The sequence below is a fragment of the Hibiscus syriacus genome, unplaced genomic scaffold, assembly GCF_006381635.1.
Source record: "Hibiscus syriacus cultivar Baekdansim isolate YM2019G1 unplaced genomic scaffold, ASM638163v2 tig00005936_pilon, whole genome shotgun sequence".
NCBI classification, from domain to species: Eukaryota; Viridiplantae; Streptophyta; class Magnoliopsida; order Malvales; family Malvaceae; genus Hibiscus; species Hibiscus syriacus.
The window spans coordinates 131,107-275,285 of record NW_024062072.1 but is presented as its reverse complement, the minus strand read 5'-3'; the positions used below and the strand labels follow the sequence as shown (position 1 = coordinate 275,285).

General features: G+C 35.1%; 4 protein-coding genes, 1 long non-coding RNA gene and 5 pseudogenes across 7 annotated transcripts; 3 read left to right on the top strand and 7 right to left on the bottom strand.

Annotated features, from left to right (window-relative positions):
* Window positions 1-66,516: 66,516 nt before the first annotated feature.
* On the bottom strand, window positions 66,517-70,364 carry LOC120200289 (UDP-xylose transporter 3-like). 3 transcript variants are annotated; one of them, XM_039201171.1, is made up of 7 exons: window positions 69,926-70,364; window positions 68,918-69,102; window positions 68,622-68,689; window positions 67,827-67,959; window positions 67,507-67,668; window positions 67,121-67,396; window positions 66,517-66,984 (listed from the first exon to the last, which is right to left on the bottom strand). In XM_039201171.1, exons 1-7 carry the CDS (start codon window positions 70,044-70,046, stop codon window positions 66,865-66,867), a joined length of 1,065 nt encoding a protein of 354 aa, XP_039057102.1. In that variant the 5' UTR covers window positions 70,047-70,364; the 3' UTR covers window positions 66,517-66,864. The 3 variants fall into 3 exon arrangements, with proteins under 3 accessions (XP_039057102.1, XP_039057103.1, XP_039057104.1); XM_039201172.1 differs by lacking the exon at window positions 69,926-70,364 and adding an exon at window positions 69,392-69,411; XM_039201173.1 differs by lacking the exon at window positions 69,926-70,364 and adding an exon at window positions 69,206-69,314.
* A 2,086-nt stretch (window positions 70,365-72,450) lies between these two features.
* LOC120200291 (nardilysin-like) lies at window positions 72,451-85,645 on the bottom strand. The gene is given in 20 exon segments (XM_039201174.1): window positions 72,451-72,871; window positions 73,236-73,357; window positions 73,517-73,670; window positions 74,118-74,224; window positions 74,329-74,532; window positions 75,024-75,206; window positions 75,494-75,643; window positions 76,065-76,444; window positions 76,743-76,892; window positions 77,381-77,537; window positions 77,877-78,004; window positions 82,905-82,923; window positions 83,380-83,612; window positions 83,962-84,099; window positions 84,191-84,286; window positions 84,403-84,476; window positions 84,664-84,776; window positions 84,952-84,998; window positions 85,094-85,169; window positions 85,246-85,645. Coding segments are annotated over 20 exon segments (3,108 nt in total). The 5' UTR covers window positions 85,570-85,645; the 3' UTR covers window positions 72,451-72,618.
* A 2,543-nt stretch (window positions 85,646-88,188) lies between these two features.
* On the bottom strand, window positions 88,189-89,315 carry LOC120200276. The gene is made up of 3 exons (XM_039201161.1): window positions 88,733-89,315; window positions 88,548-88,651; window positions 88,189-88,455 (listed from the first exon to the last, which is right to left on the bottom strand). Exons 1-3 carry the CDS (start codon window positions 89,303-89,305, stop codon window positions 88,191-88,193), a joined length of 942 nt encoding a protein of 313 aa, XP_039057092.1. The 5' UTR covers window positions 89,306-89,315; the 3' UTR covers window positions 88,189-88,190.
* Window positions 89,316-90,638: 1,323 nt separating this feature from the next.
* On the bottom strand, window positions 90,639-97,521 carry LOC120200288 (annotated as a pseudogene).
* A 955-nt stretch (window positions 97,522-98,476) lies between these two features.
* Window positions 98,477-100,873, top strand: LOC120200279 (60S ribosomal protein L17-2-like). The gene is made up of 5 exons (XM_039201164.1): window positions 98,477-98,555; window positions 100,027-100,241; window positions 100,324-100,426; window positions 100,512-100,579; window positions 100,730-100,873. Exons 1-5 carry the CDS (start codon window positions 98,477-98,479, stop codon window positions 100,763-100,765), a joined length of 501 nt encoding a protein of 166 aa, XP_039057095.1. The 3' UTR covers window positions 100,766-100,873.
* LOC120200296 lies at window positions 99,707-99,815 on the top strand (annotated as a pseudogene).
* A 4,987-nt stretch (window positions 100,874-105,860) lies between the features above and the next one.
* LOC120200274 lies at window positions 105,861-110,141 on the bottom strand (annotated as a pseudogene).
* Window positions 106,693-107,594, bottom strand: LOC120200275. The gene is made up of 2 exons (XR_005523525.1): window positions 107,257-107,594; window positions 106,693-106,902 (listed from the first exon to the last, which is right to left on the bottom strand). It is a non-coding gene; the product is annotated as an uncharacterized LOC120200275 (long non-coding RNA).
* Window positions 110,142-111,028: 887 nt separating the features above from the next.
* Window positions 111,029-117,844, top strand: LOC120200278 (annotated as a pseudogene).
* A 3,466-nt stretch (window positions 117,845-121,310) lies between these two features.
* Window positions 121,311-125,300, bottom strand: LOC120200287 (annotated as a pseudogene).
* Between the last annotated feature and the right edge of the window lie 18,879 nt (window positions 125,301-144,179).

Sequence of the window (144,179 nt, the reverse complement as noted above, 5' to 3'; positions counted from 1 at the left end):
TATAATTATTAAAATATCACATATATGATTATAATATGCACAAATGGAACTTAATTTCTTATGAGATTTCAAACTAATTTATCTCTGATTGTCCATGTCCATTATTGAGAACATAAGGTACATGTGTACATTGAGGTTGTACACTAATGCTGTCACCACAGCTCGAATAAATTTCCACTAGGGGAACTGAATATTTGTCCCGAAGGACCACTATGTCCCGAAGGACCGCTGATAATCCCTCAACTCTTGGCATGCCAATTATACCTACAACTCTTATATCATATAACATGGGCAAAATTATGAATAAATTTTCCATTTTCATATTTCTTTTATCACTTTTCATATGAACATACCATTTGTTTCATATGTACACATATAATCACTTTGCTTATTACTCATACATGGATTTGTTCTCTTATAATTGCATACATTTATAGTACATTATATTAAAGCATTTAAAGATATGCAAATACTTATTATAACCAAAACATATGCATATATAAAAGAAATCATAACATCAAATATAGGAAATAGACTTATCACAAGTCTTATTTCCATTGAACTATATCTATAGTATGCACTCACCTTAGCCACACTTGATTGGAATCAATACTAGCACTTTATCTCTCTTTTGACCGTTTCTAATTCTTCGATTATTCCAGAACGAGATTACGTTCAATATCTACATAATGATACATTGATTCATATCAGTATTCTAATTGGCATACTATAGTCTTTCATTTCTTAGACTAAAGGAAAGATAAATTTCATTTCTTATCTAAAATAGGTATCGATACCCTATAGAGGGTATCGATACATCCCTTAACTGATGTATCGGTACCATGCCTAGGTATCGATACCCATATTGCATTCTGTAATTTTTCGTTCAAGATGGTATCGATACATTCCTTAAGGTATCGTTAAACCTTGGTATCTGATAACTCCGTAAAAGGTCACATTTTTTTCACTTAAGTTATTGAGTGTCTAATAGTTCATTTAGGACCATATAGATGCATTTAGTTTCATGTGGTGGAATTCGGTTTGCCACGATATTTTATTTTTAAAGCGGTGCTGCCATATGGGAAAGGTGCTTGTTTGATGATGTACATGAATTGAAAGCAAGGAGATTGCTGAGAAAAATGAAATTGCCAAGTTCGAATGGTATTTTGATAGCGCTTGAAGTGCGAGAAGATATTTTTGAAGCCAGCAATCTCTGACTTTCCGGGAGCTCTGCCCGAGGAATCCACCTGGAGGGATCGACACTGCAACCGCCGGTCCTACTGATGACGTTGCCTGACCTGCAGATCATGTCTGTCTTTGGGTGCCTGCAACGGGATTATGCCGGTCACTCAGTCAGCTACCCAGGCTGTATCATAACCGTTTGTACGACTCCCAAGTAACTTAACCATGGTTTTGGGATTTCCTAGGAAAGTCAACACCAAGTCCTAGGATTAGTTTTCCCCTATAAATAGAGGATGAAGACACATTGTTGAAGACTTTGGTTCCACCCAGAATTGAGCTTAAAAGGTTAGAGAGAGAGAGTCTCATCTTTCTCCGTCAATCCTACTTGCCGTGGCATTTCTCCTTAACAAGTCTGAGGGAGTATCGTATTGAGCATCCGAGAGGAGCCAGTTCGTTGGGAGCAATTCTTGGTGGCCGAGGGAAGTTTAGACAGTGCACGTCGAAGGCTTTCTCTCATCCCTTTAGTTCTTTTCTTTCATATTTTGTTATTGGGTTATAAGGAACGGATGAAACTTGCTTTGTTCTTGTTTATTTCGAACCCCACCATGAACTAAACCTATTTGGTGGGAGTTCGCTTGGATGTTTAAGTTTTTATTTCAATGAATGGTTGTTTTTCTATGCTATATTATGTTTTGTTTATGAAACTTAACGCCTTAAGGTTGTAGAAGCTACGAGAGTAGCCTTTTCTTAGGAGGTCTTGAGGGTTCGAGAGAATGCCTTGGCAAAATATCCTTAGTATTCGAGAGAAACTAGGGATGAACTACATAAAAAAGAGGTTCTAGGTAGTAACTAGGCCTAATCCACCTTAGAGATAAGGTTTGGATTTTATTCGACTAAAAAGAGATGCAAGAACGATAAGTTAGATGTTAATGCTGCCGCAAAAAGGTATTGCCGAGACATATCCTGTTATCTGGACCAATAGGATCACTGCAGGGGTTTACGCCAATCGGTTTTACCAGGGCATCTTTAATCTGTCGAGTCCCTTACTAGAGATAGCATAGGGCACCCTAGTAGGCTATGTCGGCCAGGTTAGGCATAGAAGAAATACCATTCAGAGAAATAGACTTAGATTTTTCCTAGTGACTCCTATCACTCATTCCCATAGCAGCTTGTCGTGTGAGAAAGCTAAAGTCCTACATTTTAAATATAGTATTTACATTTTATCTTGCCTTGACATTTCCATTTGTTTGCACTTATCACAATTTAATTTGCCACGTCATTTCATCCAACTTGCCACGACATATTCAATTGCGACCACACTACCACCATTCCATTTTCACATCAGTCATTCCATTGTGCCACAACATTCTCATCTGTACATACCATCACTAACTTTACTTAGGTGACAAAGTAAAGTGCCTTGACAAACTTATTTGATTTCCCCAATTCCCTGTGGAGACGATACTCAACTTATCACTGTATTACTTGTTCGATTGTGTATACTTGCACATATATCTGTACTAATTTATAGTACTTACACCGAGTGGACAAGTTTTTGGCATCGTTGCCGGGGAATTGGCAACTGGAAGTTAAATTGTTTTGTCATATCATTTTTATTTTACTTGTTTATATTTCTTTTATATAGTTTTACCCTTTATTTTTCTTATCTTATTTAGGATTTCGTGGTGTATGACCAAAAGTAACCCTGACGAGCCATTAGAACCAGTTGAACCTGAGATCGAAAGGTTCTTTAGGAGAAGAAGACGTGCTCAACGTGCAAATATGTACCAAATTAGAAATCTAGGCATTGGTCATGAGGATGATCAGAATGCCGAGGCAAATCCATTTGCTGGGAATGCACCCAGACCTCGTACCATTTGTTATCACTTAAACCCAATTTTAGACGATTTAAATCCTGAAATTGTGGCACCAGAGATTCAAGCAGCCCACTTCGAGCTCAAACTTGTCATGTTCAATATGCTGAACTTAATAGGGCAATTCGGGGGCATGCCAAATGAAGATGCCAGGCAACATATTCATAACTTCTTGGAGGTGTGTGATTCTTTTCGCTAACAAGGGGTGCATGAAGATGTTCTGAAATTAAAGTTATTTCCATATTCTCTGCGTGACCGAGCAAGGGCTTGGTTGACTGGTGTTCCAGTGGGTTCAATGGAGTCGTGGACTGATATGTGCAAAAAAAATTTGTTGCGGTATAATCCTCCGAACATGAACACCCAAATGAGGAACGACATTGCTTTTTTTCATCAAGCTGATGACGAGTTGATGTATGAGTGTTGATATCGATATAAGGGATTGCTCCGCAAGTGCTCAAATCATGGGTTTCAAGATTGGACGCAAGTGGTGATGTTCTACAATGGAGTCAACGCGCCCACGAGGATGATGCTAGATGCCTCAACAAATGGGACGTTGCTTGACAAATCACCAGCAAAAGCATTTGACATTCTGAATAAGATTGCCACTAATGATTATCAGTTTTCATCCACAAGGCTTGGAGTTGAGCGAAAGTCTCATGGAGCTTTCGAGCTAGATTCTAAAGATTCGGTGTCTGCCCAACTTGCTGCTATCACCAATATGTTGAAGGACTTACAAAGGCCAAGTGAGGTGAGAGAAGTGAAGGCATCCAATTCAGCATGTCTAATATGACACGACAGTCACAATGAGAGTGACTGCCCCAATCAAGAATCCATCAAATTTATAGGAAACTTCAATCGAGGCAACAACAACCCCTACTCCAACACATATAATCCTGGATGGCGTCAACATCCAAACTTTTTCGTGGGGAAATCAAGGAAACAACAATGCTCATCATCCAGCTCGCGAGCATAATATCAATGACTCCCAGGGATTTCAATCGAATATTCCATGACATAATTCTAACAATGTAACATCCCAAATTAAGGGTTAGTGACTAAATTGTAAAGTTTTAGAATTTGGGGATAAAAGTAGAATAATTGAATAGTTCAATGATTTATGTGGGGATATTGTTTGAAAGTTGTTAGTAAATATTAGAGGAGTCAAAGGGAAAAATATGTAATTGAACAAAGAAAATAATTAAATAAATTAATGGGTATTATAATACCCATGTGGAGAATTATTGACGAGATAAGTTTCCAAGCAATTCTCTTCTTCATCTTCTTCTCTTCTCCATGTGAAAGCTCAAGCAAAAGGTAAGTTTCCTCATTAGTTGATTATTTGTTCAATTAAAGGTTGGGTTTTGAACTTTAGATGATAACTAAGCTTAAGGAAAGCTTAATTTGTGTTAAAATTAAAAGATTTAGAAGTTATGAAAGATTAAAGAAAATGGGTTTTTAAGTGAATTTCCGAAAAAGAGTTGATAAGTTGAATTTGAAACTAAATTTGACTTGTCATAAGGGTGAATAAGAAGTTATAAGTGTTAGAACTAAGTTTGGATAACAAGAAAAATTTGGGATGATTTTTAGCCTTAACAATTTGGATAGAATATGGGAGATTATAAAGTGTTGGAATGATATGAATTTGTTAAAGTTGTTATAGATGAATTTAGTAACATAATAAGGGTTTTATACATGAAAATTTGGGTGAAGTGTTGATGATTTTCAGATGAAATAGCCTATTCTGGGCAGGTGCATCGATTCACTATGAGTGTGTACCGATGCACTAAGACAAAATTTGAAGATACATCGATGCATGGGAATTTCGAAGCTATTTTGTGTACCGATGCACCCATAGTGCATCGATACACCCCTAAAGGAAAAATGAAATTTTGGTTCATTAAATAAGCCTAAGTTATTAATATCAAGTTATAGGGTTTAGGCTTTTGATAATTGTTTTGGAAATTATGTTTATGTAGATATTGAGCCTAAACGAGTTTTAGAACAATCAAAGAATTAGGATCGAATCAAAACAAGGCTAAGGTGAGTGCACATTATATAATAATGATGTTCAATGGAAAATAAGACTTGTGATAAGTCTATTTCCAATAGTAAAATGCATGAATTCATAGAAGTATGTGTTTGCTATGATTTATATGTGTGCATGAGTATATGTGTTATTGATATGAATATGGTAAGTAAAAGGGATTAATGGTGATGATAAGAATAATTGTAAAGATAATGAAATAATATGTATATGTGAATATATGTATATGAGAAGACATAAGAGTAAGATATAAGCAAGGTAACAAGAAGTGAGAAATGACATGAAAAGTTGATATAAGATATGCAAAAATGATTTACGTGACTATATGTATATTTGATTCAAGTTATGTGAATATTTGAGAATAAAATAGGAGAAAAGGAAATGTGATATGCGAAATGAACCATATATATATATATGAATATGAGAAATGATATAAGCTATGTGACATGATCTATATGATTACATGAATATGCAATATGTGATAGAAGAGAAGAAATATGTGATTATATGAATTGTGATAAAGAGCTATGTGAAAGAATGATGTGATATGAATGTGATATGTGAACATAAGTGACTAATTGACATGAGCTATGTGACTATATGAAAACAAGAACATGTGACATGAAATACATGATAAGAAGATATGATACTCTGTAAGGGTATTACATGGTATGAAATAAAAGAGTTATGAGTTATATGCATATGAGATATATATTTACACATACATGTGGTATGTGACAGAATAGAAGGAACATGCAATTATAAGAGAAATGATATGAATACAAAAATGTTATAAATGATAATGCCCATGTTATGTAATATGAGAACTAGTGGTATAGTTGGCATGCCAAGAGTCGAAGGTTTACCTATTTCTTTTGAGACATATGGATAGAATTACCTATTTCTTTTGAGACATATGGATAGAATTACCTATGTCTTTCGGGACATATGACAAATTACCTATGTCTTTCGGGACATATGGACAGTATACCTATGTTCTAAAGAACATATGGACAGTTTACCTAGGTTCTTCGGGACCTATGGACAGTTTCCGAGGTTCTTTATGACCTCTGGATAGGTCATTATGGACATTTATATGAGTTGTGGTGATAGCATAGTGGTGCACAACCTCAATGTAATCACATACCTTAAGTTCTCAAAAGTATACATGGGCTAATACATGATCTTTAAAGATAATCAATAACTTGATATGATACTATGTGTACTCTGTTGTGAAATGAAATGGATGCCCGATGGTGAGTATAGAAAGGTTCAATATATGCTTACATGATATAAAAGAATTAGTGATAGTAATATGAGTACTGATAAGTACTGTTAATGATATATGCTTTTATATGATATGATAATATTAATTGTTTATGCACTGATATGAGTAGAGTAATATCATATGTTTTCATGCCTCACTAAGTCATCGACTTAGCATGTAATTATTTCACGCGTAGGTTCCGAGAAGAGGAAGATCGGTAAAAGTTATGCAAGACATGTCAGTTTCTCCTTTCTAAATATCAAATCAGAAATGAAATGTATAGTATGTATTTTGTAATAAAGATAGTGGTTGGCATGTAAATAAAGGTTTAAATCTGATATGTTATAATCGGTTTTGTAAAGTCATACGATTGAGTTTGTAATGTTTTAAATGTATATATGTAATTGATAAATTTTATATGGATGAATGCCTAGATTTTTACGAGTTTATACGTATTTTTACGAAAGCACTGTAGCAGTACTATAATAGCACTGTAGTAGTGCATCGATACACAATTTATATTCAAAATTTTTAACTGTTCATGGTATTATTCACGATACTGTTCAAAAATACGTATTTTTTTCAAATTCTTGTAATGAAGCATAATTTAATAGAATATTGTGATATTTTCTTAAACTGAGTTCAAATGCTCTGATGTTTTGCCTGAATATCGTTTGTAAAAGTCAATGTGACTTCTGGGACTCGTATCCGGGTCGGGTACGAGTTGGGATGTTACATTTAATGGTATCAGAGCTACGGTTTAGCCGATTCTAAGTTAAAAGCGAAGTCAAAAGTATTTTAAAAAGTATACATGCCAACACAAAGTGGAAAATTTTCTGATCTGGTAAGGAGTGTGATGTCTTGTTAATACAGTTAAATTGTTATGTTATATAAGATAAGTGAATACCTGAGAATGAATTATGAGATATATATGTTTATATGATATGATAGATGATATGTGAACATATGCAAATGACATATGTTATATGATATGAATTAGATGATTAGGGCTTGTGCCCTAGATTGAACAATTGATGTTCCTTAATTGTAATAGTAAAGATGATAGAGTTGTAAGATTTGGAAAAGATATAAGGTTAAGTATGATGAATCCGAATTTGGTTGTGTTTTCTGATCATAAAGATATGATGTAGACAAATAAATAAGTATTTGTATAAGACTAAGGAAAAAAAATACCAAGTGCAAGAGATGGTAAAGAATGAGAGTATTAAAAGATATGTTCTTGTCAAAGTGTGCAATGAAAATTCGAGGACGAATTTTCTTAAAAGGAGGGGAGATTTGTAATATTCCAAATTAAGGGTTAGTGACTAAATTGTAAAATTTTAGAATTTAGGGATAAAAGTAGAATAGTTGAATAGTTAAATAGTTCAATGATTTATGTTGGGATATTTTCTGGAAGTTGTTAGTAAATATTAAAGGAGTCAAAGGGAAATGAGTAATTGACAAGGAAAATAATTAAATAAATTAATTGGTATTATAATACCCATGTGGAGAATGATTGAAGAGATAAGTTTCCAAGCAATTCTCTTCTTTATATTCTTCTCTTCTCCACATGAAAGCTCAAGCAAAAGGTAAGTTTCCTCATTAGTTGATTATTTGTTCAATTAAAGGTTGGGTTTTGATCCTTAGATGATAATTAAGCTTAAGGAAAGCTTAATTTGTGTTAAAATTAAAATATTAAAAAGTTATGAAAGATTAAAGAAAATGGGGTTTTAAGTGAATTTACGAAAAAGAGTTGATAAGTTGAATTTGAAACTAAATTTGATTTGTCATAAGGGTGAATAAGAAGTTATAAGTGTTAGAATTAAGTTTGGATAACATGCAAAATTTGGGATGATTTTTAGACTTAAGAGTTTGGATAGAATATGAGAGATTATAAAGTGTTGGAATGATAGGAATTTGTTAAAGTTGTTATAGATGAATTTAGTAACATAATAAGGGTTTTATACATGAAAATTGGGTGAAGAGTTGATGATTTTCGGATGAAATAGCATATTATGGGTAGGTGCATCGATGCACTATGAGTGTGTACCGATGCACTAAGACAAAATTTGAAGATACATCGATGCATGGGAATTTCAAAGCTATTTTGTGTACCGATGCACCCATAGTGCATCGATACACCCTAAAGGAAAAATGGAATTTTGGTTCATTAAATTAGCCTAAGTTATTAATATCAAGTTATAAGGTTTAGGCTTTATATAATTGTTTCAGAAATTATGTTTATGTAGATATTGAGCCTAAACGAGTTTTGGAACAATCAAAGAATTAGGATCGAATCAAAGCAAGGCTAAGGTGAGTGCCATTATTTAGTAATGGTGTTCAATGGAAAATAAGACTTGTGATAAGTCTATTTCCAATTGTAAAATGCATGAATTCATATAAGTATGTGTTTGCTATGATTTATATGTGTGCATGAGTATATGTGTTATTGATATGAATATGGTAAGTAAAAGGGATTAATGGTGATTATAAGAATAATAGTAAGGATAATGAAATAATATGTATATGTTAATATATGTATATGAGAAGACATAAGAGTAAGATATAAACAAGGTAACAAGAAGTGGGAAATGACATGAAAAGTTGATATAAGCTATGCAAAAATGATTTACGTGACTATATGTATATTTGATTCAAGTTATGTGAATATTTGAGAATAAAATAGAAGTAAAGGAAATGTGATATGTGAAACTGAACCATATATATATGTATATATATATGAATATGAGAAATGATATAAGCTATGTGACATGATCTATATGATCACATGAAAATGCAATATGTGATAGAAGATAATAAATATGTGATTATATGAAATGTGATAAAGAGCTATGTGAAAGAATGATGTGATATGAATGTGATATGTGAACATAAGTGACTAATTGACATGAGCTATGTGACTATATGAAAACAAGAACATGTGACATGAAATACATGATAAGAAGATATGATACTCTGTAAGGGTATTATATGATATAAAATAAAAGTGTTATGAGTTATATGCATATGGGATATATATTTACACATACATATGGTATGTGACAGAATAGAAGGAACATGTAATTATAAGAGAAATGATATGAATACAAAAATGTTATAAATGATAATGCCCATGTTATGTAATATGAGAACTAGTGGTATAGTTGGCACGCCAAGAGTCGAGGGTTTACCTATGTCTTTTGAGGCATATAGACAAAATTACCTATGCCTTTCGGGACATATGGATAGAATTATATATGTCTTTCAGGACATATGGATAGAATTACCTATGTCTTTTGGGACATATGGACAGTATACCTATGTTCTAAAGAACATATGGAAAATTTACCTAGGTTCTTCGGGACCTACGGACAGTTGTCGAGGTTCTTTATGACCTCTCGATAGGTCATTCGGGACATTTATACGAGTTGTGGTGACAACATAGTGGTGCACAACCTCAATGTACTCACATACCTCAAGTTCTCAAAAGTATACATGAGCTAATACATGATGTTTAAAGATAATAAATAACTTGATATGATACTATGTGTGCTCTGTTGTGAAATGAAATGGATGTCCGATGGTGAGTATAGAAAGGTTCAGTATATGCTTACATGATATAAAAGAATTAGTGATAGTAATATGAGTACTGATAAGTACTGTTAATGATATATGCTTTTATATGATATGATAATATTAATTGTTTATGCACTGATATGAGTAGAGTAATATCATATGTTTTCATGCCTCACTAAGTCATCGACTTAGCATGTAATTGTTTCACGCGTAGGTTCCGAGAAGAGGAAGATCGGTAAAAGTTATGCAAGACATGTCAGTTTCTCCTTTCTAAATATCAGATCAGAAATGAAATGTATAGTATGTATTTTGTAATAAAGATAGTGGTTGGCATGTAAATAAAGGTTTAAATCTGATATGTTATAATCGGTTTTGTAAAGTCATACGATTGAGTTTGTAATGTTTTAAATGTATATATGTAATTGATAAATTTTATACGGATGAATGCCTAGATTTTTATGAGTTTATACGTATTTTTACGAAAGCACTGTAGCAGTACTATAATAGCAATGTAGTAGTGCATCGATACACAATTTATATTCAAATTTTTTAACTGTTCATGGTATTATTCACGATACTGTTCAAAAATACGTATTTTTTTCAAATTCTTGTAATGAAGCATAATTTAATAGAATATTGTGATATTTTCTTAAACTGAGTTCAAATGCTCTGATGTTTTGCCTGAATATCGTTTGTAAAAGTCAATGTGACTTCTCGGACTCGTATCCGGGTCGGGTACGAGTTGGGATGTTACATTTAATGGTATCAGAGCTACGGTTTAGCCGATTCTAAGTTAAAAGCGAAGTCAAAAGTAGTTTAAATCCGATATGTTATAATCGGTTTTGTAAAGTCATACGATTGAGTTTGTAATGTTTTAAATATATATATGTAATTGATAAATTTTATACGGATGAAAGCCTAGATTTTTATGAGTTTATACGTATTTTTACGAAAGTACTGTAATAGTACTGTAGTAGCACTGTAGCTGTGCATCAATACACAATTTATATTCGAATTTTTTAATTGTTCATTGTGTTGTTCACGGTACTGTTCATACGTATAGTATTGTTCACAAATACATATATTTTTCAAATTCTTATAATGAAGCATAATTTAATAGAATATTGTGGTATTTTCTTAAAATGAATTCAAATGTTCTGATGTTTTGCCTGAATATCGTTTGTAAAAGTCAATGTGACATTTCGGACTCGTATCCGGGTCAGGTACGGGTTGGGGTGTTACATTTAATGGTATCAGAGCTACGGTTTAACCAATTCTAGGTTAAAAATGAAGTCAAAAGTGTTTTAAAAAGTATACATGCCAACACAAAGTGGAAAATTTTCTAATCTGGTATGGAGTGTGATGTCTTGTTAATACAGTTAAATTGTTATGTTATATAAGATAAGTGAATACCTGAGAATGATTTATGAGATATATATGTTTATATGATATGATAGATGATATGTGAACATATGAAAATGACATATGTTATATGATATGAATTGGATGATTAGGCCTTGTGCCCTAGATTGAACAATTGATGTTTCTTAACTGTAATAGTAAAGGTGATAGAGTTGTAAGATTTGGAAAAGATATAAGGTTAAGTATGATGAATCCGAATTTGGTTGTGTATTCTGATCATATAGATATGACGTATACAAATAAATAAATATTTGTATAAGATTAAGGAAAAATATACCAAGTACAAGAGATGGTAAAGAATGAGAGTATTAAAAGATATGTTCTTGTCAAAGTGTGCAATGAAAATTCGAGGACGAATTTTCTTAAAAGGAGAGGAGATTTGTAACATCCCAAATTAAGGGTTAGTGACTAAATTGCAAAACTTCAGAATTTGAGGATAAAAGTAGAATAGTTGAATAGTTCAATGATTTATATGGGGATACTTTCTGAAAGTTGTTAGTAAATATTAAAGGAGTCAAAGGGCAAATGACTAATTGAACAAAGAAAATAATTAAATAATTAATAGGTATTATAATACCCATGTGGAGAATGATTGAAGAGATAAGTTTCAAGCAATTATCTTCTTCATCTTCTTCTCTTCTCCACGTGAAAGCTTAAGCAAAAGGTAAGTTTCCTCATTAGTTGATTATTTGTTCAATTAATTGAGTTTTGATCCTTAGATGATAATTAAGCTTAAGGAAAGCTTATTTTGTCTTAAAATTAAAAGATTAAGAAGTTATGAAATATTAAAGAAAATGAGGTTTTAAGTGAATTTCTGAAAAAGAGTTGATAAGTTGAATTTGAAACTAAATTTGACTTGTCATAAGGGTGAATAAGAAGTTATAAGTGTTAGAATTAAGTTTGGATAACATGGAAAATTTGGGATGATTTTTAGCCTTAAGAATTTGGATAGAATATGGGAGATTATAAAGTGTTGGAATGATAGGAATTTGTTAAAGTTGTTATAGATGAATTTAGTAACATAATAAGGGTTTTATTCATGAAAATTTGGGTGAAGTGTTGATGATTTTGGATGAAATAGCCTATTCTGGGCAGGTGCATTGATGCACTATGAGTGTGTACCGATGCACTAAGACAAAATTTAAAGATTCATCGATGCATTAAGGGTGCATCGATGCATGCGAATTTCGAAGCTATTTTGTGTACCGATGCATCCATAGTGCATCGATACACCCCTAAAGGAAAAATGGAATTTTGGTTCATTAAATTAGCCTAAGTTATTAATATCAAGTTGTAAGGTTTAGGCTTTATATAATTGTTTCAGAAATTATGTTTATGTAGATATTGAGCCTAAACGAGTTTTGAACAATCAAAGAATTAGAATCGAATCAAAGTAAGGCTAAGGTGAGTGCACATTATTTAGCAATGGTGTTCAATGGAAAATAAGACTTGTGATAAGTATATTTCCAATAGTAAAATGCATGAATTCATAGAAGTATGTGTTTGCTATGAGTTATATGTGTGCATGAGTATATGTGTTATTGATATGAATATGGTAAGTAAAAGGGATTAATGGTGATGATAAGAATAATAGTAAGGATAATGAAATAATATGTACATGTGAATATATGTATATGAGAAGACATAAGAGTAAGATATAAGCAAGGTAACAAGAAGTGGGAAATGACATGAAAAGTTGATATAAGCTATGCAAAAATGATTTACGTGACTATATGTATATTTGATTCAAGTTATGTGAATATTTGAGAATAAAATAGGAGAAAAGGAAATGTGATATGTGAAAGTGAACCATATATATATACATATATATATATATATGAATATGAGAAATGATATAAGATATGTGACATGATCTATATGATAACATGAATATGTAATATCTGGTAGAAGAGAAGAAATATGTGATTATATGAAATGTGATAAAGAGCTATGTGAAAGAATGATGTAATATGTGAACATAAGTGACTAATTGACATGAGCTATGTGACTATATGAAAACAAGAACATGTGACATGAAATACATGATAAGAAGATATGATACTCTGTAAGGGTATTACATGATATGAAATAAAAGAGTTATGAGTTATATGCATATGAGATATATATTTACACATACATGTGGTATGTGACAGAATAGAAGGAACATGCAATTATAAAAGAAATGAAATGAATACAAAAATGTTATAAATGATAATACACATGTTATGTAATATGAGAACTAGTGGTATAGTTGGCATGCCAAGAGTCGAGGGTTTACCTATGTCTTTTGAGACATATGGACAGAATTACCTATGTCTTTTGGGACATATGGATAGAATTACCTATGTCTTTCGGGACATATGGACATAATTACCTATGTATTTCGGGACATATGGACATTATACCTATGTTCTAAAGAACATATGGACAGTTTACTAGGTTCTTTGGGACCTATGGACAGTTGCTGAGGTTCTTTATGACCTCTGGATAGGTCCTTCAGGACATTTATTCGAGCTGTGGTGGTAACATAGTGGTGCACAACCTCAATGTACTCACATACCTTAAGTTCTCAAAAGTGTACATGGGCTAATACATGATCTTTATAGATAATAAATAACTTGATATGATATTATGTGTGCTCTGTTGTGAAATGAAATGGATGCCCGATGGTGAGTATAGAAAGTTTCAGTATATGCTTACATGATATAAAAGAATTAGTGATAGTAATATGAGTACTGATAAGTATTGTTAATGGTATATGCTTTTATATGATATAATAGTATTAATCGTTTATGCATTGATATGAGTAGAGTAATATCATATGTTTTCATGCCTCACTAAGTCATTGACTTAGCGTGTAATTGTTTCACGCATAAGTTCCGAGAAGAGGAAGATCGTAAAAGTTATGCAAGACAGGTCAGTTTCTCCTTTCCAAATATCAGATCAGAAATGAAATGTATAGTATGTATTTTGTAATAAAGTTAGTGGTTGGCATGTAAATAAAGATTTAAATCCGATATGTTATAATCGGTTTATAAAGTCATACGATTGAGTTTGTAATGTTTTAAATGTATATATGTAATTGCTAAATTTTATATGGATGAAAGCCTAAATTTTTACGAGTTTATACGTATTTTTATGAATGTACTATAACAGTGCATCGATGCACTGCAGCAATAATGTTCATGTTACTGTTCATACGTATAGTACTGTTCATGAATACGTATTTTTTTCAAATTCTTATAATGAAGCATAATTTAATAGAATATTATGGTATTTTCTTAAAATGAGTTCAAATGTTCTGATATTTTGCATGAATATCGTTTGTAAAAGTCAATGTGACATCTCGGACTCGTATCCGGGTCGGGTACGAGTTGGGGTGTTACAAACAAGGGAGGACCATCTTCATCAAACACCAGTTATTTGGAAGCCTCAATGCAAGAGTTCACAGCAACAATGAAGACAATGCTGCAAGACCAAGACATTTGCCAAATGACACTGAAGTCACCAAACCTCATGGCAAGGATAACTGCAATGTGCTAACTCTCCGAAATGGTACACAAATTAATGTTGAAGATAAGTTTGGGGAAGACCAAAGGATGATTCACCCCCTGTAACTGTCCAAGTGAGCAAGAAGTGCTGGAGGAAGCACAAGAGGAAGAGGAAAAGGCTGAGGGTTCATCAAGTAAAGAAACTGAGGGGGTAAATAAAAATTCCAAGGCAACTTCTGTTCGTACCCCATCAGTACAGGAAGCCAGACCTCCACCTCCTTTTCCCCAAAGACTGAAGAAGCATAATATGGATATTCAATTCAGAAAATTTGTTGACATTCTGAGTCAACTTTAAATCAATGTTCCTTTTCTGGAGGCTATGGAACAAATGCCGAATATGTTAAGTTCCTCAAGGAAATTGTTACCAAGAAGAGAAAGGTTGAGCAGTACGAGACAATTACCACGGCAAAAGAAATTTGCTCCTCCTTAAGCAAGCTGCCACCAAAGAGACATGATTCAGGCAGTTTTATCATCCCATGTTCGATAGGAGACAAATTTGTTGGGAAGGCACTATGTGACCTTGGCTCGAGTGTAAACTTGATGCATAATTCAATTTTTATGAAGATTGGGATAGGGAATACGAGACCCATCTCTGTCATCTTGCAATTAACTGATCATTCATATGTTCGTCCCGAAGGGCGAATCGAAGATGTCATCGTATGGGTTGACAAATTCGTTTTCCCTGTCGATTTTCTGATCCTGGACTGTGAGGTCGATGCCATAACACCCATAATCTTGGGGAGACCCTTCCTAGCTACTGATCATATTCTCATCGACTGCGAGAGGGGAGAATTGACCATGCGATTGGCCAATCAACATGTCACTGTGAATGTCTTTCGATCTCTCAAGTACATGGATGATTATGAAGAATGCCAGAGCATTTTGAAGTAGATACAACAATTGCAAGGGAAACATATCAATTTTGCCAAGATAATTTCATTCAGCCAGACCCTGATGAGAGGCTACTTGAAGACTTAAAGCTAAAGAGCCTAATGATTTTCCTACGTAGGATCAACAAGCTAGCTTCATCAAAGCTAGCTCGAGTACGAATTTTGAACCTTTGAATTTTGAAGAGTTTGTTCCTTCTAAGCCCTCATTACAACATGATCCTACCCTAGAACTTATGAATTTACCACAACATCTTAAATATGCTTATTTGGGTAGTAATGAAACTTTGCCTGTGATTATTTCCTCTGTCCTTACTCCTAACCAAGAATCTAGTTTGTTAAGTGTTTTGTCACAGCATAAGAAAGCGTTAGGATGGACGATAGAAGATCTAAAGGGAATAAGTCCAACTATTTGCATGCACAAGATCCTGCTGGAAGAATGCCACGACAAATCCATAGAGCAACAGCGAAGATTCAACCCAATCATGAAGCAAGTTGTGAAGAAAGAGATTCTCAAATGGCTTGACGCTGGAGTAATATACCCCATTTCAGATAGCTCGTGGATAAGTCACGTCCAATGTGTGCCGAACAAGAGAGGCACGACCGTGGTAACGAGTGAAGACAACGAGTTGTTACCTACACGCAAAGTCACTGGGTGGCGAATCTGCATGGACTACCATAAGCTTAACAAGGCCACCAAGAAGGATCATTTCCCCTTGTCGTTCATCGATCAAATGCTGGATCGACTTGATGGCAAGGTATTTTATTGTTTCTTGGATGGATACTCGGGGTATAATCAAATTGCCATCGCACCAGAGGACCAGAAGAATACAACATTCACGTGTCCCTATGGCACATATGCTTTTTGAAGAATGCCTTTTGGACTCTGTAATGCCTCGGTAACTTTTCTGCGCTGCATACAAGCCATATTCTCAGACATGGTTGAGGATTTTCTCGAAATTTTTATGGACAATTTTTCTGTTTCTGGAGATGACTTTCAAAAATGTCTCGGCAATTTAGTAAAGGTACTGAAGCGATGTGAGGAGACTGATCTTGTGCTGAACTGGGAAAACTTCCACTTCATGGTGACTGGGGCATTGTTCTAGGCCACAAAATTTCTGCAAAAGGCATAGAGGTAGACAAGGCCAAGATTGAGGTGATCGAGAAGCTACCCCCACCAACTTCTATCAAGGAAATTCGGAGTTTCCTTGGACATGCTGGATTTTATAGATGATTCATCAAGGACTTCTCCACAATATTCAAGCCCTTGTGCACCCTGCTGCAACAGAACCAACCGTTCGTGTTCGATCAGAAATGCCATGGCGTATTCGATGAGCTGAAGAAGAGACTTATCTCTACACCGATCGTAGTTCCCCCAGATTAGACGGCACCGTTCGAATTAATGTTTGATGCAAGTGATTTTGCTGTGGGAGTTGTGCTTGGGCAACGTAGAGGTAAAATCTTTCATGTTATATATTATGCTAGTCGTACCTTGAATGAGGCACAATTAAAATACACTACCACTGAGAAAGAATTACTTTCGTGGTATTTGCATTTGACAAGTTTAGGTCATACTTGATAGGCACCAAAGTCATAGCTGACACTGACCATTCTGCTATAAAATACTTAGAGAACAAGAAAGATGCCAAGCCTAGACTTATTAGGTGGATATTACTGCTGCAAGAGTTCGACTTAGAGGTCATTGATAGGAAAGGTACTGAAAACCAGGTTGCATACCATTTATCTAGGCTAAAGAACATTTCAGAATACCATGACATCTTTGATATTAAAGAAGAATTCCCTGACGAGAAAATTTTATATGCCACGACAATTCCGTGGTACGCTGACCTTGTTAATTTTCTTGTTAGTGGTGTTTTTCCTTATGAACTGAACAGCCAGGGAAAAAAGAGGTTTTTGCATGATGCCAAGTTCTACTTTTGGGACGATCGTACTTGTTCAAGCAACTAGCCGATCAAATGATTCGACGGTGTGTCCCCGAAGAAGAGCAACACGATATCTTACACCATTGCCACACAGTACCCTGTGGAGGGCATTTTGGAGGTGCGAGGACTGCTGCAAAGGTCCTCCCTCCAATCAGGCTTCTATTGGCCATCACTATTTAAGGATTCCCACGAATTTTACAAAGCGTACGATAGATGCTAGTGTACTGGAAACATTTCGAGACGACAAGAAATACCGCTGTAAAATATTTTAGAGATAGAGCTATTCGACGTTTAGGCATTGATTTCATAGGAATATTCTCATCTTCATTTGGAGATTTATATATCTTGCTCGCGGTGGACTATGTGTCTAAGTGGGTTGAAGTAATTTCCACATCGAGGAATGACTCGAAGACGGTGCTCAAGTTTCTTCACAAAAACATCTTCACTTATAAGTGATGAAAGCACCCACTTTGATAACAAGCTAATTGCCAAGGCATTGCAGAAATACGGAGTGCGACATAAGATTGTCACGGCATATCATTCACAAACAAATGGGCAAGCTGAAGTGTCCAACCGTGAAGTAAAGCAAATTCTCGAGAAGGTGGTGAACGCTCAATGGAAAGATTGGTCCCCAAAACTCGATGAAGCACTCTGGGTCTACAGAACGACATTCAAAACACCACTGGGAATGTCGCCCTTCAATATGGTATATGGAAAAGCCTTCTACCTCCCAGTTAAGGTAGAACACAAGGCATACTGGGCAATAAGGAAACTAAACTTTGACGCACAACTTACTGGGGAAAAACAGCTGCTCGATCTGAACGAAATAGAGGAGTTTAGAGCACAAGCATATGAAAATGCCAAGCTCTACAAGGAAAAGACTAAGAAGTGGCATGAAAAAATGCTTTTACCACGTCATTTTCATGTGGGCCAAAAAGTACAAACTCTTCCCAGGCAAATTAAAGTCACGGTGGTCGGGACCATTTGAAGTCCACCTTGTTTACCCATACGGCGCTATTGATATCAAGAACATGGACGAAGGGTCCATATTTAAAGTCAATGGCTAGAACCTAAAGGCCTACCAGGGAGTCCCACCATTGCGTGACAAGTCTGCGCTTCTTTTGCATGACGTCGATATGGCCCAACACCTTAAGGATGCCACGACATTTTAAATTTACTTCTGTGCATAAATAATTTTTACTTTGCCATTATTTTAGTATTTCTTCTTTTTAACTAATTATTTTTATTTTATTTTTTTGCAAGGGATAACCCACATGGCTAGCATGTGAGGTGTGTGGAGGAAGCTTGTGTACTTTGGGCGGCAATTTGAATAGTAAAAGGAGGGAAACTTTTCAAACTTTTTTAAAGTTACTTTTATTTTAGGGTTTTATTTTTTACTATTTCTTTTTGTTTTCTTCCTGCCTAGACCCCACCATTTCATTTATTATCCCCACAAGAAAATCTCTTTTGTTCTTATCATACTTTTTTTCACTTTAACTTTTTACTCCATTCTCTTTTATCTTCTTCTTCGCTCCTCGACCGAAACCGCCATAACCGTCCAAAGCTTCAAGCTTTTTCATTCTGTCATTGTTTTATTAGTCACGATGGTACAAGCATGACCATCTTCTTCTTCACTACCACAGTTTCTGGATGATGCCGCCCGTGATCGATTCCAGACCATTAAAAATTGGTGAGTTTTTTTGAGTTGGGGTTTATCTTCTCCGAGGAGGAGGATGCCACCTTCAGAAGTGAGGTGCTCGATGTGGTTAACAAGAACAAGTGGCATAAATTTGCCAAGCATCTGGCCACCGTCAACGCATCGATCGTGAAGGATTTTTACTCAAACATCTTCGAGCCAAACCAGCATACTGTCGTAGTTCGCGGCATTTCTATTCGATTCACTCCTACTGCTGTTAATCGCTACTTCAAATTGTAGGTTCTGGAAGACCGCCATACTACCTTCGCACAAGACGCAGACAACGAAACATACCAAGGCATTCTGGAAGACCTCTGTCTTTCCGACACCCAATGGAGCGGCCAACAACTGAGTCGTAGGACCGTGGACCGGGAGAAGCTGCTTACGCATGTAAAGTTGTGGAACCATTTTATGAAGCACAAACTTTTGGCCACTTCCCACAACACCACTGTGTCTTGCCAGCGGATGCTTTTACTGCACTCAATCATATTCGGGCGCCCCATTGATGTAGGGAAAATCATTGTAAGCAAGCCCATTTATGCCTGAAGCGATCTGCAAATGCCCTGGTATTTCCTAATCTCATCACTACTTTATGCCGTAAAAAGAAAGTTCCTGAGTAGCAGATTGACGATATTTTACCGGGTATTGTTGGAATTATCATGGCAAAAATCCCTATGTTGTTGGGGCTGAAGGACGCAAAAAGAAAAGAAAAGGAGGCGACCACATCTCATGTTTCACCATCTCCACATGCTAGGGCAAACTCAGATGCCTTGGAGCAGGCAATCCAGCACACTCAAGAGCACGTCGGGCGGCTGTCCGACAAACTGATGACATATTTTGCCTAGGCTAAGCACCGAGATGAATTTTTCACCAACGCATTCTTAGAGTTTCTCCTGTATACAAACTTCACCGTCCAGACTTCCCTGCAACACTAGTGCCACCAAATGAGGATGCCGAGGCATATGCAGAAGTATCTCATCCTACCACTACTGACGCTTATCAATCGCACATTGCAGAAAGTCTCCAGCCTGCTGAAGCTGAAGAGCCGCTGACCCTGATCCCGTCCATATTGTGTTGCCCGATGCAGATCGAGAAGCCAACCTCCGACTCACTCATTGCCCGGAATCCCCACAATTTGTTGAACCTCTGGCGGCGGAACATCCTGATATGTCGCAACCTGCTGCGCCAATGAAAAAAGAGCACCCCGAAGTACCGTAGCCCACTGAGTCAACCGAGGTATCCCAATGCGAGATGCCACGTCAAGCTCCTTTGCATAGGAGCTGATGCCGCCTAAAAAAAGCTTCTAAGTATGAGGATCCCCAACTCTCAACTATCCCATAAGGTCCGAGTACTCCTCCGTTCACACTTACTTTTGACTCTGAATACTCCAGCCCCACCAAACTGAGAAAGCACATTCGTCGCGCGACCACTTCATCGCCACTCGTTTAAGTTAAGGTACCTTGCATTGCATTCATAGCATGTAGTTTATTTTCCTTAGTCTTAGCAAGCATTGAGGACAATGCTTCTCTCAAGTTTGGGGAAAGTAGGGTTCTCACATCATTGCATGATAGTATCAGTAAAATAAATATGCCATGACATTAGTAAATGTTTGAATAGTTTTATGAAATTAGTTAAGGATGCTCGATGATGATGAATCTTGATGGCTAGGATAAAATGTACATGACTGGATGAGGATGATAGAACTAACACTAGGACTTTCTTCTTTGAAATCCTTGAATACACGATTGTATGTTTTCCATGCTTGAGAAACTTAGAAATTTTTTATAAGAGAATTCTTAAAATGTTGTGGCATAAAACTTTGAATGATGAAAACTCCTGCTTAAAAATAATTGATTGAAAAATGATGATAAAGTTGTGAATAAATGGTTCGGCATATATGTAGAGGGACACTCCGTTATGCCAGGGCATCTGAGTGAATGAAAATAGTCACGGGATGACTCTACCTGACTAGCTCGGGGGTGGAAGGTATGCTCCCTTTCACCTAGAGTGTGGGATGGTAGAGTGATAGGCTTGTTGAAAACATTTTGATATTTCGATATAACAAATTAAGATAAATGAATTTTAAGATTTTCCAAAAAGATTTTCTAAGTATATTCGATATAATTATTCGAATATCAAAATATTACTCCAAATCTTTCAAAAGTCATTTTTAATCCTTACTCAAGTGTAAAATTAAGTTTTAATCTTAAAATTATTTCAAAATAATTTTACAAAGTATTATGAACCGTTTCAAAGCCAAAAATTCCAGAATGTCTAGAGGGAACCGATTCCCCCTGAATGGTTTGGCTCCAAGAAAAATAGAATGCTCGGAGGGTACCGATTTCCCCAAGGGGGTACCGATTCCCCCTGATCAACGGTCTAAATATTTAAATTTTACACTTAGGGAACCGATTCCCCATGAGGGGGTACTGATTCCCCCCACGCTCTAAGTTGTTTTATTAATTGATTTCACACTAAAACGGCTATATTGACTCCACTAATCATCCCCAACGTTCAGAATCATTTGAAGGTGTATTTAAACAAGCTTAGAAGCCATTGATCAAAAACAAGAAACAAGTATCAACAAGAATCAAGAGAGAATCAAAGAGAAAGCATCAAACCTCAAGTTTGAGCATTTTCAAGCATATTTCATTCAATATTCAATTTTGTTTTCAAGAACACTTATTGTGCTCAATTGTATTATTCTTGAGTGTTCTTTCTTTGTTCTAGAATTGTGCAAACATCTTGCCTTGTGAGGATTTTCTTGTAAGTTTGCAAAATTTGTATTGTTCTCTTTGGGAGAGAGTATTCTCAAGAATTTGGGGTATAATTCTTGAGGGATTTGTAAGGTTACTCTTTGTTCTCAAAAGAAAGACAAGTTAGTGAATTTGTGGAAAATCCTTAGTGTGGATTGCTAAGGTAGTGGACGTAGACTTTGGTTGAGAAAGTCGAACCACTCTAAATCGCTGCGCAATTACTTTCAATTTTCTGCACAAGCTTCCACCGGAATTTTTATTTTCCAATTCACCCCCTCTTGTTCATATTCATAGATCGATTAACTCAAAAATTGACATCAGAGATTGAATCATTTGAAGGTTTAACCACCTCTTGAGTAGATCCAGGAAGAGTTACATCGATAATCAAAGTCATCAATGGCCTCCACTTTAAACGTCGACTCCGGTCTCGATTTGATGCCCGTCAACAAGCCTCCTTTCTTCAATGGAGCTAACTATGCCTATTAGAAGAATATGATGATGTATTTCATTCAATCCAGTGACATGGGAGCATGAACTGTTTAGAAGACGGATATATCAAACCTCTCACTCATCCAAGATTATGGAGTGAAGGAGAGATAAGAATGTTCTAGCTCAACTCCAAATCTATCCATATCATATTTTGTGCTCTTGGACCAGATGAATATGGAAGAGTTTCATCTTGTACAACCACCAAAGAAATATGGGATAAACTACAAGCCACTCATTAAGGCACCGATGAGGTAAAAAAATCTAAAATTAGTCTTCTAACACATAGCTATGAAAATTTCAGGATGAAACCAAATGAAGATATCAAAGCTATGACAGATAGATTCTCAACTTTTGTCAATGGTCTTAAATCATATGGAGAGATCATTCCTAACGAGAAGCTTGTGAGGAATTTAGTTTACTCACTTCCAAAATCATGGCAATCAAAGAAGACGACAATCATCGAGGCTAATAACCTAAAGTCCTTAACTCTTGAAGAGCTAATCGGTTCTCTCCTCACTCATGAAATGATGCTTGAAGATGAGGTGGACCTCGATAAGATTGAAGAGACACCAAAGGAGAAGGAGAAGAAGAAAAACATTGGAGTTTCTTTCAAATCCACAAAAGATGAGAGTGATTTGGATGTAGATGACGATGATGAGGAAATGACATTGTTTGCCAAACGGTTCAGAAAAATGATGATACCTTACCGATGAAGAAAATTCAAACGAAATGAAGGCCTAAAAAATGAACCAAAAGAGAAGGACCCGATCATTTGCTATGAATGCAAAAAACAGGGGCATGTCAAATATGATTGCCCACAATTGAAGAGAAAGGGTCAATCAAAGAATAAGCACAAGGCTCACGTGGCTACATGGAGCGATGAAGAAGGTTCCAATGAAGAGGAACAAGAAGTAGGAAACTTGTGCTTGATGGCATTCGGAGAAGATTCTAAGGTAACCTCTAACTCATCTGATTTTGATGATTTATCTTATGATGAGCTATTAGAGGAATATAATGGGTTGGCTTCATATTATGAGAAATTGTTTTTAAAATATAAAAATGATATTTCAAAATTGAAAAATGAAAATAAACTCATATCTTAAACCAACAACGATCTTGAAAGTAAAATGAAAGATTTGCAAATCAAACTAGAAGAGTTTGAAAAGAAAAATTCGGATTTGCAAAATTTACTTTCAAAGGTCAATGATGATCATCAAAAGAAAAATTAATGATCTTAAAGCTTCTTTTGATAAAGTTGGAACAAAACATTTTGAAAAAGGAGAAAATTTAAAATCTAACTTTGTTATAAAAAGTTTTAAAAACTACAATCATAGAGGTCCCCGAAGAACCTCTAATGGAAAAATCGTTAGAAGTATATGAGTTCCTAAAGAGCTCATTACTACTAAAGATAAGGATATCCTACACAAATGGATACCTAAGGGGACTAGGATTTTGGAAACTAATGAATATGGACCCAAAAGAATTTGGGTACCAAAAATCAAAAATTAATCTATGTTTGTAGGGAAATGAGCATTGCTACAAGGCACGGAAACAAATTCAAATTCATGGTACCTTGATAGTGGATGCTCAAGACACATGACCGGAGACAAAAGCTGATTCATAGAGCTTAACGCCAAAAATGGAGGAGAAGTGACTTTTGGTGATAATTCAAAAGGTCACATTGAAGGTATAGGTACAATAGGTAATACCTCTTCCATACAAATTAAAAATGTGTTATATGTGAATGGATTAAAACATAATCTCTTGAGTATTAGTCAATTATGTGATAAGGGATTCAATGTCATATTTGAAACTAATGGTTGTAAAGTCATTGACATTGCATCTAATCGAATTATGCTTGTTGGTCATAGAATAGGAAACATATACATGATACATTTAGACTCCATAGAAATGACTAATTTATGCCTAGTTGCTAAGGATGAGCATGATAGTTGGTTATGGCATAGGAGACTAGGACATGCTAGTATGAGTGTTTTGCAACGGTTAGTTCAAGGAGAATTGGTTCGAGGGCTGCCTAAACTAAAATTTGATAATGATAAAATATGTGATGCTTGTGCTAAAGGAAAACAAAAGAGAGTTTCTTTTAAATCCATTAATGATGTGTCAACTAGTAGAGTATTATAATTGATCTATTTAGATCTTTTGGTCTATCTAGAACTACTAGCTTGGGTGGAAAACAATATGCATTTGTCTTGGTAGATGACTATTCTAGATATACTTGGGTTCTATTCTTAAGTACTAAAGATGAAACATTAGAAAAATTCATCACGTTTTCAAAAGTAATCAAAAACGAAAAAGGTTACTCTATAACTAGTGTTAGGAGTGATCATGAACTGAATTTGAAAATCTTGGATTTACTGAGTTTTGCAATTCTAATGGTATTAGCCATAATTTTTCAGCACCTAGAACCCCTTAACAAAATAGAATTGTTAAGAGGAAAAATCGAACTTTAGAAGAAATGGCTAGAACCATGCTTTGTGAAAACAATTTGCAAAAATATTTTTGGGCGGAAGCTACAAATACCGCTTGTTATGTTATAAATCGAGTAATCATTAGGCCTATTTTAAAGAAACTCCATATGAACTTTTCAAAAATAAAAAGCCTAACATTAGTTATTTTCATCCTTTTGGATGTAAGTGTTTTGTTTTAAACGACGGTAAAGACAATCTTGGCAAATTTGATGCTAAAAGTGATGAAGGAATTTTTCTGGGTTATTCCTTAAATTCTAAAGCTTATCGAGTATTTAATAAAAGAACTTTAGTTATAGAAGAGTCTATACATGTTGTTTTCGATGATAACCTCCTTCCGAGGAAGGATTCTTGTGTGAATGATGATGTAGGTGTTATAAATACAAATGGCGTTAGACATGACGTTGGAGAATCATCATAAAAAAAAGAAACGAAAAATGAGAAAACTCATTATCCTCTCGAGAATCCAACCATTGAAGAAAGGGAAGTCTCTTACCCAAGGGAATATAACTATGTCAAGGATTGTGAGATTATAGGTGATCCATCCAAAGGGGGTAACAACTCGATCATCTCTTAGAAATATTTGTAATTATTTGGCATTTATCTCATGCATAGAGCCTAAGAATATTAAAGAAGCATTAAATGATGAATATTGGATTATGGCTATGCAAGAAGAGTTAAATCAATTTGAGAGAAGTAAAGTTTGGACATTAGTTGAAAGGCCTAATAATAAATCTACTGTAGGTACTAGATGGGTATTTAGGAATAAGCTTGATGAGAGTGGTAATATAGTGAGAAACAAGGCTAGACTTGTTGCTCAAGGGTATACTTAAGAAGAGGGCATAGACTATGATGAAACATATACTGCCGTAGTTAGGATGGAAGCAATTAGAATGTTATTAGCATTTGCATGTTTTCATGAATTTAAATTATATCAAATGGATGTTAAAAGTGCATTTTTAAATGGTTTTATTAAAGAAGAAGTGTATGTGGAACAACCTCCAGGTTTTGAAGATTCAAAATTTCTGGATCATGTTCTTAAATTAACAAAAGCACTTTACGGTTTAAAACAAGCTCCTAGAGCTTGGTATGAAAGATTGTCTAACTTTTTAATTGAAAAAGGTTTTTCAAAAGGGAAGGTTGACACTACATTGTTTTTAAAGCATAAAGGTAAAGATTTATTAGTAGTTTAAATTTATGTTGATGATATAATATTTGGTTCTACTAATGATGTTCTTTGCGAAGAATTTTCTAAGCTAATGCAAAGAGAATTCGAGATGAGCATGATGGGGGAGCTCTCATTTTTCTTGGGACTCCAAATCAAGCAAAGAAAAGATGACATCTTCATCAATCAAGCTAAATACGTTAAAGATATGCTTAAAAAGTTTGGACTGGAAAATGGGAAACCTCATGACACTCCAATGAGCTCTTCTACAAAGCTTGACTTGGATGAAGGAGGTAAATGTGTGGATGTTAAATTACATAGGTCAATGATTGGTTTTTTTCTCTATCTAACTGCAAGTAGACCGGACATTATGTTTAGTGTTTGCTTATTGCTAGATTTCAATCATGCCCTAAGGAATCACATTTACTAGTTGTTAAGAGAATCTTTAGATACCTTAAGGACACTCTTAGTTTAGGACTTTGGTATCCTAGAGACTCTAGCTTTAGCTTGCATGCCTTTTCTGATGCGGATTATGGAGGACGCAAATTAGATAGGAAAAGCCCTCCGGTACTTGCCAATTCCTTGGAAATATGCTGATTTCTTAGTTTTAAAAGAAACAAAATTATGTTGCATTATCTACCACTGAAACCGAATACATTTTAGCTGGTAGTTGTTGTGCACAAGTTTTATGGATGAAACAACAAATTTTTTATTATGGAATTGAAGTAGGTATCATTCCTATCAAGTGTGACAATACTAGTGTTATTTGTCTCACTAAAAATCCCATCCAACACTCTAGAACTAAGCACATTGAAATAAGACATCATTTCATTAGAGATCATGTCACTAAGGAAGATGTAGTTCTAGAATTTGTTGATACTTTGCATCAATTAACGGATATCTTTACAAAGCCTTTAGACAAGGAATGTTTTTGGACACTTAGGAGAGAATTAGGTTTAACTAACCTATCTTCACTTAGTGCTTAAAATAATTTTAGCACTTTTAAGAATAAATGAAAACTACATTAAATAGTAATTTTTTTATTGCATTTATTGCTTTTAGTTAGGGGGAGTTTATGATTTTGGTGAAAATTAACTTTATGTTCAAATAATTTTTAATGATAAATTTGATTGATTGAACATGATTAATTTTCAATATATGAGTTGCCAATACCACTAGAGAAAATTAATTTAGCATTTGAGTGTTTAAAAATCATTTTAGCATTTTAGTGCAGAGGGAATCGATTCCCCCTGTAGGGGAATCGATACCTCCCTGGGGTTCTGGTTTTTAACACGGGCAGAACACCCCAAAAACTCAAACCCTCTCTTCTTCTCTTCACGTCGTTTCTCCTCTCTACTCTCTCATTATCTCCATATTTCATCAAAACAACATTTTTAATCGGAATTCTCTTTAAATATCATCTCCTAAACCTGTTGGAATCATAAAAACGTGCAAACTTCATCTAATCTCACTCAAATCCGAAATTCTTCAAGGTATTTTTTTCTAAAACTTACATTTCATCAAGTTTTGATTTTAGAACTAGTTTTAATTAGTTCTAGGTTATAATTTAGGTCGGGCATTGATTGTTTAGTGATTAGAAACTAGATTTTACAACTAATTTCATCAAAACACAAGAATTTTCCAAAATTCTTTGAAATTTTTGAAATAAAAAAATTGTTTTTCAAATTATTGTGTTTTGATTTAATTATGTTGTTATTATGAAAACTATATGTATATTGACTCTCAAAACCTTATTTTTCAATAGTTTTTCAAAAACTTTGCCCATTAGGATTGGTATAAAGAACCTTGAAATATTGAGGACTCAATTGAGTTTTGATATTGATTATTTTGCATACATATGTTTTTAAAATTACAGGTTATCTTTTCATTCTGATTATCTTAAATCATGTCTCATAAACGTTCTAGGGCCTCCTCTAGTCGTTCTAGCCAACCTCCAAACTCACCTCCAAATCCTCCACCTATCCCACTAATTCCTATTCCTAATCCCAATGATCCAAACATGACCATTCGAAATTCTTGTTTCAATGAACCCGGTCGTAAACAAAATCTCTACTTTAGGTTTTATCAATACTTTGAACCCTACAAAATCTGGGAAGAACGTATCCCATCTCTTCAAGCCATGTTAGACATAAATTTTCGTCATCTTCCTACTCTTCATGAGTGGAAATTTGACAAACTCTTCGAGCTTGAATCAATTGTCTACCATTAACTTGTTCGCATCTTTTACTCTAATGCTATTTGCATTAAAAACTGAGAGAAAACCTTAACCATAGGGATCCGATCCTATCTTCTAGGACGTTTCTTTCATCTTGACTTGGAATCCATTGCCAAAGCATTAGGATTAGATAATGAAGAAAACTTACGGTAGGATCTCAGTATAAGTGAAGGGATAGTGTAAGTGTTCTAGACCTTTATGACCATTTTCTTTACTTAATGATCTATTGGTGGTTTCGACCATCCGGGGGCCGTTACTCTACTCTTCGAGCCTTAGATTTATTTTAGATACATTGTGTCCAAAATAATCTCAAAATCAACCTTCCACATATTATCTTTTCTGAACTTGTCAAAACCGTAAATCTTGTTCCCAATAAAAAAATTATGTTCTTCTTTAGTTTATGGTTGTATTCTTAGTAATATGTTTAAGAAGGTTGGGCTTAGAGTTGGTTTTGATGCTTCATTTCCCCTCAAAAACCAAATCAATCTATTTTCTTTAACTAAATCGGGATGGAAGATCAATGAAGAAATTGGTCTTTGGGTTCGTACTGGTGAGCAACCTCTGGAAGAAGACGACTCCGACAATGAGCCAGAGCAGCACAAGGAACAAGAAACTCTAGAGGAACAACCTCGTCCAAAGTATCAAATGCCTCCATACTTCCGATCTTTTATGGAGAACATTGATTTGAGCTTGCATCTATCGATTCAAATCTGACTGCTACCACTGAAATGATGAATCGTCGTTTTGATTCGTTGGACGAAAGGGTCGATGCACTTTCACATGATGTGACCAATATTTGGTCACATGTATCTCCTCCTGATGTACCGATGGACGATTAGGCCCTGTTCTTGCTTAGTTTTATTGGATCAAAACTTCAAACTTATTCTTTTAACATTTTGGATCTTTTGGAATGTTTGAATTTGTGGATTATTTGACTTTGAATTTGTTTGGATTTATGGATGGTTTGAACTTATATTTCTATATGTTTGGTGTGGTTAAATTTATTCATTATTGCATCATTTACATCATGTTAGAATTATGACCAATTTTGCCATGTCACATTGTTTATGAAACTAATGGCTAACGTTTCTCTTGATTATGATCTTAGCAGCTTAACCTATATATATTTATAATCAATTGGTTAAATGATTTCAAAACCTTGTTTAAAAGCTTTTAAAAGTCTTTTTGATTTAACAAAAAGGGGGAGAAATGTTAAAGTGTTTAAAGGGGAGAAGTGTTAGAGTAAGGGGGGTAATTTGGGAGTAATTTCAAAACTTGATTTCAAAATCTTAAAATTACTAAAATGTTTTGTTATATCACAAAGGGGGAGATTGTTGAAAACATTTTGATATTTCGATATAACAAATTAAGATAAATGAATTTTAAGATTTTCCAAAAAGATTTTCTAAGTATATTCGATATAATTATTCGAATATCAAAATATTACTCCAAATCATTCAAAAGTCATTTTTAATCCTTACTCAAGTGCAAAATTAAGTTTTAATCTTAAAATTATTTCAAAATAATTTTACAAAGTATTTCGAACTGTTTCAAAGCCAAAAATTCCAGAATGTCCAGAGGGAACCGATTCCCCCCCCCAAGGGGGTACCGATTCCCCCTGAATGGTTTGGCTCCAAGAAAAACAGAATGCTCAGAGGGTACCGATTCTCCCCAAGGGGGAACCGATTCTCCCCAAGGGGGAACCGATTCCCCCGATCAACGGTCGAAATATTTGAATTTTACACTTAGGGAACCGATTCCCCATGAGGGGGTACCGATTCCCCCCACGCTCCAAGATGTTTTATTAATTGATTTCACACTAAAATGGCTCTATTGACTCCACTAATCATCCCCAACGCTTATAATCATTTGAAGGTGTATTTAAACAAGCTTAGAAGTCATTGATCAAAAACAAGAAACAAGAATCAACAAGAATCAAGAGAGAATCAAAAAGAAAGCATCAAACCTCAAGTTTGAGCATTTTCAAGCCTATTTCATTCAATATTAATTTTTGCTTTCAAGAACACTTATTGTGCTCAATTGTATTATTCTTGAGTGTTCTTTCTTTGTTCTAGAATTGTGCAAACATCTTGCCTTGTGAGGATTTTCTTGTAAGTTTGCAAAATTTGTATTGTTTTCTTTGGGAGAGAGTATTCTCAAGAATTTGGGGTATAATTATTGAGGGATTTGTAAGGTTACTCTTTGTCCTCAAAAGAAAGACAAATTAGTGAATTTGTGGAAAATCCTTAGTGTGGATAGCTAAGGTAGTGGACGTAGACTTTGGTTGAGAAAGTCGAACCACTCTAAATCGATGCGCAATTACTTTCAATTTTCTGCACAAGCTTCCACCGGAATTTTTATTTTCTAATTCACCCCCCTCTTGGCCATATTCATAGATCGATTAACTCAACAAGGCTGACTCCCCTCGTAGCAGAAGTAAAGAAAAGAATGTAAGTTGGGAGTAAAAATTTCTAAATGTCATGGAAAATTAAGAAAGCTTGCTTAGAAAATTTTTAAGTTTGTTAAGCATGGACTGGATACAAACACGCACACACTCACAGAAAGAATCTTTTCCTAGGGAACAGTACTAGATTTCTCGACCTAGTCTAGCATGTTGAAGCCATATGTGCTTAGTGCTAAAATTTTATCCCATAAACTATTCTGCTTCTGAACTTGTCATGGTATTTTTGTTTTGCTTATTACTATCCATTGCTTGAGGATAAGAAAAAGATTAAGTTTGGGGGTGTGATAACTCCGTAAAAGGTCACATTTTGGGACCTTTTCACCTAAGTTATTGAGTGTCTAATAGTTCATTTAGGACCATGTAGATGCATTGAAAAGCATTTAGTTGCATGTGGTGGAATTCAGTTTGCCGTGGCATTTTATTTTTAAAGCGGTGATGCCTTATGGGAAAGGTGCTAGTTTGATGATGTGCAGGAATTAAAAACAAGGAGAAGAGGAAAGAAAATGTCGTGACATAAGGAGATTGCTGAGCAAAATGAAATTGCCAAGTTCGACTGGCGTTTCGATAGCGCTTGAAGTGCGAGAAGATATTTTTGAAGCTAACTGTCTCCGACTTTTCGAGAGCTCTGCTCGAGGAATCCACCTCGAAGATCCACCTGGAGGGATCGGCACTGCAACCGACAGTCCTGCTGATGACACCGCATGACCCTACAGATATTGTCTGTCCTTGGGCGCCTGCAACGGGATTATATCGGTCACTCAGCCAGCTACCCCGGCTGTATCATAGCATGTTCTGCCCGACTCTCAAGTAACTTAACTATGGTTTTGGGGTTTCCTAGGAAAGTCAACACCAAGTCCTAGGATTAGTTTTCCCCTATAAATAGAGGATGAAGCCACATTGTTGAAGACTTTAGGTCCATCCAGAATTGAGCTTAAAATATTAGAGAGAGAGAGTCTCATCTTTCTCCGTCAATCCTACTTGCTGTGGTATTTCTCCTTGACAAGTCTGAGGGAGTGGCGTCCTGAGCGTTTGAGAGGAGCCAATTTGCTAGGAGAAATTCTTGGTGCCGAGGGAAGCATTAGACAGTGCACGTCGAAGGCTTTCTCTCCTCCCCTTAGTTCTTTACTTTCATATTTTGTTATTGGGTTGTAAGGAACGGATGAAACTTGCTTTATGCTTGTTTATTTCGAACCCCACCATGAACTAAACCTATTTGGTGGGAGTTCGCTTGGATGTTTAAGTTTTTATTTCAATGAATGGTTGTTTTTCTATGCTATATTCTGTTTTGTTTATGAAACTTAATGCCTTAAGGTTGTAGGAGTTACGAGAGTAGCCTTTCCTTAGAGGTCTTGAGGGTTCGAGAGAATGCCTTGGAAAAATATCCTTAGTATTCGAGAGAAACTAGGGAGGAACTACATAAACAAGAGGTTCTAGGTAGTAACTAGGCCTAATCCACCTTAGAGATAAGGTTAGGATTTCATTCGACTAAAAGGAGTTGTGCAAGAACGATAGGTTAGATGTTAATGCTATCGCAAAAAGGTATTCCCTAGACATATCCTGTTATCTGGACCAATAGGATCACTGCATGGGTTTACGCCAATCGGTTTTTCCAGGGCATCTTTAATCTGTCGAGTCCCTTACTAGAGATAGCATAGGGCACCTTAGTAGACTCTGTCGGGCAGGCTAGGCATAGAAGAAATACCATTCAGAGAAATAGACTTAGATTTTTCCTAGTGACTCCTATCACTCATTCCCATAGCAGCTTGTCGTGTGAGAAAGCTAAAGTCCTACATTTTAAATCTAGTATTTACATTTTATCTTGCCTTGACATTTCCATTTGTTTGCACTTATCACAATTGAATTTGCCATGGCATTTCATCCAACTTACCATGACATATTCAATTGCGACCACACTACCACCATTCCATTTTCACATCAGTCATTCCATTGTGCCACAACATTATCATTTGTACATACCATCACTAACTTTACTTAGGTGACAAAGTAAAGTGCCTTGAGGTATCGGTACTTGTTGAATGGGTATCGATACCCGTTGCCCAGAAATCACTTTTTAAACCCAAAAATTACTTTATTCTAGTTCAATTGCTTCATTTTTCATCCCCTTTCATATAATTAACTCACCTACACATGCTTAACTCACTTTCTACTCATTCAATACATCTTTGACTTCAAAATCCAATCCTTTACATAGAATTCAAGAATCGTACTTAAATTTCAACATATTTTAAATTCAATTCTAACACTTCATACTCCTTAATTAGGTTGATGACAAGTCAAATTTGGTCTGGAAATCTAAATACTATCTTTCTACCAAGATTTCATTTATTCACTTCCTTTCTTTAATCCTTCCTATACCTTTCATCTTGTTGTTTTAAGACAAATTAAGCTTTCCTTAAGCTTAATTATCATCTAATGCTCATAAACAACCTTAAATTTAGCAAGAAATTAACTAACAAGAGGAATCACCTTTGCTTGACTCTCACGTATGAAGGAAGAAAGGAGAAGAAGAGAACTCTGGAAGACTTGTTTTGTTTTCCTTCACTTCCACGTGGGTTAATTTAATACCATAACCAAATAATTATCTTGCTAACAAATCACCTTTGTGTCCTTCTATTCCTCATTCTTTATAATTTAATCCTACACAACATTTCTCATAGAAGTCCTTGAACTATTTAATTATTATACTTTAGTCACTAAATTCTAAAGTTTTACAATTTAGTCACTAATCGGGTATTGAAGATGTTACACAAAACATAGAATATCAGGGAAATACAGTAAAAAATAATTTATCTTCTCCCATTACATGATTAATATTTTCGTAATAAGAGTTAATAACTTTGCGCGTAGAAGCATTCATCCTATGACATATACCTTTGTATGAAGCAAAGGAAAAAAGAGCTTAGATTAACATCTCCGTACAAAGAAAGAGAAAATTTTGCGCAAAGAAGTGTTTGTCATTAGCTACATATCCGCATAAGCAATAAGAACTTTAAAAAAAGAAACTTTCCCATTAGCATATGACGAATATACATCTGCCCAGCGTCGAGGCCCTCCTCTAAGTAATACAACGTAGAGAGACCTCTGTCCACAATTACTCCAGAAAATCTGTGTGTTCCCGATAACTTTGAGTTGCCTCTAAAGAGTATTGAAAGATCTCCACCACAACGTTAAAATGCCTATAACATGATTAATAGCTCTGTACTTAGCGTTGAGAAAGGAGTCCATGTGCCCAAACAGAGGTTTTGTCGTTAAGTAATACCTTAGCGTTGAGAATCTTCATTTCTGCATAGAACAATCACATGAATGACACAATAATACATTTTCATCTAGTGTTGAGAACCTATGAAGCTAAACATGACAAGATGCCTCCGTCTGACATCGCATTAAGGTTTTCTACAAAGTAACCTCTGCCAACATTTATATCGGAGAATCGAAACACCTCTGAACACATCTCTGACTTAAGCATTGAGATTTCACCCCCAAAGCAAGCTTGAGTAACTTCCACTGTCAAGCGAATAAAATTTCACTCTATATTCGTCGAAATGTCGAGGATAGCTTCGTATTAAACATTGAGACACTCCAGTACCAACATAACATTGAAAAATCTCTTGATGAAAATACGTCAATGTGACATATGCCAAAGTCTTAAAAATACCTCCACACTATTACTGAGAGTTGAGAAAACACCAAACATTAAGAATCCTCATTGGGCATATCTAGGGATGTAGAGGTAACTCTGTCAAGATGTAGAGGTAACTTCGCCCAGATTTAAAATTTTAATATAATTATGCAATGACGCAAAAACCCTCCGCAATGTAAACGCCAACACACATTCGACCACTTAACAAATTAAGCACTCTAGATATCTCTAGAAACCTGAAAAAATAAAGATGTGTCTCACTCTTGCTAATACAATTTGGAGTTGCCTCCAAATAAAGCTTAAATACATTGTCTATGGTACACCTCCAACTAATTATAGAAACATCGAGTTACCTTCTTACATACATAACCATAAGTTGTATCTTAAAATGTTGAGTTGCGTTAGTCTCGGCTTACCCACGGGATTAATATGCCTCAACTTTGGTATCTAGTTCCTTTTACTTAATCATTGGATCCATCCAAAGGCGATAGGTCATTTTTTTACCAAGGGTTCTCAAAAACTCCAACCTTATATTCTAATATACTACTATTATATCGTTTTGACCGGCACCGCACCTAAAAAATGTTGAGATACCTCATACTACATTCATCATAGTATAATACTGCAGATTGACTAGCCTCCTCTACCAAGCCGAGGAGTGTTGAGATACTTCACGTTACGGGAAAACTTCTTGAAACCAATCGAAAGAGTTGAAAGTCTCCATCTCGGCAGAGTGTCAAAATGCATATATATATATATATATATATGTCATTTAATTCTATAAGAGAGACAAGACCTTCCAAAATATCTCTTCTGCCTCTACAAGAGCTACTCTTACCCTTTTATCAATGCTAAGACACCTCTTACTTCTCCAAAAGATGTTGAAGTGAGGATCAAGATGTGTATCCCACTCACCAACGACCATTCTTTCACTAATCGTGGCTCTTTGAGTTAGAAAGAGTGAACCACCAATAGTTGACAACACCAACTTATCACCAACCAAATCTTCTAAAAGAAAAGTTAACATATGATTGTTATCCTTTAATAAGTCTTGGATCAATCTACTTTATAATATTTCCTCGACCAATAGGGGACAACTTCTTATACCTCTAGAGATGACCTCTGGAAACTTTCAAGTCTCCACCAGTCATGACCCATGGAAGTTACCAGCTATCCATAAGCTAAGGTCTCCAAATAGATCTCTCTGTCTACCGAAGCTTTAGATAAGCCCATATTATCCAGACATAAACCTTGCGTCAAACACAAATGAATAAACAAGACCTTTAATAGGCTTGCATGATCTATTAGAGCAAAACCCAAGATCTAACGATCAGATCTTTTTTTTTTTGCTAATCTACAAATGGTCATAATGATCCTATTCCAGATATTGCCAATTAAGAGTCACTATAAATACCCCAACTAAAACTGATAAAGGAATGAAACCTTCCGTAACATAGAAATCATTTCTTCGTCACGTTAATCCTCTTGACCTACACTCTCTTACAAAAAAAACACAACTCAATAATCATTTCTTCATCGGTTGCCATTTTCCATTCAAATTAAAAGGAATGAACTGCAAACGGTTGGAAAATAAACTATTTTCATCAACCAATTTCGTTTTGAAAAAATAAAGAAGGGTTGTGACAACTGTCGTTTTGATGTTAAAATAAAATTCATTCTTCTCGGATAATAAAAAAAGGAAAATTCGTAGCGTAGAGAAGTAAGGGTCGATTCCACAATGACTTGGAAATTATAAATTTATGTTCGATTTATTTATGCCAGACGTGATATAGAAAATAGGGGGTTTTGATAAAAAGATTTTTATATGTTAATAAAGGCGATTTGAAGTAAGAATAAAGAAAGGATTTTAAAACCAAAAAATAGATATGGTAAAAACAGCCTCAAGTTTTGCTTTGACTTAATTTTCTTTAGATCATCGAATTAGATTTTCCTTTCGGGATTCACGTCGGTTACTTAGTCTACAAGGGCTATCCTCGTGACTCTATTTGTATATTGAATACCCAAGGCAATCTTTTATTCCGGCTTCGAAAATTGATCTAATCAACATCAATTGTCGTAGATCAATTACCGTTTAAGTTCATGGCGACCGACTCGGATTGTTGTTTCTATAATCTTCAATTCTGATCTCAATTCCCTCTTGGCAAAGCTATCTCACCAATTGTGTTCCCAGGAAGTCAAATGTGCTTTCTATAAGACGAATCTTCCTCCCGCACGTTTAACCGCAACAACAATCTAGACCAAAGTCTATCTTTGATTTTGAAAACTATTTTGATTTTGAAAAAAAACGCAGAGATTGAGAGAAATATTATGAAGATATTAATGGTCTGTTTCAATTCTCCCGTTGGAATTGAGTCATCGTTTCATCTCTCGGCTTATAAAAAATTTAGCTACGCATAAAAAAAAGTCATAATTAGCATATTTAAAAACAAACTTGAAAAAAAAGGAAAAATCGAAAAACTTGAGAAGTAAAATAAAAGAGAAAGCTTTAAAAAATTAGAGAGAAAAAAGAATTGTAATATGAGATGTGTGTTTAGGCTTACACCAAGAGGGTATTTATAGCCTCTCAAAGTCTAAAGATAAACAAAGAAATTAAAATAAAATAATCCTAAAGATAATTATTTTTTTCTAAATTCAAACTTTAAACTAGCCTCCTAATAAAACTCTGCTTGTCCATCTTCCAGAAGGCATGCTAACTAGATCTTCTAGAAAACGTCACTGACTGGACCTTTTAGAAATTGCCACATCAGACCATGTCGTGCCCATGTCTCTAACCATGACCAAATAAAAAAAATGCAAAATACGCCCATTTTACCACTAATTTTGGAAAGTAAGGCCCTGCAAAAAATAAGCATAACACACCCAAATCAGTAGCAATAAATCTACAAGATCGAAAAAATAACGAGCAAATATTAACGATTCTGAATATTCATCAAATTCCCCCTCACTTATCTCATGCTTTTCCTTAAGTATGATTAATCAAATCAGTCAAAAATTTCATTTACCGTTCTTTGTCAAGTTTCACATCCGAGGAAGCAAGGTAGAGACCACAATAACTATTCAAGTAAAGAAATCAATCAATTGAACATTACCAATTGGAACAAGTCAAGTGCAATTATAATATCATTCATTCATTAATCTCAATGCTTATAAATCAACACCTTATCAGGATTCACTCAAATCACTCAATGTGTTTGGGGTAAAGAAACGCTCAATGTCAGAATCGACACGATATTACCATAGGCCTGCAAGTAAATCAAATCTCCACTACTAATGATAATAAAATACATAAATCAAAGGGTCTTTTATTGGTTGTAACGGAGCTTAGGTAAAGGTGGGAAAAAGGCTAAATATATGGCTAAATATTTAAGGCAAGAAACTAACAAATAATAATTTCAATTCTATTAAAACAAAACATTAAGCGCAACAAGATAAAAAGACAACCTATCAAACAACAAATTTCTTTTTGAAATGTATTTTTTTTCTTTGTTGTTGTTTCGTTTTCCATTTTTTCATGTTTTTTCTTTTCTCTTTTTTTCTTTCAAACAACTTCTTTTTTTTCGAAATGCTGTTGTTTTTCCTCTTTTTTTCTTTTTTTTCGATGGAGCATACAATGGTAAAATTATTCACTTGCCCTGAAAAAGGTAGAAAAGATGGATAAAATAAAAAGGCTCGGTTTTATGAATATGATGAAAACAAATAAATAGGAATAGGCTCAAAAGTGGTTAACTAGGGGAAATGCATAGGTAGGGAATTTAGTGGGGGAAACAGAGTGATTAATCCTAAGGTGCCCAAATCATTTTTAAGCATCATGTTCATGTGTAATCTCGACAGTATTTAACATGTAGGTCTAGAATACCAATGTCAAATTCAACACACTCAATCCAACAAAATTAGAGTGAAAATGATATGCTCGTAAAGGCTCAAATCTCACCAAATTGTTTCATGCATTGAGCTAAGCGCATTTCAACCAACAAAATCATGGAATATCACAAAAATACCAACTTGATCATAATTCATGCTATTCGCTATCAAGAATCATCATAACCTAAACAATCATGTGTTCTCAAACAAGCATAGCATTCCAAAAAATTTCAAAAAGACAAAGAAATTCAACGAAATTTCCGCAAATCCAACCAACACATACTAGCATCAAAACATAAAGATAAACAAAACGGAAATTCAACCTACACTCTACTCCCCCTCACTTAAAGCATATTTCCTCAAAACGTAAAATTAAAGTGCAACAGAAGGAATAGAGTACTCCCCGGATTTAGTATCGACCACGGCAATGGCATCGACCGTGGTGGGAGGCGCTAAAGTGGGCAGCTCAGGTTTGATGTAATGAACTAGATGCATGGTAGGTTATGTCGTCGGTGGAAAATCGGCTTTGAAATCCTCTGTAAAACCATAAATCGGATGGTACATTAGTAATAGTTTAATGGAAATATGATCAAATTTACCTCTGGAGTATTTTCCGATGTCGCTGAATGCATTGATAGTTGTGGAAGAGAGGAATTAGTGACCATATTTGGTGTGGGCTAGAAGGACAGTGATGGAGAGGGCGGCAGAGATGGATAACGAATAGTGCTAGATCTGGGTGGAGGAGTTGTGGTGTTGCTCAATTGGTTTCGCACCATTGTGGAGTGGACGGGTTGAAGCATGTTAGCACGAGCGTAGTGGTTCGGTAAGGTCGGTGACGGTAAGAAAAGGAAGGAAGATGGTGTTTTTGAGAAAGGAAATAAGTGTTTTGAAGAGGTTTGGTATTTTCGTTTTCTGTCGGGGGGGTGTTAGAGTTAGAGGTGAATTGGATTTTGTTCTTTAATTAGAATAAAAGGGAGTTTAAAAATTAAAAAGGTGATAGAGATAGGGATAGTGGGGTCCATGGTCAAAGGAAATTGAAAGAGAATAGAGAATTAGGGAGTGAGGAGTAAGGGTGCCAGAAAGATAACAAAAAGGGGGAAAAGTTTTTGGGTTTTGCTAACGTGTGTCGTTCAATAAACGGTGTGCATGACTGGGCTAATTTTTTCACTGCTTTGCGTGTCAGTAACTGCTCAAAATTGGCATTGTTCGAATGAGAATTTTCACAAATCTTCGTCGTTTAAGTTTGATTAAAAATATTTGGTTCCTACAAAATAATAATAAAAATTAAATAAAACATGCTCGATCGAAATAAAAAAAAAGTAAAACAAAAATAAAAATCTACGGGAAAATAATGGGTTGCCTCCCATGAAGCGCTTTTGTTTAACGTCGTTAGCTCGACGACCTGATTTAAACACATGTTCTTCCAAGTCGAGATCTTCAATTAAGCAAGCTTAGCTATTCGCAAAATACGGTTTAATCATGTGTACATTACTTTAAATCGAGTGCCCGAATCATCTTCAAGTTCGACTGCGCCATGAGAAAATATTTCAGTTACCATATAGGGTCCGCTCCACTTTGATTGAAGTTACCTGCAAAAAGTTTTAACTTTGAATTAAATAGAATAACTTTTTGTCCGATTGAAAATGATTTAAAAACAATTTTTTGATCATGAAATTCTTTTGTTTTGTCCTTATATATTTTGGTGTTGTCGTAAGCATCTCTCCGGATTTCCTCAAGCTCCTGTATGTGTAACTTCTGTGTTTCACCAACCGCTTCTAACTCTATATTGCATTGCTTTACGACCCAATATGTCTTGTGTTCCAGCTCGATAGGTAAATGACATGGCTTACCGAATACAAGGCGATATGGTGATATGCCGATAGATCCTTTATATGCAGTTCGATAAGCCCACAAAGCGTCAATTAATTTCAAGCTCCAATCCTTACGATTTGGCTTAACTATTTTGTTAAGAATCGTCTTTACTTCATGGTTTGAAATTTTGCTTGTTCGTTTGTTTGCGGATGATAAGCCGTGGCAATCCTGTGATTCACTCCATACTTTTTCATAACTACATCAATTACCCGATTGATGAAGTGTGTGCCGCAGTCACTTATTATCGCTCTTGGTGTACCAAACCTGGAAAAAATACAATTCTTTAGAAATTGAACAGTAGTTTTGACATCATTGTTTCGAGTGGCTTTAGCTTCTACCCACTTCGAAACATAGTCAACCGCAAGAATTAATAACAATTACCAAAAGAATAAGTAAAAGGACCTATATAATCAAGTCCCCAAACATCAAATATTTCGCATATATGTATAGGATTAAGGGGAATTTTGTTTCTTCAATTCAAATTACCTACACATTGACAATTATCACAGGACTTGCAAAATAAGTAAGCATCACGGAAAATATGAGGCCAAAAGAATCTGTATTCTAAAATTTTAAGAGCAGTTCACTTTGGTCTAAAATGTCCATCACACAAATAAGAATGACAAAAATTTAAAATTGAGCTTACCTCGCTTTCAGGAACACATCGTTGAATTACCTGGTCTGAATAATACTTTCAAAGATACGGATCATCCCAAATTAAGAAACGAGATTCTCTTTTAATATGGTTTACTTCGGCTCTCATCAAATCAGACGGTAATTTACCTGTAGCTAAGTAATTTACTATATCTTCAAACCGAGGTATTGACTTCTGCGCCATCATCAAGCTTTCCTCCTGGAATTCCTCACGAATGGGAGGATCAACTGTATTGATTGGAAGCCAGCTTAAGTGATCAACCACTATGTTTTCACATCTTTTCTTGTCCTTGATTTCCAAATCAAACTCTTGGAGGAGTAAGATCCAATGGATTAGTCGTGGTTTCGTCTCTTTTTTTCTGAGCAAGTACTTCAACGATGCATGATCAGAGAAAACAACAACTTTAGTGCCAAGAAGATATGATATAAATTTATCTAATACAAAAATAATAGCGAATAATTCTTTTTCGATTGTTGAATAATTTCGTTGTGCGGAATCTAAGGTACATGAAGTATAGGCGATAACATGAGGCTCTTTCATGATATTTTGTCCAAGCACGGCTCCAACACTTCCATTCAAAACATCACACATAACTTCGAAGGGAAAGTCCCAATTTGGCGGTTGGACTATGTGTGCCGAAACCAACTTTTCCTTTAAAACGTCGAATGATTCTTGGCATTGTTTGTTGAAATTGAAGGCTTTATCCTTCTATAACAACTCACATAACGGTTGCACCACCTTAGAGAAATCCTTAATGAATCTACGGTAAAAACCTGCGTGGCCAAGGAAAGAACAAATTTCTCTCACCGTAGTGTGGTAAGGAAGTGAACGTATTATATCAATTTTTGACTTATCTACTGCAATTCCTTTAAAAGAAACAATATGGCCTAGAATTAAACCTTTATCAACCATAAAATGACATTTTTCATAATTCAAAACAAGGTTAAATTCTAGACACCGACGCAACACATTTTTTCAGATTTAATATACACACATTGAATAATTACCGTAAACAGTGAAGTCGCCCATGAAGACTTCAATACCTTTCTCAATAAAATCAGAACAAATACTAATCATACACATTTGGAATGTGGCAGGTGCATTACAAAGTCCGAAAGGCATATGTTGATAAGCGAAGGTGCCGAAGGGGCATGTGAATGTCGTATTTTCTTGATATTCAGATGCTACTAGAATTTGGAAGAAACCTAAAAATCCATCAAGACAACAATAGTGAGATTTACCGGCTAATCGTTCTATCATTTGATCTATGAATGGAAGAGGAAAATAGCCTTTACGAGTTAAAGAATTCAACTTCCTGTAATCGATCCAGACTCTCCATCCATTCTGAACTCGTGTTGGTACAAATTCTCCTTTAGAATTTTTGATCACAGTAACTCCTGTTTTTTAGGAACTACATGTATCGGACTTACGCATTTACTATCTGAAATTAATATATAATTTATGCATTTAGGAGTTTTTGTATCTCATTTTTTACCACTTCCATCATTGGTGGATTTAGCCGGCGTTGACCTTCACGTGTTGGTTTTGCACCTTCTTTGGTTTTAATTTTATGCATACAAGTAGATGGACTCAACCCTTTTATGTCGGTGATGGTTCATCCTATAGCCTCCTTGTGTTTGCGTAAAACCGTGATTAATTCCTTTTCCTCCTCCTCGGATAATTCTTTTGATATGATTACTGGTAGAGTGTTATTTACTCCGAGGAAGGCGTATTTCAAGCGATCCAGCAACAGTTTCAGTTCAACTTCGGGCGCCCTCAAAATAGAGGGAAAATTTAGTCGTAGAAGAAATCAAATTTAATTCCGCATGATCAAAATGCACGTTCTCATTATGCTCTTCTAGCTCCCTGCATAGATCAAAGGAAAATTAGTCCTTAAAATTTCGTCAGCCAAAGGATCAATTAAATCAACAAATTTAGACTTTCCACTTTATCAGGATATCTCATTGCCTTATATAAGTTAAATTTAACAATCTCACCGTCAAATTCCATAGTTAAAATCCCCCTTCTCACGTCAATTTTCGTGTGTGCAGTGCTTAGAAAGGACGCCCCAGCAGGATATCAGAGGATGTGCTTGTGCGATCATTCTCCATGTCGATTATATAAAAATTGGTGGGAAATATTAAGTCCTTTACCTCTACTAATACATTATTTAAGAGTCCTTCTGGATAGATCACCGATCTATCAGCAAGCTGTATTGAGATCTTTGTATCCTTCAAAGGATCGTTAGTAATCATTTTCTAAACAGATAGAGGCATTACATTAATTGATGCGCCTAGATCACACATGGCTCGTTTTATCTCAACCTTACCAATTTTACAGGGTATTCCGAACATAACTTGGTCTTTTAATTTGAGTGGTAACTTTCATTGGAAAATGACTGAGACGTGTTCTCCTAAATTCACATTATCGACCCTAGTAAGCTTTCTTTTTGTCGTATAGAGATCTTCAAAAACTGGGAATTCCTTGGAACCTTCCGGATAACCTCTAAGAGAGGTATGTTAACTTCCACCTTCCGAAGTACGTCTAATATTTCCTTTTCCTTAGCTTGTTTATCCTTTTTAACTAACCTTGATGGAAAAGGTGGTGGCATATCGTAGGGAGATGGCGTTGGATCGTTAATTTGTTCTCTGTCATTCTTCTTCTAGGATCTGAATCATCAGTCTTTTCTCTTTTTGGATTACTTCGTCTGATGGAACAGGTGGCGCCACTACTGTACCACTCGAAGAGTGATGACGGTGACATTCTCCCTCGGGTTTACCTCAGTTTGAGACGGAAGCTTACCTTATGATTCCAAGCGGCCTACGGTTTGAGCCAGTTGGCTTATTTGCTTGTCCATTTCTTGTAGGTGGGCTTCGGTATGAATTTGGAATTTTTCCTAGGAAAGTGCTAACCTCTCGATAATCGACTCTAATGATGTCTTCTGCGGATGTTGTGGCGGTAGAGGTGGTCTTGCTTGATACTCTTGATTTGGTCTCGAGTTCTGAGCATAATTGAAGTTCGGATAATCCCTCCATCCTGGGTTGTATGTATTGCTGTAGGGATTATAAGCTCTTTGGGGAGGTCACAAAAAGTTTCTGATTGCATTGACTTGAGTTATGTGTCATCTTGAATCAGTGGGTAATTGTCTGTCGGATGATCAGGTAATGCGCATATTCCACATAATCTAGTTGGTCATGTCTTTCCTGTAACAAAGAGTTTACGAATTCAATTAACTTATCTATTTTATTTTCTAAGGAATATGAACTTATCTCATGAACCCTTCGAGGAGGTTCATTATTTGTACGGAACTGTTCGAAATTTACGGCCATTGTGAAATTAAGTTCATAGCCTCAATAGGAGTCATATTCACCAAGGCTCCACAGCTGGCAGCATCGATCATCTTCATTTCTAGCGGAGATAATCCTTCATAAAAGTATTGAATGAGTGTTTGTTCAGTTAACCCATGTTGTGGGCAACTAGCCCATAACTTCTTAAACGCTCCCAGTAGTCGTAGAGTGACTCTCCATCGAGCTGCTTGATTCCAAGTATTCTCCTTCATAGTTCACTTGCTTTCACCGCAGGGAAAACCTGTCAAGAAAAAGATGAGTCATTTGAGCCCATGTAGTAATAGAATTAGGGGGAAGATAAAATAACCACTCATTAGCCGAATCGGCTAAGGAAAAAGGAAAATCTCTAAGTTTGATTTTGTCCTCGGTTACTCCCTGTGGTCTCATGCTGGAGCAGACTATGTGAAATTCCTTGATATGTTTGTGTGGATTCTTGTTTGGCAATCTGTGGAATGTAGGGAGGAGATGAATAAGGCCAGTTTTCAACTGGTATGGAGTTTCGCCTTGGGAAAATCAATGCACAAAGACTCTTGTTCAATAGGTGTCGCGGCTAACTCCCGGATAGTAGGATCGGCCATCAGAATTGGTTCTGAATTAACGGATTCACCTGAATTTGATTCTTCTTCTGGATTTGACTGTTGTCTGCTTCTTTCCTGAAGCGTTTGTGCGTGTAGTCTCCTAGCTCTAGATTCGATTTTTGGATCGTACTCCACTAATGCGCCCAATTAGTCCTGGTCATAAATCAAAAACAAACAAAAAAAGTAACTTTGGCGAAGTCCCCGGCAACGGCGCCAATTTGACAACTGTCGTTTTGATGTCAAAATAAAATTCCTTCTTCTCGGATAATAAATAAAGAAAAATTCGTAGCGAAGAGAAGTAAGGGACGATTCCACAGGGACTTGGAAACATATAAATTTATGTTCGATTTATTTATGCTAGGCGTGATATAGAAAATAGGGGGTTTTGATAAAAATATTTTTAAATGTTAATAAAGGTGATTAGAAGTAAGAATAAAGAAAAGATTTTAAAGTCAAAAAATAGATATGGTAAAAACAGCCTTAAGCTTCGCTTTGACTCAATTTCCTTTAGATCATCGAATTATATTTTCCCTTCGGGATTCATGTCGGTTACTTTGGCTACAAGGGCTATCCTCGTGACTCTATTTGTATACCGAATATCCAAGGTAATCTTTGATTCCAGCTTCGAAAATTGATCTAATCAATATAAATTGTCGTAGATCAATTACTGTTTAAGTTCATGGCGATCGATGTCCGCTCTTTATGAGTACTATAAATGGGTGCGGATATATGTGCAAGTATACACAATCGAACAAGTAATATAGTGTTAAGTTGAGTATCGTCTCCACAGGGAATTGAGGAAATCAAATAAGTTTGTCAAGGAACTTTACTTTGTCACCTAAGTAAAGTTAGTGATGGTATGTATAAATGGGAACGCTGTGACAAAATGGAATTACTGATGTGGAAATAGAATGGTGGTAGTGTGGTAGCAAATGGATATATTATGGCAAATCAAATTGTGATGCATGCAAATAAATTGAAATGTCAAGGAAAAATAAAATGTAAATACTGGATTTAAAATGTAAGACTTTAGCTTTCTCACACGACAAGCTGTTATGGGAATGAGTGATAGGAGTCACTAGGAAAATATAAGTCTATTTCTCCGAATGGTATTTCTTCTATGCCTAACCTGCCCGACAGAGTCTACTAAGGTGCCTTATGTTATCTCTAGTAAGGGACTCGATATATTAAAGATTCCCTAGAAAAATCCGATTGGCAACCTCTGCAGTGATCCTATTGGTCCAAATCATAGGATATGTCTCGGCAATACCTTTTTGCGGCAGCATTAACATCTAACCTATCGTTCTTGCACAACTCCTTTTAGTCGAATGAAATCCCAACCTTATCTCTAAGGTGGATTAGGCCTAGTTACTACCATAGAACCCCTTGTTTATGTAGTTCATCCCTAGTTTATCTCAAATACTAAGGATATTTTGCCAAAGTATTCTCTCGAACCCTAAAAACCTCCTAAAGAAATACTACTCTTGTAGCTCCAACAACCTTAAGGCATTACGTTTCATAAACTAAACAGATTAAAGCATAGAAAAGCAACCATTCATTGAAATAAAACTTAAACATCCAAGCAAACTCTCACCAAATAGGATTAGTTCGTGGTAAGATTCGAAATAAACAAGCACAAAGCAAGTTTCATTCATTCCTTACAACCTAATAACAAAATGTAAAAGAAAGAACTAAGGGGAGGAGAGAAAGCCTTCGACGTGCACTGCCAGAGCTTCCCTCGGCCACCAAGAACTGCCCTCAGCGAACTAGCTCCTCTCGGATGCTTAGAACGCCACTCCCTCAGGCTTGTCAAGGAGAAATGCCACGACAAGTAGGATTGACTGAGAAAAGTGAGACCTTCTCTCTCTAACTGTTTAAGCTCAAATCCGGGTGGAACCAAAGTCTCTAACATTGTGGCTTCATCCTCTATTTATAGGGGAAAATTAATCCTAGACTTGGTGTTGACTTTCCTAGAAAACCCCAAAACCATGGTTAAGTTACTTGAGAGTCGAGCAAAGTAGGATATGATACAGCCTGGGTTGCTGATTGATTGACCGGCATGATCCCATTGTAGGCGTCCAATGACAGATAAGATTTGTAGGTGCAGGCGACGTCATCAGCAGGACCGGCGGTAGCAACGCCGATCCCTCCGGGCGGATCTTCGAGATAGATTTCTCGGGCAGAGATCTTGGAGAGTAGGAGACAGCTAGCTTAAAAATATCTTCTCACACTTTGCTTGCTTTCGAAATGCCAGTTGAACTTGGCATTTTCATTTTGCTCAGCAATCTCCTGATGTTACGGTATTTCCTTTCCTCTTTTTCTTGCTCTCAGTTCCTGCACATCATCAGACAAGCACATTTCCCATAAGGCAGCACCGCTTTAAAAATAAAATGTCGCGACAAACCACATGCAACTAAATGCTTCTAAATGCATCTACATGGTCCTAAATGAGCTCTTAAACATTCAATAACTTAAGTGAAAGGTCCCAAAATACGGCCTTTTACGGAGTTATCACACCCCCAAACTTAAGATATTGCTTATCCTCAAGCAATTGATCGTAACAAGCAAAACAAAAATACCATGACAAGTTCAGAAAAAGAATAGTCTTATGGGATAAAATTTCAGCCCTCAGTACATATGGTTTCAACGTGATATACTAGGTTTGAGAATTCAAGTACTGCCCCCTAGAACAAGATTCTTTGTGAGGGTGTGCGCGTGTTTGTATACCATTCATGCTTAACAAACTTAAAAATTTTCTAAGCAAGCTTTCTTAATTTGCCATGGCATTCATAAAATCTACTCCCACCTTGGTTTCTTTTCTTTTATTAATTCTGCTACGAGGGGAGTCAGTGTAACATCCCAATTACCGGGTGAGTGACTAAATTGTAAGAATTTATAAATTTAGTTGGTGAATTAGAATAAAGTGATAAGTCTAGTGATTTATGGAGGAATTTTTTATGTTGAGTATAATAGTAAATATGGAATTATAATAAGGGTAAAAGGGTCATTGAGCATGTAAAAGAATAAAAGAATAATTATGGCTATTATAATACCCATGTAAATGAATTGAGGAGATAAGTTTCCAGAGACTTATCTTCTTCAACTTCTTCTCCCAAACGTGAATCACCCAAGCTCAAGGTAAGAATCTGAATCTTGGTTGTTTCATTGATTTTTGGTTTGGTAATGGAAGTTTGGATGTTATATAAGCTAAAGAAAAGCTTATATGGCATTAAAACAACAAGATAAGTGCTTTAGAGATGGATTTGAAAAATGGGATTTTAGATGAAATTTTGATATGGATGAGTTTTTGAAGTTTGAATAGGATTTTCGACTTGTCAAGAGGTTAATTAAGGAATATGGAGTATTAGAATGGGATTTAAAACATGTTGAAAATTTGGTATGATTCTTAGCTTTAAGAATTTAAATGAAGTATGGGAGATTCTAAAGTGTTCAAATGATAGAGGTTAGTTAAAATGGTTGTAGTTAAGTTTGGTGGTATGAAAGGAACTTTGTATGAAAAAATTTAGTGAAGAGTTGATGATTTTCGGGTTTGAACAGTAAAATATGGGTAAATTTTATAGATTATGCAGAGGGAAATGATACCCCCTGGGGGGGAATCGATTCCCCCTAAAGGAAAATTCGAAGTTTGGTTCATTGAATTTGTTAAAGCTATTAGTATCAAGTTATGAGGTTTAGGCTTTTAATAATTATCTCAAAAATTATGTTTATGTAGATATCGAGCCTAAACGAGTTCCAGAACAATTGAAGGATTAGAATCAAGTCAAAGTAAGCAAGGCTAAGGTGAGTGCACATAGTAGATAGAATTGTATAGAGGTAAAACTTGCGATAACTCTATCTATGGTAGTTGAATTCATGATTTCATATTCATGTACATGCATCCATATATATATATTGGATACAGTGATTTCATGCATAATTCATTTATGCTTTAATATGATATTATATGAAAGAATGCAATTGTCAGAGAATCAATCCAGGTATGTGAAATAATGAAAGTGATTATAAATGTGCATGTGAAGTGAATTACGTATTAGATGAAAAGTGATGACAAATATATCAAAATGAGAAATGTATTCATATTAAATCCCATGTTATTTAATATTAGAGCTGTAGGTATAATTGGTATACCAAGATTCGAGGGTTATACAGTGGTCTTTCGGGACATGTACAGTGGTCCTTCGGGACATAGTGGTCCTTCGGGACAAATATTCAGTGCCCCTAGTGGGAATTTATTCGAGCTGTGGTGATTGCATTCGTGCACAACCTCAGTGTACTCATTTACCTATTGTTCTCAATAATATACATGGGCAATATAAAGATAAAGTGAAGTGAAACTTGCATAAGATGATAAATTTCATATATGCATGACATGATCATATATGTTGTAGTGTAATGGATACATTCAAGTTATAATGTTACGATTGAACGGTAAGAGTGCATGTTTCATGAATTCATCATTATATATTTTATTATGCCTCACTAAGTCTATGACTTAGCGTGTAAGTGATTTACACGTAGGTACCAAAAACCAAGAATAGAAAAATAGGAGTGGCAAGAACAACAACACTGTTAGAAGATCAGATCAGAAGTAACGATACAGTATGTATTTTGTTTGCATATAGTATGTTGGCATGTAAGAAATGTAATAAGTTGTTAGTACTAACGCTCTGATCGACTTTTCTAATATTTTGAACGTATTTATGTAAATGTATAGTAATGAACGGTTAAATTTTTACGAGTTTTATGTACGTTTTACGGAAGTACTATAGCAGTATTGTAGCAGGGAAATCGGTTCCCTGTAGTAGGGGAATCGTTCCCTATTTGCAATATGGAAAATTTTTGTAATCGGTATTGTAGCAGGGAACTGTTCACGGTATTGTTCATACCGTATTTTACTGTTCATAAATACATTTTTGCCTCAAAATTTCATAACAAATATAATTCAATAGTATATTATCATATTTTCTTAAAATAAGATCAAATATTTTGTTATTCGATAAGAATATTGTTTTAAAAAGGCAATGTGACATCTCGGACTCGTATTTGAGTCGGGTACGGGTTTGGGTGTTACAGTCAGCCTATCACTCTACCATCCCACACTCTAGGTGAAAGGGAGCATACCTTCCACCCCTGAGGTAGTTAGGTAGAGTCATCCCAAACTCGAGGCATTTATTCATAACTTCATTCATTTCATTCATTTTTTTAGATGGGTTTTTCATCATTCAAAATTTTATGCCACGACATTTTAAGAATTCTCTTATAAAAAAATTTTAAGTTTCTCAAGCATGGAAAACATACAATCATTTATTCAAGGATTTCAAAGAAGCAAGTCCTAGAGTTGGTTCTATCATCCTCAACCAGTCATGTACATTTTATCCTAGCTATCAAGATTCATCATCATCGGGCATCCTTAACTAATTCCAGAAAACTATTCAAACATTTACTAATGTCATGGCATATTTATTTTACTGATACTATCATGCAATGATGTGAGAACCCTACTTCCCCCAAACCTTAGAGAAGCATTGTCCCTAATGCTTACTAAAACGAAAGAAAACAAAACTACATGCTATGAATGCAATGCAATGCAAGGTACCTTGGCTTTAGGTGGGTGGTGGTGCAGCGGTCGCGCACCGAGGGCGCTTTCTCAGTTTGGCGGGGCTGGAGTGTTCGGAGTCAGAAGTGGGTGTGACTGGAGTAGTGCTGGGACTGTTGAGAGCTGGGGCTCCTCGCGTGAGATGCCTTCTTCAGGCGGCGTCGACTCCTACGCAAAGGAGCTTACCGTGGTATCTCGAATTGTGACTCCTCTGTGGACTCAGTGGGCTGTGGTACTTCAGGGTTCTCTTCTTCCATTGGCGCTGCAAGTTGCGGCATATCAGGATGTTCTGCCGCCAAGGGTTCAATAAATTTTGGAAATTCTGGAGATGTGCGAGTTAGAGGTTGGCTTCTCGATCTGCATCAGGCGACACAGTATGGACCAGATCAGGGTCAGCGGGTTCTTCTGCTTCAGTGGGCTGGTGACATTCTTTACTGGGTGATTGATAAGCGTCAGCAGTGGCAGGATAAGGTACTTCTGTAGATGCATTCGGCATTCTCATTTGGTGGTATTAGTGTTTCAAGGAAGACAGGAATGGTGAAGTTCTTATGCAGGAGAAACTCTAAGAAGGCGTCGGTGAAAAACTCATCCCAGCGCTTAGCATAGGCAAAATATGTCATCCGCTTGTCGGACAGCTGTCCGACATGCTCTTGAGCACGCTGAATGGTCTGTTCCAAGGCATCTGGTTTTGCCGTAGCATCTAGAGATGCTGAAAGGCGAGATGTGGTCACCTCTTTTTCCTTCCCTTTTGCTTCCTTAAGACCCAATAACATAGGAATTTTTGCCTTGGTAATTCCAGCGATGCCTGGTAAAATCTCGTCAAACTGTTCTTCAGGAACCTTCTTTTTACAGCATAAAACAATGATGAGATTCGGGAATACCCAGGCACTTCCAGGTCGCTTCAGGCATAAATGGGCTTGCTCCACAATAATTTTCCCTGCGTCAATAGCTCATCCGAATATGATTGAGTGCAGTAAAAGTATCCGTTGGCAGGATACAGTGGTGTTGAGGGAAGTGGTCAGAAGATTGTGCTTCATAAAATGGTTCCACAACTTTACTTGTGGGAGTATCATATCCCGATCTGCGATCCTGCAGCTCAGTTGCTGGTCATTCCATTGAGTTTCGGGAAGACAAAGGTCCTCCAGAATGCCTTGGTATGTTTCATTATCGGCTTCTTGCGCGAAGGTGGTATGACGATTTTCAACAACCAGCAATTTAAAGTACCGATTAATAGCAGTAGGTGTAAATTGAATAGAAATGTCGTGAACCACAACGGCATGGTTTGGCTCGGTGATGTTTGAGTAAAACTCATTCACTATCGATGCGTTGACAGTGTTAGGATGCTTGGTAAATTTTGCCACTTATGCTTGTTAACCACGTCGAGCAAATCACTCCCTAAGGTGATGTCCTCCTCCTCGGAGAAGACAAACTCCAACTCGAAAAATACCCGTCAATTTTTTATAGTTTGGAACCGGTCTCGGGCGGCATCATCCACAAAGCGTGGTGGAGAGGGTGTGCAAAAGTTGACGGACGGGATCAGACCATGGTGGGAATAGAAAACAAAAGATGAGTAAGAAAGCTTAAAGCTTGGGTCAGCTATAGAGGTTGTCGGTGGAAGAGAGTGAAAAAAAAAGATGAGAGAAGAAAAAATTAAAAGAAAAGTTAACAGGAAAGGAAGATAAAAACAAAAGAGAGATTTTGTGGGGGAAATATTAAATACTATGGTGGGGTTTGGGCTGGAAGAAAACAAAAAGAGAAAGTGAAAATTTTAATCCTAAGTGAAAGTGAAAAAGTTTCCCTCCTTTTTCTATTCATGTTTGTCGTCCAAATTTCCTTTGTGTTAACCGTACGCCTATCGTGCTAGCCATGTGGGATAATCCTTGCAACAAAAATAATATAAAAACAATTAATTAAAAAAATAAATACTAAAATAATGGCAAAGTAAAAATTATTTATGCACAGTAGTAAATTTAAAATGCCCTGGCATCCTTAAGATGCTTGGCTGGTATCAACATCATGCAAGAGAAGCGACGACTTGTCACGCAATGGTGAGACTCCTTGGTAGGCCTTCAGGCGTTGGCCATTTACTTTAAAGATAGACCCATTGTCCATGTTTTTTATATCTACAGCGCCGTATGGATAAACATGGTGGACTTCGAACGGTCCGGCCATAATGACTTTAATTTGCCATGAAGAGTTTAAGCCTAGAGTTAAACAGCAAAACTTTTTGGCCCACATGAAAATGCCGTGGCAAAAGCATTTTGTCATGCCACTTCTTGGTTTTTTCTTTGTAGAGCTTGGCATTTTCGTATGCTTGCGCTCTAAACTTTTCCATTTCGTTCAGATCGAGCAGTCTTTTCTCCCCTGCTAGTTGCACGTCGAAGTTTAGCTTCTTGATCACCCAATATGCCTTGTGCTCTAGCTCAACTGGAAGGTGGTAGGCTTTTCCATATACCATCTTGAAGGGAGACATTCCCAAAGGTGTCTTAAATGTCGTCCTGCAGGCCCAGAGTGCTTTATCGAGTTTTGGGGACCAGTCTTTCCTTCGAGGGTTCACCACCTTCTCTAAAATTTACTTGATTTCACGGTTCGACACTTCAGCTTGCCCATTAGTTTGTGGGTGATATGCCATGGCAATTTTATGTCGCACTTCGTATTTCTGAAATGCCTTGGCAATTAGCTTGTTATCAAAGTGGGTGTCTTCATCACTGATAATAGCTCTTGGTACTCCGAATCAAGTGAAGATGTTCTTGTGAAGAAACTTGAGCACCGTCTTCGAGTCATTCCTCGGTGTGGCAATCACTTCAACCCACTTAGATACATAGTCCACCGCAAGCAAGATGTATAAGTCTCCAAAAGAATATGGGAATGGTCCCATGAAATCAATGCCCCAAACATCAAAGAGCTCTATCTCCAAAATATTTTGTAGTGGCATTTCGTGTCGTCTGGAAATGTTGCCAATGCACTGGCATCTGTCACATGTTTTGCAAAACTCGTGGGCATCCTTAAACAGTGATGGCCAGTAGAAGCCTGATTGGAGGACCTTTGCAGCAGTCCTTGTACCTCCAAAATGTCCTCCACAGGGTGTTGTGTGGCAATGGTGTAAAATATCTCGTTGTTCCTCTTCAGGGACACACCGTCGAATCATTTGATCGGTACATTGCTTGAACAAGTATGGCTCGTCCCAAAAATAGAACTTGGTCAGCGTACCACTTCTTGCCCTGGCTGTTCAATTCATACGGAAAAAAACCACTAACAAAAAAATTAACAAGGTCAGCGTACCACGGAATTTCCGTGACATATAAATTTTCTCGTCAGGGAATTCTTCTTTAATATAAAAAATATCATGGCATTCTGAAATGTTTTCTAGCCTAGATAAATAATCTGCAACTTGGTTCTCAGTACCTTTCCTATCAATGACCTCTAAGTCGAACTCCTGCAGTAGTAATATTCACCTAATAAGTCTAGGCTTGGCATCTTTCTTGTTCACTAAGTATTTTATAGCTGAGTGATCGGTGTGAGCTATGACTTTGGTGCCTATCAAGTATGGCCTAAACTTGTCAAATGCAAATATCACGACAAGTAATTCTTTCTCAGTGGTGGTATAGTTCAATTGTTCCTCATTTAAGGTATATCTAGCATAATATATAACATGAAAGATTTTACCTCTACATTGTCCAAGCACAGTCCCCACGGAAAAATCACTCGCATCACACATTAGTTCAAACGGTGTTGTCCAGTTTGGGGGAACCACGATCGGTGCAGAGATAAGTCTTTACTTCAGCTCTTTGAATGCACCATGGCATTTCTGATCAAACACGAACGGTTAGTTCTGTTGCAGCAAGGTGCATAAGGGCTTGGATATTGTGGAGAAGTCCTTGATGAATCGTCTATAAAATCCAGCATGTCCAAGGAAACTCCGAATGCCCTTGACAGAAGTTGACGGGGATAGCTTCTCGATCACCTCGATCTTGGCCTTGTCTACCTCAATGCCCTTTGAAGAAATCTTATGGCCTAGAACAATGCCCTCAGTCATCATGAAGTGGCATTTTTCCCAGTTCAGTACGAGATCGGCCTCCTCGCATCACTTCAATACCTTCGCCAAATTACCGAGGCATTTTTAAAAGTCATCTCCAAAAACAAAAAAATCATCCATGAAAATTTCCAGAAAATCCTCAACCATGTCAGAAAATATGTCTTGCATGGAGCGCTGAAAAGTTATCAGGGCATTACAGAGTCCAAAAGGCATTCTTCGAAAGGCATACTTCGAAAGGCATAAGTGCCATAGGGGCACGTGAATGTCATCTTCTCTTGCTCCTCTGGTACGATGGCAATTTGATTATACCCCGAGTATCCATCCAAGAAACAATAAAATGCCTTGCCAGTAAGTCGACCCAGCATTTGATCGATGAATGGCAAAGAGAAATGATCCTTCTTGGTGGCCTTGTTAAGCTTGTGGTAGTCCATGTAGATTCGCCACCCGGTGATTATGCGTGTAGGTAATAACTCGTTGTCTTCACTCGCCACCACGGTCGTGCCTCCCTTCTTTGGCACAAATTGAACGGGACTTACCCAAAAACTATCCGAAATGGGATAAATCACTCAAGCGTCAAGCCATTTGAGATCTCTTTCATCAACTTGCTTTATGATGGGTTAATCTTCACTGTGGATCTATGGATTTGTCATGGCATTCTTCCAGCAGGATCTTGTGCATACAGATAGTTGGACTTATTCCCTTCAAATCTGCCATCGTCCATCCTAACGCTCTTTTATGCTGTGACAAAACACTTAATAAACTAGATTCTTAGTTATAAGTAAGGGCAGAGGAAATAATCACAGGCAAAGTTTCGTTACAACCCAGATAAGCATATTTAAGATGATGTGGCAAATTCTTAAGTTCTAGGGAAGGAGCATGCTGTAATGAGGGCTTGGGAGGAAAAAATTCTTCAAAATTCAAAGGTTCAAAGCGCGTACCTGAGCTAGCTTTGAGGAAGCTAGCCTATTGTTCCTCGGTAGAAAAATCATTAGGCTCTTCAACCTTTAAGTCTTCCAGTAACCCCTCATCAGGTCCCAGCTGAATGAAATTGTCCTGGCAAAATTGATCTGCTTCTCTTGTGATCACTGTATCCACTTCTAAATGCTATGGCATTCTTCAGAATCATCCATGTACTTTAGAGATCGGAAGACATTCACAGTGATATGTTGATCGGCCACTCTCATGGTTAGCTCGCCCCTTTCGCAGTCGATGAAATATGACCGGTAGCTAGGAAGGGTCTCCCCAAAATTATGGGTGTTGTGGCGTCGACCTCACAGTCCAGAATTAGAAAATCGACTGAAAAAATGAATTTGCCAACCCGCACGACATCTTCAATTCGCCCTTCAGGATGCCCATGTGAATAATCAACTAATTGCAAGATGACAAATGTGGGTCTCGCATTTCCTATCTTGTATGACGGATTGCATTGCTCTTTACCATGAGGTTTTGTGACTTCAGTGTCACTCGGAAAATATCCGGGTATGCGTCTTGTAATGTCGCGACAACTTGACCAACTGACTCCAATGCCCTCAGGGACAAACTATGGCTGAAGCAGGGCCCCTTGATATTTGATAGAGGTTGTATGGTCTTGCAGCATTTTCTTCGTTGTTTCTATGAACTCTTGCATTGTGGCTTTCAAAGAACTGGTGGTAGATAAAGATGGTCCTCCCTTGTTAGATTATGCCATGGCATATTCGATTGAAATCCCTAGGAGGTCATTGAAATTTTGTTGCCGAGCTGGTTATGAGCATTGATGGTTCCTTGATTTCCCACGAAAAGTTGGATGTTGACGTCATCCAGGATTATATGTGTTGGAATAAGGGTTATTGTTACCTCGGTTGAAGTTACCGACATAGTTGATGGATTCTTAATTGATCGAGTAGTCATTCTCATTGTGATTGTCGTGGCATAATAAACATGTTGAATTGGTTGCCTTCACTTCTCTCACCTCACTCGGCCTTTGCAAATTCTTCAACATATTGGTGATAGCAGTAAGTTGGGCGGACACCGAATCCTTTGAATCTAGCTCGAAAGCTTCATGTGATTTTCGCCCAAGTCCAAGCCTTGTAGATGGAAACTGATAATCGTTAGTGGCAATCCTATCCAGAATGTCAAATGCCTCTGCTGGTGATTTGTCAAGTAACGTCCCATTTGTCGAGGCATCTAGCATCATCCTTGTGGGTGCATTAACTCCATTATAAACATCCCACTTGCGTCCAATCTTGAAAACCATGATTCGAACATTTGCGGAGCAATCCTTATACGATCCAGCATTCATACATCACTCATCATCAGCTGACGAAAGGAAGCAATGTCGTTCCTTAGTTGGGTGTTCATGTTCAGAGGATTATACCGCTGTAAAATTTCTTTGCACAAATCAATCCAAGACTCCATTGAACCCGCTGGAACGCCACTCAACTAAGCCCTTGCTTGGTCATGCAGAGAATATGGAAATAATTTTAACTTCAAAAACATCTTCATGCACTCCTTATTGGCGAAAGGAATCACACACCTCCAAGAAGTTGCGAAATTTGCATGTTGCACGTCGTCTTCTCCTAAAGGCCTCTCGATCTCAGGTTCAACTGGTATAATGGCTCGCAGGATGTCCTTTGGTCATACACCAAGAAAACTCTGAAAAAGAAGAAAATAAAAGATAAAATTATAGAAAAGAATATAAACAAGTAAATAAAATGCTATGACAAAAGAATTTAACTTCCAGTTGTCAATTCACCGGTAACGGCTCCAAAAACTTGTCCGCTCTTTGTGAGTACTATAAATGGGTGCGGATATATGTGCAAGTATACACAATCAAACAAGTAATACAGTGACAAGTTGAGTATCGTCTCCACAGGGAATTGAGGAAATCAATAAGTTTGTCAGTCACTTTACTTGTCACTAAGTAAAGTTAGTGATGGTATGTATAATGGGAATGTTGTGGCAAAATGAATGACTGATGTGGAAATAGAATGGTGGTAGTGTGGTAGCAAATGGATGTTGTGGCAAATCAAATTGTGATGCGTGCAAATAAATGGAATGTCAGGCAAATAAAATGTAAATACTGGATTTAAAATGTAGGACTTTAGCTTCTCACACGACAAATGCTATGGGAATGAGTGATAGGAGTCACTAGGAAAATCTAAGTCTATTTCTCCGAATGGTATTTCTTCTATGCTTAACATGCCGACAGAGTCTACTAAGGTGTCCTATGCAATCTCTAGTAAGGGAATCGACAGATTAAAGATGCCCTGGCAAAACCGATTGGCGTAAACCTCTGCAGTGATCATATTGGTTTAGATAACATGATATGTCTCGGTAATACCTTTTTGCGGTAGCATTAACATCTAACCTATCGTTCTTGCATAACTCCTTTTAGTCAAATGAAATTCTAACCTTATCTATAAGGTGGATTAGGCTAGTTATACCTAGAACCCCTGTTTATGTAGTTCATCCCTAGTTTATCTCAAATACTAAGGATATTTTGCCAAAGTATTCTCTCGACCCTAAAATCTCCTAAGGAAAGGCTACTCTCATAGCTCCTACAACCTTAAGGCATTAAGTTTCAAAACAAACAGATTAAAGCATAGAAAAACAACCATTCAATGAAATAACACTTAAACATCAAAGTGAACTCCCATCAAATAGGATTAGTTCATGGTGGGGTTCAAAATAAACAAGCACAAAGTAAGTTTCATTCGTTCCTTACAATCCAATAACAAAATGTGAAAGCAAAGAACTAAAGGGAGGAGAGAAAGCCTTCGACGTGCACTGTCAGAGCTTCCCTCGGCCACCAAGAACTGCCCCCAACGAACTAGCTTCTCTCGGATGCTTAGAATGCCACTCCCTCAGGCTTGTCAAGGAGAAATGCCACGATAAGTAGGAATGACTGAGAAAAGTGAGACCTTCTCTCTCTAACTTTTTAAGATCAAATTTGGGTGGAACCAAAGTCTCTAATATTGTGGCTTCATCCTCTATTTATAGGGGAAAATTAATCCTAGGACTTGGTGTTGCTTTCTTAGGAAACCCCAAAACCATGGTTAAGTTACTTGAGAGTCGGGCAGAGCAGGCTATAATACAGCCTGGGCTGCTGATTGAGTGACCGGCATGATCCCGTTGCAGGCATCCAAGGACAGACAAGATCTGCAGGGGCAAGCGACGTCATCAGCAGGACCGGGGGTAGCAGCGTCGATTCCTCCAGGCGGATCTTCGAGGCAAATTTCTCTGGCAGAGATCTTGGAGAGTAGGAGACACCTAGCTTAAAAATATCTTCTCGCACTTTGCTCACTTTCGAAATGCTAGTCGAACTTGGCATTTTCATTCTGCTCAGCAATCTCCTGATGTCACGACATTTCTTTCCCTTTTCCTTGCTCTCAGTTCCTGCACATCATCAGACAAGCATCATTCCCATAAGGCATCACCACTTTAAAAATAAAATATCGCGGCAAACTGAATTACACCACATGCAACTAAATGCATCTACATGATCCTAAATGAGCTCTTAAACATTCAATAACTTAAGTAAAAAGGTCCCAAAATACGACCTTTACGGAGTTATCAACCGACTCGGAGATTCTATAACCGACTCGGATTGTTGATTCTATAACCGTCAATTCCGATTAATTCCCTCTTGGCAAAGCTATCTCGCTAATTGTGTTTCTAGGAAGTCGAATGTGCTTTCTATAAGCTGAATCTTCCTCCCACACGTTTAATCGCAACAACAATCTAGACCAAAGTATATCTTTGATTTTGAAAACTGTTTTGATTTTGAAAAAAAAAACGCTGAGATTGAGAGAAGATATTTTGAAGATATTAAGGGTTTGTTTCAATTCTCCCGTTGGAATTGAGTCATCGCTTCAACTCTCGGCTTATGAAAAATTTAGCTAAGCATGACAAAATCGAAAAACTTGAAAAGTAAAATAAAAGAAAAAACTTTAATAAAACTATAGAGAAAAGAGAATTGTAATCTGAGATGTGTGTTTAGGTTTACCCCAAGAGGGTATTTATAGCCTCTCAAAACCTAATGATAAACAAAGAAATTAAAATAAAATAATCCTAAAGATAATTATTTTTTTCTAAATTCAAACTTTAAACTAGTCTCCTAATGCAACTATGCCCGTCCATCTTCCAGAAGGCGCGCTGACTAGATCTTCTAAAAAACGTCACTGACTGAACCTTTTAGAAACTGCCACATCAGACCGCGTCGTGCCCATGTCTCGAGTCGTGACCAAATAATGAAATATAAAAAATACGTTCGTTTTACTACTAATTCTGGAAAGTAAGACCCTGCACAAAAATAAACATAACATAACCAAATCAACAATAATAAATTCACAATATCAAATAAATAACGAGCAAATATTAACGATTCTGAATACTCATCAGGTTGATTCAATATTATTGTATGGATAAAGACTTTTAAGAGATTTTATATAGATTTTGAACCACACCGATTAATCATAGGCATCATGTTGATGAACTCGATGAGGTCGCACGGGCAGCACACAAGTCATCCACTGATACCTTCAAATTCAGTCTAATTACCGTTGAAACAATATTAAACTGGTCCATGCATGCTTGGCCTGATACGGGGTACGGAGATTTGAGAGTTTTTAAAGAAATAGTTACTGAAAGAGTACGTGGGGACGAAGAGAATCATGTGTAAAAATAGAGAGACGTGGATATTTGGAGAAAGGGAAAAGTGTGTGTGCAGGAACTAATAAATATCTAGTAAAGTCAGACACGGTTGAGGCATATGATTCACCACCTTGGGTGTTTAACAGTGATAGGGAAAAGTGAAGGTGACGTGTAGAGGCAAGCAACCATCCTGTCAGTCAGACATGCTTTCAATTATTTAAGTTGAATAAGGCTGACACCTCCCCTATTTTCTGATAGCGACACATGGGCATCAAATCTCTTATATTAGCATGTATGTATTTCGAACAATTTTTAGTTGAGTCTCGAAATTGAGTTTCGACTTAAAAAAATAGATTAGGAGTCGTCACCAATTATTTATTTTAAAATAAATGGGTTGATCGGACATCCTATTTCTTATTTGATCTGCGTCTTACTAAAGATGTGTCGGATTCAGGAGTTGGTTATAGTCAAGGAAGGGTTAGTACACTTGAACTGCCCTTTCGGTACTACTTAATTTCCAGTTGTCTTTAATTAATAAAATTATAAGTTAAATTAAAAGATAAAATGACGATCCAAATTACTCACCTCTAAGATTTGGAAAACGAACCCTTATATAATCAAAAAAAGTATTAGAAAAACAAAAACGATGAAGTTAAATTGAAAATAAAGAAAATAAAATAAAGAAGAGATAAACAAAAAAATAAATAAATACTAACAAATATGGAAAAAAAAACAACACCGTTGATATGGAGATTATGAAAATAAAAGGAATATATAAAAAAAACAAAGACAACAGAATAAGATAAATAAATAAATAAAATATGAAAAATAAATAAAGAAAATAAATAAATAAAATAAAAATAAAATAAATAAACAAAACGAAGGGAAAAAAGATAAAAAATGAAATACATACATATTAGTTTGTAAACTAAAAAATATATAAAGAAAAATATTAAGCAATAACGTAATATATATATATATATATATAATATAACATATAAATAAAATAAGTAAATAATAAAATAATAATGATACATGTATATACATAACAACAAAAGGAAATAAATAATAATAATATACAAGAGTAATATCAAATATATACTATAATGTAATATTAAATAAAATAAGAAGAAAATTCAAATTCAAATCTAGAAAACGTACTAGAATGTAAAAATAGAAAATCGAATGAAAAATTTTGGAGCACTTTGAGGATGAATTAGGATTTCATGGTGAAAATTAAATTCTTTATAAATGAGGGGACTAAGAGTGAGATTATCCCTTTTTCACACCCATTCCGAAAATCAAAGTATTTTCTCAAGAAAAGAAGCATCGGGGGCTAGATCTATAAAATAGATCCCGAAAAATGTCCATGTTCATCGGCAAAAAATCGTTTTCTTTGGTGTTTTTCGAATACAAAATGTAACGAGACACAAGCATGCAAGCGTAAAAAAAGAACGTCACTGAGGAACAACTAGGGGGCTCTCCAGGTAATATCCTGATCTTGGAGATGAGTGAAGGCTTTCATCCACTTCTCTTTTGAAGCGCCTTCATGCTATTTCATGGTGATAAACTCTCTCAAAGGTGAATACGTAGTGCTAAATCGACGGTAGACAACCCCATTAGTCTTCCAGAAGTGGCTGTGAATCCAGACTTGAAAGAGCTGAACACACCCAATGAATCTACCTCCGCCAGCTCTTCGGCAATGGTTGAGAGACCGAAAGATCTCGGCTAAGATGGTCGGTGCTGGGTTGACTCGTTTCGAAAGTTGCTCAAACAGTTCCACCACGACTGCGTCAATGTACCCCAAAGTCTTCGGGAATATAATCAGGCCATACAGACCCAGTGCAAAAAGGTCTATTGCCTTCTACTCATCGGGATGATCCTTCATCAGTTGCTTGATATGAAGCCAGGCAATTCCTTCCCCACTGCCTTTACATCGAGCTCGGTCTGTTACCCATCTTTCGTCAACCCCAGCAACCTTGGCTAGTGCACTCTTGAAAGGCTGACTTTTGATGTGTTTAATATAAGCTCGCTCCAGTCTAATATTTTCACAGTGCAACAGTGTAGTGTACTCTTCAATGGTGGGCACCATGTCCTCCTGATTAAAAGTGAAGCAACTGTATCCCGGGTTCCAGAACTAAACCAAGGCTCTGATCAATGGCTCATCAGTCTTGATTTGAAGCAACAATGCAATGTCACCATACCGTTGGTTGAACTTCTGTTTCTGATCATTCTTTCAACTACCCCAGATGTCCCGAAGCTCTTGCACGTCGTTCTGCTTTAGGCTGATAGAGGCGTAGCTAACCAGCTCTGACACATAGCTTCCTTGAAGACTATCTCTATTTTCCTTCTGAGTCTTCTCGGACCATAGTCGTACCTCGGGGTTTTTAATCTCTTGTATTACAACACCTTTATCCATTAATTCAGATTATTGTGTGTAACAAATACCTTTTTAGGGATCAATGGCCTCTTGTTATGATGCAAATGCTTTAAAAACAAACACAAAGTCAAACAGTTAGTAAAATAAAAATAAATAGAAATAAATAAAAATAAATAATAATAATAGTAAAATAAATGGCAAGAAAAAAACGTAAGAGAAAAAAAACATGGTTAGGAAAGAAATGTCTTAGGTTTTGGAATATGGTTTTGGGGTAGGCTCTATTTCTTCAAATTCTCCCGGTTTAGGTTCTAAAAAATGGTACCCGAGTTCTCCTTGCTGGTGCCCCTTTGGGCTTACCAGACCCTTAGTCCTAAACCCATCACAGGCTTGTGTGGACTAAGTTAAACTCGAGAGGACACATTCCCTTATGTCTATGCGGAGAATAAATTCACACGAAGACATAAGGTATGTGAATCCTGAAGGCTACTTGCTTGGCATATGCGGTGAATAAATTCACACGAATGCGTCGCTTTCACCCCCCACTTAAAACGGGTTCGGAGCTCGGGTTTAGAGCCTTGAATGAAAAAGTTTGGAAAGTTGAAATCACTAGAAAACGGTCAGTTCAACTATTTACTTGAAAAAATATAATCAAAGGTAAGTAATAAGGATCGAAATGTTACCTTCAAATTTAAACTTACCCTTTTCGTTAAAAAGACAACTGGAAATTACCTTAGCCTGACTCACTTACCTGTGTCCCCAGTGGAGTCGCCAAGCTATCGCAACCATCTTTCGGTTGGGCCCCAGAATTGGGCTTCGACTTAGGAAAATGGATTAGGAGTCGCCACCGATCATTTATTTTAAAGCAAATGGGTTGATCGGACACCCTATTTCTTACCTGATCTGCGTCTTACCAAAGATGTATCGGATTCGGGAGTCGGTTACCATCAAGGAAGGGTTAGCACCCTTGAACTGTCCTTTCGGTACTACGTAATTTCCAGTTGTCTTTGATTAAGAAAATTGTAAGTTAAATTAAAAGATAAAATGACGATCCAAATTACTCACCTCTAAGGTTTGGAAAATGAACCCTTAAATAATCAAGAAAAGTGTTAGAAAAACAAAAACGATGAAAATAAATTGAAAATAAAGAAAATGAAATAAATAAGAGATAAACAAAAATAAATAAATAAATACTAACAAATATGGACGAAAAGTAAACAACACAGTTGATATGGAGATTATGAAAATAAAATGAATATATAAAAAAATAAAGACAATGGAATAAGATAAATAAATAAATAAATAAAATAGAAAAAATGAATCAATGAATAAAGAAAATAAAAATAAAATAAATAAACAAAACGAAACGAAACGAAAAAAGATAAAAAAGGAAATACATACATATTAGCTTGTAAACTAAAAATATATATAAAGAAAAATATTAAGCAATAACGTAATATATATATATATATAACATATAAATAAAATAAGTAAATAATAAAATAATAATGATACATGTATATACATAACAACAAAAGGAAATAAATAATAATAATATACAGGAGTAATATCAAATATATACTATAATGTAATATTAAATAAAATAAGAAGAAAATTGAAATTTAAATCTAGAAAACGGACTAGAATGTAAAAATAGAAAATCGAATGACAAATTTTGGAGCACTTTGAGGATGAATTGGGATTTCAGGGTGGAAATTAAATCCTTTATAAACGAGGGGACCAAGAGTGAGATTACCCCTTTTTCATACCCATTCCGAAAATCAAAGTATTTTCTCAAGAAAAGAAGCCTCGGGGGCTAGATCTATAAAAATAGATCCCGAAAAATGCCCCTGTTCATCGGCAAAAAATGGTTTTCTTTGGTGTTTTTCGAATACAAAATGTAACGAGACACAAGCATGCAAGCATAAACTCGAAAAATGTACTATATTTACCTTGTATTTCTCTTTGAAAACTTGCAGGAAAAAAAACTCTGATTTCGCTCTAAGATTGCTCGTAATTTCTGCTTGTATTTTGTATCTCCATTCGTGTGTTACAAATGATATGGATTGCATGTATTTATAATGGAAAAAGCAGACTATACAAAATAGACTTCTAACGCTCTTTGGTTGTTGTGAAAATTGGTTGCAGGAGGAGACATGTGGCGCTGGAAAATTAGTGTTTACAGTGGGCTTTGAGAATTGATTTGGACCCATTAATTACAATGAGGGCATATAAGTTAATTATAAACTATTCTTTTAGGGTCCATTTGGTATGCTTTTTAAAAATATTTTAAGTTTAACTGTAAAATCAATATTAAATAGGTAGAAAATGAAAAATAAATTATTGTGAAATTATTGGTTTTAAGTTAACCGTAAAATCTATGATTTTTAGTTTTTTCATTTTTAACTTTACGTTTGGAAATAAATTATAATTTTATCCTTACTAATACATGGGTTTCACTCAATTATGTATTTATATTTTTTTAATAATTTAATAGTAACATCCTTAAAAGATAATTTATAATTTAATAATTCTTTTAATTAATTTAAATAAATAAAATTCATGATCTACATATTAAAATATTAATAGTGAGTTATTATAAAATATATTTTTATTATAATTATAATTATATTTTTATTTATATTTTTTATAATTTAAATTTATAATATAATATTTATAATTGATATTTTATCTTTCCAAACTCACTTTTTAACAATAATCTCAAAAAGTTAAATTTTAAAATGTACTTTCGTACAATAATTCTAAAAGTTCATTCTACAACTTTTAAATGTCAATTTTTAAAAGTTACACTAAATCGGCACTTGATAAAATTACTAACTATTCCAATTGTTTCTGTCAATTGTAGAAGTGTAGTGTGGGAGGCCAATTTAGTGAATTTTTTTTAATGAAAACAAAGTACAATGTTTCTAACATCACAGCAAGATCTCTCCGTTGCAGAAATTCAGTTCCTAAGGCTTCTCAAATACACACAGATCATTGCATTTTTGTCAACGCCTCACTCAGACAGCAAATCAACAACAATAATTTATTTCTCTAGAACCATGTAAGATTAATTAGCATGGAATTTAATGAATTCATCAAATAATTTTAATGGTAAAAGAAAATGTTATTCTTTTTAAAGATTTTAAATTCGAATAATTACATCTGTAAGGTATATATATCTTACATCTCAATGTTTAGCTTTACAAGCTCAGTATCACAATTTTATTCTAGTTTACATCATGCAGTTCATAAATATAATCATAAAATGCAAGTAAAGAGGCATGAGAAATAGAAGGTTAGTCCATGGCTATAAGACTTATTCACACAATAATATCAATAGTTGCGACACTCAAAAATCGGTTTAGAATTTTTTCGATGTTTGATGATTAAAAAATTATTTTCCGATAGTTAATTCGGTATTTTTGAATTTATCATATTTTACTGAAGCCATCATATCCTTCATTTATCATATTTTAATCCCTAAACCATTTCCAGGACAAATTATAGTTTCATCCTGTTAATAAAATGAAACTGATTTTAATTTTTAAAAAAATCTATAAAGAAAAGAATAACAAACAAAGATTATTAAACACAAAAAATTATGTTGATTTTATTCGATTAATATAGTATTCGGTGTTGGAGCCAGACCATCCCGGACGTACATTGAACGTCACATTTTGGCTCAGGGAAAATATAACGAAATAAATATTTGATTCAGATTAACACTATTAGGCGTAGCTATCCCGTATAAAATCAATAATGATCACAAACTTAAAGCTTCAACAAATTGTATAGCTAGGCGTGTGCCTTGCAATGGAGGAAACAAACATGTATCTAAATAAACAAGCATATATCCATTCAGGGTACGTAGGCCTTCCCTTCATTGCTTAAAAAATATAGAACTGTAAACACATAACTTAATTGATGAATTATGCATTCCTTCCCACCCTTCAAACTAGCATTCATTCATTCATTCATTCATTCATTCATTCATTCTATAGAACAGGGTGTCATCTCAAAAATGAACTCACCCACCCCGAACCGATTATTGTTGCTCCGCTCAACACATAAAAAGCCACCCTTACCAGCAACATCTTCATCAGTGGAACAGTTTTACAGTTACTATTATCTTTCACCAATGAATATAGCAACATTTCCAAGACTTTAGGCTTGTAGGTCCTTGTCTGACTTCCATACAGGAGGAGATTTTGGAACACTGCCGTCACTCAACCTCCCACTTCCGTTATCCATGCTAATCAGAACATCGCTTTCACTTTCTTTAGCCTGATTTTTTCATCAAAAAGTTGAATAAATCGGTAAATATTACAAGATTCAAGCAAAACGAGAATTATATATATACTAATTTCATAGGCTCCCAGGCAAGGTCATTAAAAACACACATCTACATGTAAAGAACTACCTGTGGCAGCTGTGCTGATACTTCACTAGGCTTCTGCTGCTGGTTCTCAAGAATGGAACAATATGAATAAAGGACCATTCCAACTACAGCAATCAAGATCCCCAAAATGTTACGCCAGCTAAATGGATCACGAAGTAGAATATAACCGAAAGCCAAAACAAGGCACGTTTTCAGATGTCCTAGAACCTGATAAGTGACTGGGGATGTTTTTCCAATTACCATAAATGTACTAAAGTTGACAGAGACAGATATCATGCACGATAGAACAATGAAGAACTGCAAAAAAGATTGCATGTGTAAACAATTAGAATAAAAGAAATCTACGAAAAGGATAGTACTACTCTCTATTTTATAAGGCATGGAATTTGTAAGAAATGATTCTTTACCAGCACTTGCGGGGTATACTTGAAAGCAAAAACATTCTGGTTAGTCAAAAGCCCATCCAAGAATGGGCCAACGATGAACAAAGTTAATGCCTGGTAAGGGCAAGACTGGTAGAGAAGTTGAGTTGAAGATACTTTAAACTTCTTCTGAATGGTATTAGTCATCTAACAGGAATGAGTTAAGAAATTAAACAATTAATTCAAGATGAACCTATTCATGGAGAGAACAAATTTAAGAATTCATATACTATTCCTAAACATGGAAACAAACGACAGATAAAACATGAAAAAGAAATAGCAAATATCATTCCAGCTAAGGATACAATTTGAGCTACGCATGTAGTAACAATTGCCAGCAAAGAAAGGATAGAACCCAAGAAATTGAGCTGAAGATCAGTCACAGTTGCAATTCCAACACCCAGAAGAAGAATGCCTAATGAAAGTTGGATATTCCTACTGCAATAGAATATAAATGTATCAAAATACAGAATAACCAATAAATTTCTACTTCAAAATAACAGTGGTATAAGCTGCAACTGAAACCACCCAAGGAAATTACAGCACAAGATTTCTCCAACTGAGAGTTCAGAAATAGAAGAAATTTTGAGATGTAGCATTTACAATCAAAGCTAAAATTCCTTGTTTGTCAACATGTAAGCACCAGAAAATGGCCCCAAAACCGATAAATGCAATCTCTAGCCCTCCAAAAGAAACTGTTCTATTTCTAAGGTTTATTATCTCCAAAACCCACAATTTGAAGAGACCAAAATGATAAGAATGTGAAAGAACATCAGATCTTTATCTCCTCAGATGTTTTTTTTTTTTTTGATAGGAATATCTCCTCAGATGTTAAGAGCTGGAATAACAGTTTTATCCAACCTTTTAGCATTTAGCATGAAACAGTCACAATCAAAGCTATCAATCCTTGTTTGTCAACAACTCAGCACCAAACAATGGCCCCAAGCCAATAAATGCAATGTCTATCTCTAGCCCTCTAAAAGAAAACTATTCTACTCCTAAGGCTTATCCCAAAAAAACCACAATTACAAGAAGCCAAAAAATATAAGAATGTGAAAGAACATCAGTCATACAAAGAAATAGGCATGCCCATAACTGACCTGAACTTCTTCCTGAAGAAAAGGGTCTCCAAAAGAACAGTGCAGGGGATAATTGCCAGTTTTGTCATCTACAATATAAAACAAAAGGACCCATTCAGCATTTGGTGCTCCTAATATGCTTGTAAACATAGGAAGAAGGGCTAAACTTTGAACTTGATATACATAGCACTAACAGATTCCATACCCATAGATGCTGTCAGCACAAAGTATCATTTAAGTTATGTTGGAATCAGGCAAAACTTAGGCATAACTTACATATGAATCAAGAGGATAACGACCAGAAATTAAAATTTTACCTGGTAGAAACCAACAGAGTTGAAACCCAAACTAAGATTCAAAAGCCCGATGGATATCCCATTCAATATACCGAAACCCATGACAGCTCTCGCATCAAAAGGTTTATGCTCAAACAATTTCATCCATAAGGCCACATGAAGAGAACAAAATGTGACCAGGAGATGCCAGCTTGTCAAAGTTGTGGCTGCAGAACCCAGACCCAATATTAGCAAAAGGAACAGTAATAAAAGATTATAAATTATTCTGATGATACTATTTCAAATTAACCGCATGTAATTACAATATACCATTTGCTTACATTCCAACAGTCAATAATTGCTGAATGTCTAGTAGGGTTTATTAGATGTAAGAAACTTTCCAATCATATGTCAAAAATCACATGCCGCATCATCATAATTGGTATCATGAACTAATTCAAAGAAGTTGAGAAAAGTTGCTCCTGTTATGAAAAATAAGGAAATATGACACTCAACACTAAAAATGACGCAGCAATAACAGGAACTTGGGGCGACATACAAAGATCAGACAATCTGAAGATAAAATCTAAAAGAAAAATAGTTATGAGATCACAGCAGTGCTAGACAAAATCATGTAATCTTTAGGTGCTGAACTAAACTATTGTAAGTATAAGAACACCATACATTATATTTGCACGCCCCCATAAGAAATAGTGTAGCAAGGGATTGATTGGAAAACTAAGCATTTCTTTCTTAATCAACTGTGAGTTGTTTGATCACTTAGCGAGGAACTTGAATGATGAATCTGTGCACTTTCCAAAGTGTAACACTTTAACCATTTTCATGTTCATACGCATACTCACACGCGTACAGATTCAGATTCAGATTAAATTATAATCAGTCACTTAGCATCGCCTAAGGGATTGATATTTCCAGAGCATAATTATACTGATGGGATAGCATAACTAACGATACAAGAAAAAAACATAAAGATGAAAAAGAAAAATAAGTAAAAAAAGATGTGAATAAATGAATGAAGTGGAAACTGACCAAAGGTGAAAGCGAGAGTAGTGATAAGGGCCTTGTTGCAAATGACAATGGAGACAGAGGACACGACCGATAAAGTCAAAGCACCTATAGTCCCCAGCTGAAACTTCTGGTTCTCACTCATACTTTTCGTTTTCTAAGCTACGTATTTCGAACTCTGATCCGGATCTACGTAAATTTCCGACGATTTGGTTGGATAATCGACGAAATGAAACTGGTTGGAACGAAGAGCCCTAGCCCAGAGCTAGATCTGCAGCATTAAAGGAAGGTTAAGGACGAAAGCCCTGGCTTCTTGGCTTACAGGCTGAAGCAAGAGCTGAGAAGGTGAGGAAGAAGAGGACGAGAAAGAGTCCGATTAAAGGGGAAATCTGAGAAATAGAGACAGTTTGGGTTTGATTTTGCTTAGCATATAAATTCGTCGATGTTAATTTTGTATTAGTAACACATACATCAAAGGAAATTACAAGTGACGGTAGCAGTAATAGGTAAATGAATCATTGGGAAAATTACAGACGAGACATAGAGTGGAGATTGGAGGGCCCAAGCCCACTATCTAGTAGGATCATTTTGGAATTATATAGAAATATGGGGGACTGTCTTGAAATTTGAAATTACTAATAATTTGACTCCTGGTACTTTATTTATTATTTATATTTAAACTGTAAAAATCAAGAAAACACTATATCAGATAGCATTTAACTTTATTTTTTATATCAAAATTTTCATTAAGTTATAAATTGATACAAGCGTAGCACTAAATTTAGTTTTGTAAACAATTCTACTACTTGCAGCAAGTGATAAATGATGTGTTAACGTAGATGACAATTATCCTCAATGTGATGACATGATCAAAACGATGTTATTTTAATATAAATATATTAATATTTAAAATCATGTCATTTTTCATAATTATATAAATCCTTTAATTTATATGTTGATTTTATCACTAAATTTTACAAGGCTTCAATTTTAGACATTAAAATTTTCGATCATCGTTAGCACTTAACTGTCATCCGTTATCGATTACCATTTACGACAAGATCAACATTAAAATGTTCGTATTTCACTCTTTTTTTCTTATTCGGATTAATTTACCATGAAACTCACTCAAAATATATAAAAATTGACATAATACCAAAAATACTCCCCAACATTTACTAAAATGGTCGGTCCGTATTCTTTTTTATTTTTGGAATATTTTAGCCCCTAACGTTTCACTTTGGGGTAAAAACTTCCCTCTATAGATAAAAATTATTTTTAACACACGATTAACGCTCTAAAATATGAGCATTTTTTAACCTAAAATGAAACATTGATGGCTAAAATACCAATGATTTTCACATCATCACGCGTCACCACCAAACTGCCATATTATTCAATTATTAATGGGTTAAAAACTCAATGATATAGTTACATGCAAAAGTAAAGTTTAATGCTAAAAGCATATCAATTTATAGTTCATTGACAAATTCAATACAAAAATAGAAATTTAGTAATATCTGATATAATTTATTCTAAAATTTAAATACATCCATTTATTTTCATATTTCACATATAATTATTTGTTCATGCGCTACAAAAAGGTAAAATCTTAATGATTGGTCAAAATCAAACAAATCATATATATATATATATATATATATATATATATATATATATCACTAATTTTATTCAAAATAGAAAATCTCTTAAATTACAATAAAGATTTGCAATTATAATCGTAAATTAAACACATAATTAGGACAATTTATTATAACTATTGAAACAAAACTAGCAATTTAAGATCACATAAAGATCATATAAGGAAATATTAAAATCTAACCAAGAAAACTCAAACAAAGATCAATACAAATAGATATAATCACATTGACAAACGAACCACAAATGACGATCAAGCTACTGAAAGACCACTGACAAACCGCAAATCAAACTCGAGCGACGTGAAAAGTTATCCACGAACGCATAACAAGTATCCAAATCTAATATGAGGGTCCAAAACAGGGAAGATCAATAATATAACAGATAAGCGTCATCTTAATCAGTTGTGACAATGTCAAATCAATCGTTAGAGAAAAATAAGTGAAAACAACGACGACACGACTAAAAAAATGCTAAAAGCAGAAGAAAAACGTGTCATAAAAGCAAATGAAAACTTGTCGTATAAGCAAATTTATTGAAAATGAAAAAAAGAAAATAAATATGTAATATAAAAAAAATAAAATGACAACAAAAAATACAGACGGTCAGCAACTAATATTAAAATTAATATTGTTGTCAATCAACAAAGACAAAAAAAAAAGATGAACGGCTTATCAATAAGAAAACAATTAGGATTGAATTGAGACCATTTGTAGAATCAAATTTTATATATGATATGGATCAAAATTCATGTATAATTTTAAAAATAATCCTTTCAAATAAATTTCACCACATATAATATCATATACCGATTTAATACAAAAATTAATGAGCATATATAATTCAATCAATATTCAAATAAGTTTAAATGCTACTATATAATAAAAATCTATAATCCCACCAATAGGTTTGAATATCATTGTTGATTTCACTGCTATCCTTCCACCTTTTTCATCGTCCAACACAAAATGTTTATGTAGACCTTCCGATCAGTAATTGTATACTGTTTTAGCCTCTTCTTTGTTTTTGGTTTCACCCAAACATCAATTAGTTTGCATTTAACAAAGGCATGGATAGTACTCGGATGACATCTTAAAAGCTTCAAGGTCTTTAATGTGCTGTTGCTGCTGTAAACAGTCTGTTTTATTTTCACCCTCTTCTAGGCTGGTGTTGCATCCCCATACACGAATCGCCAGTTTTCGACATTTCGGCGAAGGTTCTCGCAAATACTTTTTATACCACTTCACAATGTCCATCTTCTGGATGCTTTTGAGTTCCTCTGCTTCCCTCTTTGACATGTCAAACATATACCTGAGAGATACACAAAAGTTAATAATACAATAGAGGAGAGGAGGAAGGAACAATGCTATCATACGCGCGCGCGCACGCACACACATGTAGCTCGCACCAGTAAAACTCTAAATAATTTTCTCGACTCGATACATCTACAGAACCAAGGCAGAATAAAAGAAACAAAAGCAACAGTCATGGTGAGGAGAATAGCCCAATTTAACATCCAATATTTACTGAATGAGTGGCACTTCTCTGCACAAGGTTGTTATATAGTACTTGTAATGTCATAACAGAATTATTACATAAACAGGATTAACTTGCAATTTGCAAAAGGAAAAGGAAAATTATGTTTGTCCAACAAAAATACTATATAGATACGCACCTGTTATCGACAATCTGATTCCATAAGCGATTGGTCTCATATAAGAGGGAGGGATCTCTTTCCAGGAGCTTTGCTGTTAGTCCACTCCTATAACTCTCAAATGATTCATCATCAAGCCCTTCCTACAATGCATTAGGAATTAAAAGCATACATGTCTTCATTAAATAATAACAAAGGAATACAGTTTAGCATTGAAAGAAAAGAGCTGTGCATTTCTTGGTAGGCTATAATAGAAAAGTATCCAAGCAAACCAGCATATTAGATAGCAGCTCAACACTCACCAACAACTCTTCCAAGCCATTTATGAAGTTGTCTGTCCTCTCCTGCAAGTAAACCGGGCTGTACTTGGAAGATTGAATGCAGAAACAAAAGCCACAAACACGATAGGTCACCCGTGGGCTACATTCAACCACATAACCAAGTTGTTCCTTTGTCCTATATTCCAGATTGAATAAACAATTAGAGAAATCATTATAATTTTTCAATTTTGCCTCGACCAAAAAAAAAGGGGGAAATGAACATCGCATGTTATCACATTTGTTTACATATGCATACATCCCTACAAACACATGATCCACTAATGCTAGCAAAAACATGCATACAAACATATAGATAACTAGAGCAGCCTAGATTAGTAAAGATCTCAAACAAAGCAAGAGTGCAGCCTTAACAGAAACAAGATAACCTTTCTTTCCAGCAAGGAAAAAAAATTAAGTAGACGATTATTTCAATCAAATAGTTTCCCAAAAGAAAAGGGGGGAAATTTCGCTTCCCCCCCCCCCCAATATTTTGGTTGCTTAAGTGCTCAAACGCCCTGCACAGGCTAGCGGTAGAGAAGATTGATTAGCACAATTTCAGACCTCCAGCCTTTGAAAAAATTACCTTAGCTGATTAAAAAGTGGTTCTTCCACAATTTCATCAAAAAGATCTATCAAAGCCTTCAATTTTACTGCTTCCTTCTCTACTTCTGGCTCAATTTGGAAATAAAGCTTCAATTCAAGGCCAATGATGTGATCAATAATAGTATAAAGCATTAATAAGAAAAAAAAATATAAACTAATATTTCATAGAGAATCTGATCATCATCATGTACCTCAAGCACTGAGTTCGTTTCAGACTTATTCTTTACACTGACATCTTTCACAAAGTTGGCACCAGAGGGAAAACACATCACGTGCTCTCTATGCCTCATTGTGACAGGCATCGGTTGTACAGAAAAGTTGCTTTTGAAGATATTTGAAATGTCAAGTACTTCTTTTTCTAACAAATTACCATGGAAAAGGCCCTCAATATATACCTACCCAACATATGCAGTTAGAATTTAGAGAAACTATCAGGCAATGAACCCAACAATTAAATTAATCATTTCACGTTCCTATAAACAGTATAATGAAATATCAAGTGCCAAAACAAACTTTTGGAATCTGTCATTCTAATTTCAAAATAGATACATCAACGGATGGAGGACTAATTCTATATTTACATTTTTCTTTGAAATGTTTTGGTTCCACTCATAGTTAACATTTCAAGCTTCAAATGTGAAATTAACTCTTCCCAAGGACAACCATTTCCCTGTTTCATGGGTGACATAAGCCTAAGCCACAAAATGCATTCCGAATAAGGAAGTAAACAATACTTTACCCAATCGAGATCACTAACTATAAGAAGGTTTTGAGGACAATAAAAAAAACCCTACAAGGTTCACCCAAATCAAAACCAAATTTAAACTGATGGAAAATAATCACATGAAAAATTCATCCAAACCCAAACGTCATGTGTCGGTGTTACCTGGGAACGAAGCTCAGGAATAAAGGCCATCAAATCAGACAGAGAAATGTCATTTAGAAAACAAAGCTTTTCATAAACATCATAAAAACTTTTGCATAAAATCTGCAGCCTCAAGTACGATGAGTGACTCAAAGGCTTCATGTTGGAGTTTCTTAGAGTTCTCTCCATATTCTCCTTAATTACCTGTCAGATGCAGTGTCAAATTACAAATTCAGCCAAAAACCTCTGCAAAACCATAAGAACCAATTCAATCTTGGTCTGTGTTGATTGTCAGGAGGTAAGCACATAGTAGAATTAATTGATAAACTTTTTCATCTGGATTGTAAGAAAATAGATTAGTTTATAGTAGATTTTTAAAGTGCCAATCTTGATAATAACAGCAGCTGCAATTTGCCTTGTTCTTCCGCCAAAGGTCGACAGCTATGTTAAATGTACATCAAACACATCACAGTTTGAGGAGATGCGTGTACCTTAAAACGATCATTAGTAGGTAAAAAAGAGTTTGCGATTGTCAAAATCTTTCCCAAGAGAACAGGAAGTTTATCATTGAATCCATAAAGCTTCAGCTCTAACTTGTCACTGTACATTGCCACTGAAGTTTCTAGCTTGGCAATACTGGCCTGGAAACAAAATTCTAATCACATTTAGATTTCAACAACAAATGCGAGAACAAACCAAACTAACATATGGCAAGAAACAAGATGAAAAAGAACGATGACTATGTTTCAGAAACTAGACACGGGCCAAACGAAATGTTTAAGGAGATATTATTTACCAGCAACTCAGAGACTGCTTAAACAGAAATGTAAAGGGCTCAACTTTACTATTGCCTGAAATTCAAAGATACTAAAACACATGTATATTTTTTGTTGTCACAAATTTCTATTGAACAAGAAAATTATAATCAAATGGACTGATCCAGTAACCCATGCTCCAAGGCCAGCAAAATCTTTAACTTTCTAAGATTCCAAGCAACAAATTTCAATAAAAATAAAATTAATTACAAACAGAAAAGTTCAAGATAAATGATCAGAAATGAACCTGATATATAATCTCATTTAGGTCATCCTTAAGGAGGTGAATATAAAGTTCAGTCAACAAACAACTCCTCAAACTAAGATACGCCCCTTTCAGATTAATCCGAAAATATGTATTTGCCCGAGGAAGTTTGAAAGTACTATCAAGCTTGTACCAGAACTTCATCAATGGTTCGTCAAAAATGCATATAGGCAATGTTTCATTTGCAGGATTAATTTCTGTAGAATCAGCTCGAATAGAGAAATCACATGGAATAAACTCATTTTTCACAGGCAGATGCAATGAAGCATCAATTTCTTGGGGGTCTTCCCATAATTCCATCAAAGATGAAGAAATTTCTTCCTCAGAATAAGGTGATCCAAACCAAGGCTCATATTGGACATCTGCAAAAAAAAGAATACATGCACTCAGTTGCTTTCCCATAATTACCAGTATAAATATGATCAAAAGAAATTAAGCACATTTTAGTTAAAAAGAATCAACATAATATAGGAACATGCTAATGGTGGAAATTTACAATGTAAAAGGGACAATCCAACAACTGGTAGTTGTCTATCAAAGAAAGGAATATAGCTTCAAATTAGATCATCATTGTTCTGAGACTCTTAGAACATAGAAACATGGTCCAATATTTTATAATAATAATACAATGGCTAAATAGAACAGAACAGAGCATGGTACCATGTAGCTTGAAGGATTTTGTTACTACATCAATTCTCATGTTTCTGGGAGTGAAGAAACTTAGAATCTTTCTTATCGTCTCCTCTTCCCATAACTCATAGACATAATCTCCGTAGATAACATGTTCTGGTGGATAAACAAGCAAATTTTCTGCAACAAAGAAGCACAAGGAATAGTTAATGGAATGCAGCATCAAATACCAGAAATTAGAAATAAATATAGCTTCCTCGTTTTATTTATCAAAAACAACATTAAGAGTTCACCCATAATTCAGACAATGATCAAACAATATTATTTTTTTAATTGTCAAATTTTTCTGCTTTAACAATAATATGAATTTACTAGAAACTCCTCATCAGTCCTAAGCTCTCAAAATTTTCTAGAGGTAGCCCAATCCCACAACCCAATCAGCTGCATACAGGCACTGATTATCAGTGAGACAGAAACCATGTAAGTGAGTTTGTTTAACATACACAAGGCACATCAAAATCCCAACAAACTTTTCAAGGCATATCAGCACCCTATCAACTATTTTCCACTTTCAATTTCATTTATGGCAATGTCAGTAATATAAACAATTTGCATCATAATGTTTCAACAGATGCAAGTTGAAATTTTGAAAAACAAGAGGAAAGAACCTGCAAGTTCAGCAGCATAATCATCCTGAGATTCTTCCTCAGCAAAACGAAAGTCCATGTTTCCCATATCCTGCAGTTCCTTAAATATCCATTCTTGAGGGGAAAGTTGACGCAATAATTTAAGATATTGATAAACATAACCAATGATGTGAAATATCTGCAAGGAAAAAGTGAAGCACCTTTAACAATTGTAGCTAAAAAAACACAAAATTCACGAAGCGACCTTAAAAAATATAAGCACATACAATATAGAAAAACAAATACAACAACAATCCCAGTAGCAGTAACTGCCTAGGTACAATTTATTACAAAATTGAGCTAGCAATTACAGCAACACAATGAGAAGATAAAGTAAACCAATATCCTCCTAGGAATTTGAGACAATCTTTTCATGTGCATTTGACATGGAACTAAATGTAATACCACATAAAATGAAAAACATGAGAAGTTTTAGCCAGACTCTTATTTGCTTAGAAGATGAATCAATACATGCTACCTTTTCCAAACCACAATCTGTAAGATGGATGGACATGCTAAAGATATAAGCTACAGAAGATCTCTGCATTCCATCATCTGAAACACCGGCAGATACAGAGGTTATCCATCCCTTAGCTTTGAGAAAGTGTCGAGAATATCTAAATTAAATATTAGATAGGATCAGTTTTAATTAGATAGAATCAGTTTTTATTCTATTAGTTATTAGATAGGATCATTTTTAATTAGATAGAATCAGTTTTTATTCTGTTGCTAATTTTATGCATCTTTTTATGTAAAGTTGTTACATTGTAAACTCTATTTAAGTCAGCCATATTCAGCATAAATAAATACGATTTATTCGGAACAAGTTTTTCCGTCTTTATGGTGTCAGAGCAAAAATGGCCAAACCCTACGATGATATCTCTGGTATCGACTCTATGAGTTCTACTCGCTCACCTTCAATCACCCTAAACACTGAATCCTTCCAAAACATATCCATCACTTCTCACAAGTTGAATAGAAATAATTTCTTACAGTGGTCACAATATGTGAAACTGTTTATTTGTGGCCGTGGAAAATTCGGCTATCTCTCAGGTACCACTACGGAACCTGCCGAAGAAGATGAAGAATCTGAAAGATGGGAGGCAGAAAACTCGATGATTATGTCTTGGCTCATAAATTCCATGGATCCGAGTGTAGGGAGAACTTATCTCTTCCTACCTACTGCTCATGACATTTGGAATGCTGTGAACGAGACCTATTCTGATCTCGGGAACGCAGGACAATGGTTTGAACTAAAAACTCGGTTATGGAGGCTAAAACAAGGAGAAAAAATTGTCACTCACTACTACACTGAACTCAAGACCTTGTGGAAAGAGGTCGACATGTTCAGCGACTACGAATGGAGTTGTGCTAAGGACAGGGCTCTATTCCAGAAGATGGTGGAAAAAGAACGCGTCTTCGAATTCCTTGTCGGCCTTAACAAGGAATTGGATGAAGTCAGAGGGCGCATTCTTGGTCGTGAACCACTACCAAGCACAAGAGAAGTCTTCTCCGAAGTCAGACGAGAGGAGAGCCGGCGGACAGTCATGCTTGGAGGCCACTCACCAAATCCCACCGAGTCTTCTGCCTTGTTCTCGGGTCAGCCACCACGTCGCAACGATCGTCGGAACGACAGAGATCGGCCAATCTGCGAGCACTGCAACAAGCCGGGACACACTAAAGCCAAGTGTTGGAAGCTACACGGGAAGCCAGCCGAGAATTTTTCAGCCAATCGAAATTCTCGTAATGCAAAGGGATTCCATGCCTCATCTGAAGATGCTTCTGAAGAGCCGAAACCTGCCTCAGAACTGTCTGCCTTCAGCAAAGAACAGCTAGAGCAATTGTATCAACTAATGAGTTCTCATTCCATATCCAACACTCCTAACCCATCATCTTATATTGCCTCTTCATCATTAGCCCAGAAAGGTACATATCCTACAGCTTTCATAGCCGGTTCTAAATCAAACCTTTGGATCATAGATTCAGGGGCAACAGATCACATGACCGGTAATTCCTCCATATTCTCATCTTATTTTCCTTTATCTGGTAATCTGAAGGTAAAAATTGATGATGGCTCCCTAACCTCTATAGCTGGAAAAGGCTCTATCATTATTTCTCCATCTCTCACATTACTAAATGTCTTACATGTCCCAAAGCTCTCTTGCAATCTCATCTCTGTTAATCGTATTATTCATGATTGCAAATGCATTGCTACAATAACATTTGCTGGATTTGAATTTCAGGACCCTTGTTCGGGGAAGATGATTGGCAATGCTAAGAAGGTCGATGGACTCTATCACTTGGTCACGGACAATCCTTCAGATAAACAAGTTCAGAAACCGAGATGCTTTACTACCTTGTCTTGTGAGAATGAAATAATGTTGTGGCATTATAGGTTAGGACATCCTAGTTTTAATTACTTGAAATATTTGTTTCCAAATCTTTTCAAAAAAAAAGGATGGTTTTTCTTTTCAGTGTGAAGCTTGTGAATTGGCAAAACATCATAGATCTGTTTATCCATCTTTAAAGTATATGCCATCAAAACCTTTTTCTCTTGTGCATAGTGATATTTGGGGCCCTTCACGAGTAAAAACAGCCTCAGGATCTAGATGGTTCATCACATTCATTGATGATCACACTAGAGTCACGTGGATTTATTTACTAAAAGAAAAATTCGAGGCAGCAAGTGTTTTCAAAAATTTTCACTCACTGATCAATACTCAGTTTCAAGCAAATATTCAAGTTCTTAGAACCGATAATGGTCGAGAATATTTTAATGCAATCTTAGGTGATTTTTTGAAACAAAAAGGAATTATTCATCACAGTTCTTGCGTTGATACTCCCCAACAAAATGGAGTTGCTGAAAGAAAAAATAGGCATTTATTAGAGGTGACTAGGGCTTTACTGTTTGCTATGAATGTTCCTAATCGTTTTTGGAATGAAGCACTCTTAACAGCGTCTTATTTGATAAATCGAATGCCTACAAGAGTTTTTAATTATATTACTCCTTTGCAAGCTCTAAAGAATATGTTTCCTGAAAATAGATCTTTCACTGATTTAACACCTAAAATTTTTTGTTGCATTGCTTTTGTTCATATACGGCCAAAATAGAGGAAAACTCGATCCCCGAGCACATAAATGCATATTTCTAGGTTTTTCACCAACACAAAAAGGGTATAAATGCTTTGATCCTAAATCTGGGAAATATTATGTGAGTATGGATGTCACGTTTTTTGAAAAACAACCTTTTTTTGACAAAAACTCTCTTCCGGGGGAGAATGACTCTGAAATGAGTTTTTGGGAACAAACATCCTTGCCAAAATCGGTTGTAAATAGCTCAGTGGAACCAATTCATATTTCCGTAATTAATCCTAGGATTTCACAACCTATAAATTCATAACCTCGTGAGACTCAGGTAGAAACCAACTTGGAACCATCTACTGAACTTCGTGTTTATTCTAGACGGATGACTCGACCAAGAAATGTTCCACCGGCCCCCAAGGTATGCCAACCATCGGACTCGACTATGGTCCAAGGTACGACTTCTCTTTCTCCTATTTCTTCTCCAAATTTAGAGTCTTCTACAGAATTCTTTGAACCCATAGCCTTGCGCAAAGGTGTTAGATCATGTACCACAAAACATCCAATATCCAATTTCTTATCTTATAATAAACTCTCTCCAGATTTCAAAGCTTTTTCCACCAGGATTATGGATGATGCACTACCTAAGTCGATACATGAAGCTCTAGAAGTTCCGAGATGGAGAGAGGCAGTTTTTGAGGAGTTAAAGGCCCTGAAGAAGAATGACATGTGGGATCTAACTCCTTTACCTGAGGGGAAACGATCTGTAGGCAGCAAGTGGGTGTTCACCATCAAATACCATGCAGATGGCTCGGTCGAGAGATACAAGGCAAGACTCGTAGCACGAGGCTTCACTCAGACATACGGCCTTGACTACGAGGAGACCTTCGCACCTGTGGCCAAACTAAACACCGTACGTGTCCTACTCTCACTAGCCGCCAATCTGGATTGGACTCTCAGACAGTTTGATGTGAGGAATGCGTTCCTAAACGGTGAGCTAGAGGAAGAGGTGTTTATGGAAGTTCCTCCAGGCTTTGATGAATTGAAGAAGGATGGTAGGGTCTGAAAGCTAAAGAAATCCATTTATGGATTGAAACAATCTCCGAGAGCCTGGTTCGAGAGATTCACGAGAGCTGTGAAACAACATGGTTACACTCAGGCCCAGTCTGATCATACTATGTTCTACAAACACAATAATGGTAAAATTGATATTTTAATTGTGTATATAGATGACATTGTTATGACAGGAGATGACACAGTAGAGTTGGAGTCGTTGAAGAACTTCTTATCCAACCAGTTTGAAGTCAAGGATCTAGGACAACTCAAATATTTCCTTGGAATGGAGGTGGCTAGATCCTCAAAAGGTATAATTATCTCGCAAAGGAAATATGTCCTCGATATCTTGAAAGAGACCGGATTACTCGGATGTAAACCAGTGGCGACTCCTATTGATCCGAATCAAAAACTCGAAAAAGAAGATGGTGTTGACCTGTGGACAAGAATTGGTATCAGAAGCTGGTGGGGAAACTGATTTATTTGGCTCATACGAGACCAGATATTGCATTTGCTGTGAGCTTGGTTAGTCAGTTTATGCATTGTCCCTCAGAAAAACACTCCAAGGCTGTTTACCGGATTCTTCATTACTTGAAAGGGAGTCCTGGTAAAGGAATCATGTTTTCGAAGAATGGAAGTCGAAGAGTGGAGATCTTCACTGATGCTGATTGGGGCAGAAGTTCTACAGACAGAAGATCTACTACCAGTTATTGATCCTTTGTCTGGGGCAACTTAGTTACTTGGAGGAGCAAGAAGCAACCAGTTGTCTCTAGAAGCAGTGCGGAGGCCGAGTTCAGAGCCATGGCGCAAGGAGTATGTGAGTTGTTATGGCTTAGGAGGATCTTGGAGGAGCTGAAGGTTGAAGGAGATAAACCGATGAAGTTGTATTGCGACAACAAATCGGCAATCAGTATTGCTTAGAATCCTGTACAGCATGACATGACCAAACATGTCGAAATAGATCGTCATTTCATCAAGGAGAGGCTGGAAAATGGCGATATCTGCATACCGTTTGTTCCATCATCAGAGCAGCTCGCCGATGTTCTCACCAAGGGATTGTTTACTACGATGTTCGAAGGATTTTTGTCCAAGCTGGGAATGATCAATATCTATTCTCCAGCTTGAGGGGGGTGTCGAGAATATCTAAATTAAATATTAGATAGGATCAGTTTTAATTAGATAGAATCAGTTTTTATTCTATTAGTTATTAGATAGGATCATTTTTAATTAGATAGAATCAGTTTTATTCTGTTGCTAATTTTATGCATCTTTTTATGTAAAGTTGTTACATTGTAAACTCTATTTAAGTCAGCCATATTCAGCAGAAATAAATACGATTTATTCGGAACAAGTTTTTCCGTCTTTAGAAAGTAATGCAGGCTTCCTTTGCCCTCTGGAAAAAGGGGAAAAAAGAAGATATGAATTTGTACCTTAGTACACATGACCAACCATATACAACATAATGGTTTAAGCAGAACAAAAATGTCTCAATGAATAAGCTAGAAACTAAGATCTAAGCATTGTTTATCTCTTATATGGTTCTAAACAAGAAGGGAATAGTAGCAATCATGTTAGTTTCAGGATATTAAAATCTGATCTCAGCATAATAGTAATAGTAGTTAAGCATATTGAATTAACTCATGGGGTTAAGCATTGGAAATTGAAGCAAATGAAAAACACTATCTGCATTCCACAGACTAATCAAGAATCATTTATCATTTACAAGGCATCAAAGCTGTGGAGAGTTCACATTTTCTTCATATATGCATATGCATCCTTTTCTTTGTTAGTATTATTTCCATGAGCAACCTCCTTCTTAATCATTAAGATAATGCAGAATTAGATACCTGACCAAGAAGATGAGCCAAATAATCTTTCGGTTTCTTCGGATACTCTTGCAAAAGACAAGGTAGTGCCCAGCTTAACTCAAGGATATGGACATCCTTAACTGCCTCCAACCTATAAAGTTTACCAGCACTCCAGATAGGACCTTCCACCTTAAACTCTGGCTTCCCTTGAGAACCTTGTTTGACACCCGAAAACAATTCAACAACCCATTGCTGAAGTACATCCAAAGGCTCTACACCATCAACAAGTATTATCAGGATTACGCTATTAAAGAATATAAACAAATATTGTAGACATTAATGACACCATAATTTTCTTCCAAAAGCCACATCTATAATAACTACTGAAATTCCTTCAAAATTAGAATTAATTTTTGTATATGTTAACCGTTTTATGGACAGATTATAAAGTTCATAATCAGCAGTCTAAATAAGGTAAAATGGGTAAGAAATTTTTTTAAAAATGGTGGAAATGGGGAAAAAGAGGCAGTGAAAATAAATGTGATCATAGTTCAAAGAACTTTTTTCCAGCAGAGACTAGTGATAGAGAGACACTAAACGATGGCCACAAATCTAGAGAACCACAAAAGAGTAACTTCCCACCACCAATTACCACTAACTTCATCAGTCCGCCATGTTAATAATCTTTGTATAGTTCTAGTATTTGTTTGCGTAGATCAATCCCTCTCACGGCAGCATCAACCAGGCTCTTCTTGTTTCCTACCATTTAAGAAAACGGAAATTACCATTTTCATACCAGTAGACATAATCAAATCATTCAAAGAGTGAATAACAATGACAAGGATCTCACCCCAAAAGAATCTATTAAAAGGGTGACCGTTTTCAGATGTATGGCACTGGAGTTGCTTAAGGTGACATATATCATTCTGCAAAACCTGGTTAAATTCTACAATCCCATTTTGGTTGAAATTAGAGAACAGATTTCCTATATTTGGAAGAAGAAAAAAATGGAGAAGGGGGATGCATGAAAACAGATGATAGACTGAGGTTAATGGGGCACACCAGAATCCACAGCAAGCACCTCTCGATCCATTGCTTCAAGTTTTACAAGGGGTGAAATAAAAAACTGAGAAAATCTGATAAAGACAAAAGACCAACATAAGGATCAAATTCTGACAACTTGGGGAATCAGTACACAAAACAAAGATCAAATTATTACTCCATTAAAAATTTCTATGACGAAGCTTGAGTCGAGCAATGTAAAGGAAGTGGAAAAAGTAATTCCATAAAAAAAGCTCCGCCCTTTATAGTTTGATCATTTACCTTCTCAAAGCACCCTTGAGAAATTCTTTTTCAACTTCAAAATGATAGCAGGTATGCTCAACTTCTGTATATGCATTTGATGAGCCTCCATGTTTGGATAAGTAACTATCATACTAGCAAATAAGAGTGTCAATGGTGGTAGGCCAAATAATAAACACACTGTTTAGATGTAGGTCAAGAAAGAATGCACTGTTTAAATTATCAATAGAAGAAGCTAGCAAATAAAAATAAAAATATTTTCTTGTGGATATCAAGAATAATAGTAGGAAATAACATGGATGAACAAACCTCGTTTTCATCAGGAAATTCAGTACTCCCCATGAATAGCATATGTTCTACGAAGAAGTAAAGAAAATTCACGAATATTAGGCAGAGCAGAATTTAGTGCAGTTGAGCCGAATGGGATGAATAGAACTGAAAGTAATGAAACCTAGAAAATGAGCGAGACCCTGCGCCTCAGGAGGGTCAGAAAAGCTGCCAAATCCTACACACATTGCTGCCGCTGCCTGCAACCAAATTCACAATCGATGAATCAATCTAACGTATGGACTTCAATCAATAAAATAAAGGGAAATGACAAACCATTTTAGACTGAACGGCTTTCTCTTCAATCTGTTTCTCATCGTCAGTGTCCTCTTCTTCTTCTTCTTCGTCATCTTCATCTTCATCCTCATCTCCAACTCCATCTCCATCTTCACCATCGTCTTCAGTTCCACCTTCAGTCTCAGTCTTAACTAGCAAATGAGAACATTGAGGAAGTCCGTCAGGGTAAATCTGGGGATCGTGAACCAGCAAAGCGACGAGACCATTGTCGAGCTCGATTACCCTGTAGAGTCGGCGGTCGTTTGCAGACTTAATTACCACGCTGTCCGATGAGTACCTCAGTCCGCTTCCGTCTGCAACCATCGTCAATTTTTCAACTTTGATACGAAGTGTTACAATTATAAAAGAGAGGAAAACTTCGATTCTGTGTAAGATTTAAATATATAATCTTCTACAAGTAAATATGCTTCAGCAGTTCATCAGCTTAAAATAAACTATCCCAGTCCGACAGTCGAGTCGCCCTCTAGGTCTTCCTTTGTGGACACTTCAAAAACCCAAAAGCACATGTAAGCAAAGCATCGAATCATAATAAATTAAAGCGTAAAATGCACTTTGATCACTCAATTATTAGTTAGGTTACAAACAAGACACCTAATTTTAAAATGTTATAATAGAATCACTCAATTAAAATTTATTACAATCAAATCACACCTACGTTAAAAATGAAATATATGTGTGATGAAGTTTGATGTAATAACATTTTTAATCTTTAAAACTTATATCTTCTATCAATTTAGTTATAATTCAATAAACTTAACCTTCATATTTAAAAAACCTATTAATTTAATCATTAATCCTCTCTTAATTTACTTGTTCTTCGCAATTCTTATCATAATTCCTCCACCTTCCTTTTTTTTCATTAACATTTCATCCCTACTCATATCCAACTCTCTTCCCGTCGCAATCTCTTCATCTCCTCATATGCTTCCTTCCTTGATGTTACTCTCTCTCTCTCTCTCTCTCTCTCTCTCTCTCTCTCTCTCTCTCTCTCTCTCTCCCTCTCTCTTAAGAATATTAGCTCGATTTGGAAGGATTGTAAATATTTATAAATTATATTAAATACATTTTTAAAATATTATTCAGTTCATTGTAAATATTATTTAGTAATCATGGTTTTAAAATTTATAAATTATAAATCACTCAAATATTATGATTTTGATGGATTTTATATTGATTTTTTTTATTTAAACATACTCTAATATTTATTTATTAAAAATAAATATTTAATATATTGTTTTTACAAATTAAATAAATACATTGAAGCTTTGTGATGCAAAGTATTGTGAGAAATAGTACTGAGTGAGGAGGCATTTCGTTAATATTAGAGTGTGAGAGTGTGAAATGAAATAATGATTTTATTGTTTGTATTTTTAAAGGTTAGGCATGTTCTATCAAGGATTTATGGTATATTGAGAGTTAGATGTTTTATCTTTTGAATATTTTTAGGATTAGACATCTTTTTATATGTGGTTTGACATGTAATAGTGTTTAAGGATGATAATGAACGATGACAAAAAAGTGATTTGGGGAAATATAAAGAATAAATTGATATAATTTTTAAATATAAAGGGTTAAATTTATTTAATTAATGTAAATTATGATTAATTGATAGAATGTATAAGTTTTATAGACTATAACTGTTATCATATTAGAACCTTCGTTTCATTTTTAATGGAATGACTTGATTGTAACAAAATTTAAATTCAACAAGTTAATTATATTTTTTAAAATTAAATGACTCGTTTATAATCCAGTGACAGACAATGTATTTTGTTACTTCCCATGTGTAAAGTTGTCTAGATAAACAAGTGAAGAGATGAACCAATTATTTTCATTGCAAGTTGAATTAAGTACACATGAGAAGTGAAGGTAGGATTTCAATGCAAAGATGAATTTATAAAAAAATTATAGGGATCAAATTTATAAAATTTTAGGAGAGACGAAAACAGATTATCAATAAAAAAAATACATATAAAAAATCATATATCAATTTGAAAATTTGAGGGGCCACTCACCCACTTCAGTCCATCCCTACATGTAATGTCAAGTTAATCGATGCAAATCAGTTATATGAAATGAGGTTCTTATCGTGAAACTTTTGAAGTTCTAAGGGTGATATATATTCTGGGATTGATTGAAGAGGTCGGGTGGGAGCAATCACACTTGTTGAAAATTTTAAATTAATATATATTTTAGATATTTTCTTTATATTTTCAATTGATAATCTATTTTCAAACTCCCTAAAATTTTATAAGTTCACCGTCTCTTAAAATTTTAAAAATTTATCCCCTAACATAAGTTCGTCTCTGTTTGCATTGATCAAGGATTTAAATAGTGATACACAACTGTGATAGTAATCGCGATATAATGGTAGTAGTGTTAGTGTCGTCCGAGACCGCTATTGTATGATCGCGTTACCAGCAATAGCGCCTGTTAAGTCTGCAATCACAATAAACACAACGCAATCGAAAACACAACCGCAACCACTATTTTAATCCATGGTATTGTTGTTACTTTGCTTGGTTTTTCCCTTTGTTTTCTGCACATTTTTGCATGGATTTAATGCTAGCTTATAGCTAGCAGACTGTGTGTTCTATGGTATAGCTTCTTGGACAATTCAAACAACTTATCCAAAAGGAATCCTGCATTATTGAACGATTAACGTGAAATTTCTGGCTTAAAACTGAAGTGATGATCTGCTAATGGCTTTGCATTTTCTGTGATGCCCTTTGCGTCAAGCTTATAATTACCTAACCAAAAAGGCAAAACAAAAGAAAGAGGAAATTTTATTCATATACTATAACTGATCCCCAGTGGATGTGCTGAAAAGAATTACGAAATAAGCAACAATATAAAGATTAAATGCTAATTAGTTCAACTTTGACGAAGTATTTGAATAGAGTAGAAAATAATATAGCACGCTATTAGAAGGGGAGGCGGTGATGACTAAATGGAGAATAGGCAGGTGAGCTAGCCACAAAAGATGGGGTACTGCTACTCATGGTCGTCGTCGTCGTCATTGTACTCCTTTGAGGGCTTCTTGCCCTCGACATCATGTTCACGGAACTGCGCCCATCTGCTCGCTCCCCTCTTCTCCGAGGCCCTTTCTCCGCCCACTTCAGCTCTGCTTGCTTCACCGTACTCGGGTACCTCCAACAGCAACCCATCTTTCCTGCTCTTTTTATGTACCTATCCAATCAAACATCAACGGTTTGTTATTTTCATTATTTTCTATGATATTATTTGCGCACACACACATGTATGTATATATATATAACTACCTTGGGCTGAATCTTCTCCCCAGACACAACACGCACTTTCTGCCTTCTGTCATTTCTCCCATGCCTATACAAACACATTGCCTACAATACACCCTTCCACAAACCTGCATGCATGTATATTAGTGGTTTTCTTGAATTGCTCACAAATATGTTTGAATCTGGTTAGTTGAGAGAACAAAACATACCAGGCATCGATGGCGGAAGATGTAGATATAAGTACTGCAGATGGTGCATATATTGGAGTGAGGAATCCCAGGCCGGCGTCTTTGTCCTCTTTCTGGATAGTTGGAAGCCATGCTTACCACGCTTATATCATCGTAGGCCACGCTTTTCTCCATCCCATGCCTGAACTCCGTATGAGCCCCCGGACTAGTTGCATGCCTTCGTTGATCCTTCCATGCACGGCTATCATGATGACGGGGACGATGGTGATCCATTTCCATGTGTGAACCAAAGTCGCCACTCTCTTCAAGATAGGGTTTATGGTGAAGGTGTCGTCGTTGTTGATGTTGGCTGGTCTCATGCAGGCCCCTGTTGAAATCAAGGCTGGGAAGTTTGGTCAAAGATGATCCTTTGTCTTCATGAACGGTCTCCATGGTGGTATATTTCTTGTTGTTGTTGTTTTCTGACGGGTCTGCTGCCTTTTGCTGCATGTCAGCAAGGTCCTGGAAAGTGAGATTAACAGAGTCATCTGGGATGCCCAGATATAGTTCTTCAAGTTCCATTCGGGCCTTTGCCAGTGTTTCCCTATCGCCCATTCTGATGCTGATGATTCTTAATGAGCTTTAACAACACAGAGATATAAAAGGAGAGAGAGAGAGATGAAGTGCTCCAAGTTATAAAGGGAAGGGGGGGGGGGGGGAAAGCGCGTTTCATTGGAAATGGAGACGCGTATATAATAAAAATCCGAAATATTGCAAGGCCGGACTTGACGATGTACATACCTCGGCAAGGAGGCTCTTCGTCCTCATTATCAAAGCACAATTCCAAGACAGCGATACGCAATTAATTTAACTTGATGTTGGAATCAAGGAAAGCGATAAATTATTTTGTTCGGTTTGATTTCTTCATCTCATTTCAGTGGTTCGGCTATGTCTTCAGTTTGAGGGGCTCAATCTATATGGTTGGTTTCAAATGCCTTCAATTTCAATCCTATGATTTCAAATCCCTTGAATAAGATCATAAATTCGAATAATAACATTTACGAATCTTTCTCATATACAATATTCAACCTGAATTAATTAATTAATATGTCGTATACTAATAGTTGTATAAAAAAATCATTTAACTACGAGATGGTCAAAAGTCAAAACCCTTACACTGGTCAAGTTGACTGTTTGGTTAAATGCAGTTTAACAGTTGAATTAGTGAGTGTCTAGAGGTTTAGTTCATTTACATTATTATTTGTTTACTTTAAATTAAGCAAAAAATATGTTCACATGATAAAGACTACTTGGATAAAATTAATATATAGATATATAAATTTTTGGACAAATTATAAATCAGATAAATTGAATAGCTTCAAAGGAAAAGTTTATAAGAAATTGCAACATTGTCGTCGAAAGAAAGAATAAAAAAAAAACAATTCGTAATTGTTCCTTTATGTTTGACAAGGCAGCCACAAAAAAACCTAATATTGGCAACAAACTACAAACATATTTATTTATAGGAGAGAGAACAAAGAAAGATGATATATATATATATATATATATATATATATATATATATATATATATTTGTCAGAACAGAAATAATGAAATGATTTAAGTATAAAATTAAGCAAACGCATGACACTTGTTGTCAACGAAAGCTTCCCCTCTTAATTATAAATTCATTATTGGAGTTGAGCACTGTTTAATGGAAAAATGCATGTCACCCTCCCTTGACCATACCGTCGATGTATAGGTTATAATCTGAAAAAAGTTGAATGCTTGCATCCCCTTCCTTCCCCACCAAAAGGAAAAAGAACCAACTGATCACATTTGAATAAATTAAACCAAAACACAGCCACAACCTAGCACCAGCGGTATGAATACATAACAAGCCAACATGAGCCTGAACCTTAGCACCAGCGGTATGAATACATAACAAGACAACCTGAGCCTGAACCTTAGCATGCCATAACAAATGTGGAAAGCTACAGAGACAGAGGCGCACCATTTACTTGGTATAAAGGTAACCTGCTTAGCAAGGTTACTGCAGTGTTTGTGTTGTGTGTGTGTGTGTTGTGAAGATATGAGGCTAACACCTACAGAACTACTGTACCTGTAAAAGGAAAAACACAAGAGCAGAAAATCTGTGGATGATATTTTCATTGAAGACCATTTCTCTCCGTGCTTGGCTCCTCGTGCCCTTCACACTGCCATCCATGAGACATTAGGCTACCCTCTTCGTGTTGCTCACTCTTTAAGCTAGAAAACCCATCTTGCTTAATGTGGTTTTCTACTGGCATGCTCGCAGCTTCAACAAAACTCATCATATTCGATCCCTCTCCTTCAAGTTGTACATCTTCACGATTGGGGTCAAAATTAAGGTCTATTTGTCTAGCGATGGCCTCAGCTACCTCACCTTCAATCCTTCTTTGACATGCTTCATTTTCTAAATGATTATTTATTGTGTCCTTCACCTCTGTTTCATCTGTTTGCTTCGTATTATCCTTCTGGGAAATTTCTGCTTCACGTTCTGATTGGCGTTTCTTCTTCCGCAGCATAAGTGTTTTAAACCGGCGCTTTACGGTCAAGCACACATTACAAGTGCATGTTGACTTGTGCTTTCCCTTCCACTTGGAGGCTGAATGCAAACAATGCAGGTACAGCCAGGGCGGTGTCTAGGGTGTTTTGTTGTAGCTGCTGCAACTGAAGACTCCCCCACATCATCCATTTTGTCACCTAGAACTGCAGCGCTTGCCAGAGCATCCAAGCCTGAAGGTTCAGGTTCTGGGGCTAGCTTAGGGCTTTCTAGAACTTTTGCCTTCTTCAAATCTGGGAAAGATATAAAGGGAAGATAGTAGTTAAGAAGCATAATGCAATTCAAATAGGACATCAACCACATATGCCAATACATACGTGCGGTGTGAGTGGACACGTATATTCACACCAAATGATGAAAACAATGCAGCACTTTCAAATTCATGGATCTTCCACCAAGAGAAAGAAAGTACAAAACAGTCTGGTTGGCCAAGTATCATGACAAACAAAGATATTCATATGCCACTTTTCAAAAAAAGGAAGGTATACTAGCTCAAATGTGTGCAAAACTAATGAGCATTAGCAAATACGAATAAAGGATCATTTATAAAATAACAAGCGTTCAGGATCCATCTTGTTATAGAAAGAACACTTGCTTTATCTTTCTAAAACAATCCTAAATAATGAGCCACAGAATCTCTTCTGGGACAGTGCCCTACCTGTACCCACTTTGAGAATATTCTCCAGTTCCTTTGGGCTAATCTTCTCCGGTGCAAAACATGCACACCTGGGAACACATTACTGAATCAACAAATCATGAACATCAAAACTAACTTTTCATCTCAGAAAATTACCCCATCAATAGTACTAATCACGTTATTGAAAAAAATTGTCAAACCTGCTTGAATCCCAAACATTATCTGAACATGTCCACTTTGGTGGGAGGAGAACATCAAAGGGTAACCTTCGCCACTTGGAGCAATTATCGCACTGGGCCCATTGCTCCTGTCTCCTACAGACAGTCCTTAAAACATTCAACATTAAATAAATATAGGTAACAAAGAAGTCCTTCACCAAATATGCAGCAATGTGAGATCTTAAAGTTGTGTCAGCTTCTATGAAACAATAATTGACGGTGAACTGGTTGCATCCCAATGAAAGAAAAAGATGCTGTTAAGGAAAGATTGATTATCGAGAGTGATAGTAGGGTGGCAGTCGACTGGGTTAATGATGCTGTTTTATGTCCTCATGTTTATGTTCACATTGTTAAAGACATTATTCAAAAGCTCAGAGATTGTGAAGGTTTTATTAGATGGGTTAATAGGACTGCCAATATAGAGGCAGATGCACTAGCTAAGGCTGGCATTGGTTGATCCTCATGTTATTTTTGAGGGATGTTTCTTTTGGGTTTTCTATCTCCTTAAGGGAGTTAGGTGTTGTATTCCTATGTACTTATGTTATTTAGAGAGAGAACGGATCAGAGTGTAGGTACAAAACCAAAGTTTTCCAAACTGAAAGACTTGACCACCCTCGAAAGGAAGGATTTTTTACATTGAAACATTGTCAGCGTGCACAATCAGGAAATAGCTCCAAAGTTTAGCCCTCTGGTATCAGACTAAAGAATTCAATTAAAACATGTTCAATTAACTTTTTAGAGTTTATACTCTTCTGTAGATCCCTAACCATAATCTTGCAAGTTCTTTCAGGAGACAAATACTATAACCACATTATAACTTAGTCAACTGTCAGATTTTCCAATAACAAGTGAGAAACTGTAATGTATCATGTAAGCTTACCCAGATGGAAGGGCACCAAATATAGTCCTCTTTCCAAAAATAGGGGGCTCCTAAATAAGAAAACAAAGTTGAACACAAACTTCAAACATAGTAAATATGAATTTGCATTGACAAGCCATCAAGGAATCATTTAGCATGGGAAAAAAATTATTGATCCATACATCATATTCTTCAATTTCATGGTCCTCAATAGTCACAACACTTGGAGGTGGACGAAGCAAGTCCTGTGCTTCTTCCCATGTGAGTTTTAACTCCAATGCATCTACACTATGCATCAGCAACCTTTTACTTTTGGATCCAATATTTCTAGTCCTCTTCTTCTCTCCAATCACTGCGATTTGCTGCACTGAATTCCCATTTTCCCCATTTCCATGGATCTCATCTCTACCCCGTCTAACATTTCCATCAGGTAAACTCCAATGTTGAGACAGAGCGTTTACGTGTAGATCCTTGCCTCCTTTTGGGATCTGAAAAAGACCAAGAGTAAGTGCTCACTGGAGACAAATTCTCAATAAGATTGAAAATCTTCAAGAATGATTTCAGAAAAGTTTGCACGAAGTTTGACCTGTGTATCAGAGTTTGTCGCCTTTCGGAACCCCATAACTAGTTTACCCCCAGGATCTATTCGACTAAATATAACTGAAATGAAATAGAATTATTACTAGTAAATAAGAGAAAGAAAACTTTAGGTCTGCAATACAAGTTGATTTCCCACTAGTATGACAAGGCTCACAGACTATCATGGAAAGAAGATCTATAAACACACAAAATATCTCAAAATTTAATCAAGTGTTACACAAGGAAGCTGACAAATAAAGTGGCACAAACAACCCAAAACCATGACGCAGACAAAAATTGCAAAGCGGGGAGAGAAAATGAAAGCAAGGACTATTTGCGCTTCTCAATTCTAACAGAAGAATTTCAAAGAACCTTACTGGATAAGTACAGCATTTTGTTCCATTTCTCATCACAAATAACAATTAAAAAAATGAAAATAGATGGAGAGTAATATCATAACTTTCATAGATATGATGTATCACGAGAAAGAAAAAAAATAGAAGTACTGAAAAAGACAGAAGGGACATCCAAACTATTAGTTGGAATTGAGGAAACTAACCCTTGACACAGCATAAAAACAACATATTCAGACACCTACATGAGAAAACAGAGTCAGAGGCCCATAAAGAGAAATGAGGAAATGGAGGGGTCTTATCCCTTTAAGAATCAAAAAGGGAAAATTCCTAGATATATCCTCCGCAAGTGAATCCTTCCAAGAAAATTTTATCTTTCAACATTTTTGGACGAATGCACGCAATAAAAGTGCATGAATTGATCACTTAAGATTTGAACCATCCTCCTTTTGTTCTCAGATCTTTTCTCCAGAGGCACTTTTCACCAAACAATGATCCATTGCTTTCTAAGTTTTTATACCTGGAATGTTGTTTCATTTGTCACAGATTTATTACCACCAGAAAAACACTGAGGTTTTCCGTACAGAGCATCATTAAAGGGAATTCCTTTTTTCTTATCACAATAAAATTATCAATTCAAAATCAAATAAGATATAATAGCATAGATATCAAGCAAGGTTATACGTCATGATCTTAGCAGTGGAGGAACAGATTATACCAGTATCGCCAGCTCGGAGTTCCATGGACTGTATACATGGCGTTACACCCTCCAAGACATACATCCTACTATTGTTATTTGGCCAAAATCTGAATTGAAATGTCCATTCTTTCCCGTTTACATCCTGAATCCTTAGAGGAAGGCCTTCTGATTGTGAAATTGGAGGAAAATATGCCTGCATTCATTTATAGTTCATACAAATGCAATGCCAGGAAAAGATTGGAGAAGGGTAGATGGGGGAACTTTCTTCCGGAGGATGAGGTGCGGGACAAGGAAAATGCATGTAAGTGAATATAGTGAAAAACTTACTTCAGCACATGCTTTTGGCAGCACTAATCGACCAATTCTACCAGCATCACTGGCACTGAGAACCTTCTCAAATAGTGGCACAATGGCAGATTTCAAACTTTAAATTCGCAACTTAAGGTGAACAGAAAATTTGAATCAACACAGTAAAAAAAGACTAAATATATAAATCATTCTAGGAAAAGAAAATTTGGAAAAGTAAGCTGACAATCATGGATACTCTTCTGATAGTTTCTGTAGCTCTTGGTCAGTAATCCTGGGCCAACACCGAGGAAGCAAATGATTTTTCCCACGCCCCTCAACTGGTGGCCTTGTGATACGTGCCTGAGGAACCATGCTCTTATTCCGTTCTGAACTTGTTTTTGGACCATTTTTTGAGGGTTTGGGTAATATTCGACAAGATTGCTGCCCTTGTTGAAAAGTGGACCATGTTTTGCTTGGTTCTTTCCCATCAGGTATCCCACCGGAGAAAGGTAGTAAAAGATTGGGATTCCCAGAAGATCCTCTCAAGGACATACTCAAATAAGGTTGTTGAAGTGAATCATGAATATCTCTAATGTCCAAAGCTGGTCTAGCATTGTCTATTTTTGAAAATTTAGCCGGTTGAACATTTGGTTGGATAGCATTTGAACAATCCACTCCTACTTTCTCAATGGGGAAAATGAATTCCTCTACTCTGTTTTGCCCATGAGATACATCTGCATCACCTCTCTGAGATTGAGGCAAGAGGTTGCATTCATTAGCTTCCATGGGTTTGCACAATTGTGCAAGTGTTCTCTCATCATGATCACTTACTGCTTTACCTTCAGTAGCATTGGATCTGGAATTATTCATTGGCACTGCTCCAAATCCTTCAGAAATTCCATCACCACGTGTCTACATCACAGAAGGGCAAATTAAAATTACTTAGTGTGCCATTTCAATTGTTAAAATATTGGTTCCTAGATCCTACTTTCCATGGAAATTCACGTGGCAAAAAGAAAGAGGTGCGTGTGTGGTGGTGATGGTGGGGCCTAGCAAAGAACTACATTGGTTTAAAGAAGCATCAACTTTATTCCCATGATCTCAAACCAGGGTTGGCATATATGTGGACTGAAAAGAAAGATCATGTTAAACACCAAAAAAGGAACCAGGTGAGGAGTGACAGAAAAAAGTACCTGAATTCTTTTAACTGAATGATGTTGGGAGCTCTTTGTACAGCTGATACACCCAACACCACCATAATCTAGAAAATCAAGCAGATATTTGGAGGCTATGCAACCACAGTGAAGATGATGTCATATCACATTCAATTACTTAAAATGATAAACAATTGATCATTGTTTGAACTTGAATAAGATCAGCAAGATTATCAGCTTACATTGCCGCATAAACGGCACTCCCTCCAGCCAGATTCCTCCAAGTGGAATGTATTACAATAGATGCCATCCTCGTAGGCAGAGCTTAACCGCAGAAATCAGCAGGCAGAAAAAAAAATAAGATGAAGCATTGAAAATCAAAAGAATGATGCAGCAGATACATGAATAAAACAATACTACCACCTTAAAAGTTATATATATAAACATTTTCTGGTGGAGGCAGAATATCATGCACCAAATGCATACCACCTTAAAAGTTTTATATATATACATTAACATTTTCTGGTGGTGGTAGAATATCATGCACCAAATGCATACCCTCTGAGAGGAGGGGAATTCCATGCAACTCCGGATCTATTTTACATATCAGCACTTATATTAGGTAAATTGATGGTGCGTATTCTACAACTTCTCGCAATAATGACTCGAAATTGAGAAGATCGCTAATGATATGCAGTTTTGAATAATTAAATGACATACATGCCTGAACACCTTATTAAGCGCAAATTTCTTAGACACTTAAAAGATCTATAAAGTTGATACTTCTTCGATAAATTTGTGAAAGAAGAATGAAAGTCTAAATAGAAATATTGTGGGCTGGAGAAGCCAAAAATCTCAATTTTAGAGAAAAATGAAAAACGTAAAACAATAAGGGTGATAAAGCAAATCCATGTAGTAGTAGTAGCAAGGAAAGCGTTAAATTTAAAACCCAAAACCCAAAATGTGGAATTGATCAAATATGAATGAGGATTGGAGTACCCGCAAGGGTAGCAGAGATGAGCAAAGCCACCAGATCGCAGAGGCCAACCCTTCTTCCATTCATGGGTGATAGCAGCTCCACAAGAGGAATTCATGCAAATCTTGGACTCCATTCAACAACAAGCTGTTCAAATCAAAATCAAGATCAAGATCAAAATCAAATGTCATTAATGAGTCTAATTATAATTTCATCAATGGAACATCCCCATGCACAACATATATCGAAATTTCCAAACACAATCTCGATGAAAAACGACTGATCTCGTTCAACTCACAACAAATCAGTCATTCGCAGAAGACACCCACTTCAGTTGGAATGAAGAAGAAGAAGAAGAAGAAGGCAGTCAACCGGCAAGAAGTGGAGGAGTGAACAAAACAAAGAGAAGAGAATAGTAACGGCGTGGTAGATGTAATTATCTTTGTTATTGTTATAGTTACTACTACAACAACTACACATTAATTTATAATTGAAAAAAAAATGGAAAACCAAAGAGAACGTGCTTTGTTTATGTTTTGCGCGCGAGAGAGAGAGAGAGTGCATGCACGAGCAGCGTCAGAGCACGACACTTGAAGACACACCACACCGCTTGAAGTTTAAGCCCCTCCAGTCTTAAGTCTCAACTCGCTCAAAGTCTTACTCTTAGCCCGTTTAGTTCACGGATTAAAACATTCATGGCAGGAATCTTTTTTTCCCTTTTTAATTTACCCACCCTAAATAAGGGTAAATATTGAATATCAACAGTAGTTTTTTTCCTCTGTTTTACCGGGAATGTTAATCCCTCAGCTTCCTTAGGTATTTTAACATTTCCGTCCCTCTTAGCTAAAATACCCTTATCCCCGTTAGCTTGCTTCTATAAAGGAAAACATTGCATCTTCTTTGATTTGGCGAGAGCTTCCTGTTATCTTGCTTCTCTCCGTTAGTTTGCTTTGGAGCTTTACGGAGAGAGTTGTTGCATTCTTCTTCTTTTAGGAACGACCACGACAAGGTCGTGTTCGCCGTCCACGCGATGTTTCTTTCGGTCGGTTTCGTCCTCACTGCCACTGGGCCTGCTACTTTGGGCGACAACGTTTTCTCTTCTACCTCTATTGGTATTCGCTTTTCTTCTCTTTCTAATTTGATTGCTACTATTACTTTTTCAATTCCTTAAAAAACATTTTTGGTTTTTAGACGAGGTAGGAACCGATAATTGGAACGAATTCGAAGATCATTACGCGTTTGTCTATACCAATCCCGAGAAAGGGTCGAAGAAAGTTTTGGTGAAATGTCTGGTTATGAATAGAAAATTGCTTGTCGAGACTTTGGCTGAGAACAGTTCTCAACCCCTTCACCTTGAAATCGAGTAACTATCTTCTCTTTTGCTCTCTTATTTGTTTAATTTTTGTGGTTTAAATCAATGTATTTTGGAGTTTCATTGACTGTTACAGTATTGATGACTATGTTGGAGAGAGCACAAGTGGAAATTACTCTGCCTTGTACAAGAATTTAGAGAAATTAGTGAATGGTTTGGAAAAAGAAGTAATATCCAAGTTAAACTGCTCAGCAGTTGACCCTCCAAGGTAATTAAGCAAATTTAGTCTTTGCCGTTATTGATGTCGAGCAATTCTTAGCTGTAGTTTTAACGTCTGTAGTTCTCTACAAATGGATGTTTTTTATTATGTTCAGATACGAATAAGATTTCCTGATTTAGGCAATGTTTACTAATAAGTTTTTTTACCCTATTTTGCCGGATTAGAGAACAACTTATTTGCATATTAGGTCAGAACAGAAAATCATTGATTGCTCTGATATAATATTATATGAAACCTAATTGTGTTATAAACTTCTGAAGTTCTGAGCATGTTAATTTTGTATCTAAGGAAAATAAAGAATAATTGGGAAAAAAAATTAGTTATAGACTGATAGTTTTGTGTTTCTTTAACTTCTTTAATGAAACCTTTCCATTAACTTCCTAACAGTGGCTCGTATGATCATCAAAATTATAAAACTTCCTATACATGGTTGTTGTCCCACCTGTTTTAAACTTAATATTGTGGTTTGAGTCTTGATATTAAACTTTATTTATGATTTTTTAAATATATTTATAATTTTAAAATTATTTTATATGACGTACCCTTGTCGTCCCTGTACCCTGTAATTTTAAAAATTGTCGTTTCATGTCCCCATTCCCGTCCCATATTTGACCCCGTATCCGTATCAGTGCAACATATAGGGGCTCTGATCTTGGGGTTCATTTCAAGGTATTATTGTCAAAACTGATGGAATTTGATTTAACTATTGCATATTGATATTAAGTTCAGGGTTTTTGTTGGATTGTTATTCAGAAATCTATGTGTCATGTACAGTTGAAGATCCAGTAAATTATTCGATGCTAGTAAATGAAGAATCAAATCATAGTATGTAAATACATTATATTTAAGTCTTTTATATTAATGGTATTTGTTAAAGATGTCATAGTATTATAGTATCTATAATCGAATGGTCATCGTAGTTAACAATTCTATTAAATGATTGAAGGCTGCTGTTAAGAGGATCTTTTTATGCGATTTGATTAATAATTTTTAGAATGTGTTTGTTTCAGGTTTTAGATTTTCTTGGCCAAGTATTTAAATTCTTAAACCTGATGACAAAAGCAGGGTCTTGTTGTCGTTTGCGAACAAGGTTCTCGTAAACTTCAGAAAATTTACCCTGCATTGTTATTGGTAACATAGGAATCATTAAAGGATACAACATTTCATGATCCTTCATAAATAAGTTAGTTTTTGAATTAGATGTGATTTAAGAATAAGTTTGCTCAGTTGTTGGTGGTGGTGTGTTTTGATGTTTGGTTGGTCTACTTTTATGAACTGTCAAAGTATAGGTTTTATGATGTATTTTCGGGTGTTTTTTTTATGTTGGTTGTCTTCGATGATTCTCATACCAGATTATTGTTTTTTTAAGAATAAGCTTTGGCCATTAGAAAATTGTATTTGGTTAAGGAAAAGAGGTATTTGGAGGATGTTATGGCTCACAAACAGGCCATACCATTCCGACGCTTTTGTGGAGGTGTTGGACGTACAACACAGGCAAAGAACAGACATTCTAATGGGCAAGGTCGTTGGCCTGTAAAATCGGCCAAGTTCATTCTAGATTTGCTGAAGAATGCTGAGAGCAATGCCGAGGTATGCCTTACTTTATGGTTTCTAGTTTTCGCAATCAACTCCATTGCCTCCCCTTTCTAACAGTTTGATATTAATTTCCCAGGTCAAGGGTTTGGATGTCGATGCACTCTATATTTCTCACATCCAGGTAAACCAGGCCCAGAAACAAAGGCTTCGTACCTATCGAGCTCACGGAAGAATCAACCGTATGCATCATAACAACCATCTTTATCCATAATTTTTTTAGGCTCTATTTTTCATATGTTTATTGAACTATGATTTTTTTGTCAGCTTACATGTATTCTCCTTGCCACATTGAGTTGATTTTGTCCGAGAAGGAAGAGCCTGTCAAAAAAGAGGTGAGTCGATTAAAATTTAAGTTTCCTTGATGAATGAAAGATATATTACAGCGTCTCCGCTATGGGGTTTATTGGAGCAACATAGAATGAAAACATCTATTCTGCTATTGCATTTTATGTTGGTAAATCATCCTCATTTTGTGCTTTCAGCCTGAGACTCAATTGGCAGCAAGCAAGTCCAAGTAATCGCACGCTTTCTATTGAGTGAAAAAGTTTGAGAATTTGAGTCAGCTCAGTGGTTGGATTTCTTACAATTTTGAGGAAGTTTTGATATTTAGATGTATTGGTGGTTTCCTTTGTTTTCAGACCATATTTTAGTCATATGTTTTCTGAGTCTTTTCTTGGAGATTACCTCGATTGCAATATTTTTCTTTTATTTTCGGTTGCATTTATATTCTTGAATTCATATGTGATAATTTCAAAGATGTTAGAATTTACATTATTTTGCTTTTTAATTGGGTATAGTACATACGAAATCATTGTAGCTTATGACTGTTATGGTGAGTGAACTTTCAACTTCCAAAATAATTATTTTCTTTTCTAATAGGTATAAAGTAATCATCAAATTTTATCGAATTGCTTAAAATGATCATCAAATCATAATGAGAAGCAATCTGCGAACTACCAAATTAACCAGCAAACTTTCCTGCTAACCAAAGAATGAGTGAGTAAAATTGAAATTTTTGGAGCAAAATATGATGCTAAGGTTTTAACTTATAACCTGAGACATTGCAGCATCAAGAAAAGGGTTTACATCTTTTGGCCCTGGGGTTGGATCAGAAAGAAGTTGAGTTGACATCGCAACAAGCATGAAGTTGAGCAACTCCTGGTGTAGAAGGGACGTCGTAGGATTTGCGAGGAAAATAGTGTAATATTAAGAGAAAATTAAGCAGAAATGCCAATGTAAAAAAATGCATTATTAAGCCCTGGTGTACCTTACATCTATTGTACCAATGAAGGTAAGCACATTATGCATTACAGGATTCTCAATCTTTTGATATGCACATTAGAAATAAAAATCAAGTCATGACGCAATTCATCAATAAGTAACGACTTGTCAAGATACTCATTTACAAACTTCAATTTCAAAACTCACGAACAGATAAGGATGAAGAGCCAAATAGTTACAGATTTACCAGTCATGAAATCCTTAGGAACCTGTTCATTTTCATGAAGAGACAAGCATAACTCCTCCATGTCGTCATTCTGTGAATTCTCAATTATGTACCCCAAAAAAACCGGTGAAATATACACCGCATTAATGGCCTTCAAATAAACTGGAGAGGAAGCACCATATGTTAGAATTGCCTCTTGTAAACACCATGAAAGGTGAATCAAAACCTTATGCTGACCTTATGCCCAGTATGTTCCTTCAAGTCTGAATTCTTTTTGGTTCTGCTACTTACTCATTCTTTTTTCGAAATCTTTGTATAGTGTATACACAAATTCATTCCATTATGCATGCATGACCTAGCATGTAAATAACATTCTAATTTGTATAATATTTATAACATTCACTTCAAATAAATTTAAAAGCACTGGGAAATTTGGAAGCTATTTTGTGTGGAAAATATTACCCAACGGAATCATCGTCATGGTCGATTCAATATCATAGTGAAAGTTAAAAATCCCTAAATTAAACATGATATATTTTTATATAAATTATGTTGAAGTAAAATTTTAATATATATTTTAAATAAATTATGTAAAATTTAATATTAATTAAAATTAAAATTATACATGATATATTTAAATAATAAAATAATATATTATCGATGATTTTTTATATAAATAATTTTTATTTAAATATATTATCGATGAATTTTTATACAAATAATTTTTATTTAAATAATTAGAATTTCACTCCTTAAATAATATAAAATAAGGTCAATTTGGTAAATTATACATTCCAGTAATCTTTTATTCCTTCAACCAAACACGTTAAACTTACATTCCTGCCAAACCAACTAAACACAGTAATGTAACATTCCCAGTAATCTTATTCCCTAGGAATCTTTTATTCCCAGTGGTAATCTTACATTCCGTGAACCAAACATACCCTTAACTCAACCCAAAGTCGCTCTGATACGGTGACCCAACCGTTTCCTCAGATTATGTGACCTTGATCTGTACTCTACTGTCTTTTAGGTCTCAATATAGATTGGGCCTTTGGGCTTGTCTTTCTTTAATCTGCATCTTCTCTTTCACGCTTTTTAAAATTCAAACAATCTATGTAATATGTACTGCACATGACATGTATATAATTAAAATTAATCCTGGATTGTGATATTACTTATTAAAATTACGTTTAATTTGTGTTTGTATTTCGTCAACAGTTATTCGCATGTTATATTTGCACTTTAATGTTTTCAGAGGAGTCTTTCTATAATAGAACTCCAATAGAGTACTTTTGAAGAAAGAACTTCGAACATTTAACATTCTTTGGAAAATTAGAATAATTTAAAACAATCTTTGACAAGTCTATGCGATTTATTAGAGTTAAATCTACCGTTAATATGTTAACTTATAAGTAGCCATAATAATTTTAATGTCTAGCATAAGTTCCAAAAATCGTTATAAAACCTCTCGATCATGATCGAGAGAAATGATGGAATCACATCACCCTCAGTCTTCTTTTCTCTTTATAAAAATAAAATATTTATACATCGACCAAGAATCAATCTACCATTAATTATGAATATTCATCGAAATTAAATGAAATAAATCATTTATAATCACTATAACTCATTTATTTTCATCAAACAATTTATACGTTTGAGTAAGAGAAGATTATAGTATGAAGTTTATAAAATAAAATTTGTGAGTATTCAGTCAGATTGCTCATTACATGTCAAAAGAAGGCTGTTATATACTAATTATTTAATCAAGCACAACCTTAAAGCAAAAAATTATTAATGCAGCAAAGCGTCCACTAGTCCTCGATGGATGGATGGATCCTTGTTTATTAGGTTTGATTTTGGCTAAGCAAACATATATAAAATATTTGACTTAACTTCTGATTGCCTCCTTTTTCACCCAATAAGACTTTGATTCACACACAATCATAAACCACTTCCAATTTGCTTTTGATATCGGGTATTTTATGCATGGACAGTTGACATTAACAGTCTGTTTGTTTAATGTAAAATATTTTTTAGAAAATATTTTTATCATTTTATAGTATTTGGTAAGAGAAAAATAGGTTGGTTAATATAAAAAAAATTTCTAATCAACATTGTTTCCTTTGTATTTCTAGAAAATGACTTACAGTTTTATATTTCGTAAGTCATTTTTCGATCTTTTCATTTCAAAGTATAAATACTCAAAATAATATTATCTTATTTATTTAATATTAAAATGATATTTTAGTATCATTTTAATAAAATATTAATTATTAAATTATTAAAATATTTTAATACTTTAACAATATAATATATATTTTTAATATATAAAATTATTATAAAATTTTATATTTATTAATTTCTTAAAAATATTAATAATTATAATAATAAATAATATTATTTATGCATTTAATATTAATAATAGTTAGTATATTTTAATAAAATACTTCAATATATTTAATAATAATTTTAAAAATATAATATATTATTCTTATTTAATAAATCTTTATATAATTATAATACTTTATTTATAGAATATAATCTTAACATTATACTATTATTTAATCAAGCACAACCTTAAAGCAAAAAATTATTAATGCAGCAAAGCGTCCACTAGTCCTCGATGGATGGATGGATCCTTTTTTATTAGGTTTGATTTTGGCTAAGCAACATATATAAAATATTTGACTTAACTTCTGATTGCCTCCTTTTTCACCCAATAAGACTTTGATTCACACACAATCATAAACCACTTCCAATTTGCTTTTGATATCGGGTATTTTATGCATGGACAGTTGACATTAACAGTCTGTTTGTTTAATGTAAATATTTTTTGGAAAATATTTTATCATTTTATAGTATTTGGTAAGAGAAAAATAGGTTGGTTAATATAAAAAAAAATTTCTAATCATATATTTCGTAAGTCATTTTTTGATTTTTTCTTTCAAAGTTAAATACTCAAAATAATATTATCTTATTTATTTAATATTAAAATGATATTTTAGTATCATTTTAATAAAATATTAATTATTAAATTATTTAAAATATATTTATTAATACTTTTAACAATATAATATATTATTATTTTAATAATATATAATAAATTATTAATAAAATTTATATTATTTATTAATTTCTTAAAAAATATTAATAAATTATTAATAATAAATAATATTATTTATGCATTTAATATTAATATAATAGTCTAGCAATATTTTAATAAAAATACTTCAAATATATTTAATAATAATTTTAAAAATATAATATATTATTCTTATTTTAATAAATCTTTAATATAATTTATAATACTTTTATTTTAATAGAATATACTAATCTTAACATTTTTATTTATAAAATTTTAGAAATAATATTTAATAATAACATTAGCATAATTCATAAATAATACTAAATATATTACTCTAATATTTTTAAAATAATAATATTAAGTTTTTATAATAAATAATATCATTTATTATATTTCATATTTGTAATAAATAATTTCTATAAGATTTATCAACTAATGAAAAATAGTTTACATAACATTTTTCAAACATCGCAAAAATATTTTCAAAAGATATAATTCATTTTACGAAAAATATTTTCCAATGAAACAAACAGACAATAAACTAAACCATAATTGTATGTCATGTCATGCCATGTGTCAAAACCGATGATTACTTTGCATGCATGTATAGGTAGGGATGGGTATGAGACTCGAACCCGACGGGTTTCTACCCAATCAGGTCGATTTTTTTATATAAAAAAATTCGGGTTTGGGTCAGGTCGAATTCGAGTTTAGGGTGAAAAATACCGACCTGAAAAAAAAATTTTATCTTATATATTAAGAATAAATAAAATAATACCCCTCTATATATTATTTTTTCAATTAGATCACTATTTTTATTAAATAAAAATAGTATTTTATTACTATTTTTGATCGGGTCGGGTTCGGATTTTATTTCAAAAAGTCGGGTCGAGACGGGTGGTCACTCTAAAATTTTTAAATTCAAGTTCGTTATCCCTTTAAATTTTATAAATTAGTTCTTCCAATATAAAATCATGCTTTTGTCTATCTACGACAGAAAATATTATAAACAGGTTTATTTTTTCATGGTTAATTGGAAGTCAACTGGTATATAATGATAAAGAGTAGACACTGATCATCAAATATTATTCGAGACTTATTAGAGACATTGAAGAAGAGAGAATCACGTTCCAATTAAAAATAGCAGTCCAGATGGATGATGAGTAATTGAGTATAGATTAAGTTGCAGCGTTAACGGAAGCGGTCGCTTTGAGTAGAAAGGCAAAGAGATGAGTAGGCGTGGAGAAAATTGGGCTGTGATCACTTTCCAAAGCAAACACTAGAGAGGCCGGCCACCTTTTCACCATCTCCTCCTGTTGTTCTCGCTTCAACACTTGCATTGTCTTGATATACACTTTTGGCACGTTCTCAGCGTCGGCTCCCTCTGTAAACCGAAGACCTGCAAATGCTCTCAAAGGTCCCGATCGCACTAGCAACGCCGCCAAAGTGGAGTCCTGGTGATGATGATTATATTTCAAGTCCCTCACTATGATGATGATGACGATGTTCTTAATTAATTTATGCTCACCTCTTTAGAGCTTAAATGATAAAGAATTTTACGTTGAAACTCCTCCTTGATTATCATACTGGTAGCAGGCTGGTCGCTCCTAAACCATATATTTTCTCATATACATCACCATACACGGTTAAATCTGGATCTCCCTGCCAGTTCCAGTTTATATCACCATTAGTTTTTGACTATTAATTTATCTTTTAAACATAGATATATACATGTTTGACATTAATAATTTATTATACCATACTACATATACAACAAGAGTTAAACCTGGGACTTAGACTAGACACTCTTTCCTCAAAACCTTACTTTAAATTTATTAAAATATCGACGTTACTCTAAGATAATATTTTTCAATATAGAATGATTTCAATGATAGAAAGAAATATCATTTTCTTTATAAAACTCGAGTTCAAACAACTTGTGAGCACCATATTTTAATCTCACCCATGCTCCACTTTACAACTTGTCCCCCATGCACAGCCCATACTATGCTCTCCCACGATATGCCATTCCCAATACCCAACACCTTGCCCACGCCGTACAAGTCCCTATGTCGTGCCCATGCTAGTGTGCTTCCACTATCATTATTTTATTTTTCCTTTGTAATGGGTATTTAACCCACACAAAAGCAATCCACTATCATTATTTTATTTTTCCTTTGTAATGGGTATTTAACCCACACAAAAGCAATGTAAAGAAAGAAACCGATGATGATCAGAAAAGAAACGAGAACAGTTTTCATCAACAATTGAGAACAAAATTTTTCAGCAATCTAAATCTAGAACCGTAAGCAAATTCCAAGGTAATTCTAGGAGTTTTTTTTACACTCTGTTTATGTGCTAACGTTTTAGAATGTAGCTAAAAGATGATCTAAACTATAATTTCGTTCTTGGGTTTTCATACTAATCTTGCGATTGCTTATAATAAATATAAGAAGGGGATCGAAGTTTACCTTGCTTCCATGGGTTCGTCGGGGTAGCCTTGTCGTCTAGGAGATGATAGCATAGTTGTCACTGATTCGGGGGTTGAAGGGCCGCTGTATATGGCGGTCTTGCGTGGTTTGGTCCTCGTCCGAGGAGAGGTAGAGTGAGTTGAGGTTAAGGGCTTGTTTTCGTGGTGTTCCCCCTAGTTTGGTAAGTCACCAGCCCGAGTAGAGTGGCCACCCATGTAGGGTGGCCAAGGCGACGAGGGTTGGTTCGTTGGGAGCTGGACGCCACGTGAATGAAGAAAGGGAGGAGGTGAGTTAGATTTTTTAGGGTTCAATGTTATCGGGAAGAATGAGTTAGAAAGGGAGAAGGTGTTCTTATTTTAGATTTTTGAGAAAATCACGATAAGGTTCCTGGACCTTTAGCGTGATTTGCCTTCTAGTCACTAGCTTAGGGTTAAATCACCCATAGGTCCTCTTTGTTTAGTCTGATTCGCATTTTAGTAACTTTTTAGGGTAAATATCCCTTAGGTCCTTGTTTTTTGGCCGTGTTGTATTTAAATCACTAGGTTTACCGTTTGTTTGTTTATTTCAAATCGGGCTGCATGTTCAGTTTTATTTTATTTTAGTCACTTGTTTATAAATTTAGTTATTTGTGTTATGGTTTGCCATATTTATATATTTACATTTTTAGCCATATTATAATATTTATATACATATATCATATGTCTCAAATGTACTCATACATATTAATTTATTTTATTTCGTGCACATGTTGTGTCATATGTAATTATATACATATTTATTAAATTTATTTTCTGTCCTTGTATATTCATATACGAAAATGTATTGTAAATGTTTATTCCATTTCATTCAATATGATTTATTTTAACTTGTAAAAATATCTAGTTGCCAATATTTTATTTACTCGAATATGTTCAAGAACAACGATTTTGTAGAATGGGCGTGGTAAGCATCATTTAATCGAAGTGGTGTAATCTGATACGACATTTAAATAAAATGTGAACTTGAAAAAAAATTGATTTTATTTTGCTAGTTAATTCCTTTTATTTTAAGTTGAACAATGTGATGTATGTTACTAAATAGCGATTTACTTTATGCAAAGATCGATTTTCATTTTATATTTAATTCACATTTTTAAAAATCAATGAGGAGGGAATATTCTTTTACTGACAAGAAATAGTCGAGTTAGTTTTCCCGATGGAGGATTGCTGATTTCGAGATTTCTTTTCGAGTTAAGGAAGTTTCTCTAATTAATTAATTGGAAGTAAATTAATTAAATTTCGATAAATGGATCATATTTTAACTTTATATTTGATTTGTATTTTCCACCATTACGACAACGTGTAAGTGACACAATACCACCTTTAGGCGTTGGGGGTGCTAATCATTATCCACGCGTAACCGACTCCTGGACCCAACAAATCGAATTTCTGGTCGATTTTGTCTTATAAAATGATTTTTCTTAAAATTATTTTTAAAATACGTTTTTAGGTATTCAACCTACCTAACCTAAAGGTCGGTGACGACTCTCTTTTCTATTTTATTTCAATCAATTCAAAATCACCAAATTTTCTAAATAAAAGTCATAATTATTTTTTAAAACAATAAACAATTGTTCCGCCAAAAAATAGTTACGACACAACTATATCTACATAATGTATAAATTGTTAAAACTATAAAAATATCAACATAATTTATCTTATAATTACTTGGACTTCAAAAAAAAATATCAAATCATATTATACTACTTAATTTTTCCGGCCTTTTTCACGTCATTTTCTTGATCTGTTACAGATCTAGAGCATGAGGTTTCTCGGGATTGATGAGATTCAAGGCAGGCCAACACATGCAGCTTCTTAATTTCATTGGAAGACGTACAAGGTTGAAATACATTGCGATTCGAGCTGGCACTTAGAAAAAATAATGAATATTAATAGTTTAATTTCATATTCACCCCAATGATTAAACTACAGACTAGAATCTATCCACAGAGGATGTGCCTTAAGTAGTGGTAATCACTTTCTTATTGATAAAGAGATAAATAAATGCATATAGAGATGGGTAAAAACAAGAGAGAATGAATATGATGATGTATTGATAAAATAAGAGAAGAAATGTAATTACATCTTCATAATCTTGGGGGGTGACGAACCCATGTTTGAGCATAGTAGCAGCAACAAAAATTGTCATACGAATTTTGTTAGCAAACTTGTGTATGGCATACGTTAATCTATGACCTCCAGCACTGTGTCCGACCAGTATCACCTGCTATTGCCAAAACTAATTAATTAATAATATACATATTAACAAATCCTTTAAGAGTAGTAGTGGTGGTGCTGAAGTACTTTACCTTTTCATTCTCAGGTAAGTTGGAGAGGAGGCTAATCAATGGTTCGTTATAGTCTTGGAAAGTGAAGATGGTGTTGGGATCGGATGGATCTTGCAGTCAGATGCTTCCAGTAGACTCCTGATTTTGTACCAGCACCAGGCTCCATGGCTGAATGTTGACGAAAACGGGTAAAGAAAACAAAAGAACACGAGAATTTTACGAGGTTCGGCAATGTGCTTACGTCCTCGGTGCCTAGGCGGCGCTAGAAGTTTTTATTCAATGATATTTTAGGTCTAGGTTACATCTCTATTTATAATAGAAAACCCTGGTACATAATTACAAAATTAACCCTGTACCGTACCGCGGGGGCTGCGCCCCCGCACCCCCAACCCACATAATTCGTAACCCCACAACGAGACTTTCTTTGTAAAGACAGTTGATATTCGCTTCGCTCACTCCGCTCCATCTCCTGTCCTCTTTACTGGTATATTTATGAGCCATACCTACCACTGAACCCATGCACAATGACAAGGTGAAGCTTTTCACTTTTCTCGCTCATCTCTCGATATGATCTGTTCTGCTCACTTTCTTAATGAAAGATGCCTCTGCTTGCGAGTACCTTCACCGCTCAGCGCTTGCTTAAGCTTAACCACTCTACTATTTATTTCCTATTAACTATACGTATAGCTTAACCAATCTGTCCAGCCTGTCCTACCTTTTCATTTGCTTAAATTTTGAATGTCCAACCTCAAAGTTGTTTTTAGTATTATTCTCTAAAAAATACTCCAATAAATATGATGATGGAAATAAATGGATTCTTACCACTATAGGTAGTTCATCTTTCTAATTTGGACAGAAAGAATTATAGTTGGTGATGGATCGGCAGCTGATAAATTAGGAGTAGCATAAAATTTGGAGAGAATGATGGAAGTAAATTGGGAGTATTCAGTCAGCTTGCTCATTATATGTCAAAAGTAGGATGGAGTTAAATTGGGAGCAGTAAAAGTAGGTTTTTTTTTTTACTAATATCCTAAATAAAGTTAGAGGTTTGATTTTTGACTTTTGCGAATGTAATAGAATGGGTTGGAAGGTCGCCCTTACCTTTATAATACCCGATTTTTCAATATATCATATATCGATAGTTATAAAAAAATAAAAATATATTTATAATATTAATCATAAAATAAAATTTAATATTTATTAGTTTGAAATTTATACGAAACACATTACATGCCCATTAATATATTTATAATATCGATTATTAGAATATATATAACCTCAATTATAAAATATTATAATTAATATATTACATGATTGAAGTTATAATAATTAATATATTTTATAATAGCAAGCGGTGAAGAAAGTCGCAAGCAAGCTGTGGCACCTTTCTTTCATTAAGAAAGTGAGCAGAGCAGAGCAGAACAGAACAGAACAGTCCAGATCGAGATGAGCGAAACTTGGGAAAAGCTTCACTTTGTTATGGTGAATGGGTTCGACCATGGAGCTTGGTGTTGGTACAAAATCAGGAGTATATTGGAAGCATCGGGCTATAAGGTCAGCTGTATTGACCTTAAAGGTTTGGGCATAGATCCATTCGTGTTGGATCTCTCCTTAATTGGAGAGGTTCTAAAAAATTCTAGAGTTTTCTAGAAAAGTGTAGAATTTTCTAGAATATTCCGGAGGACTCTAGAGAAGTGTAGAACTCTCTAGAAGCTTGTGGAAGAGTGTGAAATCCTCTGGAATATTCTAGAGATGTGTGGAACCTTATGGAAGAGTGTGGAAACTTATGGAAGGGAGTGAAAGAGTGTAGAGTTTCTTATAGTGTGTGGAGTATTCTAGATAATTAATCTCCACCATTCATTGTGGATGCAGAGTAATATAAATAGAGGTGAGAGACTTCATTTCTAACCATCCAAGAAATCTAAAAATACTAAGAGAGTTAGAGAGCCTCTTTGAGAGAGAAGAGAGATAACTTGGGAAGTCTTTATCCTCAAGCTTGAGTGAGCCACCAAGTGTGAATCAAATTTTGTGAACACATCATTGTAATCCTACTATTCTTTTGTATAGTGGAAGAATCTCCAAATTGGAGAATTATACTCTTGTGTTCTCTTTACTATCCTTAATCTCTAAGTGTTTATCTTAACTTCACGAAGCGGGAAAGACTGTGATTCCCAACAGTGGTATCATAGCTAGGTTCATCCGTAGTCGTAATTAGCTCGTGCAGTTCAAGATGGAGGATAACATCGCTCATGATGGAGACATGTTCATATCACAGCCAATAACTACTCATATTGGAAGTCGATAATGGAGGACCACCTGTACTGCAAGGATTTGCATGAGCCTATCATCTACAAAGACAAGGTAGAAGGTAGGAGTAATGCTCAATGGAAGCTATTAAATCGGAAAGTCGTTGCTATGATCCATAAGTACATTGATAAAACTCTCTTTGAGCATGTTTATACTTATATAAATGCTTATGAATTATGGACAAAGCTTGAGTCCATGATTCAAAAGAAAACGCTTCGTAACAAAGCCAATTTAGTTCGACGGTTGGTGAAATTGGAGTATAAGGATGGTAAAAGTATGATTGAACACTTAAATAATTTCAAGGGGCTCGTAAATCAATTAACAAAAACTGAGATAAAATTTGATGATGAGTTGCAAGCCCTTCTACTCTTTAGTTCCTTACCGGAAAGTTGGGATACATTCATTGTTACACTTAGTAATTCAACTCCGAAAGGAAAGCTCACCATTGATACCGTTAGTGATAACCTCCTCAGTGAAGAAGCAATGAGATGGAACGATGTGAGTCTATTCATCCCGAAGCTAATATTATTAAGAATCGGGGTAGGAATAAAACTCGTGGATGTAGCAAAAGCCGAGATCTGCATCAATCCCGAGGTAGATCCAAGTCACGCTCGAAGATTACATGCTACTACTGTGGAAGGATAGGCCACAAGAAAATGGAATGTCGATCCTTCAAGAAAGACCAGATGGTTGGTAATGTTAAGCCAGACCAAATTAGCTCAACGAAGAAACAAGAAGAGAATAGTACTATTGTCATAGTATCAAAAGAAGATATGCTATATCTCATTGATGAAGGTAATATCATAAACATTACTTATGATCATAGCTCCTAGATTGTCGATTCTGGTGCTTCTTTCCATGTTACTCCACATGGAAGTTTCTTCTCATCCTACCGAAGCGGTGACTTTGATACGTTGCAAATGGGAAATTAAGATAGGAGTAAGATCGTCGGGATATGAGACATCATTCTGACGACAAGCACTAGATGCAAGCTTATCTTAAAATATGTGAGGCATGTTCCGGCCATACGCCTCAATCTTATCTCTGCTGAGAAGCTAGATGATGTTGGTCTGATAAATTACTTTGGTTGAAGGAAAGTGGAAGCTTACCAAATGAAGCCTAATAATGGCTAGAGGAAAGAAAGAAGGGTCATTATACGTGATGCAAGCTAAACTTTGAAAAGGAGAGGTAAACATCACCACTGAAGATGTGAAGATACAACATAAACGACTTGGGAATATCAGTGAGAAAGGTCTTCACATACTCGCTCGGAAACAACTCATACCTGAAAGGTAAACCACTTGATCCTTGTGCTCACTATTTAGTTGGAAAACAACACAGAGTTGTTTTCCAAAGATCTTCTCCGCCCACAAGGAGAAAAAACATCCTAGACCTCGTACACATCAACGTGTGTTCGATGTTCGAAAGATCAATAGGTGGTGCATTGTACTTTATCACCTTTATTGATGACCATTCAAGGAAGGTGTGGGTGTACATGTTAAAATCAAAGGATGAAGTGCTTGACGCGTTCAAATCATTCCATGCCCTAGTGAAGCGTGAGGCCGGATGGAAGATCAAGTGTGTAAGATCTGACAATGGAGGTGAGTATAGAGGTTCTTTTGAAGCATATTACAAGAAATATGACATTGGACTATAGAGGACTCCACCCAAGACACCACAATTGAATGGACTATCTGAGAGAATGAATAGAACTATTAAAGAAATAGTTCGATGTGTGCTCTCTCATGCTAAGTTACCTAAGTTATTTTAGGGAAAAGCTATAATGACAGTGGTTGACATTGTCAACCTCACACCATCAGTTCCCTTGAACGGGGGCATCCCATAAGAAGTCTGGACAGGCAAAAAGGCTTCATACAATCATCTTAAGGTATTCAGGAGTAGGGCATTTGTTCACAAACCCAAAGATGAGAGAGTCAAGCTTGACTTAAAAATGAAGTAATACATCTACCTTCGTTCACCTAAGGATGAATTCGGTTATCTGCTTCGGGATCCAGTCAATAAGAAGGTTGTCCGCAGTTGAGACATTGCTTTCTTCGAAGACCAAACAATCAAAGATATCAAAAATTAAAAGAGGCCAAGATTGAGAAGCAGTAAGAAGACCGAATCTACTCCAGTTCGACTTGTGGATAATAATACACAAGAAAATAATGATGCTGAAGATCATAAACCTATGTTAGAGCAAAGAAACCAGGAGACTCATGATGAACCAACTCAGGAATAGCCTCAATCTAGCTCTCCAACGGCTCCAGAGCCGAGATGTTATTCGAGAGATAGAATACCATCCACTTGGTATAATACAAATGAGTATGTTATGCTCACTGATGAGGGGGAGCCTCAAAGCTATAAAGAAGCAATTAATGATAGTCATAAAGAAGAGGGGAGAAGAGCCATGCAAGAAGAGATGCAATCATTACATGAGAATCATACTTATGAACTTGTAGAGCTACCAAAAGGGAGAAGAGCCTTGAAGAATAAGTGGGTGTATCAGATCAAGACCGAAGATAGCAACTCAAAGCCTCGCTATAAATCTCGGTTGGTCGTCAAAGGATTCAGACAAGAAAAAGATATAGACTTTGGAGAAATATTCTCTCTCGTGGTAAAGAGTCATCCTTCCTAATGGTCATTGGCTTAACAGCTGTGCAAGATTTAGAGATTAAATAACTCGATGTTAAGACGGCGTTCCTACATGGTGATCTAGAGGAATAAATTTACATGGAGCAGCCTGAGGGATTCAAAGTTCTAGGCAAAGAAAATCTAGTGTGTCGTTTGACTAATAGTCTATACGGGCTTAAGCAAGCACCAAGGCAATGGTACAAAAAGTTTGACTCTTTCATGGTAGAACATGTTTTCAAAAAGAATGAAAGCGATCATTGTGTCTTCAAAAAAAAGGTATGCAAGTGGCGACTTTCTCATACTTCTGCTCTATGTTGATGATATGTTAATTATTGAACAAGATCACATAAAGAGAGGTTCTTTAAAGAAAGAACTAAGAAAGAGTTTCGACATGCAAGATTTGGGATCGGCTAAACAAATCCTTAGGATGCGAATAACTCGTGATAGATCAAAGAGACTGTTATGTCTATCCCAAGAGAGATACACTGAGAACGTGTTGGAAAGATTCAACATGCACAAATCAAATCCGGTTAACACACCACTTGTTGGACACTTCAAACTAAGTTTGAAGCTGAGTCCCATAAGTGAGAACGAAATAGAGGAAATAAAGAAAATTTCATACTCATCTGTAGTAGGCAATCTCAAGTATGCAATGATATGCACAAGACCAGATATCGCCTATGCAGTTGGAGTCGTGAGTTGCTTCTTGGCCAACCTAGGGAATGAACATTGGGTTGCAGCCAAATGTATCCTATGATATCTACGAGGAACTTCCAAAAGGTGTTTATGCTTTGGGAAAGGAAAACCTTACTAGAATGATACACAGATGCAGACTTGGCAGGTGATATTGATTTAAGAAAATCAACATCAGGATACCTAACTACTTTTGCAAGGGGAACTGTCTCGTGACAATCAAAGCTGCAAAAGTGTGTTGCATTGTCCACTACTGAGGCAGAGTACATCGCAGCTACTGAAGCTTGCAAGGAAATGTTGTGAATGAAGAATTTGTTGCTAGAGTTGGGAATAGATCAAGAAATATATGTCTTAAAGTGCGACAATCAAAGTGCAATTTATCTTGCAAAGAATTCAAAATTTCACTCCCGCACAAAGTACATATACACTAGATATCATTGGATCTGAGTAGTTCTCAAAGAAAAGAAAATACATCTTGACAAGGCATGATGACCAAGGTAATACCGACAAAGAAGTTCGAATATTGATGTCAAGGTGCCGTCTTGATACTACCTCCCAATTAAGTCATGAGGGGGAGATTTGTTGGATCTCTCCTTAATTGGAGAGGTTCTAGAAAATTCTAGAGTTTTCTAGATAAGTGTAGAATTTTTCAGAACATTCCAGAGAACTCTAGAGAGGTGTAGAACTCTCTAGAAGCTTGTGAAAGAGTGTGGAATCCTCTGGAATATTCTGGAGATATGTGGAACCTTATGAAAGAGTGTGGAACCTTATGGAAGGGAGTAGAAGAGTGTAGAGTTTATTAGAGTGTGCGGAGCATTCTAAATAATTAATCTTCACCCTTGGATATAAGTAATCTCCACTATTCATTGTAGAGGTAGAGTAGTATAAATAGGGGTGAGAGACTTTATTTCTAACCATCCAAGAAATCCAAAAATTCTAAGAGAGTTAGAGAGCCTCTTTGAGGGAGAAGAGAGATAGCTTGGGAAGTCTTTATCCTCAAGCTTGAGTGAGCCACCAAGTGTGAGTCAAATTTTGTGAACACATCCTTATAATCTTACTATTCTTTTGTATAGTGGAAGAATCTCCAAATTGGAGAATTATACTCTTGTGTTCTCTGTACTATCCTTAATCTCTAAGTGTCTATCTTAACTTCACGAATCGGGAAAGACTGTGATTCCCAACAATCCAATCCTATCACCATCTTCACTTTCCAAGACTATAACGAACCCTTGATTAGCTTCTTCTCCAACTTACCCGAGAATCAAAAGGTAAACTTCAACACCACCACCACTACTCTTACAGGATTTGTAAATATATATGTATATTATTAATTAGTTTTGGCAAATGCAGGTGATACTGGTCGGACACAGTGTCGAATGTACTAGCTTAACCTATGCCATACATAAGTTTGCTAATAAAATTTGTATGGCCATTTATGTATGTGCTACTATGCTCAAACATGGGTTCGTCACCCCCAAGATTATGAAGATGTAATTACATTTCTTCTCTTATTTTATCAATACATCTTCATATTCATTATCTTGTTTTATAGATGCATTTCTTGATCAGCTTGATCTCTTTAGCTAATTTGTGCATCCTTGAGTTGCGTCATTAAGAAAGTGATTACCACTACTTAATGCACAACATCTGTAGATAGATTCAACTTTCAAGGCCATAGAAGATTCGAGTAGTGCAGGATGATTTGAGAAATTTTATGTTACATGAATCAATGTTATATTATAAAATTCTAAGGTTTATATTTTAATAGATATAAAGTAATTTTTTTAATAGTCTATGTCATATATGTTCAAAACTTTTCTTAGCTTATTCATAATGTGCATACACCTTATAGATGCAACTGCTTGAATTTATATCCTCTAATAAAACCAACTTTCTTTTTTACTATCGGAACCATTCAACGAGTTCAAATAAGTTTATAGTTTGAAAAGGGGTGTAATTCCCTACTTTCACTGCCACTAATATGTAATATGGTATAATAAGTTATTAATGTCAAGCATGTGTATTTTTTAATCCACACTTTAATTATGTATATATTTATGTTTAGGAGATAAATTAATGGTCGAAAACTAATGGTGACATCAAACATATGATCTATGTTGATTAAACTGAAGCATGTAGAGAGATCCAGATTTTTCCATATATGGTGATGTATGTAAGAAAATATATGGTATAGGAGCTAACCAGCCCACTACCAGCATGATAATCAAGGAGGAGTTTCAACGCAAAATTCTTTATCATTTAAGCTCTAAAGTGGTGAGCATAAATTAATTAAGATCATCATCATATATAGTGAGGGACTTGAAATATGATCATCACCATCATCAGGATTCCACTTTGGCGGCGATGCTGGTGCGACCGGGACCTTTAAGAGCATTTGCAGGTCTTCGATTTACAGAGGGAGCCGACGCTGAGAGCGTGCCAAGAGTGTATATCAAGACAATGCAGGACCGAGTGTTGAAGCGAGAACAACATGAGGCGATGGTGAAAAGGTGGCCGCCCTCTCTAGTGTTTGCTTTGGAAAGTGATCACAACCCATTTTTCTCCACTCCTACTCATCTCTTTGCCTTTCTACTCATAGCGGTCGCTTTCGTCGTCGCTGCAACTTAATCTATACTCAATTACCAGTAACTTCTATTTCTTCACAACTTTTCTTCATTTTCATTATACTTTCTCTACACTTATTCAAACATTCTTTTTGTTCGAAGCAAGATAGTTAAGTTACGAGTTTTCGGGTGCAACCTGAAGCTTCTATTGGACAAGAAAACATCATATTTTATCTGGTTATGGAGGGAAAACTGTTAAGTTCGAATACCATGTTGAAATGTTGTAACTCCGGCACAATGACCGAAGGATACCAAACGACAGTAGCCAACAATGAAAAAAAACCAGTATCTATAATTTGGTAAAGAAAACAAATAAGAGAAAAATAGAGTTTTTACTAAATTGGGTAGAAAGGGTTATAAAGACTTAGTCTTAGCCCAACACTTCAATAGGCTTATATAACCCTTAATAATATGCTAATAAACTAACTAAATTCCAACCAATTAATTGAATTAATTTTAACTCCATTCAATACTCAAACATATTACCAACGGGGTGTTAACGAGGTTAGTTCAAGTGATAAGTAGTTTGATGTCGTTTAAGTAAGGTTTCGAGTTCGAAACATTATATATGCAAAGAATTCTAGTTGAGAGACTTATCCACCAAAGTCAGATGTGCGATACAGATCGGTCTAAATTAGTTATTCAATTTTATGATAATGATAATCATAGAAAACTTTTAAAAAATTATGTTATAGTTTATCAAGCTTCCTATCTAAGCTAAAAGAGATTAATTGCTGAGTTAACATAAAACATATTTCATTATTTTAAAAAGAGTTTAATTGTTGAGTTCACATAGAATATGTTTCATTATTTTGACAATAAATATTAAATTTAATTTAATTTATTAAGGAGAAAAGGAAAAAAAATAAAAACATTATATACTTATTATTTTTTAATAAAAGAGTGTTAAAATTTTAGATCTCTATTTTTAAATTTCTAGATCCACCACTAATGAAACGATCATCCTAATTCAGTTTGTTTCATTCAAAAATGTTATAATTTAAACTTTTAATCTTATTTAAGAGATTTAGTGTATCGTAACATCCTTCTCATAACATACATGCTAGATTGTTAATTTTCATGTAATTTTATTCAAAACCACGTGAAAACAACAATATCCCAACAACGTTGCACCTCATAATTCTCGATGGAGTAATTTGAAACTGATGTACGATGGTTTGATTTTATGAGGAAATTGCTGTTAATTGGTTTAAATTTTCTTGTTCTTGTCACAACCGTAGTTATCTCATATATATATATATATATACATACCTCAGTATATGCTCAAAAAAAATTATATTCCTCGTAACACTAGGTTCTCCAAAGTTGGAAATTAACTCACTCACCCCTATTAATTATGGGGAGATGGGTATTAACCAAACCAAGAACAATCTAGCATATTAAACTCATGAAAAATCGCGGGTTATTCAGTGTGTGGATTCTCCGTCTTCTGCTTCTGCTTGGCCACGCTGCAGCACAAATTAAGTCTCTTATTTGTTCATAAGCATTCCAAACACAACCTTAATTAACCTATAATTTGTGTTGTACTAATTAAGTTATTATTTAGCTTTACAAATTCTATATATTTTATCACATGAAAATGTAATTTTTTAAATTGGCTTCCATAAACTAACTGATACATGTATGTTTCTTCTTGCAGACAAGACAAATGGCTGTCCCTTGTTCCCATATGTAATGGGGTAAGGGGAGATAAGATAGTAGGCTGCCCCCAACACTAGGTTGAGAGCAGCTTCCGTAGGAGACTTCTAAATTATAAAATGCCTTCCATGGGACTCGATCCCACGACCTTGCAGACAAGACAGATATCCCAAAACATGTCACTTTGAGTCCATTCTAGGGCTGGAGAATTGCAGCCGAGTGCTTAATCAGATACCAGGTTCTCATCTTCCAGTTCCCGTCCTTGTTTATGTACTTGTTTTGGTTTCTAGAATGAATGAATATTTTCGATGGATCCGAAAGTACTTGATGAAACAAGTTTGTCACATCCGCCGTTGGTAGTTTAACTTTTTCTTGTTCGGGCGAAGAATCACGGTCAGTATAAGAACTGCCATTAATCGGTCATTCTCTGTAAGAGAAAAAAAGAGAGAAAAAAGACGTGGAGAGAAGATGACTTATCTAGACAAGAGAAAGAAGAATTTCTTACTCAGCCTTTCTCGGGATATAAGTACTCTAACCATAAGATGACTGATGTAAAACCTAAGATCATCATTTCAGTTAATAGGTTGACAGACTATACAAAGATCATGTTAAAGACTGAGTATGATCTCCGAGTAACGATCCCAGGGGATGATATTTTTAGAAATCGTGTGGTGTCTACAATCTTTGTTGATGAAAATTTAATAGTTTTCGGAAGATATCTACGGAAGTATAACAGTACTATATGATTTTATACCTTTACGTATATACGTACGTAGTAAAGTATTAAAATATAATATATTTTGGATTGGTGGGGCAGAAAAGTAGCGGATGCAGAGGGAAGGAGTTACTAACGCTGGACGGGGTGATCGAGGTTGACGAAAGCCAAGTAAAAGACTACTGTGCGGACGGAGGGCGCGGCAATCACACCAAGGGCGTGCTTCAATGCATTCATTCCGGCAAAAGAAGCTTCTACTTTGCCAACAGAGCCAAGCCTATACCTATCTATAACGCCATTAATGAAGACTGCAACACACTTTCAGGTAACCATTTCTCTTTCTGCTTCCCAAACAGATAGCCAAAGCTAACAAAAATGAGGTTGTTTGCAGCTTTAAACCAGACCAGTTACACTAGTGGTGCAATGGGGTTGATTGCATCCTGTTGGATTTGGCTTCTATCAGCCATGATTCTTCTCATGATGATGAAGCTCTGATCATGATGCATGTGTCCCCCTACATCTACTCAAGTTATAATTAGATGATGACATGGATTGCTGCGACAAAATAAAGGCTCATACTATAGATATGTTAAGTCTATTTGTATGGAACATGGCTCGTATGTTTTATATTTGTAGGCTTTTGGTCTATCTATGCAATAGTGTAATCTTATGAATATATAAATACGAGGACAACTTTATGGAAATTTTAGGCTTTTTAGATAATATATTAATAAAGATTATATTTGATGCATGGTAAATGTTTAAACTTCATTCACTGATGATGAACTACAGTACGCCACTTCATTAATGAATATAATAAAAAAATTTATGGACCATAAAGACTAATTTTTTTATTAAAAAATAACTATGATTTTTGTTAAAAGATAATAAATATCATATTTATCACATAATAAAATAAATATATTAAAATTTTACGTAAAAAATACTTTAAAAAAACAGTCACAGACTAAAAACAGTCACAGACACAATTTTTTTTCATTAATATAAAAAAAAATACAATAAGACTTTCATAAACAAAGTTCTTAATTTCATTTCATTGCCCAAATTTAACATTACAACAAATCAGGACGATTAAAAAATGATACATAAAACAAATGGAAAACAACCCCTAATTAAATTAACCAGAAAAATTCATCACTACATTCTGAAATATTACACAACACCAACACCACTGATAACTTTGAGAAGCCATGCAAGCATGCATGGTTGGATGAGGAAACCTTGATTTGCCCATTCTTAAAACCACAATGCAGCAGCTTTCGGACATTCACGGGGTCTGCACATTCGATTCTTTTGACTTGTTCTCCTCGGAAGATGGCCGGTTCTCTGAGTCTGATTGCCGGACTTCTTCGATCATTCTTACAACTTCATCCATGTTTGGTCGCATGTCCGGTACCTTTGCCACACATGCCATCCCTATTTGTAACATCTGCACCATTTCTTCTTCAATGTTTTGGAACCTCATCAACTCGACATCAAACACCTCGGCTGTCCATTCCTCCCTCACCACCGATTGTACCCACCTTGGAAGATCAACCATGTCATCCCTTCTAGGTGATTGTAGTGGTGCTTTCCCAGTTAGCATCTCTAGGAGCAAGACACCAAAGCTGTATACATCTGATTTATGTGAATGCTTACGGGTTTCAATCACCTCAGGAGCTCGATACCCCACTGTCCGAGATGGAGTTGCAGGGACATTCATAAGAGGGGTCAAACCCAAATCGGAGACACACCCCCTCGTGATCTTGACTGAGGAGAACATTTGAGGACTTGATATTTCCATGTGTAAACTTTGGACCACCCATAGAATGGATGTGGAAAATTCCTCTGGCAACTCCAAGGGAGATTTTTACTCTGGATTCCCAGTCTAATGAGCTTCTTCCACCTCCCCCTGTCCCCTGTTATAAAAATGCTTGAATTAATTGCATGCATCTTTTTAACAGGCTTAATTAAAGGAAAGAAAGAAAAGAAAAATGTGTACCATGCAAAAGTGTGGATAAGCTACCGCCTGGTATATAGTCATATACTAAGAGCTTCTCATCCTTGGAGTAATAATAAGCACGGAGCGGGACGACATTCGGGTGCTGCCCGACCCTTCCTATAATCTCCATTTGCTGCTCAAAATCCTTCTTCCCCACAACGACTTCCTTCAACCTTTTGACTACAACTGTTGTCGATTCCTCCAGAACAGCCTTGTATGCGGTGCCATAACTACCCTTCCCCAGAACTTCAGCTGAAGCCCTTAATAAATCCTCAAGGTCAAAATTATAAGAACATCCTTCAAAGAAAACTAGCTTGTTTTTCTCGGGTTCTTGCACCCCGCTCCCAAACTCCTCTTTTGGCTTCTCAGTCCTGCCACCACCAGATGTCTTCCCCTTTAATACACCACTTCCACCATTATTTTTCTTCTTCATACAGCAGCATAAGATGATTAAGGCTAAAAGAATTAGTACAACAGACCCTCCAACTGCAATGGCAATGATAACTCCCAAGCTCAGTTTCCTTTTGGAGCTTTGTTTGTGAGGAAGCATTGGTGGGGGTGGAGCACTAGCAGGAGATGGTGATGGAGAGGGAGAGCATGCTTGTAGAGGAGGACCACACAATAGTGAGTTTCCTACAAAAGATGAATTAGGAAATCTTTGAAGAGATGATGGGATTGAACCACTAAGCTGGTTATAGCTTAAATTCAAAAGCTTGAGCCTAGTGAGGTTAAGATTAGGTATAGATCCAGAGAGATTGTTGTTCTGAAAGTTCAATCGAGTAAGCAATGTTAGGTTTTGTATTGTTTCTGGAATGTCTCCTGTAAAAGAATTGAATGAAAGATCCAATACATCGAGTTGGCGGGAAAAGGAAGCAGGAAGATCACCAGTGAAGTTATTATGTTGAAGGTAGAGGTATTGGAGTGATGGAAGAGTGGTGATATCTGAAGGAAGATCGCCATTAAAGCGATTAGATCTAAGGCTAAGAGTCCTGAGGGAATCTAATTTACCGAGAGTGTTGGACGGGATATGGCCCATAAATCCAACCGCAGGTAGCCTGAGGATGGACACACTAGAATTATCTTGTGAACAAGTAACCCCAATCCAGGACGAGCATATTGGACTGGTTGAGCTCCAGTTTAGATTTCGACGGTGGGGGACAGCAGCAAGAAAGTCAAGGAGGGCTTGCTTATCAGAGTTGAGATCAGCAGTTATTAGAGGAAGAAAAATAGTTATGACAACAAGGGAAGAAAACATCGAACTCGTGCAGAACTCCATTGGTTGTTGTTTGGTACAGGGAATATAACAATGATTATGGTTATGAAAATGCAATATCGGTAGTCCCAACTGATTTCCTGTTCCAAAGAAAAGACCAGCAAACACATCAGGGAGCTGTATGATGAACTCAAATCAATGTTTATGGAAATGAATGCCATTCGGTTGCAAGAATGAATAGTGCAAAACACACTACAAGTACATAAACAATCTGAGGTAACCGGAGCAAAGCAAAATAAAAAGCTAAGACAATATCAGATGACCGATTAATTATCTAGAAGAAACCAACACATCCCGAAGGTCATTGAAATTCATGCTCAGCAGCATTTGCTGAAATTTAAAGTAGCCAAGTAGCTATGCTTTTATACTTTTCAAAGAAGGGGAAACACATCCAATAAAATGTACACTGACATTTTCTTCTATATCCATTTTGGAAAGAGGAAAAATTACTAGGTAAGAATGTACATAGACGCCACGCTCTTCGAGGACCAGTAGTTCTAAAATCTAACTAGCTTCTGAAACAAGGTGAAACATATTCAATACGAAGTGTACGAAGCATAATCATAAGGAACGAGAACTAGCAAACAAATAATGCAATCACAGAAAAGCAAGGCAAAACACATCCAAAAAGAAAGTACATCGGCATTGCCTGGTCATAAAAAACAACCAACTTATTCCACAAGCATAATGGCATTCTCGTGATGTCTTTTAATAATATAAGTCCTATCATTTTCTTCTTAATGACTACCACATTTCAAGGTCCCCTAAAAGGAGAAGAAATGTATTTGGATTAAAAATCTCTGTTATCCTACTAGCTTAAGCTTACTAAAGGGCCTGGAAGGGAAGTAACAATATTAAAAAGAACGAGACAAAAATCAAATTCAAAGCTAAAATGAAAAGGGGTTTTATAAACAGCAAAGGGCCAATAAGTGCTTTTCCATTAACGAGCTGCAAGAGAAGAATATACATGGGAAAATGAAAATCCAGACCCTTTCAGCACTAGAAATAAAGGAGCAATTTTACAGATAAATTGTTATAACTAAGACAGCAATTTCATAGGATTTCAAAGCTTTTCTACTTAAAGTAACAGTGTAATTTCTTCATCTTTTTCTTTTAAGGGAATATTCAAAATTTTAGAGAGGTTGTTGAAGAGGGTGGAGTAGTTAAACCACCTATGTTTGCATTGTGCAAGAAAGTTAGGAATATTCAAAAGTCAAACCCACATTTGCACAGAAACAACCCTCAAAAAAGTTTTTTTAAACGAAAAATGAAAGCTTGGAGAGCGTAGAAAAAACCCACAAATTGTTGAATTACCAGTCACTAAAGAAATTTGAGTCGATGCAAAAGAGCTAGAACATTCGAGGGACTGCACAGATCTACAAGCTTGTTTATGCGAGGGAAAAACAATAATGAAAAAAAAAATGTGAATTACAGAAGAAGAGAGAGGAGAATGAAACCTGGGGAAACAGCATCCAAATCCAAATGAGGACATAGGGAGCAGCTTGGAGTTTGGTGAAGATGAAGATGAAGATGAAGGTGAGTTCAGGTTTGAAAGGAAATAGCCCCAGTAGTCAGCAGCATTTGCATTTGAAAAAAGAACCAAAAACAGGATTTCAGCTACAGATCCAAAATTTGGTGAAACTGAAATGCGCAAGAAGCAGCAAACTCCAACTCAAAAGTGAAACTGGCAGAGACTCAAACAGCAGCTGCATAAGATACCAATAAAGTCAGAACTTGTTGAAACAGGAGACTGCATTGTTTAAGAGTTTTTAAAAGATAAACCATAATTGATTTGTGTTGGCTGAAAATACAATATTTGTACAAATTAAATACAAGTGGTTCTGGATCTGGAGGAAACTATAGGCCGAACTGAAAGTTATAAAGTAAAAACAACCGAACCCTAGTTGTCAAATTATTTTTTGTTTGGAAATTTTGTACTTTTGGGAGAGAGATAGCTCATGTGGCTGAGCTTGAGCTCCTTTACTCTATTGGGTTGAAAATGCAAAAGAAAATGCTTTTGTATAAGGTCAAGCTCCCTTGGGATAGTTACGGTTAAAAAATGACTAAAAAATAACGTAATTGGTTAAACAAGTGATTAGTTAAAATTTTGACCGATAATGTTATATCATTTAACTAAAAATATTATCAAGTACAATAACATATTAAATAGTGCTTATATAATAAAATAGGTATTTAACCGGAAATATTATCAAGTACAATAACATATTAGGTAGCTCTTATATAATGTAATATGTAGCGCTTATATTGACATATTTTCAAAGTAAACCGGTATATTTATACCGGTAACATTATAAATTTACCTATTATATTATTATTATCGGTTACAATGTTTTTTAGATCGATACAATTTTATATGTATCGACACTTTATGCTTGCACCTGGTTGGACATTCATATTTCATTCTGGAAAAAAAGTATCGACACAACCTAACAATGTGTCGATACATTATTTAAACCTATTCTCTCATAAAATCGGTATATTTATACCGGTTATATTGAAAATTTACCTATTAAATTATACTTATGGGTTTCGATGTTTCCGGGATCGATACTTTTTATAAATGTATCGACACTTTATGGTTGCACCCTTTTTGGTATTCATTCTGGACCAAAAGTATCGACACAAATTTATTAAGTGTCGATACTTTATGCTGACCTATTTTATCATAAAACCGATATATTTATATCGGTTACATTGTAAATTTACCTAATACATTATAATTATCGGTTTCGATATTTTTGGGATCGATACTTTTAATAAATGTATCGACACTTTATGCGTGCATCTCGTTTGTGCATTCATCCTGGACAATAAGTATCGACACAAATTACACAAGTGTCGATACATTATGTTGACATATTTTCTAATTAACCGGTATATTTATACCATTTACATTGTTAATTTACCTATTACATTATAATTATTGGTTTTGATGTTTTTTGGGTCGATACTTGTATAAAATGTATCAACACATATTTAGGTAGTTATTGTACATACCTAAATATGTACTGCGAATTTAATGTTGTACCCACCCTTTAACTACCAATACCAATACCACATCCTATTGAAAGCAGCACGACTGAAACATGTTCAATGAACCTTTGCTTACATCTCCATCAACTCTGGGACCACTGAACTTGCACAACAAAATTTTTGTCATGGATCATATTGATGCAGACAATGTTAAGCCAACCGAGGAATGCCATGAAGTACATAATGTTGATGAATCTGACAGATTGGTTGGTCAGCTCTTCTGTTCACGTGATCAAGCTTTGTACTTTTACAAGGGATTCACACGGGAACATGAGTTTAGTGCATGTAAGGGAACAACACGGCTTGACGTGGAAGGGAATGTGAAGACACAAGAATTTTGTTATTTCAAAGAAGGGTTTCGAGCATCAAAAGTCAATACTATTAATCGTCAACGTGCTCATACGCCAGTCACAAGAACATGATGTAAGGCTAGAGTCGTAGTTACAACAACAAATACAAACGATCAGTGGGTTATAAGTAAGTCTTATCAGGAATATAATCATGCATTTTGCACACTCGAATCTTTTCGTACGTTCCAAGATGAACTTCTACGAGAGACATTGTACTGGATTGAGGCAGAGATTCAGTCCTTATCAGATGAATGTCAACATTATATTTTGTCAAAGTACAAAGAAAAAAATAGGAAATTTGAAATTAGTTTTGATTCTCGTACGAAAACCCTAATTTGCTCATACAAAAAATTTGAGATCGTTAGACTTCCGTGTCGCCATCAACTTCATATTTTGAAGCACTTGGATTACTCATATTTGCCCGCGACTTTGATTCAAAGTAGGTGGACTAATGATGCGAAGGCTTTTGCACCCAGTTATGTTGACTTGAATGTGTCTCCAGAAGTGATGCAAATGGCACGGTTCGCTGCTCTACGTTCAACGTCAAGTAGGTTATGCTACATTGCATCAAAGACAGACGAGTCTTTCAAAACCGCAAGAGATGAGATGAAAAGACTAATAGAAGAATTAGAAAACTCGTTTGGTTTAAATGATTCAGTCAACCAAAGCATTGTAGTAAACAATGTTCGTGACCCTCAATGAAAATAACGCAAGCGAAAAGAAGTACCGAAGAACAAGGTCGAGAAGATAATTAGGCGATGTGGGTACTGCAACGGTAAGGGACATAACAAACTAACATGTCCTCAAGTCAAGCTCAGTTTGAGTATAATGTAAATTATACAAAATTAACCCTATATTTACAAAATTTACTCTCTTAGTATATTTTTATTGTGGATTACGAGACCGTTTAATATTTCATCCGCATCATCACATAAATGCCAAACAATCTGTAGAGTATAGTCTCCCGCAATCATGGCTGGAATCAGTTTTATAACTGGGATTATCTAGGTTAATCATGTTGACAACATAGCCAATAAAACCTGTGGTTTTTCAACAAAGTGTTGATACATGTTGTATACTTATTCTTTCATAAAACCGGTATATTTATATCGGTTACATTGTAAATTTACCTATTACATTATAATTATGGGTTTCGATGTTTTTGGGATCGACACTTTTTGAAAATGTATCGACACTTTATGCGTTCACCCTTTTTGGCATCCATTATGGACAAAAATTATCGACACAATATTAATAAGTGTCAATACATATTATAGACATATTCTCTCATAAAACCGGTATATGTATACCGGTTATATTACAAAATTACCTATTACATTATAATTATGGGCTTCGATGTTTTTGGGATCGACTCTTTTAATAAATGTATCGACACTTTATGCGTGCAACCCTTTTGGATCGACACTCTATGAAAATGTATCGACACTTTGTAGGTTTACCCTTTTTGGCATCCATTCTGGACAAAAAATATCGACACAATACTAATAAGTGTCGATAAATGTTGTAGACATATTTTTCATAAAACCGGTATATTTATACCAATTATATTGAAAAATTACCCATTACATTATAATTATGGGTTTCGATGTTTTTTGGGTCGTTACTTTTTATATATGGATCGATACTTTATGGGAAACTTTAAGTTTTAATACATTATATAAAACGATTATAAATATACCGATATTTCTAAGTATGAAAACTTTGTTGTGGAGATCATAGAAAACATTTCTTTAATAATGTGTTTCGATACATTTGCACGCAGATGTAAAATACATTAACAACTAGTATTGATATTTTAACAATCCTCAAATGTATCTGTATACAGAGAAGCAAATATAGAATAATTAATGAAAATATACACACAATATAATCAAACCAAAAGATACATACACAACAATGTTCAAATAATGTACCGACAACGAAAATAATTCGATGAAAAATGATTATTTCTAACGAAGTCCGGAACATTAGGCGCCTTCAACAAATTTTCCAAATACTCTCGTATGTTTCCGCCTTTTTCTGAGGACATACATAAATAATTTCAATTATCAAATTAATGAGGTGCAATTTTACTAACAATAATTGCACCTTTTACATTATAATTATGAGTTTCGATGTTTCTGGGATCGACACTTTTTTAAAATGTATCGACACTTTATGCGTTCAACCTTTTTGGCATCCATTCTAGACCAAAAGTATCGACATAAAATTAAAAAAGTGTCGATACATGTTTTAGACCTATTCTCTCATAAAACCTATATATTTATACCGGTTACATTGAAAATTTACCTATTACATTATACTTATGGATGCATATGTTTCTAGGATCGATAAATTTTACCTATTACATTACACATATGCTGACTTATTTTTTGGAAACTTAACGTTTGGGAATCATACTGGACAAATGTTGGAAACAAATCAGTGTTTATTAATTTTTCAGTAAAAAGTCTATTTTTACCAACTACATTGTCAAGTTACCTTTTACAACAATCTCCATATATCGTACGTATCAACATGACTCTTAATGTGTATAAGAAAATGTACAACAACCTACTGCTAACTTTTCTCATCTCATACATAATTACATTCACATACAAAATTATAAATCTTATAAAAAATTAACCATACATTTACATCATTGCATCCTTTTTTATTGTAGTGTCTCATGGCAGCTTTTGTTATCTCCTGTCTTCGTTGATTTTGATTGTGGCTTACGAGATCGTTTAATATTCGCGACCGATCCCGCTCTCCAACAACCTATATTCAAATTGTCAGAACGTTAAGTATTGTAAACCACAACATTCAATCTACGACTTTTAACAATTTTACCACAAACGAATTTTTAATTCCACTTACAAAATCACCAGTTGCCCCTGTAGAACCGATCGATTCCATCCACATCATCACATACATGCTGCAATCATATCTGTTACAAAATTTGAAAACCACACATGTCAATTATGAATCCTGCATAAATTAAGCTTTATATTTATGATAACATCTCATACCCATTCAATTGCTTATTCTGCTTATGCTCCACAAATTTGAAATTTTTCAAGGGGAACTTTCCTAGAGATCCACAGTATTCAACCCAAATTCGTTTCTTATTATAAAAATCTAATATTTTAATCTGCATTAAAAAAAATAAGTTATGATCCAAAAATATTATGCATTATAATTTACATAATGTCCTTTCATACATACACACACACACACACACACACACACACACACACACACACACACACATACATACCAATATCTTAGCATCCTTCACTCTCTGTTTAGCTTCTTCAGATATAAACATACTATCATATATTATTGCAACACGATCTACCATATCCAACACCAATAGATACTAATGTGAATTATGATAGTTTATTGTGATCATGATCTGCAACAAATTTCACACCCAATTTAACAAAATTCAACATTCTATATCCGAAAACATCATTTGCAATTGGTATGATGTCTTACCTTCTCACAGTCGGTGAATTTCACATAGGTATTCAATATGGGATCCCAAAAGGTAGCAATACTCTCAACACTTTCTTTGTTGTTGGCATCCAACACCTATTGCTGCAATTACGCAACAAACATTATTAATTTACCGTCTATAACACTACTTTTCAACATTTATTAATTTAACTCACCGCTAAGAGGTATGGTGTAACACCCCAACCCGTACTCGACCCGGATACGAGTTCGACGTGTCACATTGACTTTTCAAACCTTGACTCTTAAGAAAAATCTCGGGAAATTTAAAACTTTATTTAAAACAAAATACAGACTTTATCAGAGTGCTCGTACTTAATGACTTATTACATGCCAACACTTTATACATAACCAAATACATACTTTGTCAAATACTTCTGATCTGATCTTTTAGTAGTGATACTGTCTTTGCCACTTCTATTCTTTCACTTCTCGTTTCTTGGTCACTACGTGTAAATCACTTACAAGCTAAGTCATAGACTTAGTGAGGCATATAAAACATATAATATAACCATATATCATTTCATATAAATAAAAGACATACATATGCAAACACGATCAATAATCCTTTCCACTTACCATATACTCATCATATAACACATATATCACTATACCCAGAAACACACATAACATCATATAATTCCTGTATGTGCATTCATATCATTGAATCATGACATATCAATATACATGAATATATTGTATGATAACAATATACAATCAGGTCATGCACACATGCAACTTACCTTCTTGTATCACTTTCACTTTCATTTGTCTTTCAATTTCATTGCCCATGTATATTATTGAGAATAGAGGTATGTGAGTACATTGAGGTTGTGCACTAATGCTGTCACCACAGCTCATATAAATTCCCTCATGGGGCACCGAACATTCGTTCAGTATTCGTCCCGAAGGACCTGTCCAGAGGTTACAAAGAACCCCGGTAACTATCCAGAGGTCATAAAGATCCTCGGCAACTATCCATATGTTCCTTTCAACATAGGTAAACCCTCGACTCTTGGCATGCCAACTATACCTATAGCTCTCGTATCATATACTATGGGCATTTATTTATACATTTCGTATCACTTGTTCTTTCTCTTCTGTCACATACCACCTGTATGTGTAACCATATATCTCATATCATATCACATGTATTATATATACATGCATTCACGTAAATAATTTCATGTAATTCATATCACATATATCACATGTGCATATAAGCTTATAGCTTCTTTCACATATACATGTAGTGACATAGCTTTCTTTCATGTAACCATGCATGTCATGCCAAATAACATATATCATATGTTGCATTTTCACTTAAGTATATAAATCATATAACATAGCATCCATCTATTTCTATGTATTAATGCATACATGGTAATCACATAACAATTTAGAAGTTACTTCTTACCATAGTAACTCCATTACTGGCTCATCGCAAGCCAATGTTAATTCAATAAAATAAGTACAAAATAAATTGCACTCACCTCAGCTTTGCTTTGATTCAATTCTAATTCCTCAATTGTCCCGAAACGGATCACGTTCTATCTCTACATAACAATACACAGATTCATATCAATATTCCAATTGATATATTCTAAACTGTCACTTCTAAGGCTAAGAGAAAAGCCAATTTCCTCTTTCAATGAAGGTATGCATCGATGCACTACTTGTGCATCGGTGCATAAAATGCATTCGATGTTATTATTTTAAAAGGATGCATCGATGCATTAGCTATGCATCGATGCATCAAAGGCATTCGATGTTCTTCTTTTAAAGGAATGCATCGATGCACTTATGAATGTGCATCGATGCACCTTGTCCAGAAATTGTATTTCAAGCCCGAAATTCATCAATTCTTCATTCAATTCTTCTATTTTAATCCCCTATCATGTCTTTAAACTCAACTATCATTATTGAAACCAACTTATGACCATATAAATCATATTTATCTTCCATATTTCATCAAGATTCTTAAAAATTAAGAATCTTACTAAACTTTCAAATTTGTTATAAATCTTTTCTAACCTCATAAATCTCTTATTCTTATTGATGACAAGTCAAATTCCATCTTATAAATCTCTTATTAACTCTTTTCCAGAATTTCCTTTAAAAACTCATTTTCTTTAATCTTTCATAACTTCTTTATCTTTCAATCTTAAGATAACTTAAGCTTTCCTTAAGCTTAGTTATTATCTAATGATCAAAACCCAACCATAAATTTAGCAAATAACCAACTAATCAAGAAACTCACCTTTGCAAGCTTGGCTCTTCACGTTTGAGAGAAGATGAAAATGAAGAAGATAAGTCTAAAACTTATCTCTTCAATCATACATCTCATGTATTATAATACCCATTTATTAATATTTAATATTATCTTTGTTCAATGACCATTTTGCCCTTCATCTACTTTAATAATTACTAACAACTTTTAGGAATTATTTCCAAATAAATCATTGAATTATTCCATTCTTCTACTTAATTCATCAAATTCTTAAACTTTACAATTTAGTCACTAACCCCTAGTTTGGGATGTTACAATTCTCCCATCCTTAAGAAAATTCGTCCTCAAATTTTTACTTTATAACAATATGAAGCAATCCTTATATACAGTCCTCTTTTATTACTCAATACATATCTCTTTCACTCATGCTATAAACAATCTAACACAACTTATAACACTTATCTTACTTAATTCTTTAAACTCTATCATTCTCATTTCTTTCTCTATTATTCCTCATTATCAAGATTCCTTATAGCATAACTAAACCATATTATTTTCATGTTCTCATACGCTATTTAATCCACTCAAGTAACCACAAATCTTATTTACCTGAACACTATACCTTAATGGGTTTATATCAATAAAACTACTACAATTAACTTATAACTAAAATTAGTACTTCTCTCATCAATTTACTATTCAAATATAATTATGCTAGCCTAAATCAACCAATATCATAACGCATTTACTATACAACCGAAAGATACCTGCTAATAATTATGGGTCCTCACAGTCTTCATTAGCATTAAGATTATATATTCTAGCAGTGGAGCGCATCTCCTGTTGAGTAGAAGATTCTGTTTGATTTCTTTCTCAACCTCTACCCCTACCTCTTTGAGACATCAAAACAGATCGTTCTGATTGTACAAGCTCTATGTCCTTCAATGGACAATCTCTCATGAAATGTCCTATTTCCCCACATCGGAAACAAGCTCCAGATTTAATTCTACACATCCCACCATGATATCTTCCACAATTCTGACAATGTCTCAATTGTGCTCTTCCATCACCAGACTCTACAAATTGAGTCTGTCTATCTCTCATCTGACTTGATCCTCTAGCGGAGGATGTCATCGACTCTGAACGTGCTTGAGATCGAAAACCAGAATCTCTACTTCTTTTGGGTGATACTAAACTCGATGAAGGCCCCGTTCTTTTAAAAGATTAAACTCTTTGATCCCCATAACGTTCATTCTGAGCTCTTTCAAGAACTTTTGCACGATTCACTACCTCTTGAAACGAGGACATATTTAACACAATCAACATCTCCTTTAATATCGGGCGTAAGCCCTCCACAAACCATTCGCATGCATCTTTTTCTGTTGGAACTAACTCAGCCGCAAAACGACTCAACTTATTGAATTCACACTCATATTCATATATAGTGTGATCCAATTGCTTCAGATTCAAGAATTCTTGTTTCATTTGCTTGATGAATTGGTCTCCTATATACTTGTGTTTGAACTCTTCTAAAAACAAGAACCAGGTCACTTGGTCACTTGTCATTCTCAGAGTAACGTTCGTCCACCATATTCTCGCTTGTCCACGAAGCAAGGAGACTACTCCGTCTAACTTTTCCATATCAGAACAATGAAGTCCATCTAGCATAATCTTTACGACATTGAGCCAAAAGTCCGCTTCAACAGGACTCTCCTCAACTTCACCTTTGAATTCAGGAGCTCCTAATCCTTTTAAATCTTTTACTATATTCCTTTTCGGAGTGGAAAGAGCAGGAGATTGGAAACGCATCAACACCGCGTCTAACGTTCTAAAGAAAACGTCTTGGTCTTGCACATGCACTCCAGAAAGTGTCTGTCCTTCACCTTGCCTGGCCAGGGTAGGTGAATTACTACCTTCAGCTAATCTATCATTTCCCGCTACGTCTCGGGAGTTGTCTTGTCCAGACATCTAATAAAAATACAATCATATCATTCTATTAGCAAAACAATATACTTACTTTCTATCAGATCAGAAGTTTTCACTATTTCGTTGGCATGTATACTTTTTAAAACACTTTTGACTTCGTTTTTAGCCTAGAATCGGCTAAACCGTAGCTCTGATACCATTAAATGTAACACCCCAACCCGTACCCAACACGGATACGAGTCCGACGTGTCACATTGACTTTTCAAACCTTGACTCTTAAGAAAAATCCCGGGAAATTTAAAACTTTATTTAAAACAAAATACAGACTTTATCAGAGTGCTCGTACTTAATGAGTTATTACATGCCAACACTTTATACATAACCAAATACATACTTTGTCAAATACTTCTGATCTGATCTTTTAGTAGTGATACTGTCTTTGCCACTTCTATTCTTTCACTTCTCGTTTCTTGGTACCTACGTGTAAATCACTTACACGCTAAGTCATAGACTTAGTGAGACATATAAAACATATAATATAATCATATATCATTTCATATAAATAAAAGACATGCATATGCAAACACGATCAATAATCCTTTCCACTTACCATATACTCATCATATAACACATATATCACTATACCCAGAAACACACATAACATCATATAATTCCTGTATGTGCATTCATATCATTGAATCATGACATATCAATATGCATGAATCTATTGTATGATAACAATATACAATCAGGTCATGCACACATGCAACTTACCTTCTTGTATCACTTTCACTTTCATTTGTCTTTCAATTTCATTGCCCATGTATATTATTGAGAATAGAGGTATGTGAGTACATTGAGGTTGTGCACTAATGCTGTCACCACAGCTCATATAAATTCCCTCATGGGGCACCGAACATTCATTCAGTATTCGTCCCGAAGGACCTGTCCAGAGGTTACAAAGAACCCCGGTAACTATCCAGAGGTCATAAAGATCCTCGGCAACTATCCATATGTTCCTTTCAACATAGGTAAACCCTCGACTCTTGGCATGCCAACTATACCTATAGCTCTCGTATCATATACTATGGGCATTTATTTATACATTTCGTATCACTTGTTCTTTCTCTTCTGTCACATACCACCTGTATGTGTAACCATATATCTCATATCATATCACATGTATTATATATACATGTATTCACGTAAATAATTTCATGTAATTCATATCACATATATCACATGTGCATATAAGCTTATAGCTTCTTTCACATATACATGTAGTGACATAGCTTTCTTTCATGTAACCATGCATGTCATGTCAAATAACATATATCATATGTTGCATTTTCACTTAAGCATATAAATCATATAACATAGCATCCATCTATTTCTATGTATAATGCATACATGGTAATCACATAACAATTTAGAAGTTACTTCTTACCATAGTAACTCCATCACTGGCTCATCGCAAGCCAATGTTAATTCAATAAAATAAGTACAAAATAAATTGCACTCACCTTAGCTTTGCTTTGATTCGATTCTAATTCCTCAATTGTCCCGAAACGGATCACGTTCTATCTCTACATAACAATACACAGATTCATATCAATATTCCAATTGATATATTCTAAACTGTCACTTCTTAGGCTAAGAGAAAAGCCAATTTCCTCTTTCAATGAAGGTATGCATCGATGCACTACTTGTGCATCGGTGCATAAAATGCATTCGATGTTATTATTTTAAAAGGATGCATCGATGCATTAGCTATGCATCGATGCATCAAAGGCATTCGATGTTCTTCTTTTAAAGGAATGCATCGATGCACTTATGAATGTGCATCGATGCACCTTGTCCAGAAATTGTATTTCAAGCCCGAAATTCATCAATTCTTCATTCAATTCTTCTATTTTAATCCCCTATCATGTCTTTAAACTCAACTATCATTATTGAAACCAACTTATGACCATATAAATCATATTTATCTTCCATATTTCATCAAGATTCTTAAAAATTAAGAATCTTACTAAACTTTCAAATTTGTTATAAATCTTTTCTAACCTCATAAATCTCTTATTCTTATTGATGACAAGTCAAATTCCATCTTAAAAATCTCTTATTAACTCTTTTCCAGAATTTCCTTTAAAAACTCATTTTCTTTAATCTTTCATAACTTCTTTATCTTTCAATCTTAAGATAACATAAGCTTTCCTTAAGTTTAGTTATTATCTAATGATCAAAACCCAACCATAAATTTAGAAAATAACCAACTAACAAAGAAACTCACCTTTGCAAGCTTGGCTCTTCACGTTTGAGAGAAGATGAAGATGAAGAAGATAAGTCTAAAACTTATCTCTTTAATCATACATCTCATGTATTATAATACCCATTTATTAATATTTAATATTATCTTTGTTCAATGACCATTTTGCCCTTCATCTACTTTAATAATTACTAACAAATTTTAGGAATTATTTCCAAATAAATCATTGAATTATTCCATTCTTCTACTTAATTCATCAAATTCTTAAACTTTACAATTTAGTCACTAACCCCTAGTTTGGGATGTTACATATGGAAGGTAGCCAATCCTCCAGAGTGACTTTTGAGAATCGTAGCATATTGTCCAGGCGAGAAAATCAATAATCTAACAAAATTAATTACACAATCAGAACATATTCAATAAGTTTTAACATTTTCTACTTTCTACTTACAACACCGCCAACCCATTCCGTAGGCTTCAACGTTGCAACGTCGTATACACTAGCGAATTGATTTCCCATTGAGATTACTGAATATATGTATGAATCATTAGGATTAATATGTTGTCATGAAATATTTAAATTTCACTCACAAAGCAATATATTTCACTTACCCCGATTCTAACTCACTATTCCATAAATAATCACAAATTGCAGCTTCGATGTCATCAATTCCTCTTGGAATATCCGTTTTTTCAACCTACAATTTTGCATACTAATTTTTGTCAGAACAACATGATAAAGATCAAATTAAGTTTTTCTTTTATTCAACTTACCTTCTGCTTCTTCTTCTGGGGTGCAAGACATTCCGAATCCAAATCTGCTGCTATAACACTCTCCGGTATATAAATGACATCGACTTCATTCCTCCTCATTTCTTCCATCTTTTTTTCTTCCTCCTCCCTCTTTTCTTCTTCATATTTTTTCAGTTCATCGTATTTTGCTCTACATAGCTCTCATCTCTTTTATTTCACCCTTCAATTGATCTCCTTCATCCAAGTATTGATCAACCACCCCCTTCACCCCCGTAAGTTCACTCTCATTCCACAACCTCCTTCACCACCCCATCAAATTTTTCACCCGTCACCATCTTAAGATCACCCCTTAACACCTCAACTTCTTTCACCACTTCACCCCTCAACACCTTTACTTCTTTCACCACTCCATCTATTTTTCCTTCCACTTCCCCCTTATGCCTCTCAAGGTATCTTCGACTCTCTCAAGTTTCTCTTCGATTCTTGATTGTCAAATTGGATATTTTTATGCCAATCAGACATCAAAATCAACTCTATGGATATTTTTGATATCAGCCAATTCAGACATCAAAATGTCGAAGTTACTCTATTTTCCCTCATCGTCATCCCCCTCACCGTCATCCCTACAATCATCTATTCTTTCTTCTCTCTCTACCTCCACTGCTCCTCTATCTCCTTGCCAATAACTTTCAAAAATTAAATTACAATATTAACATGATTATATTCTTAATATTATTAATTAAATTTATTACCTTTCGTGCTTCCTCAGTCAATCCAACTTCAATTTTGCCATCACTCTAACCACCTCCTCATTCCCCCATGCACGGATGCGTGTCACTCTGGTTCTTTCATAAGCCGGCACTGCCTCACAGCCCGACCAAAAATCAAACAGTGCAACTGTATTTATAATAAAATTTATAATTTATATAATAATTATACTATCATTATATAAAAACACAAAAAAGTTCTTCAAGTCATTTACCTGTAAGATTGCTATGCACCATTTGAGGTATCTATGGCTGCCCTTTTTAAAGGTGATTATTGATTCAATCAATCTCGAATGGAAATATTCATCCCAATTGAATTCACCCTTCAAGCCTTCATCGCAAATGAGCTTCATATAGTCCTTGTTTGTTGATGTATCACCTGTTGGACAAAGAAAGATACCGACAAGGTACAATAGAACTCTGGCCTTCAGCTCATCCCCCTCGTAAGATCCACTTTTTATTTCCTCTTCAAGTTCAGCATATGTCACATTCTACTTCAAACCATATTTGGAGGCAAGTGCTTTCCAGTTTTACTCTTACAGACTTCTACAACACTTTTGCCTTTATTTTTTACCCCCAATACGACTGCACATGGGATCCGAGAGGAAATGAAAAATCACCATATTTAGCAATACATTGTTTGACATCAAATTGTGTCATCAAGAATCGACAAAATTTCCTCTGAATAGGTCGATCCCTTAATCCTACCAATGATCCAAACCCTATTTCCTAGCACAAATTGTGTCATCAAGAATCGACAAAATTTCCTCTGAATAGGTCGATCCCTTAATCCTACCAATGATCCAAACCCTATTTCTCCTAGCACATTCAACTGACCCTTCTCCTTAAGGTGTTTAACTAATGAATTCACCCTTTTAATGTTGCACATTGTCGACACTTCCTACATTTTTTTTAACAATATATAATGTTATAGTTCTTATATATTTTGTATCAACATATTTACAAGTTTAATGAATACCTTATTTTCATGTGCTTTCCTCCGGTCTTTGTATTCTTTACTATCATTCCTTGACTGTGTGATGTAAGGTTCCTTTTCAGCATCACTCATCAAATTCCATTTGGACCTCACATCTTTTGTCACCTAATATTAATCATAAACGTTTCTTAATCAATACATTAACACTAAATAATACTCAATGTCAATTTCATTTTACATACCGAACCACTCTGTGTGACATCTTCCTTCATCCTTTTGCATTCGACCATACTGTCAAAATTTAAAATTTGTCATCAATTTGAAGTTCTTAAATACTTTAATCCAATTACCATTTCAACAATAATAACAAAAAGACATTGATACTTACTAGAAGTACATATATCCACCCTTTGGTTGCTTTCGAGTCTAGGCCTCAATTTCAAAGTCATCTGCACCACCAACAATTTTTCCACCCATTGACTCCATTTTTCCTTCATATATCAGCTTACGCAAATCAAATCAAATACTTGTTACATACACTTTATTCAATATACAAATATAGATAATTACTCTTGTGGTAAAACGGTTTTCTTCAAAAGAATTTGATGGCCACTACAAAATATGTCGGCACATTTATACAACCTATAATATTTAATAAAAATATAGACATTTATATTTTACCTTGAATATCACTTTTTCCCTGTAATCGGTCTCAAATGCTTCTTTACTCCAAAACCTCAAACAACACATAAAAACCCTATTTGCGATTACTGTAATAATAAAAAAACTAAGATTTCGACAACATACTTTTCGATTCGACTGCAGCAACAAACAAACAAACTTTGCTTTAGAAACGCCTTCTGAAATGCAACAACAATTACGCTTCGATTTCAAAAACTCGTCCGTTCTATCTATTTTCAGAGGATATTTAGTTATGACCTTTATTTTCATCGGATATATTATTTAATCGATACAACTACCAAAGTGTCGATACTTTTATGTCAGGTGTCGATGCTTTCGATAGGATAATTACCTATTTCTTTGAAAGTGTCGATAATTTATTACACGTACTTATGAAAGTATTGACACTTTCAATATATCTGGTAGCACTTTATCGGTTTTATCATTTTGATACCGGTTTTATCATATTTTTACATGTTATATCATTGTGGATCGATACATTTTTATAAATTATCGACACTTTATAGGCGCTAAAACTGCTTCTCTTTTAAATTCACAAAGTGTCGATACTTATATTAAAGTACCGACACTTTAAATATATCTGGTAGCTCTTTACCGGTTTTATCATTTCGATACCGATTTTGTCATATTTTTACTTGTTATATCGTTGTGGATCGATACATTTTTATAAAGTATCGACACTTTATAGGCGTTAAAAATGCTTCTCTTTTAAATTCACAAAGTGTCGATCCTTATATTAAAGTATTGACACGTTCAATATATCTGGTAAGGATTTACCGGTATTGTCTTTTCGTGACCGGTTTTATCGATGTTTTTACATGTTATATTGATATGGATCGATACATTTTTAATTTGGATCGACACAAACCGACATGTTAAGTTTGCCGGTTGCCAATTTTTTTAATATTTCTTCATGACTTAGACCTACTACATTATTATTACTCAACATTTCCAGTACGCTAAACCGAATTTATTAAATATCTTTTAATATCTCTAACGCCGTATATTAACTGTAAATTAACCCACCTGAAACAATCCCGCTTCCTTTTTCCTACACAATCCACTCCTTATGTTGCTCTACTATTGCCACTCTTTCTCAGCCCCTCTTTCTCAGTCACTCCATTCTTTCCAAGTCCAACCCACATCATGACCCTAATATTATTTATAATATTATATTTAATATTTATATATTTTTTAAAATATTATCAACTAGTGAAAAATGATTTATAAAATATCAACTAAAACACTGTAAAATAATTTTTGAAATTATTAGAAAATAATTCATTTAAAAATACGATTCTTTACGAGCGCTCTACCTATTTTTTTTATAAAAAACTATTAGTCTCTTTTATTCTGTTTTTTAATGTTATAATTAATTTTAATTTAAAATTAAGTTAAATTCTATATAATTGTTTAAGATTATTTGATAATTAAATTTATTTGATTAAGAATATTATGGAATAAGGATGGTCGGTGACCAAGTATTTAACTATATAAATAAAGAGTATATTTTAATTTTTAGAATCATGATAAATTATTTTGAAAAAAATATAATTATTTTACAGATCCAATAACTTTTAGGATCTACATTGCAAAGATCAACTTTGTAAGGATATTGAAGAGTCCACACCATGTTTTGATATATTAAGCTTTCTGGGATATATGAGATATGATGTATTTGCACTCTTCGTGATCTCTACGTTTATAGTGAATTATTGTTTTTCTCATCTTTTGAGGTACACAAGATTAAAACATGTTAAATATCATCTCTTCCTCGCATCTTATGTAAACATAAATCTTAATTTCTGATCGTTCATGTATCCTCAAATTATTGACATAAATCTATAATGTAATGAAACAGTGTATCAACATAAGATATAAATAATGATTGGTTCAAATTGTATGATATTCAAGTAAAATCTCCTTAATAATCACAATTTTATAATTCAAATTTAATTTAAACATGGGATATTATTCTTAAACCGTAAAATGAACAAAGATAATTTTAATTATAAATAAAAGTAAATAAAAAAAATTATATAATATCTCATGTCATGGGTAGAAAAGATACAACCCCTAATCACATGTGAAGAGAAATTAAGCTATACTGTAACTTGCTGTACTAGTATTTTATATTTTCCACAATGCTAAACATCCAACCCAGACATATATATGATGCCAACCGCTTCAATAAATACTACTGGCACATATCTTATTAATTATTCAATCCAGTCCATATATGCAACATTCTCTTACTAATACTATATTGCACATTTAATAATTTTTTTGTCTATCATACTATAGGTCAGGGGTTGTTAAATTACGATTCAACATGTCAATAATAGCTGTGCTGGTCACACTTGCTGTACTAAAAGGTGAATATGGTAAAAGATCATATGGATACCTGTGATGTGATGACTTTTCTTTTAACTTTAAAGCTGTTGTTATTATATGGAACAAAAAGGAAAAGGGTACTATTATTATAGGTATAATGTTAAAAGGATAATGCCAAAATTAACCCCAATGTTTATCAAAATGATCATTTTGCACTAATCTATTTTTTGAGCATTTTGGCACCACCGTTTTATTTTAGGACAAAAAAACTCATAACATTTGACAGAATAATCACTTTGTCCTTATTCTCTTTTTTAGGGCATTTTAGCCCTCAATGTTTCATTTTAGGTTAAAAATGCTCATGTTTTAGAGCGTTAATCGTGTGTTAACTAATGATTTTTATCTATAGAGGGAGCATTTTGCCTCAAAGTGAAATGATGTGAGCCAAAATATTCCAAAAAAGAATAAGGACCAAAATGATCATTTTAGTAAATGTTGAGGGCTATTTTTGGTATTATGCCATGTGAAAATTAACCAACAATATTTATTATAATTATCATTGTGACCTTTATTCTTTTTAAGAGTATTTTGACCACCAACGTTTTATTTTAAGATAAAAAGGTTCCTAACGTTTCATTGAATAGTTGTTTTGACCCTTATTCCTTTTTTCTGTAACATATTGTCCCCCAACGTTTCATTTTAGGATAAAAGACTCTTATTTTGAAGCGTTAATAGTTTATTAACTAACAATTTTCATCTACAAAAGAATTTTTTTATTTAAAATAAAACTTCAAAACTAAATGGTCAAAAAGGAAGAATAAAAGTCCTAATGAATATTTTAATTAAGAAGAGCTAGTTTTGATGTTATATGATTATTATATTGGCTTTTATAATTGACTTCAACAAACCTGGGTCCCTCACCTTTATAAGAATATCATTCCATCTCAACTATACTAATTAATTCATTTAGATGCTTCTTCGGTTCTAACCATGCAAAGTGGACAATAGTACGTCTTGAGCTAATTTCATGCCTTAATATACCTTCCCCTCAAAACAAAAGCTAGAGTTATTAAGGGAAATAAATGTTATTTTTAAATGCTGTTATAGTTCTTTTAAACATATACAAATATAGTAAACGACACAATATTTTTGAACATTTAAGAATGATATAATAATATTATAATATAATTTTTTTATTTTATTAATAATTATATAAAAAATTTAAATATATTATTAGTTATCATTTTTTATAAATCTATGAATAAGCTAATATATATTAAGACTCCTAATCATTTGAGTATTTGACAACAAACGTTTATATCTTTACATATGCAATATTTGAACCTAACACTTTAAGAAATAACGACAAATTTCTTAAATACCGAGATTGTTTTAGTGTCGTTCTTTTTGGCTAGGCATCAATCCCACAGTAAAGAAAAAGAAGTAGCAAATCACTGTCACATGCTCCTCTTTCGCTACCACATACATCTTCTCTTCGCCCTTCCAACCACCATCAGATTTGTTTACAGACTACCTAAAATATTGACACACATAAAAGATACACATGGTGATGCTTCCTTCACAGCATACTATTGGATCATTATTTTTTTCTTATTTGTTCTATTTAAGTATGTTAAAGAATTAAAATAACTTATTATTATTTTAATTAGATTAAATTATGAAAAACGTTTTTAACATTAAATTATTTCATCTACAAAACGTGAAAGATTAATTGTTAAAATCATTTCCATAAATATGTTGAAAAATAGGCGAGATAGTTATAAATGCAGGTTAGGATGATAATGAATGGATGTATACAATGATGATTGCAAAAAGTGAAGAAAAAGTTGAT

What these genes read in the sequence shown, in the direction of transcription:
- LOC120200289 (XM_039201171.1), bottom strand. Translation starts at nt 70,046, where the DNA reads ATGAGTGAGAACCAGAAGTTTCAGCTGGGGACTATAGGTGCTTTGACT. An exon ending in TACTCTCGCTTTCACCTTTG is followed by an intron (nt 69,103 to 69,925) that starts GTCAGTTTCCAC and finishes TGGGTTCTGCAG; the next exon opens with CCACAACTTTGACAAGCTGG. An exon ending in ACTCTGTTGGTTTCTACCAG is followed by an intron (nt 68,690 to 68,917) that starts GTAAAATTTTAA and finishes TTTATATTGTAG; the next exon opens with ATGACAAAACTGGCAATTAT.
- LOC120200276 (XM_039201161.1), bottom strand. Translation starts at nt 89,305, where the DNA reads ATGGGCGATAGGGAAACACTGGCAAAGGCCCGAATGGAACTTGAAGAA. An exon ending in TCTTCCGCCATCGATGCCTG is followed by an intron (nt 88,652 to 88,732) that starts GTATGTTTTGTT and finishes ACATGCATGCAG; the next exon opens with GTTTGTGGAAGGGTGTATTG. An exon ending in GGGAGAAGATTCAGCCCAAG is followed by an intron (nt 88,456 to 88,547) that starts GTAGTTATATAT and finishes TTGATTGGATAG; the next exon opens with GTACATAAAAAGAGCAGGAA.
- LOC120200279 (XM_039201164.1), top strand. Translation starts at nt 98,477, where the DNA reads ATGTATTTTGGAGTTTCATTGACTGTTACAGTATTGATGACTATGTTG. An exon ending in AGTGGAAATTACTCTGCCTT is followed by an intron (nt 98,556 to 100,026) that starts GTACAAGAATTT and finishes TTTAAGAATAAG; the next exon opens with CTTTGGCCATTAGAAAATTG. An exon ending in ATGCTGAGAGCAATGCCGAG is followed by an intron (nt 100,242 to 100,323) that starts GTATGCCTTACT and finishes TTAATTTCCCAG; the next exon opens with GTCAAGGGTTTGGATGTCGA.